Here is a 144,179-nt window from a genome sequence, read left to right as displayed (position 1 = left end):
GATCCTTGTCCTCAGAGAGGAGTGTGAGTCACAGAAGAAATCTAAGCAAAAAGCAAATGAAGGGTAGTGGTACAGTGAGAAATGTGCAATTCTTCCCCAAATACCAAATCAGGACAAGACTTGGAGGGCATCAAGCTAAGTAAAATAAGTCAGATAAATACAGCATGATCTCATATGTGGAATTTTTTTTAAAAAGAGCTTATAGATACAGAGAACAGATTAGTGGTTGCCAGAGGCAAGGGCGTGATGACTGTAGCCTACCAGGCTCCTCCATCCATGGGATTTTCCAGGCAAGAGTACTGGAGTGGGTTGCTGTCTCCTTCTCCAGGGGATCTTCCCAACCCAGGGATGAAACCCGGGTCTCCCGCATTGTAGGCAGATGCTTTACTGTCTGAGCCACCAGGGAAGTCCAGTGAAGGGGTAAAAAGATACAAATTTCCAGTTATAAGATAAATAAGTCTTGGGGACACAATATATCGCATGGTAACTATTGGTAATAAGATTGTTATTCTTGTTGCTAGTAGTGTCTGACTCTTTGTGATCCCACGGAATGTAGCCACCAGGCTCTTCTGTCCATGGGATTTCCCAGGCAAGAATACTGGAGTGGTTGCCATTTCCTTCTCTAGGGAATCTTCCTGATCCAGGGATAGAACCTGTGTCTCCCACAATGGCAGGAGGATTCTTTACCACTGAACCACCAGGGAAGCTCTTATAGCTAATAATAATGTATTGTTTATTTGAAAGTTACTGAGAGAGTTGATCTTAAAAGTTCTCATCACAAGAAAAAAATTTTTAACTATGTGTGGTGATAGATATGAACTAGACTTATTGTGTGATCTCTTCACAACATATACAAGTATCAAATCATTATGTTGTACACCTAAAGATAATATAATTTATATGTCAATTGTACCTCAATTAAAAAAAAAAAATAAGCCAGTGCAGAAAAGTGCTGACTTTCCTGAGAGGACAGAGGCTTCCCCAAAGAGGTAATATGTAAACTGGGTCTTGAGAATAAATCAGGATTTACCAGCAGACAAAAGTGGGAAGAACATTCCAGGTACAACATGTATAGGATCTCAGATGTGAGAAACAGCAAAGTGAGTTCAGTATAGCTAAAATAAAAAGCATCCACAGAAGAGTGGATTCCTTTTTAGTAGCTTTATTGGGATATAATTCACATCTCATAAAATTCACCCATTTAAAGGGTACACTTCGGTGGTTTTTAGTATAGTCACAAAGTTGTACAACTATCATCACTATCTAATTTTAGGATATTTCATTAGCCCCTAAATGAAATACCATACCAGTTAGCAATCACTTCCCATCCCCACTTCCCACACCCCAGCCCAAGCAACCACTAATCTACTTTCTGCCTCCACAGATTTGCCTGTTCTAGGCAGTTCATATTACAGAATCATACTGTACATGGTCTTTTGTGGTTCTTTCATTTACCATAATGTGTTCAAGTTTCATCTGTTCTGTAGCATAGATTAGTACTTTATTCCTTTTTGTTGCCAAGTAATACTCCAGCGTATGGATACATCACATTTTGCTTATGGACATTTGGGTTGTTCCCACTTTTTGGCTGTTATTAAGAATGCTGGTATAAGCATTAATGTTTTTATATAGGCATCCTTTTTCATTTCTCTTGAATATAGATTTAGAAGTTGAATTGCTGGGTTTTATGATACTCTGTTTACTTTTTGAGGAATTATCAGTCTTCCAGAGTGGCTGCACCATTTTATTAGTACATTCCCACCAGCTGTATATGAAGATTCCAAATGCTTTACAACTTCACACTTATTATTGTCTGTCTTTCTTATTATAGCCATGCTAGTGGGAGTGAAGTGGCATATTAAGCTTTCTAAGGCCTGCTGTAACAAATTACCACAAACTGGGTAATTTATTTATATATTTATTTTTTATTTTATTTTATTTTTTAACTTTACAATATTGTATTGGTTTTGCCATACATCAAAATGAATCCGCCACAGGTATACATGTGTTCCCCATCCTGAACCCCCCTCCCTCCTCCCTCCCTATACGATCCCTCTGGGTCGTCCCAGTGCACCAGCCCCAAGCATCCAGCATCGTGCATTGAACAACAAGTGGTGCTGGGAAAACTGGTCAACCACTTGTAAAAGAATGAAACTAGAACACTTTCTAACACCATACACAAAAATAAACTCAAAATGGATTAAAGATCTAAACGTAAGACCAGAAACTATAAAACTCCTAGAGGAGAACATAGGCAAAACACCCTCCGATATACATCACAGCAGGATCCTCTATGACCCACCTCCCAGAATATTGGAAATAAAAGCAAAAATAAACAAATGGGACCTAATTAAGCTTAAAAGCTTCTGCACAACAAAGGAAATTATAAGCAAGGTGAAAAGACAGCCTTCAGAATGGGAGAAAATAATAGCAAATGAAGCAACTGACAAGCAACTCCTGCAGCTCAATTCCAGAAAAATAAATGACGCAATCAAAAAATGGGCCAAAGAACTAAATAGACATTTCTCCAAAGAAGACATACAGATGGCTAACAAACACATGAAAAGATGCTCAACATCACACATTATCAGAAAAATGCAAATCAAAACCACTATGAGGTACAATTTCATGCCAGTCAGAATGGCTGCAATCCAAACTGGGAAATTTAAAGCAAGAGAAATTTATTCTTTCACGGTTTTGGGTACAAGAAGTCTTTAATCAAAATGTCAGCAAGGTCATGCTTTCTCTAAAGCCTCTAACAGAAAACCATATCCTTCTCTTAGTTTCTTGTGTTGCCAGTAATCCTTAGCATTCCTAGGCTTGTAGGTACATCACTTCAATCTCGGACTCTCTCATCACACAGTGCTCCCCTGTGTCTTTCTTTTATCCAATCATATTTGTTTACTACTACTACTAAGTCACTTCAGTTGTGTCCGACTCTGTGCGACCCCATAGACGGCAGACCACCAGGCTCCCCCGTCCCTGAGATTCTCCAGGCAAGAACACTGGAGTGGGTTGCCATTTCCTTCTCCAATGCATGAAAGTGAAAAGTGAAAGTGAAGTCTCTCAGTCATGTCCAACCCTCAGCGACCCCATGGACTGCAGCCTTCCTGGCTCCTCCGTCCATGGGATTTTCCAGTCAAGAGTACTGGAGTGGGGTGCCATTGCCTTCTCTGATATTTGTTTAGGACCCACCCTAATCCAATACAGTCTCATCTTGAGCTGACTGCATCTGCAAATAAGACTCTATTTGCAAATAAGGTCATAGTCACAGGTTTCAAAGTTAGGACTTCATGTCTTTTGGGAGGACACAATTTAACCTACAAGTTATATCACATTTCCCAAGTGGCAAATATTGCTTAGCATCTTTTCATGTGCTTTTACTGACCACTTATATGTATATATTCTTTGGAGAAATGTCTATTCAAATACTTTGCCAATTTTTAACTAAGCTATCTATCTTTTTATTCTTGACTTGTAAGAATTCTTCATATATTCTGGACCTTTATCAGATATTTGATTTATATTTTCTCCCATTCTGTGAGCTGTCTTTTCATTTCTTGATATTGCTCTTTGAGACCCAAAAGGGTTCAACTTTGATGAAGTTGAGTTTACCTATTTTTCCTTTTGTTACTTGGGCTTTGGTGTAATATCTAGAAACTATTGACTTATTCAAGGTCGTACAGATTTATGCCTTTTTTTTTCTTCTTATAGTTGTATAATATCTTACATTTCAGTTTCTGATCTCTTTTGAGTTAAATGTATATGACATGTGATACGGATCCAAATTCATCTTTTGCAGGGGTATAGCCTGTTATCCCAGCACCATTTGTTGAAAATTATATTCTCCCCCCATTAATTTTCTGGACACCATTGCAATGTGAGTTAAATGTATGGACTTGTTTCTGGACTCAGTTCTCCTTCATTAATCTGTGCGTCTATCCTTTTGTTGGCACTACTATCTTGATTACTGTGGATCTGAGATCTGGAAGTGTGAAACCTCCAACTTTATTCCTATTTTTTAAAATTGCTTTAGTTCTTTTTTTTTTTTTAAGCTGTGCTGCAGCCATGTGTGATCTTAGTTCCCTAACCCCTGCAGTGGAAGGGCAGAGTCTTAACCACTGAACTGCCTGGGAAGTCCATGATTATTCTGAGTCTCTTGCATTTTTTTTTTAAAATTTTGGCTGCACTGGGCCAAAATATTAGTTCCCCAACCAGGGATAAAATCCACATTTTCATATGAAATATAGAGTCAAATTGTCAATTACTGCAAAAAGCTAACCAGGATTTTTATAGGGATTGTGTTGAATCTGGCAATTCAATTAAGGGAGTATTGCCATCTTAACAACAGTAAGTCACCAATCCATGTGTACAGATGTTTTTTCTATTTATTTAAATATTCTTTAATTTGTTTCAACAATATTCTGTGGTTTTCAATGTGAAAATCTGACATTTCTTTTGTTAAATTTATCTTACATGTTTTATTTTTTGTTATTCTAAATGAAATTGTTTCTTAATTTCATTTTCATATTGTTCATTGCTAGTATGTAGATTTATTTTGTATATTGATCTTATATCTTGCTATTTGAATTCATTTAAATAGCTTTCTTTTTAGTGGATCCCATAGGTTTTTATATATATAGACTATGTCACCTACAAATTGAGATACTTTTACTTCTTTCTTTCCAATCTGTGTGCCTTTTATTTCTTTGTCTTGCCTAATTGAGTGAAATAGGAGAGTGAAAAAGTTGGCTTAAAGCTCAACATTCAGAAAACTAAGATCAAGGCATCTGGTCCCATCACTTCATGGGAAATAGATGGGGAAACAGTGCAAACAGTGGCTGACTTTATTTTGGGGGGCTCCAAAATCACTGTAGATGGTGATTGCAGCCATGAAATCAGAAGACACTTACTCCTTGGAAGGAAAGTTATGACCAACCTAGACAGCATGTTAAAAAGCAGAGACATTACTTTGTCAACAAAGGTCTGTCTAGTCAAGGCTATGGTTTTTCCAGTAGTCATGTATGGATGTGAGAGTTGGACTATAAAGAAAGCTGAGTGCTGAAGAATTGATGTTTTTGAACTGTAGTGTTGGAGAAGACTCTTGAGAGTCCCTTGGACTGCAAGGAGATCCAACCAGTCCATCCTAAAGGAGATCAGTCCTGGGTGTTCACTGGAAGGACTGATGCTGAAGCTGAAACTCCAATACTTTGGCCACCTCATGTGAAGAGCTGACTCATTTGAAAAGACCCTGATGCTGGGAAAGATTGAGGGCAGGAGAAGAAAGGGACAGCAGAGGATGAGATGGTTGGATGGCATCACCGACTCAATGGACATGGGTTTGGGTGGACTCCGGGAATTGGTGGTGGACAGGGAGGCCTGGAGTGCTGCAATTCATGGGGTTGCAAAGAGTCGGACACGACTGAGCGACTGAACTGAACTGAAATGCTAAATGGAAGGGGTGAGAGTAGATATCTTTATCTTGTTTCTGATCTTAGCAGGGAAGCATTCAGTCTTTTCACCACTAAGTATGATACAGTTGTAGATTTTTCATAAGTCCCCTTTATCAGATTGAAAATTTTTTCTTCTATTTCTAGTTTGTTAAGTTTTTTGTTAAGAAAAATTGTTGGATTTTGTCAATTGCTTTTTCTATGACTACTGTGATAATCATGTGAGTTTTGTCCTTTATTCTAGAATATTGTGTATCTGTGTTTATTCTTCTTTAAATGCTTGAAATTCATCAGTGAAATCATCTGATCCTGGGCTTTTCTTTGTGAGAAGTTTGTTTTGTTTTTTCTTTTTTTTTGTCTTTTGATTACTGTTTCAGTCTTTCTACTTATTATAGATCTATCCAGGTTTTCTATTTCATCTTGACTCCATTTTAATATTTTGTGTCTTTCTAGGAATTTGTCCTTTTCACTAGGTTATACAATTTGTTGGCATATGACTGTTCATGGCATATCTTTGTAATCCTTTGGATTTTTTTAAGTTATGTTCCCTCCTATCCCTGATTTTAGCAAGCGGAGTCTTTCTCTCTCTCAGTTTAGCTAAAGAACTGTCTGTCTTGTTAATCATTTCAAGGACAAACTTTTTCAGTTCATTGATTTTTTTCTGGTTTTCTTGTCTTTATTTCATTTATGTCTTCCCTAATATTTATTATTACTTTCTTTTTTTTTTTCCTTGGGGTTTAGTTTCCTATTCTTTTTCAGTTTCTTAAAGTGAAAAGTTAGGCCATCTATTAAGATCGTTCTTCTTTTTCACCATGGCCATTTATAACTCTATATTTATCACTTTAACTGCATCCCATATATTTTGATATTTGTACTTTCATTCCCATTCATCCCACCTACTTTCTAATTTTGTTTGTAATTTCTTTTCTGATCCATTGGTTATTTAGGACTGTTTAATTTTCATATACTTGTGAATTTCCCAAGTTTTCTTCAGTTGTTGTTTTTTTAAGATTTTCCCCTGTGTACAACAGGCACTTTATTTGTGATTGCAATGCAATTATACCAGGGGTGTGCAAACAAAAAGGGAGGAAGAGAAAGTCCAAGAGAGTGGGATCCTGGGATGAGCAAGACAAGAAGCAAGACATCATTGGGATGTAGCAAAGGGAGGCTAGAAAACCCCTTGAGTTCAACAAGTTTAGCACAGAATCCCCAGTGTGCAAAGACTGGGCACAGGAACTCAATTTGCTAGGGTATCCATCACCCTCTACACATCCCTCCCTCCTCCAAAATGTCCCTAGGTTAGATTCCATTTCTTTCCTCCATTACAAAGAAATCTGTCAATAGCTGACTCCTTCAACATTTTCATTATAATAAACACCCATTTTGAAAGCCACCTAGATTCACAAAACCTCAGCTTTGCCCAGATATCTTTATGTTATTAGAGTCTAAGCAAAAATGCCAAAGTAGTGCTTCTTTTCTTGAAGTGCCTCTCATCTGAGGAGTTATTTTTCTCAATAGGCTATTTTACTGTTTTGAACAGTTTTACACTTAGTGTCCCACAAAGAACAGATAAGTCATGGAAAAAGTGCAAGACCATATCCCTTATCTGAAAACCTGGAGGTCAAATGTGCTTTAGAGGTCAGATATGCCTCAAAATTCAGACCTTGTGATTCTATACCAGTCATGAAACACCCGGTGAAAACCAAAATCTCCCCTCCAGTAATACATATCACTAGGGGCCATTTCCTTGGAGTGGATAATCAGGGACCACAATGTGAATTCATGGCACCTCCCACAAAGGCAGCAGCAGTCAGGCAGGTGGGATGCATCTTTTGTCCTCCTCCTCCACCCTCCCACCCCCTAATCCCCCACCTCCCTGGTCTCCCACAGAGAGTAAAGCGCTGGAGCCTGAGGGCAGACTGAGACCTGTGGTTGATTTTTAATTTAATTCCATTATGGAATTAAACCATATCAACCTACTTGATGTGGTTTCAGTCCTCTTAAATTTACTAAGACAGAAGAATGGACTCTGAGTCTCAAAAGAGATGGAGAACTTGCAAAGGGTTTTAATCAAGATGTAAGCAGTTACTTTATGTTATAGAAAAGTCACTCTGGAAGAAGTGCAAAGTGTGCACGAGAGGATGACATGGAGGAGGAAAGGCCCGTCAAAAGGCTATTGAAAATTGTTCAGACAGGATGTTCCTAGACTGAGGCTGTGATAAGGAAAAGAATAAATGAACCAAAATTATACTCAGGAAAAATTGTCACTAAAGATGAGAATAATTATCTAGAAGGAGGACGTCTAAAATGACTCTTGGGATTCTTGGGGCAGTGGAACTGCTCTGCATAATACTATAATGGTGGATAATGCCATTATACATTTGTCCAAACCCATGGAATGTACACCAGGAGTGAGCCCTGATGTAAATTATGGACTCTAGATGATAATCCAGTGTAATGTGACAAATGTTTTGTTTTGGTGCAAAACACTGGTAGTGAAGGAGGCTACAGAGTGTATGGTGATGGAGGTAATATGAGAGCTCTTAATTTTGCTATGAACACGAAGCTGCTCTAAAAAATAGTTTATTTTAGAAGAAAAAAAATGGTTTAAATAAAATAATAAAATGACTCTTATTTAAGATAGTAGTGACTTGATACATTCTCTGACCCAAATAGGACCAATCAGAGTCTTGGGCTTTGAACCTTAAGCAGTGAAATTCAAAGCATTGAGGGCTGATCTGCACTTTCACCATGCCCCCAAAAAACTGTCCTCCTACTTAGAGCCCAGAGCTGTGCCAGTTTTCATCCATTCACGGCCAGGATTAGGGTAAGGGGGTGGAGTAAGTGAGGCTGGAGTACAAAATTTAAGAGGCACTCCAAAAGCTCAATAATCAAGATAAATATTTTAGTGCAATATTTTTAAAAATCCAGATTAATGCAGATCTCCATGATGAACAAAATATCAAAATCTTAAAGACAGGATCAGTGTTACTGATTTTTCCTTCTGCCTCAAGCTCAAATGTGGCTTGAAATGGCACATCTGAGCCTTGATTGTTCACATTTTCCTTTATTTCCATAAGCCAGTCCCTGTCTTTCCAATAACTCCTCCTTTTCATAAGTTAACCAGAAAATGTTTCCTTAGCTCATAACCCCAAACTCACCTGAGATGGAGTCTAACTTTATAAGTAAAGGTATTTTATTGTTACTCACTAAGTAATGTCTGACCCTTTTGTGACCCCATGGACTGTAGCCTGCCAGGCTCCTCTGTCCATGGGATTTCCCAGACAAGAATGTAGGAGTGGATTGCCATTTCTTTCTCCAGAGGATCTTCCCAACCCAGGGATCAAACAGGCATCTCCTGCATTGGCAGGTAGATTCTTTACCACTGAGCCACCAGGGATAAGTAAAGGTGACTGCCTGTTAATTCCTTGGCTGCCACTGATTCCAGTTTACTATTCTAATTGATTGACCTTCTATTGGACACATTCTATGTCATCCTAGTGCAAACCTAAAACTCAGAAGACTATTTGAAATCAGAGGTTTTCTTTTTTTTTTAAAAAAAAAAAAAAAGGCCACCGATTGAGAAAGAATCTCAAAATAATTACACTGAGTGAAAGAATTCAGACAAAATGAGTACTTATTGTATGGTCCCATTTATATAGAACTCCAGAAAATACAAACTAATCAATAGTGACAGAAAGCAGATCAGTGATTGCTTGAGGGGTAGGGGTGGGATGGGCAGGGAGGGATTACTAAGGACATCAAAGAAACTGGGGGATAATGGATGTGTTCACTATCTTGATTGTGGTGTTGGATTCAGGTATATACATATGTCAAATCTATCAGAGTATACACTTCAAATATCTGCAGTTTGTTGTATGTCAATTACACCTCAATAAAGATGTTTTTAAAAAGCCACCAATTGGCCTTTAGATGTTGCAACTTTACTATAATTTCCACCTTTGAAAATTTTAAAAGTTTTACTTGACTACATAAAATGGTTTGACTTGATATTTCAGATGTGTAATATATTTTACTTATTCCATTTTGTCCTTTCTCTATACAGAGGTGGATTTATTCAGATAATTAGAAATTGTTCCAAGGGAAGATTTCCCTAAGGTTGCAATGGAATAGTAATTTAGCCTATGAACGGCATAACATCTCATCTGAGAAGTGTATGAAAAGTATACCTAATGTGCTGATTTCCTGCTCAAAAACTCTTGTGTGCAGATGATTCTCCACTTTTGAACAAATTGTCCTAAGGTTTTTGTTCGTTTCTAGGCTGTGTAGTCCTCTCTTGGGTCATACTTTCTCAAAGGAGAGATGTTTTACAGGCTGGACTTGTCCATAGGCTCATTCCCTTAATCCTATTTGAGAATAGTGACAAATTCAACCTTGAAAATAAAAAGGAATAAAAAAATTTTTCCCTGAAAAAAGAGCTAAATAATAAAGACAATAGCATTGAATTATAATAAGGTTTCTTCTTTAATTTGTCTTTAGAACTTGCCCTTGAGAGAAAGAACTTGTATACAGAATTTGGAAGGATGGTCAATGGAGACCTCAGTGGAAATTCTGAAGGAAACTTCGAGACACTTCCAAGGGCTTTAGAGGCAAATAAGGAACTGTTATTTCTAAATCTATTTTCCTCATTCAATCAAGTAGAGAGAGGTGATAAAAATGATTTTCTATAGTCACAATTCATTATTCTGCTTTGCTTTAGGTCTTATGGCCAGAGGTTCCTTTCCCTGGAAGTTGAGGTAAATAATGCTTCAGATTCTGACACCTCTTTCAAGTCCACTTAATCAAATATAAAATCGAAACCACAGGAAAGAAAGAGGGCTATTTCTTTTCAGTTTTCCCTGACCCTTCATTCTCCCAGCACCAGTTTCCCTTGTACCATCCCAGCATAATCTGTATGATTTCTTAAAAGATTTTGCAGCCCTTATAAATTAATGGGGTTCTTCCTAAAAATTAATAGGTTTCTTTTTTTATTGTTTTACTTTGTATTTATTTTCAAGAGCTAGCATACTCAAAAGCAGAGACATTACTTTGCCAACAAAGGTCCATCTAGTCAAGGCTTTCCAGTAGTCATGTGTGGATGTGAGAGTTGGACTGTGAAGAAAGCTGAGCACTGAAGAACTGATGCTTTTGAACTGTGGTGTTGGAGAAGACTCTTGAGAGTCCCTTGGACTGCAAGGAGATCCAACTCGTCCATTCTAAAGGAGATCGGTCCTGGCTGTTCTTTGGAAGGAATGATGCTAAAACTGAAACTCCAGTACTTTGGCCACCTCATGTGAAGAGTTGACTCATTGGAAAAGACTCTGATGCTGGGAGGGATTGGGGGCAGGAGGAGAAGGGGACAACAGAGGATGAGATCGCTGGATGGCATCACTGACTTGATGGACGTGAGTTTGAGTGAACTCTGGGAGTTGATGGACAGCGAGGCCTGGCGTGCTGTAGTTCATGGGGTCGCAAAGAGTTGGACACGACTGAGCAACTGTACCGAACTGAACTGAGAGGAGTTTTTAATCTGAAAACTAATGTTTTAATCTAAAAATGTTCAAAGATCTCCTTAAAACCCACATTTGATTATGGGACAAATGAAATAAATACACTTTGATTTGTAATCAATGTAATTGATTTATAATGTAATTGGAATTGTATAGCAGAAAACTCCATTTTCTGCTAACATTTTTATAGAACTCTTATTTTAAGAGTCAAATCAGAGACTTCAGAAAACTGTTGATAAAAGGAAAAAAAGCCTAGCTCAGAAACAGAATGGAAACCTTTATTTAAAAGCAAAGATGACTTCCCTGGTGGCACAGTGGATAAGAATCCTCCTGTCAAGGCAGAGGATGCGGTTCGATCCCTAGTCTGGGAAGATTCCACATGCCCTGGAGCAGCTATTCTGTGCATTACAACTACTGAGCCTGTGTTCTAGAGCCTGAGCGCTGCAACTACTGAGCAATTACCGAAGCCCGTGTGGCTAGAGCCTGTGCTCCACAACAAAAGAAGCCACTGCAATAAGAAGCACCGCTACCAAGAGAAGCCCCTGCTTGCCACAACTAGAAAAAACTCATGCAAAGCAGCAAAGACTCAGCACAGCCAAAAGCAAGATAAATTGAAAAATAAAAACTGCAAAGATAATACATATTTTATAACTAAAAAGATAAAGAAAAATTTTAATAAATATACAGAAAGAAAAAAAATGAATAATGACGTTTACAAACAAATGCATGCAGTTGATCCAAATTTTTTGTTTACAAGCATTACATGTGTAAAGTCCTTATGAATGGCTTCCAGCTCACTGAAGAGAGAGTACTTCTCTACATGCCCAATTACAACACTAAGGCAGATTGAGGGAGAAATATAATCAACCATTTGTTGATTATTTATTTTTTAATCATGTCCTCAAGTATCTACAGATGTAAGAAAGCATGTAGCCTCAGACTGGAGCTGTTTGCAAACAGCAGGATCACCTGGCCCAAGAAACAGCACTCACTGTGTGATGAAAACCATCCCTCCACAACCGTGTTTGGTTAGCACCTATGCCCTGCTGAAATTGGCATAGCACATTCTCCGTGGGCATGCTGCCAGCCTAACAGATGGGCATGAATGTAACTCTGCCAAAGAACCAATGTGTGCAGTGAGCTCACAACTGTGGTTAGACAAGTTTCCAAGGATGTTGCATCTACTTAAGCTGCCCAGAAAAAAAATGTATGACTTACATGTCTTCAGATGGCATTAATGAATATGTAAATAATTCTCCAAATTGGTGGTTCTCAAAACCATGGTTCCTTGTACCAGCAGCAGCATTGGCACTATTGGGAAGATGGCTAGATCTGCAAATTCTCAGGCTCCATCCCAGACTATTGAATCAGAAGCTCTAGGAGTGAGAACCAGCAATCTGATTTAAGAAACTCTCTAGGTCAGGGGTCCCCAGTCTCTGGGATCTAATGCCTGATGATTGGAGGTAGAGCTGATATATAATAATAGAAATAAAGAGCACAATAAATGTAATGTTCTTGAATTATCCTGAAACCATTCCCAGCCCCCTATCCCCATTGGTCCATGTAAAAAACTGCCTTTCACAAAATGGATCCCTGGTGCCAATAAGGTTGGGAGCTGCTGTTCTAGATGATTCTAATGCAACTCGAGAACCGCTGCTCTAAACCATGTTCTCAAATGTTCAGATTACTTGAGAAATTTAAAAAAACAAACAACAAAAAAAAAGACCGATGCCTATGTCTCAGGCCCAGAAATTCTGATATAACTGGTCTAGGATGCAGCCTGTGCCTCGAGAATTTTATTAATAAAAAAATCTCAGGTGATTCTAATGGACAGCAAGTGTGAGAAGCCCTGTTCTAACAAGCCTGGAATACCTTGTGAAGACTTTGGGAAGAAAGACTTCAGACTTGCAAATGCAGGTAAGTCTTTTTTGAAAGAACATTTGTACAGATCTTTGCTTAAATAATTCTTTGACTTTTTGATCTCTTTATTTTAAGCTATTGGATAGGATAAAAGTTTATATAATCTGTGGCTTTTGGCAAAGTCCTGTGTGCTCTGAGTCACCATCAAGATCACCCTTTCTCAAAGCACCATAAACTTTACACCCGATTTCAATGTACTCTCTTTTTTTCTTTAACCATTTTTTAAAAAATTGAAGTATAGTTAATTTTCAATGTTGCATTACTTTCAGATGTACAACAAAATGATTCACTTATACACACACATTATATATATACATACATCTATTCTTTTTCAGATTCATTTCCATTATAGTTTATTATAAGATATCAAATATAGTTCCCTATACTATATGGTAGACCCTTCTTGTTTATTTTATATATAGTGGTGTGTGTATGTTAATCCCAAACTTCTAATTTATCTCTTCCCACCTCAGTATACTCTTTTAATCTCATGAACTCAGTATCTTCTAATATAATATCCCCAAACTCTTTTCTACTCGTGTGTCACTGCTCTGGTTCTCTTGAATACTGAAATCTAGTCTTCTTCCCAGCCAGGAAAAGATCTGTTATAGTATAAGAAAATTAAATCTTCAAGAAGTCTAAATTGAGAAAATAAAAAACAGAAAAAAAAAAACCCTTTAACCCTGTGCTCTGCTCAGTCGCTCAGTCGTGTCCAACTCTTTGCAACCCCATGGCCTGTGCCAGGCTTCTTTGTCCATGGGAATTCTCCAGGCAAGAATACTGGAGTGGGTTGCCATTTCCTCCTCCAGGGGATCTTCCCAACCCAGGGATCAAACCCAGGTCTCCCATACTGCAGGCAGATTCTTTACCATCTAAGCCACCAGGGAGCCGTTTAACCCTAAAGCCCCTTTAACCCTAAACTCAGCACATTTAGTGTAAGTATTCAACAAAGAAAGCAAGAGCCAGAAAACTTGAAATATCCATTAATTTGCTGTGCTTTCACTACCAGTGTCACATCAAGGCACAAGTAGACATGGTAATATCTGCACATCCCACTAGAGTGAATGGGAAAGGTTGCTCCCAACTGGCCACTCTGAGGGCAAGATCAGGATCTTACACAGACCAAACTCACTGCTGGAGAGCTCTGAATTGATGAAAACTCAGATTCATGGATTAAATCTTAATATAATTCTTTGGAAAATGAGACTTATCCAATACTTGATTTCCCTTCAATTTTTCAATAGCTAATCTATTGTAAGATAATATGATAGCCCTTGGTACTGTTCTGGTCTCTAAGTCCATTTAACACTAATAAGAACAATGTGAAGGGTGAAGTTAAGCAAGGTGACTTTGTTTCCTACGGGGGACTCTCAATTTGGTCACCTACTAGCAGTGTGACCTTGGGCAAGTAATTTAATTGTGTTTTACCTCAATTTCTCTACCTGTAAAATAGAAGAATGATAGTATCTGTCTCATAGGGTTATTGTGAAAATTAAGTGAGCTAATAAGTGGTATGGAGAAGGCAATGGCACCCCACTCCAGTACTCTTGCCTGGAAAATCCCATGGACGGAGGAGCCTGGTAGGCTGCAGTCCATGGGGTCGAGAGGAGTTGGACACGACTGAGTGACTTCACTTTCACTTTTTACTTTCATGCATTGGAGAAGGAAATGGCAACCCACTCCAGTGTTCTTGCCTGGAGAATCCCTGGTGGGCTGCCATCTCTGGGGTCGCACAGAGTCGGACATGACTGAAGCAACTTAGCAGCAATGAGTGGTAAGTCGTAATTAAGTGGTCGATATTCTTATCAACAATAGTTACATTTAACAGTGGTGTTGTGTGGACCTTATTAGCCCTCACCCTCATTTCCCTTATCTCAGTCTCCCATGGCTCCCACCAGTGGACCTACTGAGTGGCCATTCAGCCATCCTAACAGATGAGCAGAGCAAGGCACAGCAACAAACAGCAAGCTGGTAAGGCATGCTCTGCATTCAGACAATGAGCACAAAGTGCCTCACTCTAGGAAGGTGTGCTGATGGTGTGGTTTTCAATTAGAGTGACAGAACAAGCTGGGGGAGGGGGGAGGTTGGAAATATTTGGAAACATTTCTGGCTGCACACAGCTGAGGAATGCTACTGGCATTTAGCCAGTGTTGCTCAATGTCCTCAAATCAATGGAAATGGCAATAGCATCCACATCAAGACCAAGTCAGAACAGGCCCAGACCCCAGTGTGATGACTGGGGAGTAAGACAAGTCACCAGTACACGGACTTGAGAACGAGAACTAAGAGTGAGGACCAGTATCTACTACACTGAGGCCCAGAGAGGGATGTTTTTAAAGGACCCTCGAGATGGACACCTATGGAAGGAAGGAGGCTTAGTCTGTTCCGGCCACTATAATTAAATGCCACCAGATGGGCAGCTCATAAACAAAAGGAATTTTTCTCACATGTCTGGAGACTGGGAGTCCAAGATCCAGGCAACAGCATGGTCACATCTTTTGGTGAGGACCCTCTTCTGGTTCCTAGCAGGAGGCTTCTTATGTTCTCAGAAGACAGAAGGAGCTAGAGTGCCCTATAGAATCTCTTTTATAAGAGCACTAATCTCCTTCATGAGGGCTCTACCATCATGATCTAGTCACCTTTCAAAGGCCCTGTCTACTAATACATCACCTTTTGGGTTATGACTTCAATATACAAACTCTGGGGAGACACAAACATTCAGACCAGAGCAGGGACAGAAGCAAGACTGGGCAATGGGAGAAATCAAGCTGACTCTGTGGGAAGTGCTGGAACTAGTACAGGGCTGGAGGTAGCTGTCGTCTCAAGTTGGGCCAAGACGTCAGAGTCTTTACATTCCCTGTTGGTCAGTCATTGGGTGTGGGCTGCCCTGTAGAGGGTGGCTCTTGGGCAAGGCCAGTCTCTTTTGTTAGGAGTTCATGAAGGGGCTAACAGCTGAAGGCTATCTGTTGACAATACTCTTAACAGCTCTGTTATTAATAGTATTAATAAGATCCATTAAGAGAGCATCAGAGTGGCAGGTAACAGATGAACAAGTATGTAGGGTAACGTGAAGTCCCAGCGGCCAGTACACAACACAGCCTCCTAGATCAACTGTCGGCACAAACACCTTCATCAAACACAGTAGTTCTATGTCTAGAGTTTGGTTGATGATCTATGAAGTAGGGAATTTGCACAAGCTCAAGACTCTGCCCTGTTAACCTAACTTGGAATGGTCTGAAAGAAGGAATCAGTCGATAAAGTGATGAGATTACCCCAACTCTCCAGCAAGACCCTAGGTGTCACAGGCTGTTTTGTGTGTTCAAGCCAAGAAGTAGGCACTGACACATTCAACCTTGCAGCTCAGACCACCATGCTGTTATGCTGAAGAGAACCAACCATGGCTTTGTTTAGGAACTGCTTCTCCTTTCGTCAATCTTGTCTGGAAGGGAGGAACAACAGTCTTCTAACGTGAATCCCTGTCATAAATATTCAGGAGGAAGGCAGGAGTTTTGACTCTAGCTCTGGTTTATCCAGTGGTCCAGCATTGCCCTGAGTGTGTTTGCTCAGCTGGAACTCTCAATCTACTTCATTCTAGTCAATCTGGTTTTCCCAAGATTTGGATCATGTTCTTATCTCCCTCCACATGCTGTCTGGGATCCTGTTTTCATCAGAACCAAAGTGATACCAGCCATTGAGTATCACCAGCATAGCTGCAGCTCAGAGAATCTTGCTACAGGATCCCAGTTCACCTTGCCTGATACCTTAATTTGGATTTTGTGATTTGGACTTCCGGTCCAGCTTCTTTGAAAACTCATCAAGTCAGTTCCCCAAACCCTTGCTCCTTAAGTAAAAGTTAAGCTTACTCTCATCTCCTCATAGACCCCACACTGTTGAGGGTCCAGAGTAACCACTAGAAAATTATATGGTCTATGACATTTGGAAGCCTCTTAGAAGGATGTTTCCAAAGTACAGACTTCAGGGATCAAATTAGTATAATAAGTCAACTCTAGCCATGTAGAGATGGCAGACTTTAACCCACAATTTCCTTGGCCTCCTTTCTTCCCAGATCTCGGTCCTTCCCCAAAAGCAAGGTTATTTTACTTCATACATCAAGCAGTATTCCTCTAAACACACCAACCCCTTTGCTAGAACACGACTGAAGACATCGCTCAACATCTCAGACACCCTTGGGGCTTCCTACTCAGATTTGGTTTCCTGTCTGATTGGTATTCCTTCTGCAGTTAACTGACTGAGCACAATCAATAGTCTACATTTCCCAGGCTCCTTGGGATAACTCCAGCTCTCCCAAAACTCTGAGCAGTGGCTTTGTCCAGATAAATAATAATATCTTAGCCATTTAAGTAAGTAAGATAAATATCTTAACCACAAGTGATATGTATACTATGCATACCTGTATAATATTATAACAAATGTAATATTAAATAAAATGTCTTAACCATTTAATAATATCAGTAATGTGAGTAATATCTTAACTATTTGATACCAATATTGTAAATAAATCCTAACCATTTAATATAAATACAATTTATATAAATCATAAATAATATCTTAACAATTTATACCAATATTGTTCATTTGAAAGGGACTCTGCACAAATTCATATAGACTGAAGGTAGAATAGTGGTTGCCGGGGGCTGCACGAGGTGACAGGAGGAGTTATTGTTTGATGGGTACAGAGTTAGGGGTGATGAAAAGTTCTGCAGATGGACAGTGGTGGTAGTTGCACAGCAATGTGAATGTGCTTAATGATTCTGAACTGTGTCAGTCAGTCACTCAGTTCCATCGCTCAGTCGTGTCCAACTCTTTGCGACCCCATAGACTGCAGCACGCCAGGCCTCCCTGTCCATCATCAATTCCCAGAGTTTACTAAAACTCTTGTCCATTGAGTTGGTGATGTCATCCAACCATCTCCTCATCTGTTGTCCCCTTCTCCTCCCACCTTCAATCTTTCCCAGCATCAGGGTCTTTTCTAGTGAGTCAGTTCTTCGCATCAGGTGGCCAAAGTATTGGAGCTTCAGCTTCAGGATCAGTCCTTCCAGTGAATATTTAGGACTGATTTCCTTTAGGATGGACTGGTTGGATCTCCTTGCAGTCCAAGGGACCCTCAAGAGTCTTCTCCAACACCACAGTTCAAAAACATCAACTCTTCAGAGTTCAGCTTTCTTTATAGTCCAAATCTCACATCCATACAGGACTACTGGGAAAAACAGAGCTTTGACTAGATGGACCTTTTTTGGCAAAATAATGTCTCTGCTTTTTAATACACTGTCTAGATTGTTCATAACTTTTCTTCCAAGGAGCAAGTGTCTTTTAATTTCATGGCTGCAGTCACCATCTACAGGGATTTTGGAGCCCCCAAAAATAAAGTCTGGCACTGTTTCCACTGTTTCCCCATTGATTTCCCATGAAGCGATGGGACCAGATGTCATGATCTTTGTTTTCTGAATGTTGAGTTTTAAACCAACTTTTTCACTCTCCTCTTTCACTTTCCTTAAGAGGCTCTTTAGTTCTTCTCCACTTTCTGCCATTAGTGTGGTGTCATCTGCATATCTGAGATTATTGATATTTCTCCTGGCTATCTTGATTCCAGCTTGTGCTTCATCCAGCCCAGCACTTCTTATGATGTACTCTGCATATAAGTTAAGTAAGCAGGGTGACAATATACAGCCTTGACGTACTCCTTTTCCTATTCGGAACCAGTCTGTTGTTCCATGTCCAGTTCTAACTGTTGCTTCCTGACCTGCATACAGATTTCTCAGGAGGCAGGTCAGGTGGTCTGGTATTAGTGGGTAGCTGTTCCCTTCTCCAGGGGATCTTCCCAACCCAGGGATCAAACCCAGGTCTCCCACATTGTAGGCAGATTCTTTGGCATCTGAGCCATCAGGGAAGCCCTCTGGACTGTATACTTAAAAATTACTACAGTAGTGAATTTTATATTATGTATATTTTAACACATTTTTTCAAAAAGGACTCTGGAAACTAATATTTTTCTCCCACATCACTCCTAGTTAGGTACTTTGATTGGAAGAGGACAGATATTCACTCGAATCCCCACAATGATGGCTGTTTATTGTAAGACTCAAGATGGAGCCAGAATCTCATGACAGTCGAGGAACAAGGATCAGGGTGGATCAGAAACTGCACTGCAAAAGAGAGCTGTGACTCTTCCCTCTAGTGCTCCATCTCCACAGGGCTCAGCCCTCTCCCTCTCCCTACTTCTCCTCACACTTCTTGCTAATCCTCCCACAAAAGACTGGATTTCTCTTCTCCATCTTTTCTCCTTCTCATAGGTTCCTATTAATTATTGTCTTGGGCTTCCTTGGTGGCTCAGATGGTGAAGAATCTGCCTGCAATGCAGGAGACCCAGATTCGATCCCTGGGTCAGAAAGATCTCCTGGAGAAGGAAATGGCAACCCACTCCAGTATTCTTGCCTGGAAAATCCCATGGACAGAGGAGCCTGGCAGGCTACAGTCCATGAGGTTGCAGTGAGTCAGACATGACAGCAACCAATACACTAAGTATTGTCTCAGCCTCTTTACAGCTTAGCTTCCTCATACCTGGCTTTGCTCTTGGCCTCTATTGTGCATTGTAGCCCCCTCTCTACTTTCATACCAGGGCCTACTGTTACCCACCTCATGTTCTGTTCCCCAGATTGCATCCCCACAAGCGAGCCTATGATTGGTCCAGCTTGTAGTAGTGCTTTTTGAGCCAGGTCACCCTATAAGCTGCTCTCCAGTCAATATTTTGGCTCCCTCTAGTGCAATCAGCCGTATATAGGAAAAGTGAAAGTGAAGTCACTCAGTCATGTCCGACTCTGGGATTCTCCGGGCAAGAATACTGGAGTGGGTTGCCATTTCCTTCTCCAGGGGATCTTCCAGACCCAGGGATCAAACCCAGGTCTCCTGCATTGCAGGCAGACACTTTAACCTCTGAGCCACCAGGGAAGCCAGGAAAGGAAGATTTATATGGTACAGAACATGGCCACTTCATCTCCTCTTTAGCAGAGACTGTAGCTATAAATGACACTGTGATAGCCACATCCAGTACAACCTCATTTCCCATATCTTCACTCCTTATGCTGCGGATGATAATCCCTTTCCAGGCAGCCATGGCAGTGGGTCAATGACACATCTGGGTCCATGACATCTTTGACATCAGTAAATTTCAGGAATATCTCTACTATCAGATAGAACGAAAGACCAGATCCCTGACTTATGTTAGCTAGAAACCCTCCTTGCTTTAGGGATCACCAGAGAGCACGCCTCAGGTGAGAAAACATAACCAATTTGAAACACTTAGCTTGATTTTAGGACACGTTTTTACCCCCTGCTGGTTAATTACTAGGTTCCTAATTTTGGCATAACATAAATCTGAAAACTCCTTTGGACAAATATATCATTTTTAATCAGCAAATTATTTTTAGTTCTTGGTTTTGGTCATTAAGTTCTAATAATAGCCCATAGCAAATGTACTAAATATTAATGTTTTAAATAGCACATAATAACAATTTATTGTGCAGGCAACATGCTAAGGAAAATATTCCTCCCAGTTGGAGATACAGGAGGCGCTTCCTTGAGACGTCAGATGTGGCTGTCTGCGTCCGGTAGAGCAGCCTGAGCTCATCAGCTGGCTCAGCTGCAGCTCTGCAAGGCTTACAGCTTCTGGACAGCAAAACAAGCCGAAAAGCTGCATTGTGGGTGCCCCCAAGTGGGTACATTTTGATGTGCATGCTGAGGATTTTCTGGCCAGCAACTCTAGCATTAGGTCATGTCTGTGGAACGTTTTTTAAGATGGAAAAAAGCTATATTTTGTGTATGTTTTTCAGCATGCACCTCTTATAATCTAGTATTTACTGAAATAATATTTAATACTTCAGGTTATCACAGATCATTTATCTTCTAGCTAATATCTTATGGGAAAGGTTTCAAGTTATAGCCATATAAGAGTGTGGAAGTGAAGATGATGGACTTTAATGTCAGACACAGCTTGACTTTGAACACTCAGTCCCTTACTACTTGTATGACCTTGGGCAAGCTACTTAATCCCCCTAATCATAATCGTCTCATTTTAAAAATGGGATTCAGGAGTATTTGAAAGAGCATTTATCTTATAGGTCATGTTTTGTAATACGGACAGTGTCTGACACATTAGAAGTGCTCAGTAAATATTATTTTTGTTTGTAAACAAAAATAGTTATGTATGTATATGAAACAATATTTGCATATATTTGCAAAATAAAGTGTATTTATTGAGATATGTCAAGGAGCTCCCCAGTACCTTTTTAATAAATTCCTTTCCTGGTCAGTCAGCCATAGGCAATTTCTGTAATTTATGACTGAGAACTGAGCAATCTATATGGTTGTGGCAAGATAAAATGAATGAAGTTGACCTGGTTCCTCAAAAATGTCAATGTCATGACAGACCAAGAAAGGCTAAGGAAATGTTCTAGATAATAACAGATTAAAAGACACGGTGACTAAATATAATAAGTGACTTTGGACTGGGTCCTGTATGAAAGGGGAAAAATTCCCATAAAGGACAGTATTGGGACAACTGATGAAACAAGCACAGGTTGTAGGTTGAATAAAAATATTTTATTAATGATAAATTTTCTGAATTGATTGCTGTGATAATGTAAGAAAATCTTCTTGTTCTTAGGAAATATGCAGAGAAATATTAAGGGACATGATGTGTGCAACCTACTCTCAAATGATTTAGAAAAAATAAAAATATAACATCTGTGTACATATACAGATAGATATAGAGACATATTTATGTATAAAGACAATACCATACATACACCATACATGTGTACAAACAAAAGGAATAAGAGAGAATATGAAAAAGTATAGAAAGTGATAAAATTGGTGTCAGGGTAAAGGGTTAACTACTTCTCTTTTTGCAATTTTTCTTTAATACTTAAAATTTTTAAATTTAGGTGAATTTTTTTGCGTAAAATATTTTAAAAATAATGAAGTAGTTTCCTCCCAAAATATGAGCTACCTATCCAGTATTTTGACACAAACCCACAAAATTATTGCAAATTATTTGGCAAACAAAGTATGCTATATGTTAAAGGGATATCTTACACCCTGAAGAACCCTAGAACTGTTAACTGATTCCTTTCAAAACTCTTTCAAAATTCCTTTCAAAATTGAGAAATAGAGCATAAGTGTTGTTATGAATAAGAAAAATTATGAGCTGTAAGAGCTCGAAGAGACCTTAGAGAACACCTAGAAACAGGCTTTTTTCAAATAAAGAAATCACCCAAATTTCCTTAAAGATATATCACCCACTCTAAATCATTCTTGTACTCATTTCCTGATGGTTTAAAATTACCTATGATTCATTATTCTGAAAACTGTAATAAAGGGAAAAAATTAACAATTTCTTCTGCCTTTTCTATCCTAACTAATACAGGATAATAAAAATAGTTGCTATGGGAAAGTTTTTCCTTGTAGAATAATCCCAGCTAATAAGTGAAGAAGAAATGATTGAAAAAGACCATGGCCATGTTTCAGTCCTAATGAAATAATGGATCTGTGAAATAATCATCAGTTCAGCTCAGTTCAGTCACTCAGTCGTGTCCAACTCTCTGCAACCCCATGAATCGCAGCACACCAGGCCTTCCTGTCCATCACCAACTCCTGGAGTTTACCCAAACTCATGTCCATCGAGTCGGTGATGCCATCCAGCCATCTCATCCTCTGTTGTCCCCTTCTCCTCCTGCCCTCAATCTTTCCCAGCATCAGGATCTTTTCCAATGAGTCAACTCTTCGCATGAGGTGGCCAAAGTATTGGAGTTTCAGCTTCAGCATCAGTCCTTCCAATGAACACCCAGGACTGATCTCCTTTAGGATGGACTGGTTGATCTCCTTGCAGTCCAAGGGACTCTCAAGAGTCTTCTCCAACACCACAGTTCAAAAGCATCAATTCCTCAGCACTCACCTTTCTTCACAGTCCAACTCTCACGTCCATACATGACTACTGGAAAAACCATAGCCTTGACTAGATGGACTTTTGTTGGCAAAGTAATGTCTCTGTTTTGAATATGCTATCTAGGTTGGTCATAACTTTCCTTCCAAGGAGTAAGTGTCTTATAATTTCATGGCTGCAGTCACCATCTGCAGTGATTTTGGAGTCCAGAAAAATAAAGTCTGCCACTGTTTCCCCATCTATTTGCCATGAAGTGATGGGACCGGAGGCCATGATCTTTGTTTTCTGAATGTTGAGCTTTAAGCCAACTTTCTCACTCTCCTCTTTCACTTTCATCAAGAGGCTCTTTAGTTTTTCTTCACTTTCTGCCATAAGGGTAGTGTCATCTCCATATCTGAGATTATTGATATTTCTCCCAGCAAATCACCACTATTCATTTCCAGAATTTTTCAGCATTCTAAAGAGATACTCTGTAACCATTAAACCACAACTCTCCATTTCCCTTCTCCTCAGTCCTGGTAGCCTCTACTTTAGTAATATTTTCTATCTCTACGAATTTGCCTATTCTAAGTACATCATAAAGGAGGAATCATACAATATTCATCCTTTTGCATGTGCCTTATTTTTACTGTTTTCTAATTTCATCCATGTTATTACATGTATCAAATTCTTTTGCTGAGATACAATAATTTTTTTTCAGTCATAATTTTTGTTTCTATTTTTAAAAATCTCAATTTTCTAAAGCCTACTTCTGTCTTTTTTTTTTTTTTGTAACTGAAGTATAGTTGATTTACAATGTTTCAGGTATACTGTAAAGTGATTCAGTTATATATAAATATATATACATATTCTTTTTCAGATTCTTTTCAATTATAGGTTATTATAAAATATTAAATGTAGTTCCCTGTGCTATACAATAGGTCCTTGTTGTTTATCTATTTTATATACACTAGTGTGTATCTGTTAATCCCAAATTCCCAATTTACCCATCCCTATATCTTTCCCTGAAGAACTGTGGATGGAGGCTTGTAGCAAAACCATGCCGAAGAAAAAGAAATCCAAGCAGGCAAAATGGTTGTCTAAGGAGGCTTTACAAACTGCTGAGGAAAGAAAAGAGGTGAAAGGCAAGGGAGAAAGGGAAAGATATACCTAACTGAACGCAGAGTTCCAGAGAATAGCAGGGAGAGATATGAAGGCCTTCTAAAATGAACAATGCAAAAAAATAGAGGAAAACAATAGAATGGGAAAGACTAGATATCTCTTCAAGAAAATTGGAGATATCAAGGGAACGTTTCACACAAGATGGGCACAATAAAGGACAGAAATAGTGAGGAGCTAATAGGAGCAGAAGATATTAAGAAGAGGTGGCAAAAATACACAGAAGAACTGTACAAGAAAGTCTTAATGACCTGTATAACCACAATGATGTAGTCACTCACCTAGAGCCAGACATGGTGGAATGTGAATTCAAGTGAGCCTTAGGAAGCATTACTATGAACAAAACTAGTGGATTTGAGCTAGTTCAAATCCTAAAAGTGATGCTGTTAGAGTGCTGCACTCAATATGTCAGCAAATTTGGAAAACTCAGTAATGGCTACAGAATTGGAAAACGTCAGTTTTCTTTCCAATCCCAAAGAAGGGCAATGCCAAAGAATGTTCAAACTACTGTAGAGTTGTACTCATTTCACATGCTAGCAAGGTTAGGCTCAAAGTCCTTCAAGCTAGGTTTCAGTAGTACATGAACTGAGAACTTCCAGATCTTCAAGGTAGGTTTCAAAGAGGCAGAGGAACCAAATATCAAATTGCCAACATGCACTGGATCATGGAGAAAGCAAGCAAGTTCCAGAAAAAACATCTACTTCTATTCCACTGACTACGTGAAAGTCTTTGACTGTGTGGATCACAACAGACTGTGGAAAATTCTTAAAGAAATGGGAATACCAGACCACTTTACCTGTCTCCTGAGAAACCTATATGCAGGTCAAGAAGCAACAGTTAGAACCAGACATGAAACAACGGACTGGTTCAAAATTGGGAAAGGAGTATCACAAGGTTGTATATTGACACCCTGCATTTCACATGAGTACTTCATGTGAAATGCCAATCTGGATGAATCCCTAGCTTGCTTGGGATTAAAATCAAGATAGCTGGGGAAAATATCAACAACCGTTGATATGCAGATGATACCACTCTAATGGCAGAAAGTGAAGAAGAGCTAAAGAGCCTCTTGATGAGTATGAAAGAGGAGAGTGAAAAAGCTAGCTTGAAACCCAGCATTTTCCAAAAACTAAGATCATGGCATCCAGTCCCATTGCTGCTGCTGCTGCTAAGTCGCTTCAGTCGTGTCCGACTCTGTGCAACCCCATAGACTGCAGCCCACCAGGCTCCCCCGTCCCTGGGATTCTCCAGGCAAGAACACTGGAGTGGGTTGCCATTTCCTTCTCCAATGCATGAAAGTGAAAAGTGAAAGTGAAGTCACTCAGTCGTGTCCGACTCCTAGCGACCCCCTGGACTGCAGCCTACCAGGCTCCTCCGTCCATGAGATTTTCTAGGCAAGAGTACTGGAGTGGGGTGCCATTGCCTTCTCCTCCAGTCCCATTACTTCATGGCAAATAGAAGGGGGAAAAGAGGAAACAGTGACAGATTTTATTTTCTTGGGCTCCAGAATTACTGCAGATGGTGCCTGCACCCACAAAATTAAAAAACTCTTCCTCCTTGAAAGTAAAACTATGACAAATCTAGATAGCATGTTAAAAAGCAGAGACATCGACTCAAGTGAGGAGGTTGTGGTATCAGTCGGTTCTAGGCAATTTAAGCTCCAGCCAGGATGATTGAAGTCATTTGCAATGACCATCTGGGGAAGAAGGTCTGCATTACATGCAATACTGATGACACCATTGGGGACCTTAAGAAGCTGATCACAGCCCAAACTGGCACCACTGGAACAAGATTGTACTGAAGAAGTGGAACAAGATTTTTAAGGACCAGGTTTCTCTGGGGTACTATGAAATCCATGATGGATGAACCTTGGAGCTTTATTACCAGTAGAGCAGAATTCCTTCTCCCTGCCCTTCCCTCTCCTCCCACACTAATATGGATGCTTGTTTTTGGAAACTCATGTTAATAATACCTTAGGGATTGCAAAAAAAAAAAAAAAGAGACATCTCCTTGCCAACACAGGTCCATAGAGTCAAAGATATTTTTCTAATAGTCATAGACTATTTTTCTATAGTGAAAGACTATTTTTCTAATAGTCATGTACAGCTGTGAGAGTTGTATCAGAAAGAAGGCTGAGTGCCAAAGAATTGATGCTTTCATACTATGGTGCTGGAGAAGACTCTTGAGAGTCCCTTGGACTGTATGGAGATGAAACCAGTCAATCCTAAAGGAAATCAACCCTGAATATTCATTGAAAGGACTGATGCTGAAGGTGAAGCTTCAATACTTTGACCACCTGATGCGAAGAGCTGACTCATTGAAAAAGCCCCTGATGCTGGCAAAGAATGAAGACAAAAGGAGAATGGGGTGGCAGAGGATGAGATGGTTTAATAACATCACTGACTCAGTGGACATGAATTTGAGCAAACTCCAGGATATAGTGGAGGACAGAGGAGCCTGGCATGCTGCAGTCCATGGGGCTGCAAAGAGCTGGACATGACTTAGCAACAGAACAGCAATACTCCCTTTCCCCATTTAAGTTTGCTTTCTATGACTCCGTTTCTGTTTTGTACATAAGTTTACTAGTATCACTTTTTTTTTTTTGGATTCCACATATACGTGATATCACATGATACTTGTTTTTTTCTTTCTGACTTGACTTCATTTAGTATGATAATCTCGAGGTCCATCCATGCTGTTGCAAATGGCAATATTTCATCCTTTATTATGACTGAGTAATATTCTGTTGTAATATTCCATTTATGATCGGATAAAGAAGGCATATTTTCTTTATCCATTCATCTGTTGATGGGCACTTAGGTTGCTTCCATGTCTTAGCTATTGTAAATAGTGCTGCTATCAACACTGAGGTACATACATCTTTTCAATTTATAGTTTTCTTCTGAGATATGCCCAGGAGTGGGATTCCTAGATCATACGTAACTCTATATTCCTTAGTATTTAAGGAAACTTCATACTGTTTCTCATAGTGGCTGCACCAACTTACATTCCCAGCAACAGCATAGGGGGTTCCCTTTTCTCCACACCTTCTCCAGCATACATATCCCATTGTATGTATATACCACACTTTGCTTATCCATTCATTTGTTGATGGACATTTGTATTTTTTCCACCTTTTGGAATATGCTGAAGAATGCTGCTATAAACAGATGTACAAGTATCTGAGTCCCTGCTTTCAATTATTTTGAGTATATACTTAGAAGTGGAATTGTGGATCATATGGTAATTCTTTATTTAGCTTTTTAGAAGAGACATCACATTGTCTTCAATAGCAGCTACACCATTTTACATTCCAGTGATCACTGCACCATCAACAATTGTTACTTTTCATTTTTTTAGATCATAGGCTTTCTTATTGGTATGAAATGGTATCTTATTGTGGTTTTGACTTGCATTTCCCTAATGACTAGTGATGTTGTATATCTTTTTATGTGCTTATTGGCCATTTGTATATCTTGTTTGGCGAAACACCTATTGAATTCCTTTTTTCATATTTAGATTAGGTTGTTTGAGGGGTTTGTTTAGTTGTAGGAGTTCTTTACATATTCTGAATATTAATACCTTATCAGGGATATGATTTTTAATATTTTATTCCATGATGTGGGTTGTCCTTTCACTCTCTAGATAACGTCCTTTGATGCATAGTTTTTAATTTTGATGAAGCCCAATTTATCTGTCTTTTTCTTTTGTTGCCTGGCTTTTGGTTTCTTATCCAAGAAATCATTACAATATCCATTGTCATGGAGATTTTTTCTAAGGGTTTTATAGTTTCAGATCATACATTTATGTCTTTGATTCACTTTGAGTTAATTTTTGTATATGGTATGAGGTAAGATTTGCAGCATTTCACATGCAAATATCCAATTTTCCCAGCACTATTCATTGAAAATAAGATATACATTTTTAAGAAAATTAAAAACTCTATTCATATATATCAATATTCCTATATTCTTAGATGCTCAGTCATGTCCAATTCTTTCCATGTAAAAATATAGTGAAAGTTTGCAAATCCATGGACTACAGCCTGCCAGCCTCCTCTGTCCATGGAATTACCCAGGCAAGAATACTGGTAGCTATTCCCTTCTCCAGGGGATTTTCCCCACCAGGGCTTGAACCCGGATCTCCTACATTGCAGGCAGATTCTTTTCCATCTGAGCCACCAAGAAAGCCCAGAAAGGTACACACTGTACTGTTAATAATTTTTATTTTTAAGGAGGAAACCAATATTGGGGAGGAGGATAAACAACAGTTATAATTTTGCTGGCTATATTTTTATATTGCTTTGATTATTTATAAGCCTGTAGTTATACGTTACTTACATTATTTTAGAAAGACAATTTTGATGGGATTCTTTTCCTGATGGTTTTTAAGAGAAAATTGGTTGGATGTCAAAGCATGGGATGAGTAAGCCAGAAGGGTTACTATTCTGGCAGGTTAGAGGTCCAAATTAAATAAAAACTCCAAGACAAGAGAAGTGTAATGTGGGAAGGAATTATCAGATCTCAAGGGAAATACTATTTGTCTAGATGATCTTGGAGCAACGATAGCAAATAGAGACAGTTAACAAAACTTGGTTCTAATTCTTAACACTGCACTTAGTCTGCCCCCCCATTTGTTTTGTTTTTAACCTTCAGCTGAATTTGAGTAACATGTATTTTGTTGATATATATAAGAGGTAACTGAACACTCAGAGGTCCCCCTGTGCTTTGTCAGGCAAAGCAGCCAAAGGGTGGGATGAATTTAGAGAGTAGCATGAAAACCTATAGAAAACCAGAGGATTTTAATAGCAAAGTAGTAGGGGGCCAGGAAAAAAAAGGCTTTTAATTTTACCTTAATTACTACATATTTTATTCTAGAATTCTCAGCAAAGAAAATCCTTATAGAAAGCAGGCTCACAATTATATAAAATAAATAAATAAAATGCTTGTTGAATGAATGATTGACACATGAATCTAAAGGAAAAAAATGTGAAAAACTAAATAAAAGTAGAGTAATACAAGAGTTGCCTGGTGGTCAAGTGGTTAGGATTCACTGCTTTCAGTTCCACGGCCCAGGTTCAATCCTTGCTTGGAGAACTGAGATCCCACAAGCCGCATGGCATGGCATGGCATGGCATGGCATGTGTGTGCATGTGTGTGTGTGTGTGTGTGTAAATGTATATACACACACATATAGCTGAAACTGACAATATACCTTTCTATCACATAAAAGAATACAAGAAACTCCAGCCAATATATAGATAAAAAGGAGCACACACCCACATCCACACATACATGATGCTTTAAAACAGGAATAGCCTTACCATGAATAGATTAGAGTTTGAATACAATTTGAAATATATTGGATAGGGCTACTGCCTAAAAGTACACCCAAGCCCATCACCAAGAACTGAAATTCAACATTTAATAATGCTTCCCTTTGGTTTCATTAATGCAGGTGCCACAGAGAGGATAATATAATACATTTATCAGTTATCATAAATTAAAACTTTCCTAACATATTGCCTTTTTAACTGTTGAAGTTCATGCTTATGGTAACATATCAAATAATGCAGAGGTAAGCACACACATGCACATGTGAAGAAAATTTAACGGTTTCTCCTTTCCTTCTCCAACCTCATTGCTTAAAAATGAAATGAGTGCCTATAAATAGATCAAGCAGGTTCTAGGCTATGTAGATCTAGCAATAAACAAAACAAAGTCCCTGCTATCATATCAGGTCAGTTCAGTCACTCAGTCGTGTCCGATTCTTTGCAACTCCATGGACTGCAGCACGCCAGGCCTCCCTGTCCGTCACCAACTCCCGGAGTTCACTCAGACTCATGACCCTTCAGTTGGTGATGCCATCCAACCATCTCATCCTCTGTCATCTCCTTCTCTTCCCACCTGCAATCTTTCCCAGCATCAGGGTCTTTTCAAATGAATCAGTTCTTCTCATCAAGTGACCAAAGTATTGGAGTTTCAGCTTCAGTATCAGTCCTTCCAATGAATATTCAGGACTGATTTCCTTTAGGATGGACTGGTTGGATCTCCTTGCAGTCCAAGGGACTCTCAAGAGTCTTCTCCAACACCACAGTTCAAAAGCATCAATTCTTTGGAGCTCAGCTTTCTTTATGATCCAACTCTCACATCCATACATGACTACTGGAAAAACCAGAGCTTTGACTAGACGGACCTTTGTTGGCAAAGTAATGTCTCTGCTTTTTAAGATGCTGTCTAGGTTTCTCATAGCTTTTCTTCCAAGGAGCAAGCGTCTTTTAATTTCATGGCTGCAATCACCATCTGCAGTGATTTTGGAGCCCCAATAACAGTCTGTCACTGTTTCCATTGTTATCCCATCTATTTGCCATGAAGTGATGGGACCAGATGCCATGATCTTAGTTTTCTGAGTGTTGAGTTTTAAGCCAACTTTTAACTCTCCTCTCTCACTTTCCTCAAGAGGCTCTTTAGTTCTTCACTTTTTGCCATAAGTGTGGTGTCATCTGCATATCTGAGATTATTGATATTTCTCCTGGCTATGTTTATTCCAGCTTGTGCTTCCTCCAGCCCAATGTTTCTCATGATGTACTCTGCATATAAGTTAAATAAGCAGGTTGACAATATACAGCCTTGACGTACTCCTTTCCCGATTTGGAACCAGTCTGTTATTCCATGTCCAGTTCTAACTGTTGCTTCTTGATCTGCATACAGATTTCTCAGGAGGCAGGTCAGGTGGTCTGGTATTCCCATCTCTTGAAGAAGTTAGAGTCTAATGTGAGATACAAACAAACCGGCCATACATGATGCCAAGGTAGCAATAACAGCCACAGAGAAATATAAAGTTAAGTAAAGGATCCAGGAAAGCCACATTTAAGAGGTAACTTGAGCAAAAACTTGAATGAAGTGGAGGTTAAGCCAAGTAAACATAAGGTGTTCCAAACTAAAGAAGCAAAACATGTAGTTCTATGGGGCAGTATGGTTGGGGTGCTGGAGGAACAGCAAAGGGGCCAAGGAGCATGAAGCCGATGATCAAGGAGTTGTTTGTCCTTTTTATCCATTTCTGGACTCTTTGTACCTACAAAGAGTAAATTGTGGTTATGCTACCAACTAGATACCTAGAATTCATCTGTTTCAATTTGTAGGAGATTTAATTTTTTTCCACTTTTTTAAATGAGTTGCATGGTTCCAAATCCAAATCCAGAAAGCAAAGTATATTCAAAGAGGGTTAGCATCTATTCCTGTTCCCTTCAATCCATTCCTTCTCATATTGGGAACCATTTTTGAAACCTCTATTTTTAAAACATAGGAAATGTATTTGTAATTCTCTCCCCTTCTTAGATGCATTCACATTCCTTCTCCACTTGTGAGGTAAATAGTTCAGTTCAGTTCAGTCATTCAGTCATGTCCAACTCTTTGCGACCCCGTGAATCGCAGCACACCAGGCCTCCCTGTCCATCACCAACTCCCAGAGTTAACTCAGACTCACGTCCATCGAGTCGGTGATACCATCCAGCCATCTCATCCTCTGTCGTCCCCTTCTCCTCCTGCCCCCAATCCCTCCCAGCATCAGTCTTTTCCAATGAGTCAGCTCTTCGCATGAGGTGGCCAAAGTATTGGAGTTTCAGCTTTAGCATCATTCCTTCCAAAGAAATCCCAGGGCTGATCTCCTTTAGAATGGACTGGTTGGATCTCCTTGCAGTCCAAGGGACTCTCAAGAGTCTTTTCCAACACCACAGTTCAAAAGCCTCAATTCTTCAGCGCTCAGCCTTCTTCACAGTCCAACTCTCACATCCATACGTGACCACAGGAAAAACCATAGCCTTGACTAGATGGACCTTTGTTGGCAAAGTAATGTCTCTGCTTTTGAATACGCCATCTTAGGTTGGTCATAACTTTCCTTCCAAGGAGTAAGCGTCTTTTAATTTCATGGCTACCGTCACCATCTGCAGTGGTTTTGGAGCCCCCCAAAATAAAGTCTGGCACTGTTTCCACTGTTTCCCCATCTATTTGCCATGAAGTGGTGGGACCAGATGCCATGATCTTCGTTTTCTGAATGTTGAGCTTTAAGCCAACTTTTTCACTCTCCACTTTCACTTTCATCAAGAGGCTTTTGAGTTCCTCTTCACTTTCTGCCATAACGGTGGTGTCATCTGCATATCTGAGGTTATTGATATTTCTCCCGGCAATCTTGATTCCAGCTTGTGCTTCTTCCAGCCCAGCGTTTCTCATGATGTACTCTGCATATAAGTTAAATAAGCAGGGTGACAATATACAGCCTTGACGTACTCCTTTTCCTATTTGGAACCAGTCTGTTGTTCCATGTCCAGTTCTAACTGTTGCTTCCTGACCTGCATACAGATTTCTCAAGAGGCAGGTCAGGTGGTCTGGTATTTCCATCTCTTTCAGAATTTTCCACAGTTTATTGTGATCCACACAGTCAAAGGCTTTGGCATAGTCATTAAGCAGAAATAGATGTTTTTCTGGAACTCTCTTGCTTTTTCCATGATCCAGCAGATGTTGGCAATTTGATCTCTGGTTCCTCTGCCTTTTCTAAAACCAGCTTGAACATCAGGAAGTTCACGGTTCACGTATTGCTGAAGCCTGGCTTGGAGAATATAGTAGCAGACTATAAAAATATAGAATACATGATGGGTTTGCGTGTCACCCTTCCACAGGTGCCATGCTAGTTTTCTCTGTATCACTATAATTTTGGTATATGCACTGCTGAAGCAAGCAATAAGTTAGATTTTACATGGGTAAGAGCTCAGAAGTGGAAACTACCTGGAAGATAGCTTCAGTAGCTGCTGCCATGAAGAGCCTAACATAGCCACGAGACACCAAGAAAGTACAAGGTGCCAGCAGAGAGTCAGCTGCCCACTGACAGATCAGTGGCTTTGAGAAAAAAGTCAAGGACTAATCACCGACAGACCTTGCCTGCCTCACAAGCCAGCCCAGGGCCTATTCTGCTTCTGCTCATGTCCCATTTCTGTCAATGTTCTATTGTATCACGTGCGCTGTGTGTGCTCAGTCATTCATGCATGCACGTATGCGCGTTCAGTCGCTTCAGTCGTGTCTTACTCTTTGCTACCCTAAGGACTGTAGCCCTCCATTCTCCTCTATCCAAGGGATTCTTCAGGAAAGCTCAGTTGTGTCCAACTCTTTGTGACACCCTGGACTGTAGCCCACCAAGCTCCTCTGTCCATGGGATTCTCCAGGCAAGGATACTGAAACTGGTTACCATTTCCTTCTCCAGGGATCTTCCAGACCCAGAGATCGAAACTACATCTCCCGCATCTCCTGCAGTGGCAAATGGATTCTTTACTACTAAGCCACCTGGGCAGCCCCTTTGTATCACAGAACAGGTCAATAAAGGACTTTATTGTTTTGTTTTTTTTTAATGAATTCTTTAGGTACACAAGACTATAAATACAGAATCCTTCTTAGGTACACACACAGAATGTTTATTTGAACAAACTCATGCCACACATTAAAAAAAAGAAGAAGAAGAAGAAAATGTTCCTCGAGTTCTCTAAGTTTGAATTTTGCAATACAAGTAAGAAAAAGAAATTCTAGAGGTCATTCCAATTTGTCCCCACAGCCTAAAATTTTAGTTAGAATAAGTTTTTGCAAGTTACTTCAACCATACTCAGTACCTTAGTTACTACTGAGCAAACATTTATTGAGTGACTACTATGTTTAATACTTTATGTTAGCTGCTGTGGAAGACATAAATATGAATTAGGCCTAATTCCTGCCCTTAAAAATCTTACCATCTCTGCTAGTTAGTAACTTATGACTCTCAGCTAGAAATCCATGCTTCTTTGCCTTGTTTCTGTTCTACAGCTGAACCCTATAGGCATTTCCACTATGACAACTGGCAGAACGTTAGGTTTGGCCAATAGAGGGTGCTGGAAAGACACTGGGAAGCCAGAACAAGAGCAAGGACTTTCTCCTTCAGGTGGATTGGCTTGCAGCAGAGGTCTGCTTGTGTTCACCTCAGCAATCCTCGTGGTTCGCTTGTGCGGCCCCTGCCTCCAGCAAGTTTCTTCACCACAATTGGACCTTGGACTGCAGGTTCCTGCGACAGCCATGCCCTCTCCTCCTCAGCCAAGGGTAGCAGCTATTCTTATAGTTCCTGCTTCTAGACCCCTGAGAACCTACTCTCCCATTTTTAGTAGTTAGATACCTTTTACTGGTCAACAAAGTTTATATTAAATTTTCCCTGTTCAAATTACTATTATGATTTCTGTCTTGTGGTTGGTCCCAGCAGAAATACCTAGCAGATAAGGGAAAAAAGACAGATGTAAGTTAATGTAAATTCTGTGAGAGAATAGGCCACTATAATCACAGCCCCAAATCCAAAAAAGTTTCAGGTGTAAATCTACAGAATTATGTATCAGTTTGGATTGTGTTCAACTGCACATAACAGAAACCTGACTCAGTGGCTTAACCAAATAGATTGATTTTCTCCTGTACCATGAAGTCCATAAATAGGCAGTTAAGGGCTGCTGTAGCTACTCTAAAAGAAAGTTAACTCAGATTCCTTATTTATTTTTTAATTGAAACATGGTTGATGTATAGTAAAATTCCAGGTGTACAACATAGAGATTAACAATTTTTCAGGATTATGCTCCATTTACAGTCATACAAAATATTGGCTATATTCCCGGTGCTGTACAATATATCCTTGTAGCTTATTTATTTTGTATGTAACTGTTTGTGCTTTTTCATCCCCTACCCCTGTCTTCCCCATACTCTTTCCCCTCTCCCCAGTGGTAACCACTAGGTTGTTCTCTACATCTCTGCTGCTGCTGCTGCTAAGTCTCTTCAGTCGTGTCCGACTCTGTGTGACCCCATAGACAGCACCCTACCAGGCTCCCCCGTCCCTGGGATTCTCTAGGCAAGAACACTGGAGTGGGTTGCCATTTCCTTCTCTAATGCATGAAAGTGAAAAGTGAAAGTGAAGTCACTCAGTCATGTCCAACTTTTAGCGACCCCCTGGACTGCAGCCTACCAGGCTCCTACGTCCATGGGATTTTCCAGGCAAGAGTACTGGAGCGGGTGCTACCTTGTTTTATTTTTATATTCCACACATAAGTGATATCATATAGTATTTGTCTTTCTCTGCCTGAGTTATTTCACTTTGTATAACGCCCTCCAAGTCCATCCATGTTGTTTCAAATGGCAAAATTTCATTCTTTTTTATGGTTGAGTGGTATCCGGCTCCTTTTCTTTCCCAGCTTCTCCTTACTTAATGTGTTGTTTCTGTACTCATGGTTGCAAGATTGCTGCTTCACCTCGAGACACTGGTTCATATTCCAGGCAGGAAAAAGAAAAGGAAAGAAAAAAAAAAATGAACCAGTTGCCTCTAACTTCTTTCTAAGCATTCTTAGAGGCACTGCCAAGTAACTTCAACTCACAAACCATTGATAATTCCTAACTGTAAGTGAACCTGGGAAGCTCAGTATTTTTTTAACTGGGAGCAGGATCCTGTAAGTAAGAGAGAAGGGGAGAATAAAGCTGAATAGGTAACTAGCAGCATCTGACATATTAATTGGAAAAAGAGTAAGTTACTTACTTTGAGATGGGTTAGAGTCAGCAGAGGAACATGATCTTATATTCATATACGTATTCTTTTAATGAAAATGACCTTTCTATATTAATTATCAAGCAGTTGATTAGATGAAATGAGTAGCAAAGTCACATTGCACAGGAACATGCAGGATAGGGAAGGATTTATTTAGAAATTATCTTTCATACTTCTTTTTACTGCCCCTTTCCTTTCTTCCTCATGCCATCATCACCCAGATATTATCAGATATTACCTAATTCTAATGTCCCATAACTTAACATGACTGACTCCACAGTCTAAGGAAAAATGTAGACAGGATTAAATACTTATGACTAACTTATTATTTGTCTTTCTTTGTGTCTCTGTTTTAAACATGTGCGTGCGCGTGCACACACACACACACACACACACACTGTTCTCAAAGGTAGAACATCTGTTCTTTGAACACCTAAAATTCTTCATAAATATTTAAACTGTAACTGACAGAACCCACAAAGGACCTATTCTCTTCTAGGCCAACTCATCTGCTCATTGACATGCTGACACATGTCAGGCAGGAGCCTGGACACAGAGGGTATCTCTCACTCCTATAGGCAGCTAACCCATATGCACCATGCAAGTGAGACTGTTAGGGGGCCTGGCTTTTCTCCTGCCTCTTCTCAACAGTTACTGCTACTGATTTATGGCTGGAGAAGAAGGGCTTTTCTCTAAGCCATTTCCATACACAAATTCATTTAGAATAATTTTTCCCTTAAGATAATCTATTACTGAAGTATAAGGCCTGTGATGATTAATTTTATGTGTCAACTTGACTGGGCACAGGAGTATGTATATTAAACTTTATTTCTAGTGTCTGTGAAGGTGTTTCTGGATGAGATTTTTTTTTTTAACTGGAGGATAATTGCTTTATAGTGTTGTAGTGGTCTCTGTCATACATCAATGTGAATCAGTCAAAATTATATATATAATTTTATATATATATATATATATATATATATATATATATATATATCCCCTCCCTAGTGGGCCTCCCTCCCCGCCAAGATCAGCATTTGAATCTGTGGACTCAGTAAAGTAGATTGCCCTCCCCAATGTGGGTGGCCATCATCCAGTCCATTGAGGAATAGAACAAAAGTCAGAGAAAGGAAGAATTCACTTTTTTCCTCCCTGTCTCACTACTGAAGTGGGCCATTCCATCTTATTTTCTCAGACTGGGATTTATATCATTGGCCTCCCTGATTCTCAGGCCTTCAGATCCAGTTCAATTATACCATCAGCTTTCCTGAGTCTCCAGCTTGAAGACATCAGTTCATGGAACTTCTCAGTCTCTATAACCACATAAGTCAATTAATTCCACATGGTCATTCTGTGTGTGTGTGTGTGTGTGTGTGTGTGTGTGTGTATGTGCGCGCACACACACAGGCACACACGCACACTAAGTCATTTTAGTTATGTCTGACTTTTTGCGATTCTATGAACTGCAGCCCTCCAGGCTCCTCTGTCCACAGGATTCTTCAGGCAAGAATACTAGAGTGAGTTGCCATGCCCTCCTGCAGGGGATCTTCCACGTCTCCTGCATTGGCAGGTGGGTTCTTTACCACTAGTGCCACCTGGGAAGCCTATATATATATGTAAACAATAATGCTTAATATAATAATGCTCTGTGTTAGTCCAGGTTCTCCACAGAAACAGAACCAGTAGGATCCTGCCAAGAGAGGTCAAATTTTTCTTACAACTAGTTTTGTTTCTCTGGTGAACCCTGACTACGACAGAGCGTTATTGTTTCCTCAACTTTAGACATCAAAGGACATCTTACCATATACTTCAGGCAAGAATTGAGTGCTTCAGAAAATATACTAATAAGTTCTCCTTGAACTGCACATGTGAATTAACTCTGTTTTATGTGCTAAAGATTGGGCCTAAAATGATTAGCTCACATGTGAGTTTGAAGCATTTGCCTGTGAAGCTGGATCAGTGTCTTAATTGCCTATGAAGTAGATCAGTCTTAACTCGTTCTTCAAGTTTTAGTTCTGAGGGCTTCTCCCCAGGATTACTGCTAGATGATACTGCACCGTGGTGCCAACTAGAAAAAAAGTGATCCTCTGGGTCCATGTTGTTTCAGGGCTCTAGGCCAAGTGGGTCGGATTTCAGTCCCTAGACATCCCTAGATACTTAATCTTTCATGTTGACTTGTACCACCTCCACAGCCACTTGTTAGAACTACTAAGTCAGATTTACAGAATTCAAGACCTGACACAAGTCCACTAAGAGCCATTTTTTTCCCTAAGATATTTCTGTATTGATCTGAAGCCCAAAGTTACCCACAACAAGTGTTAAAGTTGGGTCAGTTTTGAAAATACTCGGACTTTCCTTAGTCCCTAGCCCTACACGAAAAAACATTTACAACCCTTATTTCTCCCAATCACAGGGCTGGGAGAAAAACTGACCTCCCTCTCTTTATCAAGAGGTAACTTTGTGCCCAAGTCACAAAGCTCTTCAGTTCAGTTCAGTTCAGTCGCTCAGTCGTGGCCGACTCTTTGCAAGCCCATGGACTGCAGCAAGCCAGGCCTCCCTGTCCATCACCAACTCCTGGAGTTCACTCAAACTCACGTCCATCAAGTCCATGATGCCATCCAGCCATCTCATCCTCTGTCATCCCCTTCTCCTCCTGCCCCCCATCCCTCCCAGCATCTGAGTCTTTTCCAATGAGTTAACTCTTCGCATGAGGTGGCCAAAGTACTGGAGTTTCCGCTTTAGCATCATTCCTTCCAAAGAACACCCAGGGCCAATCTCCTTTAGAATAGACTGATTGGATCTTCTTGCAGTCCAAGGGACTCTCAAGAGTCTTCTCCAACAAAGCTCTTAAATCTATTCATTTGCTTATTCCTTTGTCCCAGTATTATTTTGGGGGGCTCCAAAATCACTGCAGCTGGTGACTGCAGCCATAAAATTAAAAGACGCTTGCTCCTTGGAAGAAAAGCTATAACAAACCTAGACAGTATATTAAAAAGCAGAGACATTACTTTGCCAACAAAGGTTCGTCTATTCAAGGCTATGGTTTTTCCAGTGGTCATGTATGGATATGAGAGTTGGACTGTGAAGAAGGCTGAGTGCCGAAGAATTGATGCTTTTGAACTGTGGTGTTGGAGAAGACTCTTGAGAGTCCCTTGGGCTGCAAGGAGATCCAATCAGTCTATTCTAAAAGAAATCAGTCCTGATTATTCACTGGAAGGACTGATACTGAAGCTGAAACTCCAATACTTTGGTCACCTGATGCGAAAAACTGACTCATTTGAAAAGACCCTGATGCTGGGAAAGAGTGAAGGCGGGAGAAGAAGGGGACGACCGAGGATGAGATGGTTGGACAGCATCACCATATCAATGAACATGAGTTTGAGTAAGCTCTGGGAGATGGTGATGGACAGGGAGGCCTGGCATGCTGCAATCCATGGGCTCGCAAAGAGTCGGACACGACTGAGCAACTGAACTGAACTGAACTTGTCCCAGAAGGTCAGGCCCACTTTCCCCCAAAAGATTATTCCAGACTTCTGGAACTCTTTTTCAGATTCCTTTACAGAAATGTATTTTCACTTTCTGCTAAGCAGTGAATGAACCGTTTTCCCACAGAGTCCTATTTTCACAAAGAAGAATGACCAGGAAGGGATCTCTTTTACGAAAGAAACCTACCAACTGATAAAAGGCCAAATCTCATTAAGAAAGTCAACTGAAGGATTAAGTCCCACTGTCCTGCGACCAGCTTAGATCAAAGGCGAAATAATCCGTTCGGTTCCCTCTCCCTGGGCTAGTTTTCAATATCTACTTTTTGTCTCTCCTTCACCCCTCTTCTGCCCGCCACTCCATCTTGGGGCGGCTGTCTCTGTCCTTCCGGACTGGTTACCAATAAAGTTGTTACAAATGACCTTGAGCGTTTTCCGGGCTGCACCCAATTCCCCGCCTTCTCCATCCGGGTGCTGCGGTGCGGATAAGAGCGGGACTGCGCTTGCGCGCCCAGCCCCATTCCTTCGACCTCTGCCGCAGCGGCCGCCGCCACCTCCCTGGAAGGTAAGCGGAGGGCGCGGAAGCCGGGTCTGGCCGTGGAGCCGCGCCCCAGAGGGACCCATTCATTCTGCAGGCGCCTCGTTTGGCGCTGGGCCCGAGCTGACCGCGTGCACGGGAACCTGAGGGACTTGGGTGGAAGTACGGGCCCTCGGAGGACACTTGACCTTAAGCCTCTTTGCCTCCGCAGAGAGGAAGCGGGAGAGGAGCCCACGTCTCCTGTCACCCAAGTCCTCCAGCTGCGCTGCCCCGAAGAGTGCAAGATGTTCGCCTGCGCCAAGCTTGCCTGCACCCCAGCTCTGGTGCGTAGCCCAGACTGGGCCTGGAGCTCGAGGGCCCGACCTCTTGGCCCAGACGTCCACGTTGTTGAATGGGTCACCTCCGCGTGGAACTCACGGCCCTTTCGGGACAGTTCCCTCACGCCTCTTAACCTCTGTGTCTTTTTATCCCTTTCCTATTCCTTCCTGGGGTTTCTTACTTCGCTCCTCCCCTCCACTCTGGCTATGGAGAACCGCCGAGGCCTAGTTGTCAGGCCCAGCTCGGTGTAGGTCAAACCCTCCTTGCTCCTTGTCCTGTAACGGCCCCTCCCCCACCTCCTCCGGCACCCTGTTGGATCGGGGCACGCGAGGGTTGGGGTGCAGAGAAGGCTGGAAGGGGCCTCGAGGCCTACGTTCGCTACTGCTGCGGTCTCCATTACGATCTGTAGGTCAAACTCGATGCTGCAGAGGGAGGAACTTTGCCTCACCTTGTGTGGGCGGAGGCGGCTAGTGCAGGAGCCGACAGTTTCTACTGCGTTTGGGGTGTTATTTCCCAAACTACTTTTGGGCACTTTGTGTGAAGATCTGCGGGGTTTATCTTAGAGAATCAGGTCTCGGTTCTGAAGGAATTTTCTGTGACCTTAGTGGACACTCAAGGGCAGGAATATGTCCTTATGGTCAGACTGTTTAAAAGATTGTTCTTCCACCAGTGTGGAATTGTTTAAACTGCTTTTTAATTTTATGATTAATGGACATATAGGAATAATCTTAGAAATAGCGCGAGCGCATTTTAACTAATGGGCTATTTAAAATGACAAGCGTGTATAGTACTTGTTGATCCACTTAACTTACCAAAGAATGTGGGGTATTTATTGCTGGTTTTCTGATCTGAATTGTGGCGCTACAATAATTGAAATTTTAAAAGCAATACTTACTCTTTCTAACTAATTGTTCTTAAAAGTTTTGTTCAGAGTATTACAAATACACTATGAATAAGTTTTAAAATTTCATTAACAGTTTTGTTAAAATCGCTTCATGCATTGAAACATGATCAAAAAGCCAGGATAAGAATCAATAGAGAGAAGTCATGATGTTTCTGACTCATTTTTGCAACTTGCCTTTTTAGAATTCATGGTGTGGGAAGGGTCCTTGAAGTCATATCTGTTGTCTTAATAACATGGAATCTTTTTCATGAACAGATCAGAGCTGGATCCAGAGTTGCATACAGACCAATTTCTGCGTCAGTGTTATCTCGACCAGAGACCAGGACTGGAGAGGTAAAATTAACTAATGCTACCAAAGAAGTCTTAGGGTCTTTATCACAGCAAAGGGGGAAAACCTCATTAATGAATGGTTTTAGGCAGTCCTTTCCACCCTTTCATCCAAAAAATTTGCAGAGGATGAGCCAATGAAAGAAACTTTATCCAAAACTTAGTCACCTGAATTTTGGCCAGGAAGTATAATTAATATATATACTTAAGTGTATAATTTTGACTTGCTGGTGTTTATGATTTTGATAACAACAGTTACTGAACAGCCTACTCTATTAAACAGTATATGCACATACACTGTTTCTTAATTTTCAAAGACCTTATCTGGTGTAGATACTGTTCTTTTTCTGCAAGACTGGAATTATTCTAAGCCCTAGAGTTTTCCATTGTGCCACACCATCTTCTATTCAAACTCAGCTACAAATATAGAGAAGTGGTTATCATTTTGACAGTACCATGATTAAAATAGCTAACTATGATTACTGATTTGACCTTTGCTTTTATTTCCTGCTCTCTAGGGCTCTACGGTATTTAATGGCACCCAGAATGGTGTGTCTCAGTTAATCCAAAGGGAGTTTCAGACCACTGCGGTCAACAGAGACATTGATACTGCAGCCAAATTTATCGGTGCGGGTGCTGCCACAGTAGGAGTGGCTGGTTCTGGTGCTGGTATTGGAACAGTCTTTGGCAGTCTCATCATTGGTTATGCCAGGTAATTTCTATTGCCAAATAAATAGTTTGAAACATGTTTGAAATAGTTGGAAACTTAGAAAACTAGTGAAATAATAATAGCTACTTTCTATTAAGTGCCTTTCTGTGTCTTGCATTTCATTTTGAGTACTTTGCATGCATTGTCACTGCTCCCAAAACCCCTTGGAGAGACTCCAGTATACCTATTAAGGACCAGAGAAACTCCTTGTCTAAAGTCAAAGCAAGAGAGCTCATGCTTTAAAAAAATACCAGTCTCCATTTTATTATTTAAGACCTTTTATTTAAACTATTAAATCTTAAAACATACTTTTTGGGGGATAAGAAGGTCAGAATAAGAAGGTAATAATGGATGAAGACTGACCATTGACATAGGGAGAATAATGCCTCCCTTTTCCCATATGATTAGGAATGAGGGGAAAGGAATGTCACAGGCAGAACCAAAAGAGATCTGGGCAGAACGGTGTGCTAGTACTTTTCAGGTTACAAAGAACCCAACACTAATAATCTGGTTCTTTAACATTTATCAACCATGCTAAAATTTGAATAATATGTGTTGTCTCTTTTAGAAACCCTTCACTGAAGCAGCAGCTGTTCTCATATGCTATCCTGGGATTTGCCTTGTCTGAAGCTATGGGTCTCTTTTGTTTGATGGTTGCTTTCTTGATTTTGTTTGCCATGTAACAAATTACTGCTTAAAATGTTGGCATTCATATTAATTACGGATATAATTCTGTGTATCTTACTGTGACTCCGAAAACTATAGTGTTGGTGTCATGGAAATGTATGTTATTTCCAAAGTCATTTCATTAAAGATGAAAACTTTAATTTTTGCTGTGGTTTGTATTTACCTGAATTTAAATTTAGATCATCACTGAGAAGACCATGTATTCAGGCAGAGGCTGTACCAGTCCCTGATGATGGAAAATATGCTAATATAATTTTTAGGGGAATTATTTTAATGTTTTGCACATTGTAAATTATAGGGCTTTAGTTTATTCAAATAAAGGGGAAATGTTTGAGTGCTTTGAGCTTCTATGAAATATGATTAAATCAGAATAGTTAATTACTTAAGATGGTTTTATGTTTTTAAGGGCTAATATGAATTACAATACTTGGAAGCAGTATTACCTTCCAAGACTAACCTGGCTGGTCTTACACACCTGGATCTAAAAATAAATCATGTCGGGTTTTTAGGAATTGAAACTTTATTAAATGGGTGTTGGGATTAGGGAGGCAATTTTTGATTGTCAGTAAGTCTCACATTAAGCAATTGTGTGTCTATAGTGAATCTTATCTGTCTTCTTAGAAGAAACTCAATATCAAAAAGCAAACTGAATTGGCTTCAATTTAAAGCCAAAAGTTGCTATAGCATTGCTTATCTTTGATACTAACAAATGCTTACAATAGGAGTCTTGGGAATGACAACTGGTTCAGTTATGGGCTTCCCGGGTGGCTCAGATGATAAAGCGTCTGCCTGCAATGCAGGAGACCCATGTTCAATCCCTGGGTCGGGAAGGTCCCCTGGAGAAGGAAATGGCAACCCACTCCAGTACTCTTGCCTAGAAAATTCCATGGATGGAGGAGACTGGTAGGCTACAGTCCATGGGGTTGAAAAGAGTTGTACACAACTGAGTGACTTCGCTTTCTTTCGCTTTCAGTAGTATTTTATTTGTAATACTATGTGTTGCTTATTGGTCAAGTTTTGCCTATTAAAATGAAGAAAGTCTTAGAAAGACTTGAGTTTTCCTCACAGCAGATATATAATTTCCTCAGCAGATATATTGTTTGTCATCACAGTTGCAGGGTTTCTATAAAAGATTAAGATAACAGTTGAGAAAGCTTCATTTTACTCCTTTAATCCCTTCTGCCTAATCTGATTTCAGTTGAGAAAAAGCCATCAGCTTCAAGGGTTTGTTAAAGTGCAGTGGAAAGACCATCTCCATCAGAATTATCTAGGATGTCTATAAAGTACAAATTCTGGGCTCCAGACCTACTGAATTAGAGTATTTGGCCTTGAGACTCAGCCATCTGCATTTTTAAAAAAGTGCCAGGTAATCTTTGTGCACACTATTTGAGAATCAGTAACTTTTCCATATCCTTCCCACTGCTGCTGCTACTGCTAAGTCACTTTAGTCGTGTCCCCCAGCTTCACTCTGTGCGACCCCATAGATGGCAGCCCACCAAGGCTCCCCTGTCCCTGGGAATCTCCAGACAAGAACCCTGGAGTAGGTTGCCATTTCCTTCTCCAGTGCATGAAAGTGAAACATGAAGTTGCTCAGTCGTGTCTGACTCTTTGCTACCCCATGGACTGCAGCCCACCAGGCTCCTCCATCCATGGGATTTTCCAGGCAAGAGTACTGGAGTGGGGTGCCATTGCCTTCTCCAATCCTTCCCACTACCTAGTGTCAAAAACTATAGGGCTAGAGCTACTGCCACTTTTTGGTTAATCATCTAATGTGTGTTAGATAATTTCCTGGAGCCTTCACTATTTTCATAAATAGTACCACTCAGTATTTGAATTCAGCAATTTAAATGAGAAGTATTATATGTATTATATGACCCAGCAATTCCACACCTTGGTGTATAACCCAAAAAACTATAAGCATTCAAGCAAAAGCTTTATATACGGATGTTCGTAGTGCACTGTTCACAGCAGCCAAGAGGTGGAAACAACCAAATTGATGTTTGGATGAACAAACGATGGTGTTTGCATAAACTGATGATAAGATGTGGTATATCCATGTAATGGAATATTCAGCCATAGAAAGGAAGGAGGTACTGATAAGTGTTACAACATGAATGAACCTTGGAAACAGACTAAGTGAAAGAAGCCAGACACAGTAAGGGTGCATATTATATGATTCTATTACATGAAATACTCAGAATAGGCAGATCCATAGAGACACAGAATTCCCTGGTGGTCCAGTAGTTAGGACTCTGGACTTTGACTGCTGAGAACCCAGCTTTGATCCCTGGTTGGAGAACTAAAACCCCACAAGCCTTGCAGTGCATCAAAAAACAAAAGTCCACAGAGACAAAGCAGATTGGTGGTTACTAAACGCTAGTGGGAGAAGATTGGGAAGTGCCTGCTTAATGGTTGTGGGGATTCTTTTTGGGGTAATCAGTGTTCTGGTGATGGTTGTACAACACTGTAAATGTACCAAGTGCCACTGAATTATACACTTTAAAATGGTTGAAAGTATGCATTTTACAACTTAAGTACTGTACAATTAAAGTCCAGATTGTAAAGTCGTGCCAGTTTTGAAGCCCTAGGGAAATACTTAGATTAACCAATCCTTTGTAATAAGTTCATTTTATTTTGTTAATTTTTAAAGCCATAATTAATTTAAACTATTTGGCTGTGCCAGGTCTTATATGCAGCATGCAGGATCTTTAGTTATGGCATGCGAACTGGTAGTTGAGGTATGTAGGATCTAGTCCCTGAGCAGCAATCTAACCTGGGTCCTCTGCATTGGGAGCCTAGAGTCCACCACTGGACCACCAGCAAAGTCCCCAGTTCATTTTAAATAAGATCAGCTTAAGTCAGACAAACCAAAACCTGCTCTTAGTGCTGGTTTGGTGGTTAAAGAGGCCTGAAACATTAATTATGGAACAGGTTTCTTAAAAGACATGCCCTTAGCTGAGGAAATCCCCTGAGAATGAAAAGGAAATTGTGCTATGGCTGCTTGGCTTCTAAGTTTCTGAACAAAAAAATTCTTAGAAAATAAGTATAACTTAGCAGTGTAACCACAGGCAATTTTATCATACTTACAATAACAAGTTTCCAACACTGGAATATATCTTTAACAGCAGCAATGTTTATTGTACAACATTTTTGCAGCAAGTGCTACCAGCCTTACTAGCAAATATTAATGGTGTTTGCTTTTCACTAACTTCTTGGTTTCTGAACAGAGGCCAATAAAGATGTTTTCACATCAAAGACCAAATGACTTTTCCATGTTGATAAGAGTTTGGCCTGTTTAAATACTCCGAGAGACCCCACCACCCAAGAGTGGTAGAAGAATGTTGTTCCTAATGGTATTTCAGATTTCCATGTGTACCTATTTAGTGACATGTTGTTACCTTTCCTCATTGCAAAAATGGGGTATTTTTGATGCCTTTGGGATTAACCTCAAATGCAGATTTGAATATAAAGTGTAACTAACGAGAATTTTGTCATCTAGCCACAAACACTAGACACTCAGGGAAATACCTGAAACAAAGTAGAATGGTGAGTTGCAGAAGAATGGCAGAAAGTACTACGATGTTCAGAAGGGGTAGGAAGAGTTTTCTAGTGATGGAATTACATGAAGAAGAGTTATTTTTCTACAAATTAATATAAACCTTGAACTGGTGGAATGAAGAAAGCGTAGATTAGGAGGATATCTTAGCCGGTGAACAGCATGAGGTTAAGTTCATGAGAAACAACTGCCAGGGTAGGGAAATAGTATAAGATAAGGCTACAAAAGTAAACTGAAGCCAAATTATGTAATCTGGCAGATGTAATTCATTTGACCACAGCCAGCTATTGAAGGTCTAGATCTGCTTAAAGTTTAATACAAGAACAGTGTGTAGGATGGACTGGAGCCACTTATGGTCGAGATAGAAGCATACCCTTAAAGACTTACGGGCTCGAAAAGGGGAGATGTATATGATATGGAGTGTACGTGAATAAAAGAAGTGCAGAGCAGGAGTAAGGACAGTGACCATGGACTCAAAAAGACCTGGGAATACCTTAAGGTTTACACATCAGGCTGATTGATCCTTGGCCCAAGAGCCCACAACAATCAAAAAATTAAATCTTATAGAAGGAAGATAATCTGATTTCCAGATCAGATCAGATCAGTCGCTCAGTCGTGTCCGACTCTATGCGAGCCCATGAATCGCAGCACGCCAGGCCTCCCTGACCATCACCAACTCCCGGAGTTCACTCAGACTCAAGTCCATCGAGTCAGTGATGCCATCCAGCCATTTCACCCTCTGTCGCCCCCTTCTCTTGCCCCCAATCCCTCCCAGCATCAGAGTCTTCTCCAGTGAGTCAACTCTTTGCATGAGGTGGCCAAAATACTGGAGTTTCAGCTTTAGCATCATTCCTTCCAAAGAAATCCCAGGGCTGATCTCCTTTAGAATGGACTGGTTGGATCTCCTTGCAGTCCAAGGGACTCTCAAGAGTCTTCTCCAACACCACAGTTCAAAAGCATCAATTCTTCGGCACTCAGTCTTCTTCACAGTCCAACTCTCACATCCATACATGACCACAGGAAAAACCATAGCCTTGACTGGACGAACCTTTGTTGGCAAAGTAATGTCTCTGCTTTTGAATATGCTATCTAGATTGGTCATAACCTTCCTTCCAAGGAGTAAGCATCTTTTAATTTCATGGCTGCAGTCACCATCTGCAGTGATTTTGGAGCCCAGAAAAATAAAGTCTGACACTTTCCACTGTTTCCCCATCTATTTCCCATAAAGTGATGGGACCGGATGCCATGATCTTCCTTTTCTGAATGTTGAGCTTTAAGCCAACTTTTTCACTCTCCACTTTCACCTTCATCAAGAGGTTTTTGAGTTCCTCTTCACTTTCTGCCATAAGGGTGGTATCATCTCCATATCTGAGGTTATTGATATTTCTCCCGGCAATCTTGATTCCAGCTTGTGTTTCTTCCAGTCCAGAGTTTCTCATGATGTACTCTGCATATAAGTTAAATAAGCAGGGTGACAATATACAGCCTTGACGAACTCCTTTTCCTATTTGGAACCAGTCTGTTGTTCCATGTCCAGTTCTAACTGTTGCTTCCTGACCTGCATACAGATTTCTCAAGACGCAGATCAGGTGTTCTGGTATTCCAATCTCTTTCAGAATTTTCCACAGTTTATTGTGATCCACACAGTCAAAGGCTTTGGCATAGTCAATAAAGCAGAAATAGATGTTTTTCTGAAACTCTTGCTTTTTCCATGATCCAGTGGATGTTGGCGATTTGGTTCCTCTGCCTTTTCTAAAACCAGCTTCAACATCTGGAAGTTCACGGTTCACGTATTGCTGAAGCCTGGCTTGGAGAATTTTGAGCATTACTTTTACTAGCATGTGAGATGAGTGCAATTGTGCGGTAGTTTGAGCATTCTTTGGCATTGCCTTTCTTTGGGATTGGAATGAAAACTGACCTTTTCCAGTCCTGTGGCCACTGCTGAGTTTTCCAAACTTGCTGGCATATTGAGTGCAGCACTTTCACAGCATCATCTTTCAGGACTTGAAATAGCTCCACTGGAATTCCATCACCTCCACTAGCTTTGTTCGTAGTGATGCTTTCTAAGGCCCACTTGACTTCACATTCCAGGATGTCTGGCTCTAGGTCAGTGATCACACCATCGTGATTATCTGGGTCGTGAAGATCTTTTTTGCACAGTTCTTCTGTATATTCTTGCCACCTCTTCTTAATAACTTCTGCTTCTGTTAGGTCCATACCATTTCTGTCCTTTATCAAGCCCATCTTTGCATTAAATGTTCCCTTGGTATCTCTAATTTTCTTGAAGAGATCTCTAGTCTTTCCCATTCTGTTGCTTTCCTTGAAATGCAAATAACCCACTAGAATAGTTACATCAAAAAATTACATAGTTGACATAATAGGGAGACAATGGAATCCTTATGCACAGTAAGTAGAAATGTAAAATAGTATGGTTGCTGTAAAAAAATAGTATGATGTTCCTCAAAAAAAAAAAAAAAAATGAGAGTAATCAAAATCATGGAGACAAAAAGAATCATGGTTGCTAGGGGCTGAGGTGGGGGAAGTTGGCGGGGTGGCTATATATTAATGAGTGTAGAGTTTTAATTTTACCAGATGGAAAGAGTTATGGAGATGGATGGTGGTGATGCTTTCACAATACTATGTATTTAATGACTGAAATGTATACTTAAAATGGTTAAGATGGTAAATTTTATGTGTATTTTATCAAAAACTTTTGAAAGGGAGGGATTAAGGGCCTAGAGATTTCAATAAGGTTGAAGATCCTTTCAATGTTTAGACAAATTCTTCAAATTTCAGTGTTCAAGATCTCAGAAGTAAGGTAGGTCCAAGGAATGATGACATTTTGTGGGTAAGTTGCTGAACAGCTAAAGTTGGGTAGAAATTAATGTTATCGAAGTTAAGCTTAAGGGAGAATTGTAGAAAAATGGGAAATAACATTTAAGAATCAAACTATCTCATGCTTCTAGTACGTTTAAAATTCTGTTTGATTATTTTAGCTAATATGGTTTTGTTTGCTTGATAAGTAAAGAAAAGTTTGTTATATTGCAGTACTATCCTCTGCAAAACCTAGAGAAAGTCCCCAGGTCAGTAGGTGCCCAATATGCTACTGGAGATCAGTGGAAAAATAACTCCAGAAAGAATGAAGGGATGGAGCCAAAGCAAAAAGAATACCCAGCTGTGAATGTGACTGGGATAGAAGCAAGGTCCGATGCTGTAAAGAGCAATATTGCATAGGAACCTGGAATGTCAGGTCCATGAATCAAGGCAAATTGGAAGTGCTCAAACAGGAGATGGCAAGAGTGAATGTCAACATTCTAGGAATCAGCAAACTGAAATGGACTGGAATGGGTGACTTTAACTCAGATGACCATTATATCTACTACTGCGGGCAGGAATCCCTCAGGAGAAATGGAGTAGCCATCATGGTCAACAAGAGTCTGAAATGCAGTACTTGGATGCGGTCTCAAAAACAACAGAATGATCTCCGTTTCCAAGGCAAACCATTCAATATCACAGTAATCCAGGTCTCTGCCCCAACCAGTAACACCGAAGAAGCTGAAGTTGAATGGTTCTATGAAGACCTACAAGACCTTTTAGAACTAACACCCAAAAAAGATGTCCTTTTCATTATAGGGGACTGGAATGCAAAAGTAGGAAGTCAAGAAACACCTGAAGTAACAGGCAAATTTGACCTTGGAATACAGAATGAAGCAGGGCAAAGACTAATAAGAGTTTTGCCAAGAAAATACACTGGTCATAACAAACAGCCTCTTCCAACAACACAAGAGAAGACTCTATACATGGACATCACCAGATGGTCAACACCGAAATCAGATTGACTATATTCTTTGCAGCCAAAGATGGACAAGCTCTATACAGTCAGCAAAAACAAGACCAGGAGCTGACTGTGGCTCAGACCATGAACTCCTTATTGCCAAATTCAGACTGAAATTGAAGAAAGTAGGGAAAACCACTAGACCATTCAGGTATGATCTAAATCAAATCCCTTATGATTATACAGTGGAAGTAAGAAATAGATTTAAGGGCCTAGATCTGATAGACAGAGTGCCTGATGAGCTATGGAATGAGGTTCGTGACATTGTACAGGAGACAGGGATCAAGACCATCCCCATGGAAAAGAAATGCAAAAAAGCAAAATGGCTGTCTGGGGAGACCTTACAAATAGCTGTGAAAAGAAGAGAAGTGAAAAGCAAAGGAGGAAAGGAACGATACAAACATCTGAATGCAGAGTTCCAAAGAATAGCAAGAAGAGATAAGAAAGCCTTCTTCAGCGATCAATGCAAAGAAATAGAGGAAAACAACAGAATGGGAAATACTAGAGATCTCTTCAAGAAAATCAGAGATACCAAAGGAACATTTCATGCAAAGATGAGCTCAATAAAGGACAGAAATGGTATGGACCTAACAGAAGCAGAAGATATTAAGATGAGATGGCAAGAATACACAGAAGAACTGTACAAAAAAGATCTTCATGACCCAGATAATCATGATGGTGTGATCACTGACCTAGAGCCAGACATCTTGGAATGTGAAGTCAAGTGGGCCTTAGGAAGCATCACTACGAACAAAGCTAGTGGAGGTGATGGAACTCCAGTTGAGCTATTTCAAGTCCTGAAAGATGATGCTGTGAAAGTGCTGCACTCAATATGCCAGCAAATATGGAAAACTTAGCAGTGGCCACAGGACTGGAAAAGGTCAGTTTTCATTCCAATCCCAAAGAAAGGAAATGCCAAAGAATGCTCAAACTACCGCACAATTGCACTCATCTCACACGCTAGTAAAGGAATGCTCAAAATTCTCCAAGCCAGGCTTCAGCAATACGTGAACTGTGAACTTCCAGATGTTGAAGCTGGTTTTAGAAAAGGCAGAGGAACCAGAGATCAAATTGCCAACATCTGCTGGATCATGGAAAAAGCAAGAGAGTTCCAGAAAAACATCTATTTCTGCTTTATTGACTATGCCAAAGCCTTTGACTGTGTGGATCACAATAAACTGTGTAAAATTCTGAAAGAGATGGGAATACCAGACCACCTGATCTGCCTCTTGAGAAATTTGTATGCAGGTCAGGAAGCAACAGTTAGAACTGGACATGGAACAACAGACTGGTTCCAAATAGGAAAAGGAGTACGTCAAGGCTGTATATTGTCACCCTGCTTATTTAACTTCTATGCAGAGTACATCATGAAAAATGCTGGACTGGCAGAAACACAAGCTGGAATCAAGATTGCTGGGAGAAATGTCAATAACCTCAGATATGCAGATGACACCACCCTTATGGCAGAAAGTGAAGAGGAACTCAAAAGCCTCTTGATGAAGGTGAAAGTGGAGAGTGAAAAAGTTGGCTTAAAGCTCAACATTCAGAAAAGGAAGATCATGGCATCCGGTCCCATCACTTTATGGGAAATAGATGGGGAAACAGTGTCAGACTTTATTTTTCTGGGCTCCAAAATCACTGCAGATGGTGACTGCAGCCATGAAATTAAAAGACGCTTACTCCTTGGAAGGAAAGTTATGACCAACCTAGATGGCGTATTCAAAAGCAGAGACATTACTTTGCCAACAAAGGTTCGTCTATTCAAGGCTATGGTTTTTCCTGTGGTCATGTATGGATGTGAGAGTTGGACTGTGAAGAAAGCTGAGTGCCGAAGAATTGATGCTTTTGAACTGTGGTGTTGGAGAAGACTCTTGAGAGTCCCTTGGACTGCAAGGAGATCCAACCAGTCCATTCTAAAGGAGATCAGCCCTGGGATTTCTTTGGAAGGAATGATGCTGAAGCTGAAACTCCAGTACTTTGGCCACCTCATGCGGAGAGTTGACTCATTGGAAAAGACTCTGATGCTGGGAGGGATTGGGGGCAAGAGGAGAAGGGGACGACAGAGGATGAGATGGCTCGATGGCATCACTGACTTGATGGACATGAGTCTGAGTGAACTCCAGGAGTTGGTGATGGACAGGTAGGCCTGGCGTGCTGCGATTCATGGGGTCGCAAAGAGTCGGACACGACTGAGCAACTGATCTGATCTGATCCGACACATGAAATAATGAATGAGTTGCTGAATATCTGTACAGACTGAGAATATATAAATTTCACAATTTCATGGTATTGATAATACTATGAACTTCAGAGACAGTCTATCACTACTTACCCAATTATTAGGGGCAAAAAAAATTTTTTTTCAGATCTTATACCATTCTCCTCTGCCTCAACAAACATAGCAATATTATGCCTTAGCTTGCTTTGATAGTTAACAAGTAGTAGTGAAAATCTGTCATAGTATAGGATTTATTCATTGGAAGGACTGATGCTGAAACTGAAACTCCAATACTTTGGCCACCTGATGCCAAGAATTGACTCATTGGAAAAGACCCTGATGCTGGTAAAGATTGAAGGCGGGAGGAGAAGGGGACGACAGAGGATGAGATGGTTGGATGGCATCACGGACGTGATGGACATGAGTTTGAGGAGGCTCCAAGAGTTGGTGATGGACATGGAAGTCTGGTGTGCTGCAGTCCATAGGATCTCGGAGTCAGACGTGACTGAGCAACTGAACTGAATAGGATTTATAAGAAACAATAGCATCGTAATAGTTTTTTTTTTAAGTATTTAGCATTAGTTTGTTTATACTTCTCTCTCTCCTCCACTTGTCCCTATCCTACACTTCCCTCACACACAGAAGCTCATTTGTGCATAGTCCTATAGGTTTTCTGGTGATATGTATATCATAATTTACTTGAACATTGCTACTCAAAGTGATGTCCATGGATCAGCACCATTAGTATCTGGGAGCTTGTTAGAACTATAGGTTCTGGAGCCTCACAGCACATCTTTTGAGTCAGAATCTGAATTTTAACAAGGAACCCAGATTATCTATATATATTAATACATTAAACTCAAAGCTTACAGTGCTTCTCAAAGAAGCACTTCTAGAATACTACAATTGCCAGCATGCCATGACTCAGACTCCTTTATCTTTCAAAAAGCTGTCAACTCACTCGTTGGGAGACTTATTTTCTCCTCCCTATTGCAGTGTACCCAGAGAAGGCAATGGCACTCCACTCCAGTACTCTTGCCTGGAAAATCTCAGGGACGGAGGGCCTGGTGGGCTGTAGTCCATGGGGTAGAAAAGAGTCGGACATGGCTGAGTGACTTCACTTTGACTTTTCACTTTCGTGCATTGGAGAAGGAAATGGCAACCCACTCCAGTGTTCTTGCCTGGAGAATCCTAGGGATGGGGGAGCCTCGTGGGCTGCCGTCTATGGGGTCGCACAGAGTCGGACACAACTGAAGCGACTTAGCAGCAGCATTGCAATGTACCACTTGTGGTACTACATTATGTAGTGATACACTGCAGTGATTCTTAAAGTGTGGTCTGAGAATTCTGAGAGCCCCAAGAGCTCTTCAGGGAGTTCATGAGGTCCTCTTTTCCATATACTTCACTCCGTGAGGCTAGATTTTCATCATTTGCTTCAACTGCAAATCAAGTGCAGAAGAAGATACAATAATGCAACTATCTTCTCTTAAGCATGACATAATAATTTGGGAAAATGAAAACAATTTTATTCCTTTTGTTTTGGAAAATATAATTATTTTTCCCCAAAATGTTACTTAGGTTAACATGTGGTTATGAGGTACAGGGTCCCAAAGTCAGGAAGTTGAGAACCACTGGTCTAATTTGTCAGAGAGAAAACAGGCTTCAATACATATCTCAAAAATCTATAGAAATGTCAATTTTGTAAATTGAGAGTAATCTGTCTCCCTAGGTCATATCCTTTTAGTATCAATCTCTTTATAATCTCGAAAAATTGGCATTGGTTCTTGGCAAGAATCTATACTTCTTTCTCCCAAATGATGTAAGTAATCTGTCTCTTAGATATTTTGTAATTTAGAGCTTCTTTCTCAACAATAATGAAGGGGAGAACTGACCTAAGATCAACAGGGACTTGTAAATCCAAGAGCTCCTGATTGTTCTGCCTATTAGCGTTAGCTATCATCCTGCAGCAGATCTTGGTAGAGACTCCTAAAAGGACTCATGGTTGTTGTCAGTGGCTGCTTTTGAACAGAAAGCATTTAGTCAGCAATTCCCATCCATGGAAATTCCAGGATCCGCTCCTCTTATAAAAAAGTCACAGGAAAAAAAAAAAAAAAGTCACAGGATTTGCTTCCTCAAATAGCTGCATAGGTTGGCTGAGTCTCTCGGATGCTGGACAGCTCAGTATTATTCCCTCAAGACTTGTATCTAAAGGACAGTTCAAAGCATTTATCTACTTCTCTAGAGAGGTCTAAACTATCTGTAGTTCTCAAGTCCTGTAAAGTTGTATAAAAGGAGTAAGCTTATCATACTGCATGTTATCACACTCCTGCTTTATTTTCTCCACAGCACTTACCACTGAGTTATCTTATTATTTATATATGTACTGTTTTGCCCCTCCTCCCACCATGAGGATCTGCTTAGAGGACTTTGCCGTGTTTATTGTTGTGGTCTTAGGGCCAGGAACAGTGCCTAACATTGAGCATGTTTTATGTTCCATAAATATTGACACTTGATGAAAAATAGACAAAGCATTTGGTTGACAGTTATCCTGAGAGACTGTGTCCAAGGTAAGAAGGTAACTGGAAAGAGCTAGGTATTAGCTAGGGCCCAGGAGAGTCCATATGACTAGACCTACCTTGGTTTCTGATAAATAAGGAACTCATGGTTTTGGTCTTACTTGGGCTTCAGGTTGATAAGTAGACTAGATATGGGGAGCCAGGAAGGGTAGACACAAAGGACAGATAAAAGTCTTTATTCTGGGAGTAGTTCTATCTACTTTTACTGGTAATTTAATAGTGTGTGGAAAGCAGACCATAATGATGACAAACCCTCTTTGTAGAGAGTGGGATGAGAGAGATAAGAGAAGTCATTGAGATGAAGGACGAAATGAGGCCTTAAATTCCATTCTCTCTCTTTGGGCTGGTGTCACTGAAGCTGGAATAAGCTAATTGGTGTAATTTGAAGATAAATACAGCTCCACAATGCCACACACAATGATAAATTCTTTTGAGAACCAAAGATTGGGGGCTGGGAGGTGTGTAGTGGTCTTCCTTGCACTTGAAATGTTCAGAATGGAAACTTCCACGGTGAGACCAGGTGCTAAGAGATAACTATATCATAGGACATGGCTGGCAGTGTACAAGAAAACTCTGGCAGTGTACAAGAGAGAGAATCTGCTACGAGATAGAAGCTACCCCCAAAATCAACTAAAGTGTCTTAGGCTATGCAGTCCTCATCTTTCAGATATCAGGTGGGTGGGTAAGTATTCTGCTTCACACCACACAGATACACATAAACACACCCTTCCTGATTCCACAGGCAAATCTAAACCACTGTACTGAGTTGCACCTTGAGGATACCTGTGAAAATGTAGACTCTTTCCCCTAGTCCAAGGCAGACATAAGGGATGCCCTGCACTATGCTATGTTTTGTTTAGTTACAAACAGAAACTACATCTTATAAATCTTTCCATTTTACTCTTTATAGATAGATATTTATCTATCTATACATAGTAGGGTTTTAGTAGCATTCTTATGAGCAATAACAGATTTTTGGATTAATAATCACATAAATACTTCTAAATAAGATGGAAACATAACATTCTGTGGCATTGGGAAAGTTTTGAGAGCATTTAGAGGCCACCATTTTTTCTTGTGTTTATTTAGTAATGGACACTTTTTTCAACAGAAAGGCGTTTTCTTCAAATAGTCTCTCCTTGTATCGAATGAATACGAGTTTTATTCAGAAGTCAGGCTAGTTTCTTAAAGGTGATTCACCAGGTCCTCACTAATTTTCCTAGGAGTAAGTTAGATAGATACATATGGGGAACAATAAGACAGGCAAAGAAGCAGTCCAGAAGTTTCCTGCCCTTGTAAAAAAAACTTGCAAAGAACTTTAGAGCTCTCGGGGATATTGAGAAATGAGAAAGTGAGAAAAATTTTATGAGACTATTTTTGCCTGGAAAATCCCATGGATGGAGGAGCCTGGTGGGCTGCAGTCCATGGGGTCGCTAAGAGTCGGGCACGACTGAGCGACTTCACTTTGACTTTTCAATTTCATGCATTGGAGAAGGAAATGGCAACCCCCTCCAGTGTTCTTGCCTGGAGAATCCCAGGGACAGGGGAGCCTGGTGGGCTGCCATCTATGGGGTCGCACAGAGTCGGACACGACTGAAGCGACTTAGCAGCAGCAGCAGCATGCATAAATAGTGAGCTTACAAGTTCACAGGATCAGAACTGAAAATACTAACTGCATTTGTACACACCTAATGTTTTCTCCATTGCAGAAAAGCTATAGTGAAGGAACTGTTGTGGAACCAGATGTAGATAAAGTGAGCTACTTTGCTATGCTAAACTGCTACATGTATATATAACAGATTTGCATTCATTCCACCCGTTTTTCCCTCTGAACTTCATTTTTTAAAAAGTTTTTAATTTTTTGGCTGCATGGCATGTGGAGTCTTAGTTCCCCAACCAGGAACTGAACCCAAATTCCCTGCATTAGAAGCATGGAGTCTTAACCACTAGACAGCCAAGGAAGTCCTCCTCTGACCTCCTTTATGGTTTTTCAGTTTTTATATATTTTCTCTTTAGAAAATTAGCAAAATGTATCCTCACAACAGATCAGGGTACCATCTGTATTACTAATGATTCTTCTCTTGTCTAAAAGGACTCCCAAAGACTTTTTTAAAAAGTATGTTTTAACCCATTATTTAGATAATTATCAACTTGGCAAAGTCCTGGAGGAGGAGGGATGAAGAGGAGAAATTTAAAACCAAACCTATTGCCAACTGAAAATGAATCAAAACTAGAGAAAAGGATTTCAAATTTTTGACATAAGTGAATGGAAAATGTTTTTTAAATTCATCTAATTTGAAATACTGTAACATTTATAACTTACTTATAAATGAGTGACAAGTGACATTATACAGGATATACTGATTGACATGAGTGACATGTGACAGTATTCAGTAAACAGGGTGACAGTATACAGCCTTGTACTCCTTTACCAATTTTGAACCAGTCCATTGTTCTATGTCCGTTCTGACTGTGCCTCTTGACCTGCATACAGGTTTCTCAGGAGGCATGCAAGGTGGTCTGGTATTCTCTTTAAGAATTTTCTATAGTTTGCTGTGATCCACTCAGTCGATTTAGGATTTGAAATAGCTCAGCTGGAATTCCATCACCTCCACTAGCTTTGTTCCTAGTGATGTGTCCTAAGGCCCACTTGACTTCACACTCCAGGATGTCTGGGTCTAGGTGACTGATCAGACACACCATTGTGGTTATCCAGGTCATTAAGATCTTGTTTTAGTTCTGTGTATTCCTGACACCTCTTCCTAATATCTTCTGCTTCTGTTAGGTCCATTACTGTTTATTCCTTTATTGTGCCCATCTTTGCATGAAATGTTCCCTTGGTATTTCTGATTTTCCTGAAGAGATTTCTAGTCTTTCCCATTTTATTGTTTTCCTCTATTTCTTTGAATTGTCCACTTCAGTTCAGTTCAGTCGCTCAGTCGTGTCCGACTCTTTTCGACCCCATGAATCGCAGCACGCCAGGCCTACCTGTCCATCACCAACTCCCGGAGTTCACTCAGACTCACGTCCATTGAGTCAGTGATGCCATCCAGCCATCTCATCCTCTGTCATCCCCTTCTCCTCCTGCCCCCAATCCCTCCCAGCATCAGAGTCTTTTCCAATGAGTCAACTCTTTGCATGAGGTGGCCAAAGTACTGGAGTTTCAGCTTTAGCATCATTCCCTCCAAAGAAATCCCAGGGCTGATCTCCTTCAGAATGGACTGGTTGGATCTCCTTGCAGTCCAAGGGACTCTCAAGAGTCTTCTCCAACACCACAGTTCAAAAGCATCAATTCTTCGGCACTCAGCCTTCTTCACAGTCCAACTCTCACATCCATACATGACCACAGGAAAAACCATAGCCTTGACTAGATGGACCTTTGTTGGCAAAGTAATGTCTCTGCTTTTGAATATGCTATGTAGGTTGGACATAACTTTCCTTCCAAGGAGTAAGCATCTTTTAATTTCATGGCTGCAGTCACCATCTGCAGTGATTTTGGAGCCCAAAAAAATAAAGTCTGACACTGTTTCCACTGTTTCCCCATCTATTTCCCATGAAGTGATGGGACCAGATGCCATGATCTTCCTTTTCTGAATGTTGAGCTTTAAGCCAACTTTTTCACTCTCCACTTTCACTTTCATCAAGAGGCTTTTGAGTTCCTCTTCACTTTCTGCCATAAGGGTGGTGTCATCTGCATATCTGAGGTTATTGATATTTCTCCCGGCAATCTTGATTCCAGCTTGTGTTTCTTCCAGTCCAGCATTTCTCATGATGTACTCTGCATAGAAGTTAAATAAGCAGGGTGATAATATACAGCCTTGACGTACTCCTTTTCCTATTTGGAACCAGTCTGTTGTTCCATGTCCAGTTCTAACTATTGCTTCCTGACCTGCATACAGATTTCTCAAGAGGCAGGTCAGGTCGTCTGGTATTCCCATCTCTTTCAGAATTTTACACAGTTTATTGTGATCCACACAGTCAAAGGCTTTGGCATAGTCAATAAAGCAGAAATAGATGCTTTTCTGGAACTCTCTTGCTTTTTCCATGATCCAGCAGATATTTGGCAATTTGATCTGTGGTTCCTCTGCCTTTTCTAAAACCAGCTGGAACATCTGGAAGTTCACGGTTCACGTATTGCTGAAGCCTGGCTTGGAGAATTTTGAGCATTACTTTACTAGCATGTGAGATGACTGCAATTGTGCGGTAGTTTGAGCATTCTTTGGCATTGCCTTTCTTTGGGATTGGAATGAAAACTGACCTTTTCCAGTCCTGTGGCCTCACTTACGGAGGCTTTATTATCTCCCTTTGCTAATCTTTGGAACTCTGCATTCAGATGGGTATATCTTTCTTTTTTTCCTTTGCCTTTCACTTCTTTGTTTTCTCAACTATTTGCAAGGCCTCCTCAGACAACCAGTTTGCCTTTTTGCATTCTTTTTCTTGGGGATGGTTTTGATCACTGCCTCCTATACAATGTTACAAACCTCCATCCATATTTCTTCAGGTACTCTATCAGATCTGACCCCTGAGCTCCTGAGGTTTTAACGATCAATGTTACACTACACTAACAGTACTACAGTGTTACTAACATATAGGGATGGTACTTTCATTTTAACTTGAGACATAAACTGTGTCAATACTTTGGCTTCTTTCAGGTCTCTTGAGTAATGATATTAGTTTTAAAAGAGGGGTTTGTTGACTCACATACAGGCATACAGGCCGGAAACCTGCTAAATGCCAGATACCGTTACTGAACTGCAGTTCTTTAACTGTCAAATACATGCCCCACAATCTTCCAACAGTTTCTGTTTCACTTGAGTTTGGAGATGTTCGAGAGTACCATTTATGCTCGTGAAAGTAAAAGTGTTGGTTGCTCAATTGTGCCTGACTCTTTGGGACCCCATGGACTAAAGCTCGCCAGGCTCCTCTGTCCATGGAATTCTCCAAGCAAGAATATTAAAGTGGGTTGCCATTCTCTTCTCCAGGGGATCTTCCCAACCCAGGGATTGAACCCATGTCTCTTATGTCTCCTGCATTAGCAGGTGAAGTTTTTATTGTTGAGCAAATATGTTTATATGTAAACTCAATTCACAATTTTGCTACAGACTAGAAATCATCACTTAATAAGCAGAAAAATAGGCACTGGAAAAAATGTGCTTTAAAAAAACTAATGCAAAAAATAAAAAACTAATGCAGATTTTTGCAGGGGTCCCTATCATACTTTTCAACGGTGCCAGTGTGTATTTATTGAACAACCAATATCCCTACAGTTAACATTTGAAACATTTAAGTTGTAAAAAGAATCACAGATTTTTAGTTTGTAGGAGTGTATTTGTGTTAACTGCGGCACAATAAATATGATCTCTTTTGTCCTTAATGTTAATCAAATGACCCCCGCCCCTTCCACACACACACACAGTTTTTAAACAGGTACCTTCAAAGTTTGACAGATATTTTCTTGGTATTGCATCAACCTGTGAAGCAGTAGGATAGTAATGTGGAAACAGCGCTATTTCTATGCCGTATTAGTGTCCTTTGGTTTTCTCTGAAGTGTTAACACGGAGTTGTTCATGTTCTAAAGATTTGAAATTATCTCTACTAAAATTGATGTATTTTTGCCTATAACTACTTAGTAAAGGAAAATTGATAAAATAGGATACACCATAATATGGAAGGTTTTCTCATAAAAAAGTCCCTGTTACTATTTTAAGTTAGGGAGATATAGTGTAAAGCACTGTATTTCCTTTTGGTAAGTTACTTTGAACATAATTATATGCTAACATCACAGACAGGGCGCTAAGAGCCGGAGGAATCAGTTTCAGCTACAGCTTAGTAAAATTCGAAAAAATGCCATTCATAGTAAAGGCTTTCTCGTTTATTTTCAGAACTGACATCTTTCGCATTTCAGACATGTTGGGGGCTCGAGAGTTAATTTCCAGCACACTCCGCTTCTAAACCGAAGCTCTCCGTCTCAGGGTTCAGTTGTAGCCGGAAGGTGGGTTTTGGTGAGCGCCTCCCTACGCTTTACTCTCCTTTCTACCTAGGACCGGGAAGTGACAGCAACGGAAATACCAGGTTTCCGGAGCTGGGCTCAGAGGACTCCTGCTTTCTCTCCCGCCGCTCGCAGCCTTCCCAGAGTTCACCTTTCCTTCCTGCACACCATCAACCTCACGCGACCTCAGCATCCACCTGCTCCAGCGCCCCACACTCGCGCCCGCCTCCCAGCCGTCTGCCAATCACAGTCTGCAGTTGCTCGCGGGTTACAGAGCACAGCTCTTTTGACTCTCTGGTCCCGCCTCCTCCATAACTGCTTCCCGCCCTTCGAGTTCTTTATCCAATAATCAGCGCTCGAGTATCCCTTGGTTCCCGCCCTCCTTTCCCTGCCCTCCTGAAGTCCCACCCACTTCCTTCAGCCTGAGGGAACCACCTGACCCGGAGGCGCTCCGTCTGAAGGAAGGCTAGAAGGGGAGTGTGCGTGTAGGGGAGGGGCGCGAAAAGAAAGGAGGGATGCCGGGAGTGGGGCGGAGAAAAGGGTTGTCAGTCCGATCTCGCGAGAGAGGACGGAAGCCTGTGGGAGCCCGTGGCCTTTAAAGTGCGGTTCAGCCCTTTCCTCTAGGGGTAGTTTGTAAACACCGCGGAGCTTGGGTCTTCCCAACGACCGAAAAGAGCATGAACTAGTGAGCTGGAAAGGTGAGTAGTGATGAGGAGAGGGCCGCAGGACTGGAGACTGTAGGGATACGGAGAAAGAAGGCACTAACATGGCGACGTCGCTCACCATAGTCCCCACCCCCCGCTTCCCATCACCTCGGGCTCTCCTGCCTCTGTGCCTAGCCCTCGGGGCGGCTGTGGCTGCGCTGCCGCCTCTGCGGCCCGCGCGGCGTCGGCTTCAGGAGCCGGACTGGCCAGGCCGGACCGTTAGGTAACTGGCATTTGTTGTTCCGGCCCCTCCCCGCTCGCGCGCTTTCCTAACGTGGAGGAAAAAGGAATAACGGCGTCTCTTAGACCCCTCCCCCGATGTACCTTCCCCTTCTCTGTTCTGTTCAGAGGTCCCGAGGGCACATGTCGGAGTCGCAGAGGGCGCAGGGAAACCCCCCTTCAGTTCTGGAATGGAACAGGAAGAGGGCCGGCTCTGGTCTCTGCACTCAGTGGTTGGGCACTGTATATGATGGTGGCGTGGGGAGGAACTGGAGGTGCGGTAGAAAATAGGCTCAGGGTCTCTGGCTGCGGTGGAAGCTGACGGAACAAATGGAATGGAGAACCTGGGACTTGGAAGTCTTGGCCTTATCTGTCCTTTCTGCCCCTTCACACTCCCGCCACCCCCCACTTTTTCCCGATGGGGCGGGGCTGAGGTGCGGTGCAGATTGATTCTCCTATTTTCCCCCATTTTTTTTTTTTTAAACCTTCCTGGGTAGACTGTAGAGAATCGTAGGGGTATAACCTTTTTTTTTTTTTAATTGATGCCCTGGGGACCAGTACCGAGAGTGTGTGTGTATGTATGTGTGTGGGGGGGGGCGGGTTCTGTGTTCATTTGTTCAACTGACGCTAGAAGGAGGGAGAGAGCGAAAGAGATGGGGACTATTTTTGTGCCCTTATATCGTATAAAATTATCTTTGCCTTTGGTTAATGAAGAGTTTTAAAACTGGCCAGGCCAAGAGCAAAACTACTGTGAATATGATGGAGTAAAAGGGATTACTCCTGATGGACTTCAGGCTATTGACTAATACCTATTATGTGAAAGTAACAATTTCTAGGGAATTTTAAAATTTGGAGACAGTAACAGTAGATACACTTAATGTATAGATTTGAAATCAGAACAAAAACTGTTGCGCTGAGCACATTTTTTGTCCTATCTGAAGTAATTTATAACCACTGTCAGTCTCTCTAGGCATTATCTTAAAGCCTATATTTTTGGTGTTTTGTACCAAAACTATGAAGGTGAGAAACTTCTTAGAAAGTCATCCCTATATGGTTAAGTGCCCTGAAAGACAAATATAATAGCAATTATATTTTGTTATTTAATTGATTACACTGACTTGAAGAATCTACTAAAAACACTGTTCTCAAAACTGCAGGAACATCATTGTAAAGTATGTTAAAAAAAATAGAGATGTCTTTCTTCAGATCAAACAATTAAGGCCATCGATAATTGAATCCTAATCTTTGTAAAATAATCTGTAAGAATAGTCCAAATTTACAGTGCTGTGTATGCTGCTTCCCCAAGACATGTTTAATCTTACTCTGAGAGGATGCTGCCGCCATTAGGTTTTTAACTAAAATATAATATTGTAATTTAGAACATAAGTGCTTGTTTTTTAACTGTCATTAAGGACGGAGCTTTCAGGTGCTTTTGTGCTTATGTTTTTAAGGTACATGATACCTCCTGCAGATTTGATTGTATTTTCTAGAAGTTCTTTTTAAAACATCTTATTAGAATGTTTATTTCATATTTGGGGCACTATATTATGTATTAGATAATGTAATCCAGAAATTCCTACATTTACTTTACTTGGAATATTTGTTTTGTGTTTTAAAACTAAGATTAACAGTAAAAATGATTGTGTCAGCTCTTTCATAAATTGGAGTATTTGTATTTAGGATTTAGAAGCTATATGAATTTCGTTTTTAAAAATGATGTACTCTGCCTCAAATTTCTACTACCTATAATTAGTATTAACTTTCAATTAATCATCTACATTTTTTCTACTTAAATTTTTGTATTTTGGAAAAGTTGGGGTTTAATGACTTGTATGTTATCTGCTGGTAAATTGTTGTTAGATCATATTAGATCAAGTAAACAGTCCCACTGTACATGCTGTTTCCACTCATTTTTGTTTTCAAGCTCTTCCTTCCATTATGAAGTAAAGACTGTAAGCTGGTACTTCTTTCTCTTTAATAGTCTTACTGTAATGTCCTCCAACAAGGTAAAGTAGTTGAAGTCTCCCTATTTAAAACCAGATTTCCACCAGTCTCTCATTGAAAACCCAGTGAGTAGCAATAATGTATTTTTTAAAATTAATACACAAAATGTTATTCTAGGCTCTAATTAAAATGTACTGTAAATAAAACAAATTAGCAGTTATAGTCAGAAGTTTAACTTACTATATTTCTGTTTATCTTATTCTCACACCTATTCCTTAAGACTAAGAACGTACATAAAATTCCTCATGTTCTCTTAATGGAACTTAACGAGGAGGTAGTAGTAATAGTATTCACCATTCATATCTAGGGGCCAATCCCACAAAACATCTTATTTCTGTTTCTTAAGGTTAAAAACTTAGTGTAAGGTATAGTTTCAAAGAAATTTAAGGAAGTTTGTGGATTTTTAAGGCCAACAATAATTGGAATTATTTTACATATATATTGTAATTGTAAATACAGATTACTTTCACTTAATTCTTTTTAACAAGCTTGAAACTGATACATCATTTACATTTTTATTTTTACTGATGCTTTTTTTTCTCTTGGCATTTTGGTAATTGTAGTAATTAAAAACATTTTTTGCAACAATAAGGGATGTAAATAAATGCTTTGGGGGCTAGGCCTATTCACCCGTCTGCAGTCTGTCTTAACAAAGATAGTGATTCTCAGTCATTTTTTCTGTCACAATATCCAAGGAATAGAAAGCACTCCCAACAGCTGTTGTTGTTTAGTTGCTAGGTTGTGTCCAACTTTTTGCAACCCCACGGACTGCCAGGCTCCTCTGTCCTTGGGGTTTCCCAGGCAGGAATACTGGAGTGGGTTACCATTTCCTTTTCCAGGGGATCTTCCCAATACAGGGATCAAACTTGTCTCTCCTGCTTGGCAGGCTGATTCTGTACCACTGAGCCACCTGAGAAGCCTAGTCCCAACAGTAATAGTAGCTTATTATTGGAGAGATTCTCAAGATTAGTAGAGAAAGACAAGGAGAAGGCAATGGCACCCCACTCCAGTACTCTTGCCTGGAAAATCCCATGGACGGAGGAGCCTGGTAGGCTGCAGTCCATGGGGTCGCAAGGAGTTGGACATGACTGATGGACTTCACTTTCACTTTTCACTTTCATGCACTGGAGAAGGAAATGGCAACCCACTCCAGTGTTCTTGCCTGGAAAATCCCATGGACAGAGGAGCCTGGTGGGCTGCAGTCCATGGGGTCGCTAAGAGTCAGACACGACTGAGCGACTTCACTTTCACTTTTCACTTTCCTGCATTGGAGAAGGAAATGGCAACCCACTCCAGCGTTCTTGGCTGGAGAACCCCAGGGACGGAGGAGCCTAGTGGGCTGCAGTCTATGGGGTCTCCCAGAGTCAGACACGACTGAAGCGACTTAGCCCCAGCAGCAGCAGCGGAGAAAGACAGGTGGGAATGATTGTAATTGGCAAAAGCCAGTTGGTAAATCACCAGGTGTATTGTGGTATTACATGGCTACCTTAATAATGACCTTAAGTTTATAAATATGTTCCCTAAACATTCTTTAGTTTGTCTCATGGAACCTGAATCTTTGACATTCCAGTTTTATAACTTAGTTTTTTTCTAATTCTATTGTTTGGGTTAGTGAGTTTCCTTTTATTTATTGGATACTTGCTAGGATAGTGTTACCAGAAATCACTGAACTGATAAAATTGTAATACTGTGATTTCTGTGCAATCCAGTTATCATTTTCTTCTACTTCACCAATCCCACTATAAACATTTCAGTGAGACCTTTCATTTCTTCCTGATGATTCAATTTAAAGACCATACTTCTGATATTTGTGCTTTTGATTTCTTTACTAATTATTTACTATAAGTACAACATCATTTCTCAATCACAGTGTTGAGAGTCACTGGTATCTTTTATCTTTTGTAAGATAGATTTTAATGATTGTGAAATATGGATGTTGGAATGAGGGTTACTTCTGAGGTAGTATCTCTCTCATTTACTTGAATTTTGACATACTTTGTATGGTGTCGGAGGATATAAGCTTACTAGTGTTGTTAAGGGAATTGTACATAATCTATATCTTATTTGTGCCCTCTTCATAATGAAAAATTGTTATTGATATACTCCTGAGGGGTGATTATGAATTATTTTAATTCTTGCTGAGCTGTGAATTTCTATTTAATCTTTTTATTCTTTAAGAGATAAGTTTTTAGTGAGGAAAAGCAGTGATCAAGAAGCGCATTTTGCTCATCTGCCTTGAGCAGAAACAATGCTGGAGATGTTATTTCACATAACTCATACGATTACCAAGTCTAAAATAATGTTATTGGTAAAAACTTGGATTAGCACTGTTCACATTCATAACCATTAATCTGTAAGTTCTTTGTGTTTATATATTTCTAATCTTGTTCTATTGTAATTTTAAAATTTAAAGTAAGAACTTGCTTACCTTGTATCACCTAGGAAGTAGAGGTCTGGGAATAATCAAGACTCACTTGAGAAATGAAGTTCGACTTAAAAATTAGACTACCGTTATTTTTATTAAAGAATATTTTGAGACATTGGGCTAATTTCACTATTCACGTACAGCTATCCCTCAATATCTGTGGAAGTTTGGTTCCAGGATCCCGTGGATACCAAAATTTATTGATACTCAAGTCCCATATATAAAATGGCATTGTATTTGCATATAACCTAAGTTCATCCTCCCATGTTCTTTAAATCATCCTACATGACTTATGATACCTAATACAGTGTAAATGCTGTGTACATGGTTGCCAGCAGGAGACAAACACAAGATTTGCTTTTTAGAACTTTCTGAAATTTCTTCCCCCGAATTTTTTTTTTTTTTTTTTTTTTGCCACACTGCTTGGGATATTGGAACTTCCTGACCAGAGATTGAACCTGTGCCCCCTGCATTGGAAGTACAGAGCCTTAACCATTGGACCACCAAAGAAGTCCTGTTCCCCCAAATATTTTTGATTCAAGGTTGTTTGAATCCATAGGGCCATCTGCACTCATAATGTACTTTCATGAATACAGTATTGAGAAAAGTCTATGATGCTCTTCATGTATCTCATCAACTTTGAGGAATTTCATCAAAACTTTGGTATACTCTTGGGAGTGGTGATATGTATGAAGAACATCCGTCATGTGTGCTGTGTGTACGTATGTGGAATTTTCCAGGCAAGAATACTGGAGTGGGTTGCCATTTCCTACTCCAAGGAATCTTTCTGACTCAGGAATCGAACCTGTGTCTATTGCATCTCCTGCTTTGGCAGACAGATTCTTTACCACTTTGGCAGGCACAGATTCTGTGCCACCTGGCAAGTCCCATGTCTGCTGGCAGTGGGCAACAATTAAAAACTACTGCTTTCATCCTTAAAGCTGAGTTTATATTTTTCTCATTTCCTTACACTGATGAACTAAACATGTACCAGATAACTTGAGGGGATACCATCAAATTCATGGGTTAAAGATTAATTAAAAAAAACTTCTGTCTAAAAATTTAACTAGTTCTCACCTTCAGACTTTTTTTTTTTTTTCTTCTTCTTTTTTTTTTTTCTTTTTTTTCTTCCAATTTTATTTTATTTTTAAACTTTACATAATTGTATTAGTTTTGCCAAATATCAAAATGAATCCGCCACAGGTATACATGTGTTCCCCATCCCGAACCCTCCTCCCTCCTCCCTCCCCATACCATCCCTCTGGGCCGTCCCAGTGCACCAGCCCCAAAGGAGGTAGTAAGATTAGGATTATTAGGAAAATGTACATTTAAAGTCAAAATAAAACAGTAAAATTTATAATAAACTGAATAGATACTGTATGAGTGTTGTGCACTGTACTTAATGTATTTTACATATACAGTAATTTCACTTTTTTTGGACAATCCTGAAGCTAGTATATTTTTCTTACTGGAGAGGATAGTAGTGAAATCATACCATTTAAATTTTTCCTAGCTTAGAAATTCAAAGAATCTTAAACCTTGAAAGGAGAATGAAGTCCTTCTAGCTTACACCTTCAGGTTTTCAGCTTCTTAGGTTTATTATGACTATACTGCTGTTCCCAGTGTGAGCTCTAGGATCATTTCTTGGCTTTTTTTTTTTTTTTTTTGGTGCTTACCAAGATATGAGAAGGAAATTAGATCACAGAGAAAACTCTAATAAATCTTTGCAGTTCCTTGGTCTGCAAGCCTGTCCTCCCAAGTCCTACAGTTTTTGCTTTATTAATTTTCTATTCCTCATCAAAGATAACCACATACTTTGCATTATAGAACAATTGAAATTTATCTCACAACTTTTGTCAGAAGTCCAGCTGGGCCCTCTTTTTAGGACCTTACAAAGTCTAAATCAGTATGCTCACAGAGCTACATTTTTTGGGAAGTGGGGAGTCTCTGAGGAAGAATCCACTTTCCAATTCGTTTGGATTGTTGACTGCATACAGTTACAGGACTGCCATTCCTCTTGCCTCGTTGACTGTCAGTTGGAGCTGGTCTTCACTTGTAGAAGCTAAAATGCTTTCAGTATTGCTGCCTCAAGTAATGGCAAGTAAAGTCTATCTCTTGCTTATCTCTGACTTCTGCTACTGTCAGAATCTGACAGAGAAAGTTCTCTGCTCTCACTGGGTCATATGATCAGATTGGCCCATTTGGATAACCCAGGATAACCTTCCTGTTTCAGAATCTGTGACCATTTTTATATCTGCAAAGTCCATTTTGCTCTGTAACATAACCTATTCATAGATTCCAGGGGGATTGGGGTGTGAACATCTTTGGGCAACCATTCTGTCTAGTATACTCATACTCCTGAAAATAATTTGATGAACTGTGTACTCTTGCACATTTCTAAGTTGATTCTTAAAATTTTTCTTTGTAAGTTTAGTTTTAGTTGGCTTAAAACTCATCATTCAGAAAATGAAGATCTTGGCATCCAGTCCCATCACTTCATGGCAAATAGATGGGGAAAAAGTGGAAATGGTGTCAGATTTCATTTAATTGGGCTCCAAAATCACTGTGGACAGTGACTGCAGCCATGAAATTGAAAGATGCTTGCTCCTTGGAAGAAAAGTTTTAAAGCAGAGACATCACTTTGCTGACAAAGGTCTGTATAGTCAAAGCTATGGTTTTTCCAGTAGTCGTGTGTGAATGTGAGAGTTGGACCATAAAGAAGGCTGAGCGCCAAAGAATTTATACTTTCAAACTGTGGTGTTGGAGAAGACTCTTGAGAGTCCCTTGGACAGTAAGGAGATCAAACCAGTCAATCTTAAAGGAAATCAACCCTGGATATTCTTTGGAAGGACTGATGATGAAGCTTCAGTACTTTGGCCACCTAATGTGAAGAGACAGCCCATTGGAAAAGACCCTGATGCTGGAAATGATTGAGGGCGAGAGGAGAAGCGGGCAAGAGAGGATGAGATGTTTGAGTCCACTGACTAAATGGACATGAGTTTGAGCAAACTCCGGGAGATAGTGAAGGACAGGGAAGCCTGGCATGCTGCAGTCTATGGGGTTACAAAGAGTCAGACACAGCTTAGTGACTAAACAACGAGCTGAAAAAAAATGATTTCTGACTTTTCAAGATATTGACACCATTCTAAGTACAGTTGATTTTTGATGAACACAGGTTTGAACTGCATGGGTTGACTTACGTGAATTTTTTTCAGTAGTATATGCAATATTACTGCGTCACCTGCCAGTAGTTCAACCTGTGGGAGCAGAACTGCGAAAGTGGAGGATCCACATATACAGAGGACATCTCTTCAGTTACAGTCAGGTTTTGAACTGTATGGAAGATTGGTGCCCTGAGTTGTTCGAGCGTCAACTGTGATCCTTAGTGATTCAATCTGACATTGGTTTAAAAAAACAAACGACTTAATTCACCTTTAACAATTGAGCATTTTTATTGTTCCTTTTTCTTACTGAACTTATAATTAAGAATAATTTTATTTGAATCCAGGGTATTTTAATGCTTTAAACTATTTTGATCACATCACCTTATCCTACTTCTTTGCAACAAATATAAATTGAACTTTACAGAGTTTCCTATTGATTTCCTCTTTGCTTTGTTCTCATGAAGCTCACTCTCAGGACAATGCATTTTTCCACAGTATTTTGAGAATAGAAGAGGCAATCATTAAATGAAAGGGTTTTTGTTCCTGTCATCACATTGTTCAGTACATCTGAATTCAAAACATTCCTCAACACAAGGCACGACACCATTCTTAAAAAGCCATGCTTTGCTTTAACAGCACTATTTTAAGGGTGCCTTGATTAATGGAGGCTTTAAGACACTCTTATTTTAAATCATCCCCTTGTTTTGTTCCATGGAGATTTTTACAATCCAGGGCAATGCATTGTAATAATATTTGATGTGGCTAAGAGGTATGGGTTTCTTTTCAGGTATGGAATTATGAGCACTTAGGGAAAGCAGGCAGATTATTATTAGGAAAGCAAACATAGGGAAGTTGAAGATACAAGAATTGATGTTCTTAAAACATGTCTTACTTATGAGTCCCTTGAAAAGTCTTAGTGTATCTGCAGTAATACAAACACCTGTCTGAATGTTGCTGCCTTGAAAGTCTATTCCCCCACCCACCTAGCTCTTCTGCTCCCACAAGGCCAGAAGCTAGCTTCTCTCCCAGAATCACCCTTAAGTAGAATTAATTCCTTTCTCACACTGATGTCTACCTTTTTGGGCCCTGTTCCTTGCCCCAGTTTCTCTTTCCTGAATACTTGTCATTAGTAGTGTTTGTCCCCTTTAGCAGACAGATCCTACCTCTTACCTACAAGTCGATTTTATCCAAGTATAAGACACACATACACAGTAGCTGGGGTAGGGTAGTAGTAGTAAAGGAGAGAGTCCTTACTTTTGTGCCCTTCAAGTTACAAACAAATAAACCTTTATTTTTAATGTTTTTCAAAGTCTAGATAATTAGCTTAACCTTGCATGCATTAAACATGAGCTCTGTTTGGCAGATTCAGCTGGCTGGCTTAATGTTCTTGCTTTTGCTTGAAGTAAAGATCATAAGGCTATCTTGCTGCTTTCTAGATATAAGTTCCTGGTCTTTTGTAAGCAGCTGCTGAACTAAATGCAAATATTCAATAGGAAAATCTGAAGCCATACTTAAGCATTTCCATGAAAGATAATTTGCAGAAATTTATCTCTCTCTGGAAGATGTGAAACTTTGAGCTATCCCACAGAGCCATTTGTCCTTTGAATTGCTGCTCCTTTCATAGTCCCCATTTTACATTTGTCTAGCAGAATACCCTCTTCTGGTCCCTTTTCCTTTAAGGAATAGTCTGTATATAAAACAGAATTTTGTTGCCAGCTTTGAAATAAAGAGTCATTATCGCTTTTGGTATTTGCATCAGAAGTTTTAAACATATTAAGGCCTTTTCAGCCAACCTTATTCAAGGTAAAGTACAAGTTCTCTTCTCAACAGTTTGTGCAATAAGGAAAAGGAGCTTCAAATTCACACTTGGCTCTCACGTAAGGGAGCTCAGCACTCAAATGTAGAGAAAAGTTGATTTTCCCTTTAACTTTGTTCAGGAACAAAGTTCCTGCCTTTTCCTAATGCAGTTAATAACTGAGCTTTCTGGCAGGTTCTTACCCAATTTCATCTTAGGCACTCCATTACTTACCTAATGGTCCCGTGTAATCATTTTTATGGAAAGTTTATGGAAAACCTAGTGAGATTATCCTTCCAAACCTTAGCTATTTACGTTGTTTCTTTACTCTGGTCTTCAGATAGAGATTGGTCTTGCATATTTAGAGAAGTCCTTATTAACATTGGTCTTGCTCCTTGGCTGCTAGCAGAACTATCTACTTTTGAAAGCTCCCATCAGTGGACTGATAAGGCATCTCTACAAGGGATCCAACCATCTTCCATTTTAGAACGACCAGAGTATGATGATAGAAAAAACTATCCACCAGTATTCATTCTCGTCTTTTTTCCTTATTGTAGATGCTCCATTTCCCCCCACCCCCACCTTGAGCATATGATGAAATAAAGAATGTATTTCCCGGCTTCCCTGCTAGCTCTAGCCATGTGACTTAAGTTCTGACCAGAATAGAGGTTTCCTGTAAAATTTCTGAAAAGTGTCCTTGAAAGGAGGCTATCACTCATCTCCCCATTTTCCTTCTTGTCATCTGATGTGATGGTTAGACCTTGAGCAGTTATTTTAAGCCATGATGGAGATGGCACATGTTGAAGATGGCAAAACTGCAAAATAGAAGGAACCTGGGTTCCTAATGGTCATGGTTCTGACTGCCTGTTTTCATGTGAGAAATAAACTGTTGACTCACTTAAGCCATTGTTGTTTTGAGTTTTCTCACTCACAGCTAAACCTAATCCTAGCTGATACAGGTGTAAAAAAGTCAAGTTGTTTCCAAATAAGAACCACATAAACTGTTGTGTAGAGCACACAGATACAGGAAGAACTATTAATATGTTCACTCTAAGAATTTTGCTGCTCAGATTCAGCACTGCCATTTTACAGATCAGCTATGACTACCTCTCCCTTCTGTTGCATTAAAAAGTTTTATTTTTCTCTTTTCACCAAGACTCCATTACCATGCTTCCATCCTTGAAACTATTATACCTCTAATAGGTGGCAGTGTGCCAGGAGTTGTGGGAGGCCACAGGATAAGTATCTTCCTGGAAGATTTTTGAGGGAACCTTAATTTTTATATTAAATAATGGAATGGAAGGCAAAATTCACATGCACTTTAAAATGTAAAATAGCCATTTATAAATTTTTGTAGTGAAGTTATTTAGCTCTTGCAGAGTAATGAGTTTTCTCTTTTCTGTCTCTCCTTTGCCCTAAGGATATTTAGATGGAAGCTTGAGAAGCACTGTTTACTTGATAAGAGCTGACAGATACCTGGCAGCAGAGTAGATAAAGCTCATGGCCTACCAGCTAGAAAGGTAAGAGATTTTAAGTTTTTACTGCAAAAGTGGCCTTTTATTTTGTGATTGTCTCTCAAATATTATTAAAGAGGTATTTCCAGACAGCAGTCCTCAGAATGTTAGTGTCCTACCGTATTGACTATTGTTTAACAAAAAAAAAAATTCTGAGGTTTGGCAGATTTGGAGATGTCCTTTTGGAGCTACAATGCATATCAGCATATAAAAGCACACCAAAGACTTTACATAAAAGTACATAATTTTAATTCAAAGGGTCCTAACTTGTCTGACTAGGGAGTCCTTTATAGCAAAGGGTCCCAGTATGAAAGTCGCAGCTCTTGTAGGACTTTATAAGGATAGTAACAGGAGTTAATCCTTGAGATATTTTCTATATTTTAAAAACAATTTGGACAGAAAGTCCTACTCTCTTGGATGTGCTCAATAACTGGATACTAAAAGAGACATTTGAAATTACAGGGTATGGGGAAAGTGGAGGGAGGAAGATCAGTGGTGAGTGACATTAACTAAGAAACAGATGAATGGGAAGTAAAAGCACTCTAGGATGAGAGAGTGAGCTGATTAAAGTTTGCATTACTACAGCCAGAAAATCAAGGTATCATAAGAATGCGGTGGGTGTCAGAGGCCAGTCCATGCAAGGGTATCCAGACACTGTTAAGGATTAGAGACCTAATCATAAGAGCATAACTTCTCCTTTCCTCTCATTTTGACTGGCATTGTTTAGTATAAATCATCATTCTCTTTCCTGAATCTAGATGTTTGTAACTGATTTTCTTATGCATGGTGTTACTCTCACTAATCATCCTCCACACTTCTATTAGTGATGTTGCAAAAATGCCCCTTTGATGATCTAAATCACCTATTTAAAATCTTTACATTTTTTATTATTTAATTCTTTAAATTTTTTAAATTTATTTTTTAATTGCTTTACAGAATTTTGTTATTTTCTGTCAAACCTCAACATGAATCTTCCCATTTTTAATAGCAAGATTAAGCAAACTTCTTTGACGAGCCAAATAGTAAGATTTTAGTCTTTATGGGGGTCACATATAGTCTCTATTGCTTCTTTCTCTCCTCCGCCCCTCCCACCCCACACACACCCCTCAACTATTTAGAAAGTTGAAAAACTTTAACATTTTGGCACAGGGCCATAGTTTATAACCTCAGGGTAGGGGTCAGATAAGGGAATAAGGTTGGACTCCAGACTCCTTGCTCGGGCACTAAAGGCCCTTTGAAATTTGCTTCCTGCTGTGGCCCCAGCTCTCTTCTTCAATCACATAGCCCATAGTTTAGCCATTAGAGGTTCTTGGAGATCCATCCTTCTGTGTATTCTGCTATTTCCTCTGCCCAAAACATCATCTCTTTTTTCTTTGAGAAGACTTAAGTCCAGGCATTACTTCCTTTAGTACCCTTCGCAGATCCTTTGTCTCTCCAGGGTTGGTTAGGTACTTGTCTTAATGATGGGGTAGAAGATCAGATAAATTTAACTTTAGAGAAAAGAAGAGCTCATACTCAGTATAGAAAAGATTCTCACTTGACCCAGTCACAGAAAGCATCAGGCTTCATTTCACTCATCTTGGCTACTTGGTTTTTTGTCCCTGTTTTCTGTGCCTGCTCCATTCTGGCTTTCATTAATTTCTTATCAGTATGAACATGATAGAAGGTGTCTGTGAATCCTGAGTATGATTTTAAATGTCTAATGTATAGCTCTGGTTGACTTTTTTTTTTTTAACACATTTCTTGAAGAGGTAATCTGATTGGCTTAACTTATTCAGATGTCTTTCCTGGTTTACCTGAATGAAACAGGTATGTCGGGTAATGGAAATATAGGATTGCCCTTTGCTGGCCATCTGGCTCTAAGAGGGGATTATGGGTGGGGAAGAAAGGTAACCAGCTCTAGTATACTCCCTGTTCCCTATGTTCCCATAGCACCTGTGTATATCTTTATTATTGTATGTATATCACTAAATTAGTATTACTGTTTTCACTTGTTTGTCTTCCTTACTAAACTAATTTTGAGGTCAGGAAACATACCTTATTCTTAATGCAGTATCAGGTACAAATAGTCAAATATCTTCAAATAAATTTCATAAAATATATTTGTATTAGAAATGTTTGGGAATTCTGCACATCATAGGTCACATTAAATATTATCTGTATTTCAGAAATCTGCTTTGAAACTTGAGTACATGTTTTAAATGTAGAGGTTACAACATTTGTAGTTCTATAACTAGAAGATGAGTAAAATTCATATTTTAGAATGTAGTGATTTCTGAAATTAACCACCAGAAACGGATTCATTTCCCCCACTTCTGTTTTCAAAGATTCATTTGCTCATACTAGTTTCTATGAAGTGATTTCCTTTTTACTTGTTTTTGATAGGAGATCTAAGAAAAGCAGATATTTTTATCAGTTGTATCATTTGAATAATATAATTAAAAATGGCATGGGAATATTGATATTACAGGGTAAAGGATTGTCTATCTTAATATGTTTAATATTGTCTATCTTAAAATGTTTAACCCACATTTCATGTTTTAAACAAGGGAGTTGCCTATAGGACAGCTAATTGTCTAAATTTTAGTCACCTCTCAAGTCTTTATTCAGATATAGAAATTATTATTCTGTTTGCTCTTAACTTTCAATACAGAACATAGTTTTTCTGTTCTTTGACACAATATGAAAGTTATAATCCAGAAACAATCAGAGAATTGTTAAGAGAATTTGTATATTTTAGTATATTCTCTTAACTATTGCTAAGTTACATGATGCTAATTATATAATGGTTATATGTGAATTATGATAGTGCATGTTATTTCTATACACTTTAAGCTCCTCCTGTAAGTTTTTCCGTTTTTATTTTTAGTTTTTTTTAGTTCAGAACCTTTTAAGATAAGTTGCTAGCATGATGTCCCATTCCTGCAAATACTTTATATTCTACAATAAGACATTCTCCTCTTAAATCATAATACAACCATGAAAATCAAGAAGTTAATTTTAAAATATTGCTACCATCTAATCTGTACATTATATTTAAGTATTGCCAGTTATTCCAATAATGTCTGTCCTTTATAGCAAACAGATTCAGTCTAGAATCTCATGTTGCAGTTAGTTGTCATGACTCATTGGTCTTTTTCGATCTGAAACAGTTCCTTGATCTTTCCTTGACTTGGCACTTTGAAAATTATGGGCCAGTTGTTTTGAGGGGATTTACCTCAATTTGGGGTTGTGTAGTATTTCTTCATGATTAGATTCAGATTATGTGTCTTTGGCATGACTATCATGAAAGTGATGCTGTGACCTCCTCATTGCAACCCTTTGGTTGCAATGATATGGATACTGATTTTTCTTATTTTTAGTTAACTTGTATCACTTGAGTAAAGTGATGTTTGCCAGGCATTTGTACTGTATATTACTCTTTTGTCTTTAGTAATTAAAATGTATTTTATGGGGAGATAGTTTGAGAGGATGTAAGTATCCTGTCTAATCAAACTTTCAGTTTATTCTTCTATATTGGTATATATCTTTTATATCAGATTAATGAAATCCTATTTTATTTATAATATCTATTACTGTCATTTATTTTGATTCTGAAATTGTCTGAGATCTAGCCACTTTCTGACTAAATCCATAGTATTCCTTCTTTCTTGCACAAGGTACTTAAGGCCCATCATGTATTTTTCCTGCTTCAGCCCTGGAATCAACCAATTCTTCAAGGATCCCAGGTTCCTTTTGGTTGAAAATGGCATTTTGACATCAAGGTCTGGGTGCTAAGTGGGCTTCTTGCTTATGTGTTATCAGTGTTCCTAGGCCCTCTCAGTGACACAGCTAGGGAAGTATGTGAATATATGTGCATATTTATACACATATTATCATCTGTGTTTATGTATGTTTACATTGAAAATCATGAGTTCATACCAATATCTCTAAATCCCATCATCAGGATTTATTCTGTGTAATTATTTCCATCCTCTGTATAGTGTTGCCTATTTTCATCCACTGTATCCTTGAGAAATTCACTTATTCATTCATTACCTGCATTACATGTAATGAATTGCCTGTTGCCACCAGGCCTTTTCCTCTCAGCAGGTAGGTATCCTCTTGCTCGGTCCTGATATCCTGTCTTGGGCTGATGCCATCCCTGTTCTTTACCTCACGTGGATGCCTCCTCACCCTTCTGGGGCACCGACATCCCACATCAGACTGCTTCCCCCTGCCTGCATAGACAGATCTTTCCTCACCTAACTCAGTCTCCTGTCCAGCCCAACCTCCTCCCCCCATGAGCACCTTTCTCTTCTTGTCCAGGTTCCCACACTCTGTACTTAGACAGGCTGCTCCCTCAATGGCCTGACTAATCTGTCTCCCGTGAAGATACCCTTATTTATGTTTTTCCTTGGAAGGTTGTCTTTTTATTCATTTTAAGTTACAAGAAATGGTTTGCTGGTTAATTTCAACCATTTCCTTCCTTTCATCTTTCCTTAAAGTGTTCTTCATTAGGATTTTTTAATTGGCATCTTATATTATGTGTGGTTTTATTTGATAATGGGTCTATTGAGTAACTCTACAAGTCCCCAGAGAGTCTTTCTGTACTATTTTTTTAAAGTGGTTTACATAAAACTGCTGTATAGTTGGTAAGCAAAGAATTGCAACACAAGACAGTTCATATGCACGGTATAGCAAAGCTTGCCAGCTGGCAGGCACAGTATAGCAGGAGAAATTTCTCATACCATTTTTTACCTTGAGTAAGTCATTTCACTGTTTAGGGCATCATTTGTAGTTTGCATAGTTAGAACTAGATCAGGAATACAATGAGGTAAATAATCAGAAATCCATGTTATAAGAAAGAGCCTCTGACCTGTATTCAAGAGAGAATTTTGGACTAACATTTTATTTTTTTGAATGGGCAAAAGGCATAGATAAAGTTGATGTTTAAGGATATAGATTTGAAAGGAGTAAGCTAGGGTGATCTAATGTACAGTATAATGGATATAGACAACAATATTGTACTATAATTAGGTAATGTAAAATAAATATACAATGTCAGTTGTACTACAACATACAAATGTATCAAGGTAGCGTATTTTACACCTTGAATTTACACAATGTTGTATGTCAGATATCTTCCATTTTTTAAAAAAGATTGGGCAAAGGAAGCAGTTGAGAGATTACAAAGAGCCAATATATATATGAAAAGGTTCAATCTCATTTGTGTGTCAGGATATGCAACTTAAAAATTTTTTTCCCACTAATTTAACAAAAATGTTAAATATTCACTGTTGGTGTGAGCATTGAAAAATTAGGTCTTTCTGTACACTTACAGGTAAAGTAGAAGTCAGTGTTATGTGTCTGAAGAGTTTAGCAATATAAATTAAGTCTTAAAAATGTGCCTTCACTTTGATATAGTAGTTTCAGTTCTAGAAATTCATCTAATGGAAATAATTACAGATATTACACAAAGATTTGTCCTCAAAAGTAGTAACTGATGAAAATCAGTAAGAGAATAGTTGTAATAGAGCTCAGACAGTGAAGAATTCACCTGCACTGCAGGAGACCTACTTTCAATCCCTGGGTCAGGAATATCCCCCAGAGAAGGGAATGGCATACCTTTCCCTTCTGGTATGGTGCTTCCCAGGCAAGCACCCATACCAGTATGTGCTTGCCTGGAGAAACCCACAGACAGAGGAGCCTGATGGGTGACAGTCCATAGGGTCACAGAGTCAACACGACTGAGCCACTAACACACACACATAATGGAGTAATAGAGAATTAGTTATAAATATGTTGTATCTGTATGACACCGTAGATCTATATGGAATACTATATAGCCATTAAAATGACATTTAAAATTTAATGATTTTTATCAGGAGTCCCTAACCCCCCAACTGCAGACCAGTACCTGTTCTCAGCCTGTTAAGAACTGGACTGCACAGTGGGAGATGAGCATCAGGGAAAGTGAGTGAAGCTTTGTGCCATGCACCAATCCCCATCACTCTCCTCATGGGTTCAGATTACCACCTGAACCATCCACCCCCACCCCAATCCTCCACCTCCATCTGTGGAACAATTGTATTCCACAAAACTGGTCCCTGGTGCCAATAAAGGTTGGGGACTCCTGATACTATTTAATAATGTGGCAGAATTTCAGTTCAGTTCAGTTGCTCAGTTTTGTCCGACTCTTTGTAACCCCATGAACTGCAGCACACCAGGATTCCCTGTCCATCACCAACTCGCTGCGCTTGCTCAAACTCATGTCCATCGAGTTGGTGATGCCATCCAGCCAACTCATCCTCTGTCGTCCCCTTCTCCTGCCTTCAGTCTTTCCAGCATCAGGGTCTTTTCCAATGAATTAGTTCTTTGCATCAGGTGGCCAAATTATTGGAGCTTCAGCATCAGTCCTTCTGATGAATATTCAGGACTGATTTCCTTTAGGATTGAAAGTTTGATCTCCTTGCAGTTCAAGGAACTCTGAGGAGTCTTCTCCAACACCACAGTTCAAAGCATCAATTCTTTGCATTCAGCTTTATTTATAGTCCATCCATATCTGACATCCATCTATACGATTACTAGAAAAACCATAGCTGTGACTAGACAGACCTTTGTTGGCAAAGTAATGTCTCTACTTTTTAACATGCTGTCTAGGTTTGTCATAGCTTTTCTTTCAAGGAGCAAACATATTTTAATTTCATGGCTGCAGTCACCATCTGCAGTGATTTGGAAGCCCAAGAAAACAAAGTGTCACTGTTTCCATTGTTTCCCCATCTATTTACCATAAAGTGATGGGACTGGATGCCATGATCTTAGATTTTTGAATATTGAGTTTTAAGCTAGCTTTTTCACTGCAGATGGTGACTGCAGCCATGAAATTAAAAGACGCTTGCTCATTGGAAGAAAAGCTGTGACAAACCTAGACAGCTCAGCATTTCACATGATGTACTCTCCATATAAATTAAATAAGCGGGGTGACAATATAAAGCCTTGACATACTCCTTTCCACTTTGGAACCAGTCCATTGTTCCATGTCCCATTCTAACTTGCTGCTTGACCTGCATACAGATTTCTCAGGAGGTAGGTAAGGTGATCTGGTATTCCCATCTCTTTAAGAATTTTCCACAGTTTGTTGTCATCCACATAGTCAAAGGCTTTAGTGTATACAATGAAGTAGAAATAGATGTTTTTTTGCAATTCTCTTGCTTTTTCTATGATCCATTGGATGTAGGCAATTTGATCTCTGGTTCCTCTACCTTTTCTAAATCCACCTTAAACATCTGGAAGTTCTCAGTTCACACACTGTTGAAGCCTAGTTGGAGAATTTTGAGCATTATTCTGCTAGTGTGTGAGATGAGTGCAATTGTGCTATAGTTTGAGTATTCTTTGGCATTGCCTTTCTTTGGGTTTGGAATGAAAACTGACCTTTTCCAGCCCTGTGGCCACTGCTGAGTTTTCCAAATTTGCTGACATATTGCTGACATTTTAACAGCATCATCTCTCAGGATTTGAAATAGCTCAGCTGGAATTCCATCACCTCCACTAGCTTTGTTCGTAGTAATGCTTCCTAAGGCCCACTTGACTTCGCATTCCAGGATGTCTGGCACTAGGTGAGTGATCACAGCATCATGGTTATCTGGGTCATTAAGATCTTTTTTGTATAGTTCTTCTGTGTATTCTTGCCACTTCTTCTTAATATCTTCTGTTTCTGTTAGGTCCTGTATTAGGTACAATTATTTAAATAATTGTATTTTAAAGGAAATTGTAATATTCTTTTTTTTTTTAATTAAAAAATATTTGTGTATTTTTATACATTATTCTTTCTTTTTTCTGTATTTTTCTGAGAGCAAATTTAAAGTTCTTTACAAAGTCTTAATTCAGCAAGTGTAATTTAGTTCATAATATCCAAAAATAGCAATGACCTCTTTGTGAACCCCAAATAAACCTTAAGCTTTAAAGATTTTTTTTTAGAATTATATTATGTAAGATTGATCATTTATGTGGTATACTTAGTAGTGGATACTGCTATGACTCTGTTATAACAAACAAAATTTAAACTATACCTTCAACCATGTTTGGAGTTCTAAAATAAAATGCCTTATAGCAATGAAATAGAAAAAATATGAAGAACATACACATGTTTATATGTGGAATTGTCCTAGAAACTGGAAAGAGAAGTCTGAGCTGGATATTTGATTAGCTAGTATAAACTTCGTCACTATTCTGGAAGTCTTGATAGCAAATAGTCTTGAGAGTATCTTAGTTCACTACTACATCCCTAGCACATAGCATAGAGTGAAGCACAAATTAGACCCTCAGATATTTGTTGAAAGGTGGAAAGTAGAAACCTTGGCAGTAAATCACAAGGAGAGGGAAGATGAAGAATATTAGAAGAAGAGTTAAAAGAGAGATTAGAGAAACTAAAGAAACTGACTTCTTAAATCTTGTGTAGAACCCTCTGTGTACTCTTCATGCCAGTGATTTTCCTACCAGTATAGGTTGTAGAGTCTTCTCCTGTGTTCTTGGAAGAGGGTGTTTGCTATGACCACTGTGTTCTCTTGGCAAAACTCTATTAGCCTTTGCTCTGCTTCATTCTGTACTCCAAGGCCAAATTTGCCTGTTACTCCAGGTGTTTCTTGACTTCCTACTTTTGCATTCCAGTCCCCTATAATGAAAAGGACATCTTTTTGGGGAGTTAGTTCTAGAAGGTCTTATAGGTCTTCATAGAAATGTTCAACTTCAGCTTCTTCAGCATAACTGGTCGGGGCATAGACTTGGATTACCATGATATTCAATGGTTTGCCTTGGAAACGAACAGAGATCATTCTGTTGCTTTTGAGATTGCATCCAAGGACTGCATTTTGGACTCTTTTGTTGACTTTGATGGGTACTCCATTTCTTCTAAGGGATTCTTGTCCACAGTAGTAGATATAATGGTCATCTGAGTTAAATTCACCCATTCTAGTCCATTTTAGTTTGCTGATTGCTAAAATGTTGATGTTCACTCTTGCCATCTCCTGTTTTACCACTTCCAATTTGCCTTGATTCATAGACCTAACATTCCAGGTTCCTATGCAGTAGTGCTCTTTACAGAATTAGACCTTGCTTCAGTCACCAGTCACATCCACAGCTGGATATTGTTTTTGCTTTGGCTCTGTCCCTTCATTTTCTGGAGTTATTTCTCCACTGATCTCCAGTAGCATATTGGGCACCTACCGACCTGGGGAGTTGATCTTTTCAGTGTCCTATCTTTTTGCCTTTTCATACTGTTCATGGGGTTCTCAAGGCAAGACTACTGAAGTGGTTTGCCATTCCCTTCTCCAGTGGACCACATTTTTTCAGAAGACTCAATATATGGACATCACCAGATGGTCAACAGTGAAATCAGAATGATTATATTCTTTGCAGCCAAAGATGGAGAAGCTCTATACAGTCAACAAAAACAAGACCGGGAGCTGACTGTGGCTCAGATCCTGAACTCCTAATTGCCAGATTCAGAGTTAAATTGAAGAAAGTAGGGAAAACCATTAGACCATTCAGGTATGACCTAAATCAAATCCCTTTTGACTATACAGTGGAAGTGAGAAATAGATTTAAGGCACTAGATCTGATAGAGTGCCTGATGAACTGTGGATGGAGGTTCATGACATTGTACAGGAGACAGGGAGCAAGGCCATTCCCAAGAAAAAGAAATGCAAAACAGCAAAATGGTTGTCTGAGGAGGCCTTACAAATAGCTGTGAAGAGAAGAGAAGCAAAAAGAGAAAAGGAGATACACCCATTTGAATGCAGAGTTCCAAAGAATAGCAAGGAGAGATGAGAAAGCCTTCCTCAGTGATCAATGCAAAGAAAGAGAGGAAAACAATAGAATGGGCAAGACTAGAGATCTCTTCAAGAAAATTAGAGTTATGAAGGGAACATTTCATGCAAAGATGGGCTCAATAAAGGACATAAATGGTATAGACCTAACAGAAGCAGAAGATACTAAGAAGAGGTGGCAAGAATACACAGAAAAACTATACAAAAAAGAGCTTCACGACCCAGATAATCGATATGGTGTGATCACCCACCTAGAGCAAGACATCCTGGAATGTGAAGTCAAGTGGGCCTTAGGAAGCATCACTACAAACAAAGCTAGTGGAGGTGATGGAATTCCACGTGAGCTATTCAAATCCTAAAAGATGAGATTTTTTTTTTTTTTTTTAGGTGGTTAAATTGTTTCTGTTATAAACACTGTTTATTATTTGTATAAAAATTGATACAAGGGGAAAGAGATGGTTTTCCATAATTCCAAAAGGATTTAAAGAGTTCTTTTATACTCTTTGAGTATGAGATCTGTGTTAAATGTTACAGATATGAGAAGTAATTTTACATTTAATTTTTATAACATCTACAATTAGTTATATAACTTCCCACAGCAAACCAATACCAAGTATACGGCATTCAAAATTCAAGGTTAAATAATAATTAAATATTATAATTTGAGCCTCACAAAGAACTTTCTGTTAAGTTTTATGATTTAAAAGACTAAAACACTATAAGTGTTCCACAAAAACTGCTTTTAGCCCTTCCAGACCCAGTGTTTTAGTCTTGGGATGCTGTGAAAGTGCTGCATTCAATATGCCAGCAAATTTGGAAAACTTAGCAGTGGCCACAGGACTGGAAAAGGTCAGTTTTCATTCCAATCCCAAAGAAAGGCAATGCCAAAGAATGCTCAAACTACCTCACAGTTGCACTCATCTCACATGCTAGTAAAGTAATGCTCAAAATTCTCCAAAAACCAGGCTTCAACAGTACATGAACCGTGAACTTCCAGATGTTCAAGCTGGTTTTAGAAAACGTAGAGGAACCAGAGATCAAATTGCCAACATCTGCTGGATCGTTGAAAAAGCAAGAGAGTTCCAGAAAAGCATCTATTTCTGCTTTATTGACTATGTCAAAGCCTTTGACTGTGTGGATCACAATAAACTGTGGAAAGTTCTGAAGGAGATGGGCATACCAGACCACCTGACCTGCCTCTTGAGAAACCTGTATGTAGGTCAGGAAGCAACAGTTAGAACTGGACTTGGAACAACAGACTGGTTCCAAAAGGAAAAGGAGTATGTCAAGGCTGTATATTGTCACCCTGCTTATTTAACTTATATGCAGAGTACATCATGAGAAACACTGGGCTGGATAAAGCACAAGCTGGAATCAAGATAGCTGGGAGAAATATCATTAACCTCAGATATGCAGATGGCACGACCCTTATGGCAGAAAATGAAAAAGAACTAAAGGGCGTCTTGATGAAAGTGAAAGAGGAGAGTGAAAAGGTTGGCTTAAAACTTAGCATTCAGAAAACAAAGATCATGGCATCCCATCCCATCATTTCATAGCAATTAGATGGGGAAACAGTGGCTGACTTTATTTTTCTGGGCTCCCAAATCACTGCAGATGGTGACTGCAGTCATGAAATTAAAAGACGCTTTCTCCTTGGAGAAAAGCTATGACCAACCTAGACAGCATATTAAAAAGCAGAGACATGATTTTGCCAACAAAGGTCCATCTAGTCAAAGCTATGGTTTTTCCAGTAGTCATGTATGGATGTGAGAGTTGGACTATAAAAAAAGCTGAGCACTGAAGAATTGTTGCTTTTGAACTGTGGTGTTGGAGAAGACTCCTGAGAGTCCATCAGATCAAACCAGTCCATCCTAAAGGAGATCAGTCATGAATATTCATTGGAAAGACGGAGGATTTGAAGCTGAAGCTCCAATACTTTGGCCACCTGATGGGAAGAGCTGACTCATTGGAAAAGACCCTGATGCTGGGAAAGATTGAGGGCAGGAGGAGAAGGGGACAACAGAGGATGAGATGGTTGGATGGCATCACCGACTCAATGGAGATGAATTTGAGTAAACTCCAGCAGTTCGTGATGGACAGGGATGCCTGGCGTTCAGCAGCCCATGGGGTCGCTAAGAGTCAGACACGACTGAGGGACTGAACTGAACTGATGTGTTTGTAAATGCTTGCCCGAGAGCAGTGTGCTGTAGTAACAGTTCTCTATCTGCAGTCGTTGTCTTCTCTGACAGTTTAGAGTTGAACAAAGCCTCCTTCCCATGCTTTCCTAGGAGCATATTTTCACCCTTGATGTGAAAGGGAGATAAACCTGGATTTAGAGGTTTGAGATTAGCATTTAAGCCTGCTGGAGAAGGTGCTTCGACTGTTGTCTTTACAGCTACCTCAGCTAGATATTAGGAAATAGTGTAAGGAATGGGAATTATTATTGGTTGGCTAGAAAATAATCTGCTGTGTATATAAGGAACTTCTTTTGTAGAATGGGACAGTAGTAGTCATGGGGGTAGAAAAGAATACCAAGGGTTAATTCCTTCAGAAAGCTTTTCTATAAGTATTGTATTGGTTCCCTGAACTACTTCTATATTTTTAATATTTTAACTCTTATTCTTAACCAGATTGTAGTGAATTTCTGTTTTCTTTCTTCTGCTTGACTAAAAGTTTCTCAGAGTGGAGGGTCTGTTTGTTTTTTTCACCTTTGTGTCTTTGTGTGTGATGTTTAAATGTTTCCTGAACTCAACTGAGTTTAAATATTGCTTTGATTTTTCAAAGTAATATGAACTGCATCTTCTTACTAGTTTTAGGAGTTTATTGAGATAGGTAACATAATCTAAACTTATCTGGTCCATATCATATAGCAGTTTATTCATTCCTTAGTATTTTATGGGGGCTTCCCAGGTGGCACTAGTGGTTAAAGAATCTACCTGCCAGTGCAGGGGACACAAGAGGCACAGGTTCAGTCCCTGGTTGGGGAAGATTCCCTGGAGTAGGAAGTGGCAACCCACTCTAGTATTCTTCCCTGGAGAATCCCAGAGACAGAGAAGCCTGGCAGGCAATAGTCCATGGGGCTGTAAGGAGTCAAGATGACTGAGGAACTAAAACGTTCTCTCTCTTTCAGGAGAACTTTCTTCTTCCTATCTCTTATATCATCTTTGATTCCGGGACTCAGAACTGTAGCTATTTGCACATTTCTCCACAGGAATTACCCAATTCTGTTGAGCAGGACATTCTTCACCACATTTATAAGCAATATTATGTAAAAATAAATTTTTTTCTCTTATGTACCGTTGGCTTTTATGGATAAGCATATAGTTAACTCTGTTCGCCACTAGATGGGGTTTCAGTGAATGTAATGGAGTATTAGCTGGGTTTAAAAATGAGACACTTAGGGGAGGGAGGTGGGAGGGGAGTTCAGGATGGGGAACACGTGTACACCCATGGCGAATTCATGTTGATGTATGGCAAAACCAGTACAATATTGTAAAGTAATTAGCCTCCAATTAAAATAAGTAAATTTATATTTTTTTTTAAAAATGAGACACTCACCTAAGTAGTTTAAGTGTTGTACTCATCCTTAAGCTAATATCAGATAAGTAAGCTATGAAATTAGGGAAGAGGGAGCTCCTTCAACTACATTGTGGCAAATAGACTTTGATGAATTAGGCTGAGAACCAGACCACGCTGACTGCATTTGAAAAAATTTAAAGCTTTCTGAATAGGTATTTTGAAATACGAGGTCTCGTCTTTTTGCCAGACTTCAAAAGTCAGGATTTTCACTCTTAATTATTGCCCTTCAACCACAACCTTAAAGGCTAAGCTAAATGTTTCTCTTTTACCTTATGGTAGAGTTGGATATATTTTGCATTTATATGGGTGTTTTATTTTAGGAGCAGAGCTCTATTATAAAGATTCTTAATAGTGAGTGGGTTTTTGGATGACAGTAGTTACAGAGAGTGTAATTATCTGAGTTTTTTTATAAGTGTTTCAAAACTAAGTACTTAATAGTGTGAAACCACTTTGTTTTTCAGTATCCTTGCCATGAAAAAGAGGACGTGATAAGTTGTTCAGCTTATGAAATTCAAGTTACATGTAAATTCTGCCAGGTGTGTATGCAATAATTTGGTATTTTGGGCTATTCAAATTTTATTTTTCATATTGTAGATTATAAGTATTTTCATAGGTTATTTCTAGATCATGTTTTTTTAATATATAAATAAGGAATACTTATTTATATAGTATGTAGTTTAGCTGATACTCCTATTGTATTTTTAAATTATTAAATAGAGCATCAAAGTACACTCAACTATGACAAAGATAAATATATATATTTTAGGGTTTTGATTTCTCCTTAAATGAGTTCCAAATAATACTAGTCCCATGAGGTGAAAAAGGGTTCAGATAGAAAATGGATGTGGCAGATATGCTGCATTCTAGGTGCTCTTTTGGTCATTTCCCTTGAATATACTGTCTTTGAAAAGTCCTGCCTCCCAAAAGAAATAGTCTAGCACTTCCGAAATCTGACTATAATAGCTATTGTCATCTCTGTTTGTGAAGGGGTTTTTCTGAAAGGTTTTTGAAGGTTACATATTTCTGAAAGGCTAACAAACTAGTGTTGAAAAAGGAATAATTTTACAGAATTGTTAGTTCATTCAAATATAGTTGTTACATGTAATTTGTAGGAAGAAAGCAAAAACAAAAACCTGCAAGTTAATGGAAGGACTAATTGGGAACTTTCGAGTCTAAATCAAAAAGTAGGAAAATAATATTGACTTGAAGATGTCTTTTTTTTGTAGTTTTTGGTTTAAATCAGGATCCAGGAAAGTCCCCATATTGTATTCTGTTTAATATGGTTTATTCAACCTCTTTTAACCTAAAGCAATTCCCCTCTACTTTCTCTTTTCTTTTATTCCCCATGACATTTATTTTTGAGGAGACCAGGTCTTTTGTGCTGTAGAATTTCGCTAATTGTATCCTAGCAGTGGTATTTGACCTTTTTGTCTGTCTGCTTTATTTCCTGTAGTAGAATCTAGAAAAGCTTGATTCGATTTCAGGTTTGGATACAGCCGCACCCTCCGCCCCCCACCACGAATACTTAATGTGCTTTCTATTGTCTCATCAGGGGACTCAAAATATTTGTCCCACTTTTGGTGATGTTAACTTAACACTGACCCATGAGTTCAGGTGCTGTCAGCCTGACGCAGCCATTATGAAGCTCCCATCACCTTTGCTCCTGATGGTTTTATCAGACATTGATGAGAGTTGCCTATCCATTATTTCATTGGTATTTAAAGTAGTGATCTTCTAATTATTTCATTCTTTCCACACTTATGCTACTGAACAGGAAAGATTTAACCTAATAGATCAGAGTTCTTAACAATTTTTTCTATAATGTAAAATCTGCATGTTGCATGTCTTTATTCATAGTAAGAAAATGGAAGGTGGGGTTAAAATGTCGGTAAAACTGTTTTATTTCACATTCAGATAGAAAAGGTAAAAAACTTAATGAAAATCAAGTAATACTACATTTTAAGTTCTTTATTTAAAAATCTGTACTGTAAAATGTTTAACTATCTCTGAATGTTTTATTATAGGCAATACAAGGACCTGTGGAATATGAGTGATGACAAACCGTTTCTATGTACTGCCCCTGGATGTGGCCAGGTAATACATAAAGTATTTGGTATGTTCACATTTATTAAACACTTATGACAGTGAATGTTGTCATTAAGGGGATTCCTTTACGATATTTTGTACAATTTTGGAGTTAGAATGAAAATAACCCAGAAAAATTTGGAGAAAAAAATTCATTTTCCTCAGCAGCATATCTGAATTTTAAAGAAGACAATCTAATATGGAAAAAAAAAGTTAAGTCTTGTAAGGGAAAGATGGAAAACCTGGAGAAAACACAAGGTTTAAAAGTATTTTCATTTGACCATTATTGGTTGAAAATCATTGTAAACTGCCCAGTTGGAAATCAGATACATTATCTTATATGAAAATTGTTTTATTTGCTGAACTCTTGTGAAATTAACTAATTTTTACCTCTGAGCGAATCACTAATGTACAGCATATCACTAATATACTAGTGTTATTAAGTCTAAAATCTTTAGGCTTGTGTGGAAACATTTTCAGAAAATAATATTTTAGTGTTTCAGAAGATATTTCTGTGGTTTTCAATAGGCCATTAAATAATCTAATATTGTTATAATAATCTTAAAATAACTATAGACACTGAGGAATGAAAAAATAAATTTAATGTGTAGTAAAATTGTAGAGTACTTAAATATAAAACTGTAAATCATAAATATTAAAATGTTTCTCTGGTTCTCATTGTTTTCTTTAGTTGATACTTCAAGTTGAGATATAATTTATATACAGTAAACTGCATATTACTTCTAAGTGTACAGTTTGATACATTTTAACATATGTATGTACCCATAAAACCATCACAATTCAGATAGTGAACGTATTCGTCATCTCCCAAAGTTTCCTGTGCTTGTATTGCCTCCCTCTCACCCCTCCCAACCCTGTCAGCGTCTGTTCTGCCTTCTGTCGCTATAGGTTAGTTCTTATTTTCTAGAATTTTATGTAAGTGAAATCATACAGTATGTACTTTTGACTGGATTCTTTCATTCCACATAATTTGCAGTTTCTCCCTTTGTAATCCATAGTTAATTCCTTTTCATTGAGGAATAATATTTCCATAATTCACAAGCAGTCACTTATTCACTTGTTTATGGACTTTTGGCTTATTTCCAATTTTTAGTTGTTAGAAATAAAGCTATTGTGAATGTTTAAGTACCAGCCTTTGTGTGAACACATTCTTTCTTTTCTCTTGGGTGACTACCTAGAAGGGTAGTGGTGGGATCATATGTTACATATAATAGGAAACTGTCAACCTGCTTCTAAAAGGCAGGAACCACTCACTATTTCCACTAGTGGTCTGTGAGCAGTCCTGTTGTATAATACCCTTGCCAATATTTGGTGTGGTTCTTTTAATTTTAGTCATTTTCATTGGGTGTATACTGATGTATTGTGTGTTAATTTGCATTTCATTGATGAAAAGATGAGCACTTTTTCATTTGCGTATTGGCCATTTTTATACCTTATTTTTTGTGAAATATTTTCAAATCTGCTTGTTTTTTAAAATTGGGTTGTCTTTTAATTATTGAGTTGTATGAGTTCTTTAAATATTCTGGATACCAGTCCATCTTCAATTTTTTCTTTATGTCTCTGGTTTCCAACTTGATTTTCATAATATGAAAATAATCTGTCCAACAAAAGATGGACAGATGTTTCTAATTTTAATGAAGTCTGATGTGTTAATTTTTTCTCTTTGGTTGTTGCTTTCTGTGACTTATCTAAGAAACTGTTGCTTACCTTTAAGGCACAAAAATACTCTCCTTCATGTTCCTCTGAAAGTTTGGCTTTTCATTTAGGTCTCTTGCCTTTTGAATTAATATTTGTGCATAAGTATGAGGTAGGAGTTGAAGCTCACCTTTTTTTTCCCTTATGGCTTTTCAGAGATTCTAGTGTCACTTGTTGAAAGATTTTTTTTTCTTTCTCCATTAAATTGCTTCATCCCTTTTCTTGAAAACCAAATGATTTGTAAAGCATGGATCTGTTTCTGAGCTTCTATTCTGTTTTTTCATCAATCTGTCAAGTTTTATGCCAGTACCATATGTCTTGATTACTCTAGCTACATAGTGAGCCTTCCAGTCACTTAGGGTAAGTTCTCCAATTTAGTTCTCCTTTTTCAGGATTGTTTCAGATGGTCTTTTAATTGTAGTCCTTCTGGTGAGGGTGTAGTGGTATCTAAAGATTTTAGTTTACATGATGTCCAGTGATGTTGAGCAGGATAAAAGTGGGGCTTCCCTAGTGGCTCAGACAGTAAAGAATTCGCCTGCAATGCAGAAGACCCAGGTTCAGTCCCTGGGTTAGGAAGATCCCCTGAAGAAGGAAATAGCTACCCTTTCCAGTATTCTTGCCTGGAGAATTCTATGGACAGAGGAGCCTGGTCTTGGGGTCACAAAGAATCAGACACAACTGAGCGACTAACGCTTTCACTTTCACAGGATAAAGGTAGAAGTTACCAGAGTTGGTGATATTTTAAATGGGTTGGTCAGTGAATGCCTCTGTAATAAGGTGACACTTGAATAAAGATGTGGAAGCAAACCCTACACATACCTTGGGGAAGAATTTTTCAGAGTGAAAGAACAGCAAGTTTAAGGCCACGAGGGAAGAAATGGATTTGGTGTGTTTAAGAGCAGAAAGATGACTGCTGTAACTGGAACATATAGTGATTAACTAGGATAAGGGTAGGAGATGAGGTCAGAAAGGTAGAGGAATAAAAAGAGCCCATAACCTGTAGAGCTTTTTTGTTGACTGTGGTCTAAGGTGTTTGGGTTTTATTCACAGAGGAATGAAAAGCCATTGCTGAGCTAATAGTAGAAGCTGGGAAAGTAGACTGGCAGCAGTCAGCTGAGAGATAATGGTGGTTTGACTAGGTGTTAGTAATGTACATATAGAGAAATAGAGTGATTTGACATATATTTAGGAGATAAATTTTGTATACATTTTTCTATAAATTCAGGAAAGCAATTTCCAAAATCCTTTTCCACTAAAATTTTGGATATGATTTACTTATAATGGTAAATTATATTTACTCCTTGGATTTGGGACTAAGTTAAATAGAAAGGTGGACTTAAAGAGTCCACCACTTAAAAAGTCCACCACTCTTTTTTTTAATGGACTTTTAAAAAAGTCCATTTTGCTGAAATGGACTGTACAAAGAGAGCATAACTCTGTAACCCCTGGATTATAGCTAATACAGTATATTTCTCAAGCCAGCCTTTGGACCATGACCAATTTTGCTGTGTTGTTCTAGGAATCATTCTTGAAAAGTCAGTCTCAGACAAGTCCCTGATTCTTTGTCTTATTCTTTTCTGCTTAAAATAGTTGGAATTATCATCTTGTGATCGACTCTTTAGTAATATATATGCCACTTTTAATAAAAAGCATTGTATTTAAATTTACTTAAGAAATAAGGTTAAATGAAGCTTAGCTCTCATCTGGCATTTAACCAAATGAAGATTAAATGCCAACAAAAGATCAGAGAGGATGAGAACCCAAGATCGAATTAGTAACATCTAACTTTCCCGGTTTTTGGTACCTCAACCCCAAAACTGGGAGATAGAACCAGTGAGAGAATGAATTCAATAAAATTAGGGGAATTAAGGTAAATGAAAATGAGATAGTTTTCAGGTAGAGAAAATATTTTAAAATTGCTGAGGAAAAGTACACAATCTGTTCAAGCACACCCATACTGTTTATAGACACTATTAATGCTTCCTTAGCTGATGAGATGAGGCAAATGGAACATTACACAACACATCCCAGGGGTAAAGCCAGAGCTTATTCACCTCAATACCAGATCCAGGAAGTCTGGGAACTTTTTGATACTCATCATTTGAGTTCTCATAGCAGACTGCCTTGTACATGCCCAATTCGTGGCACAAATAGTCAAGAGACTGAGAGGTAGACTACCCCTCAGGCCACGAAGAATAGGAAGGAGAGCCTTTGTAGAGTCTTCGGCAGATAGCAAGGGTGTTCCAGTGCTTTATCAGGCCTAAAAATCACCCAACTGTTCTTCCTCAGTATATATATATCAGCAGCATTTCCATCTAATGATGCTGTCTATTAATCAATCTATTATTATTTTGATATTTTCTACCATCAGAATGTTTATATTTTTGGCAAAGCAGCAGCCATTTTACTTCAGTCATATTAAAAATACTCCTTCTGCACTCTCCTTCATTGTGGATAAAAGTGCAAGATGGCAAATGCACTTACGGTTTGACCCAGCAATCCCACTTCTGGGATTCTGTCCCACAAATGTTATGTCAAAACTATGAAAGGACATATGCCAAGGTTATTAAATATATGTTCAATATATTTTGTTACCTGGGAATCGTTGGACAGCAGTTTTCCATGGGAATAGAAGCTGAAAACTACAAAGCTCCTTGAAGCTTTAGTTTGGAAGTGACAGGGCATCAGTCCTGTAGCATTCTGTTGATCATGCAAGTCACCAGACCAGCTCAGACTCAAGGGGTGGAGAAATAGGTACCATCCTCTGGATGGGAGAACCAACGTTAACCACATGGCAAAGGGAGGAGGGTATATATCATACCAAAAGGAATTTGTGGCCATGTTTTACAATGTGCCACAGATGAATACTGCAATATTTCTAGGTAAAGTAATTCTTGGGATTGGTCTCAAAAAAAGAAATGCATTGGGTGAATTGTGAGTAGCGATGAAATGAGATGGATCATAGGTTGATAACTGCTAAAGCTGAGTGAAGTGTACCAAGGGTGTTTATTACACTATTTTTTTTTAATTTACTTAAATTCAACAGAAGAAAAAGCAACCTGTGGCTGAATATAAGAACATGTGTGTATCAGAGATTGCTTAAAATACTTAATTTTTTTAGAAAATATGAAAAAATATTGTTAGAATAGTTTTTTAGACTCCCTTTTATGAAAGGAGATAACACTCATTTTTCTTCTTCTCCTTTCCTCCTCCCTTGATGTCTGATAATAATTATTTTTCCATTGGTAGAGTTAGAAATACATTTTGATAATCCATACTCCCCATATTTCTTCAGTTTTACTTCTGTATTTAAGTAGTATAGAGAGGAAGGATGAGAACTAAGCTTTAAGGCACTCCAGTGTTTAGCAGTCAGAAAGAGGGGAAGGACACAGAGGAGGCAGAGAAGCAGCAGACAATGAAGAAAACTGTTCTAGAAGTCAAGTAGAAAAAGTTTCAAAATGTGGAGAAACAGTATAGTCATATAGTTGATAGGATAATTCAGTATTTACTATTGAATTTAGGAATATGGGGACTGTTAAGACTGGTAACAGTCTTAGACTGGTAAGAGTAGTTTCAGTGAAAGAGCAGTGACGACAATGAGATTGGAGTCAGCCTGAAGAGTAAATGTGGAGAATCAGAAGTGGAGACTTTATAAAATACCTTTTGTAATAGCTTAAAGGGAACAGTGAAATACTGCTGGAGGAGGATTAAAGATGGAGCTTTTTTGTTTTGAATTTTAAGTTGCGACTATCACAGCATACTTTACACTGTAGAGAGAGGAATTGTTGCAGAAATAAGGTCTTTAAGAGAGGATGGGATTCAGTGTTCAAGTGGAAGGACTGGCCTTACATAGGACCGTGGACAATTTATCCATAGTACCTGAGAATGAAAAGTCAGGAAGAGGTGTAGAAGGTTTGAATAGAGAAAAGGAACCATATCAAAACTTAGACATACAAACATGTTTCTTCGATATGGTCACCATCACATCAGATCAGATCAGTCGCTCAGTCGTGTCCAACTCTTTGCGACCCCATGAATCACAGCACGCCAGGCCTCCCTGTCCATCACCAACTCCCGGAGTTCACTGAGACTCACGTCCATTGAGTCAGTGATGCCATCCAGCCATCTCATCCTCTGTCGTCCCCTTCTCCTCTTGCCCCCAATCCCTCCCAGCATCAGAGTCTTTTCCAATGAGTCAACTCTTCACATGAGGTGGCCAAAGTACTGGAGTTTCAGCTTTAACATCATTCCTTCCAAAGAAATCCCAGGGCTGATCTCCTTCAGAATGGACTACATTTCTGTATATTCCATTGCACAAAAGAAATTATCTTTAGAGGCTATGGCATATTGTTATTAAGAGATGCAGGCTGAGACAAAGAATCAACCTTAACAACAGACTGATCGGCTTGTTTTTTAATATAATAACCAGGAAGTAGGAGTCCCAGGTTGGCTGATTATGTAATCCTCATCATGCTGCTTCCATTTTTAGGTCCAAAATGGCTTTTCAGCTCCTGACATGAAGTCCATATTCCAGCAGTAAGGGAGGGAGAAGGGGAAGCAGAGAAGAGCATGTATACACGCATCATTTTAGGAGCATTAACTGGAAATAATGCAAATGATTTTCACTCATTCTTTTGATCCCAAAAGAATATGGCCACCTAACTGCAGAGAAAGCTAGAAAATGTGGTCTTTGTTCTGGGCAGCCAAGTGCTCACCTAAAATTTAGAAATTCTTAATTTGAAGGAAAAAGAGTAGTAGATTTTAAGGGACAGCTGGCAGTCCTTGACATAATTTTCAGAGATGATTTTGAATTTGGGAACATAACAAAAAGTCATTTGGAGCCAGAGTCTGGTTAAGCTGGGCAATACTAAAGCTACCAGTTGTGAGTTTAGTTAATAGTAATATATTAGTGTTGGTTTCTTAGTTTTGATAAATGTGCCACAATAATATGAGAACACTAGGGGAAACAAACTGAGTAAGGAGTGTACAGGAACTCTTGTGTACAATTTTTGCAACTTTTCTGTAAATTTAAAAGTTTTCCAAAATAAAAAGTGTATTCAAAACAGTAATGAAAAAGGTCTACCTGAGAAACTCAAAAGTTGCTTGTGAACCATAGAATAGAGCTTTCAAATATTTATCAAGTGTGTAGCATACCATGTCTAAATTTGTGCTCCAACTTGTTTCAAAAAAGATTGGAGGAATTAAAAGTTCCATACAATCGTTGTTGTAGTAATAAAAGCAATTACAATGATACTAACATTTTTCAACTTAGTCACTGTGCTACCAAGCTTATGTGGGTTATGTTATTTAATCCTGCACCAGCCCTATGAAATTGGTGCTACTGGCCTCATTTTACACATGTACAATCAAATATACATTATTGAATGCCTCTCAGTCACAGAACCTGTGAACACTGGAGATAAGTGTGAACCCAAGCCTACTTTTGTGTTTATAGCAAAATATCGCAAAGCCTTCGAGGTATATTTCAATAGGGGTCTTTGAATATGTATCTTTTTCAGTGAACATTCAAAGTTTTTCTTTTTTCTTAATTACAAAAGTATCACTGAGAATGCTGACAAGGTAAAATCTAGAGAGGATGTCTGTCAACATTTTGTGCATTTCCTAAGTCCTTCCCCCCTTTTATTTTTCAAACAAAATTGGGATCATACCGCATGTATTAATTTGTATTCTATTTGTATGCAGATGACATTATATAGTATTATCCTACACATTATACAGTATAGCACTGTACTATATTACATAGTATATTATACATTATATAGTATGATATATTGTGTGTTAATTGAAAACATGAGTTTGAGTTCCTATATAGTGTTCTGTTGTCAGAATATGTCCCAAAATCTATTTACCTATTCCTCTTTTATGGCCTAAAAATTAATTATTATGGCCTAAAAAAATCACAACATTGTGATGAATATTCTCTATAACCCCTTATGTACATCTCCCTAATTCCTCAAAATACATTTTTAGAAACCAAATTATCAGATCAAAATGTATACACATTTTTAAGGCTCCTCATACATTTTTTCATATTGTTTTTAAAAGCGAAAACAACTTTTTAGTTTCACTAATAACTTTAAGTATTGTTCTCATCATGAACACTTCATTCCTAGGTATTAATAACTTTTTTGGCATATATTTGTTCTCTGAGATACTTAAAATAGTCTAATCTATATTATAGTAATACTTTATAAGTGTTACTGGCCAAATGATAACTGGGCCAAGGTCAGCATCATCCATTTGTTAAATCTTGCTTGGACTAGGAATGGTTATGGTCTCTCTCTAGATTCAAATAGTAATTTCCTAGGAAATCAAAAATTCTATTAAGCATTGATTTTAGAAGCACCAATCTGATGGTGGTAGTACAAATTATTTTTTGTCACTAGTTAACAACATTCTTCCAAATTTGAGTTTTAGCTTTAAAACACTTAATGAACTTAAATTTTCAAATAGATTTAAAAAATTTTAAGTATATTTTGTTGATAACGTTATTTCAGAGAGACCTATAGAAATCAGTGCAAAAGTTTTAACTGTTGGCTCTTTCTAGTAAATTTTTTTATGTCCCAGTCACTGTTAGGTATTTCATAGATAGACTTCTGATAATTTCATTTATTTTAACATGATGTTCCATTGAATTTGGTAAAAGAGACAAAGTTGAGATAATTTAGTGAAAGAGTCTTTTTAACATTGAAATTTTTACATTTTATTGATAATAGCTTTGCTTTTGGTGATGCTCTCATTGAAAATTTTTTCTTTGGTGAAATGTTAATACATTATAACTATTTTTTTAGAGGAGATAGAGATTTCATTTTATTTAATCTGAAGTTTCAATGAAAGTATGGGAGAGTGTGTGTATCTGTGTGTATTTGATCAGTAACTCCCTGGTGTTAAATTAGAGTACTTAAATTCGTGAAAGAAGTAGTAAAATGGGCTATTGGCCTAATGACCTTATAATTTAATACCTATTTAATGTTTTATATTAGGAATAATCATCTATATCATGGATATAAATGCATGTATTAAATGCAGAATGACTCATTTCTTAAGTTAATTCTGATAAGAGTGTTCACACTTTGGAAACACAAATTTCTCCAATACCTGAGCTTAAATTAATTTTTTATGGAAGCAACTATTTCACCGCCTCCTATATTTGTCAGGTTACCCTTACTTTTTAACCCTGTAAGAGACATTGTTGGCCTATTCTAACTTTCTTGACTGCCTTTCCCATTGTTTATTCAGCTGCATGTTCAAAGTCTTTCTTATTTGACAAAACACTGCACATGTATAACATTTTCATTGGAGTAGTGCTCTCAATTGCCTGGAAGAAAGAAATTGTATGAATGCAATATATTATTACTAGCAGTCCCACTCCAGTGTTCTTGCCTGGAGAATCCCAGGGACGGGGGAGTCTGGTGGGCTGCCATCTATGGAGTCGCACAGAGTTGAACACGACTGAAGTGACTTAGCAGCAGCAGCAATATCATTATTTTTCTACAAAACTTATTTTTAGAATAAACCTTTTAATTTGTCTGGAAAAGCAGTTCAAATAGATTCTTGCAAAACTATTTTAGCTTGTAGTAGCTGTTTTGTATTTGTTGAAAAAATAATGCATTTTACATATATATATATCTTTCCCTGGTGACTGCCTTTTGACACTGTTTTAAGTTTCTCGTTATAGGTAAATAAGTCTTCTCAGATGGTAGGCAAGGTTATAGATAATATCTATATCATGATAAAGATCCATGATACTTGATACAAGTGAGTGTCAATGTATCAACTTGATACTAACTTGTATCAAGTATCAATTTCAATGTATTTTACCCATGTATAAAAATATTATATGATTAACAGTTCCTTTATAAATAGCATTTAGATAAACTTGATCTGTGTTCTCTTTGAAACTTTGTGAATTCATATTCCTGGCATTTCTCCTTTTACTATTCATATGATCTTAAATGTATTTTATGGTCCTTTTACCTGCTACTTTTCACTTAGAATCAATCTTGTTGGTATTTTCACATATTTTGTACAAAACTTAATGTTATTTATTGTATATGTAGTTGCTGTTTGATTTGAATATTTGTGTTCAAACCAGTAACTAAGCAGAGGATACCGTTGGGATAAAATTCCTAGGAGATAACTTTGTAAGCTTGTCTGTTAATTATGCTGACTTTGCTGTTTTAAAATCTAAGACCTCTACTAAAATGCATTTATTTGCAAATATTTAATGATTACTTCAGTGGAGAAGCCACATTGTTAGGTTCTTTGGAACATAAAGTGAATCTTGCTTTAAGATACTTGTAAGATATTCAAAACTGTAATGCAAAGTAAAAAGCAATGAAGTAGTGCTGGTAAATGCTATCGCTATGTTCATTCTCCAAAAGCTTCATTATTGGAAACTCTACGAAAGGATGACTATTTCTTATTTTTCCAAATTTGGAAAGGATTCTTATACATAATGACAAAGCAGTAGGAAAATAGCACTTGCATAGGGCAGAGCTAGATTATGATTGCTCAATGATTGTTTCAGTTGTAAATGAGTAAGTCAAGGGATAGAGTTACTCTTTGTATATGTATACTCATCTTCAATGGGAATACAAACAGGTTCCAAATAGGGGACATATTAATAATTTTCCACTGGTGTACAGTAACTTAAAGACTTAGTAGAAAGCATACTTACATGAGAAAACAATATAACCAAATTAAATTAACGCTTAATTCACCTTTAGGAACAGTCTGTGGTTTGGTGGTTTTTGTTTCTTTTAGATTGGGCTTGAAGATTCAGTTCTTTACTTGTAAGGAGTTCATTCTTTTAGTTAGCATTTATTGACTATTTACTATATGTTAAATTTAGGGAAACTGAAATAGTAGGAGCTCAGTCTACTTGAAAGGAAATATGAAAACATCAATATAATAAAGGCAATGGCACCCACTCCAGTACTCGTGCCTGGAAAATCTCATGGGCAGAGGAACCTGGTAGGCTGCAGTCCATGGGATCATGAAGAGTTGGACACAACTGAGCGACTTCACTTTCACTTTTCACTTTCATGCACTGAAGAAGGAAATGGCAACCCACTCTAGTGTTCTTGCCTGGAGAATCCCAGGGACGGGGGAGCCTGGTGAGCTGCCGTCTATGGGGTCGCAAAGAGTCAGACATGACTGAAGCGACTTAGTAGTAGTAGTAGTAGTAGGTGCTATAAACATGTACCGTGCAGAGCAAAATCAGATATAAATGACAGGGATTAACTTTTTACAGTGGGCTTGTGGGCTGGGCTAAGGATGATACAGGTCATACTTTTAATATTTAGAAAAGAAAGCGTAATAGATAGAAATATTTCTTTCTTTTACATTGTTTTAAGGTTAACCCTAAAGCTGCTATCACTAGTTGCATGAAAGGAAGTATGTATTGAGTTGAATAGGGAATGGTAAGACCACAGGGTAAGGAATCCATTTCTGGTAGTTCTGAGAAACCATGTTCATTATTTTAACATCCCATTTTTAAGGATATAGCCTAGAGAGTGAGTATAGATCTCTTAATTTAACATCTTATAATTATTTCTTTGAAATTAAAAAGTGCTCTATATTCAGTTGTAAATGTTGCTAAAGATAAGGAGCATCTTCATAAAGATTGATATCCACACACAGGAGATATTTAAACAATGTATTTATTGTAATCATAAATGTCACCTTTAGCATGTAGGACCTATCAAAGTTAAGTGTAGCTTTAGAAATAATTTTGCTTCATTTTTTTATGTAAGAGTATGATAAAAAATGTAAAACCACTTTAAGTTAAAATTTTTATTTTGAAATGAATTGCTTTATTGTATTGACTGCTATTTCTTTGCTGGATTATAATCAAGGCATTTTTTTTTTATGTGGTAACATAAAGCACCTGATTTACTTCTTAATTTGTCCAGGAATAAAATTTTTATAAGAAAGTTCTCATTTTAAAAGTGGTAAGTAACCTGAAATCTAAGTAAAATAACAGTACTTTGTTCAAAAGTCATTATATCGTAGAGTATATATTTCTACTATGATATGGCAAAAATTAAGTCGTCTATTTTTAGTGTCCAGATGAAATTTATGTAAAGTTTCTTTGCCTCAGGTTTTGTTTTTAAATGCTCTCAAATGAGTTAAGTGACCTAGTATTATCATTATTGCTCATTCTTGGGTAATGAGTTTCTCTGTGATTGAGACCTAGTATGTTTATCTATACTAACAGTAGATTCTTTATAGTTAACAAACTGCTATGTCTTTGTTAATGGTGGTTTTACATGTTGTTGTGGAAATGAAAATTTCCTTATCATTTAACTTATTTGATCAAATTGAAAATCTTAACTATATTTTAAAACTTTTTGCCACAGCGTTTTACCAACGAGGATCATTTGGCTGTCCATAAACATAAACATGAGATGACACTGAAATTTGGTCCAGCACGTAATGACAGTGTCATTGTGGCTGGTTAGTATATGCTTTTATTAATAGTTTATATACATATTTCACCTGGAATGTGCACAATTTTTGTGTATTCTCTGTAAATAATATAGTCTGGTGATATTCCAATGACTTCATTTACAATAAATGTTGGCAACATGTATTTTACCCATTACATTTTCATGTTTCCTTCTGACCATTCATTTCACATTTTTGTATAGTTTTCAAATGTAGACTTCAATATCATTTTTTGTGGAAGTTAATTAGGATCTGGGAGCATTCATACCATTTCCAGAACTTACATTTAACTGATAATTCAATTAATGTGATGTTTAGTCATTGTTTCTTTTAGCTGTTTACATCTGCTTTACAGTGCTATGTGAAGCTAGAAAATGATCAGGCTCCTCCTGTTGGAGAAAGCAGTTAGCAGACTTGTTCATTAGGATTTTGTTTATGTTTCTGTTTGGACTAAACATCTGTGTTAGTAAAATACTCTCAGTAAATGGGGCTTAAATTCAATAAATGATTTTTATTTTCCTATGTTGCTCCTGTGAACATACTGTATCACCTAAATGGATGATTATCTTTCAGTATATGAAAAGAGAAGCCCAGTACATGCATTGGTTTATTGTCCTTCCATGCTGTGTCAGCTACTTCTTTTTTGGGTATTTATAGATACATACATTTCTGTATATGTATACACACAGAAGTATTGTGATAAAATAATTTTATATAAAATTTAATATATAAATTTCAGTCCTTTTGTCATAACCACAGTCATGTAGTCCAAATATTCAAATTAATGTTTTAATTTTTTTCTCTTGTAAAGCTTAGGTTATATATTTGTAAGTCTAGAATTATATCTAAATACTGAATATTATTAATACTTTTAAGTTATTACCCAGCTTGAAATCAAATTATCTTTCATAAGCATTGCATATGATAATGAAGAAAAAAGATAATTCTTGTCATTCAGTATCAAGATTTTTGTGTTGAAAAAACTGGAGGTAAAACAGATAATTCACCAAAAAACAATTTGTTTAGGAAAAATGTAGGGAAACATTCAGCATATCTTTATTTCTATAAGTAAAAGGAAGCAGGTAAGAGTGTGGTGTGCATTTCTTTAAAATCCCATGTATCAGATATTGAGAGAGAAAACCAAAAATGCCAACAAAATAACTACAGCCTGGAAGTTTCACTCCCCTGAGCATGAAGGTCTTTCCTTCTCTGGAACTTCTTGCTTTAGAGCCATATCTCTCTCTGTAACATTTAACTCAAAAATATTTTGAGATTGGTTTCTAGAACTTACTTTCCGATCTGTTTACATTTAATGCACTAGAAAAGTAGAACACATTTAAACATAGCACTTGACTTTTTTTCTTTAAATACATTTGAGATCAGTAGTATAGCGTAACTGTGTAAATATAGTGCATGATGCGTGTGATATATATTTGATGATCAATAGCCAAAAACCACATATGCATGTTTAAACAATTGTGCCTGTGTTGACTTTTTTCTTTCCAAGCCTGATCATTATAGTAATTGCTGATAAAAAATGATTTTTGCATATGTATTTTAAAGACTCCTCTCCCTTTAATACAAAATAGGAACCCTCTCTTAGGCATAGATAAATCCTTTGGGCATGAACAGAAGAGTCAAATTTAGGTTCAGTTTACTATTGCAGTCATGATGGATGGACTTAGGTTGATACAAGAATGCTGGGCCCTTATTACCATTTTGTATGTCTTTGGGGGAGTACAGGTTATGTACATTGCAGACTGTTAGGTAAAATGATGACAAAAAGTCCTTCAGTAATTTTGATAATACTACTACTGTCTGAGGTAGGCCTATATTATATCTAATGTGTATGACAAATAGATCATTTTAGTGTAAAATATTTATATGTAGTAATACTCTGTGTATACGTTGGGTTGAGGGTGATGATAAAACAGTAAGTAATGCCCACTCTAGGAACCCAGTAGTTAACAAATATGTATTTTAATTTCACAGAAGGTTTTATGAGTATTATATCTTAAGCCAGGAGTCATCCTTATACTTTTATTTAGTTTAGGCTAGAACCTTGATGTAACTTATGAAGTTGATGCCCTAAAGTATATAAAATGTGAATAGAATTGAATGTGCTATTAATCCTAATCAATGTGAGCAAATAGCCTTGAAAATAATAAAACAGGCAAAATTCATAACTTGGCTGTTTTTCATTCAGTGTAGACCTTAACTAGCTATTGTTTTGTAATTAATATGTGCTCACATGTACACCCAGTTTGTGTTTTAGTGCAGCATTGTTTCATCTTAAGCTTGCTTTCATAATAGATTATGAATACTAGTGGAAGGGCCAAGTTCAAGCAAATATACATGTTCTGGTCCTAGTTTTCCCCAAATTGCATGTATTTTAAGCATTAGTAAGTTTTAATACTATAGATTTTTTTAAATTTGTGTTAGATAATGATAATAGTTTATCTCTGAATAGAGGATGCTTATGTCACTCTACTCAGAACCTGTGGAATAAGGAACAAGAAGGAATTCTTTTCATACTTTTATTGTTCATAAAGTTGGAGGAAATACCTTAAACTGCAACAAGAACTTAACCAAATTTTGTTTGCTTTAAAGGAAGAGGTCTTTTCCAAAGAGAATTAACAGCTGACTGAACCAGTCTTGCTAATTCATTAATTTACTAGCTAAAATACTTTAGAGTCCTGTATGATACTTAAATCTGTGTAATTGCTTATTGACATTTATTTCAGATCAGACCCCAACACCAACAAGATTCTTGAAAAACTGTGAAGAAGTGGGTTTGTTTAATGAGTTGGCAAGTCCATTTGAGAATGAGTTCAAGAAAGCCTCAGAAGATGACATTAAAAAAGTATGTTATTAACCATGAAATTAAAAGAGTGCTTCTGACAGAACAGTTTTCACTTGTTGCTTTCTTATTTTAGATAAACTGATTGGCTGTTTTTAAACTCCTAACACTTTCTCTAATTTGCATTTTAGATGCCTCTAGATTTATCTCCTCTTGCAACACCCATCATAAGAAGCAAAATTGAGGAGCCTTCTGTTGTAGAAACAACTCACCAGGATAGTCCTTTACCTCACCCAGAGTCTACTACCAGTGATGAGAAGGTTAGAAGTTTGTATTTACAGAAGAAACTCAAACTAAGTGGGAAAAAAAATCAGCATTTTCAGTAAAGTCTAATATTTGGTCTACATAAAATTTTAATGTAATATGCCTTAATCAGCATCAGGTTGTACTTGTCTTATATGTGAAAGCCTGTGAATACTCAGATATTTTAGGGAAAGAAGATAATTTGTTTATAGATAATTTTTTATGACAAATTATTAGAGAGACTAATAGTCATTTAAGATAAACCTGTTATTTTTTTAGAGGATACATACATTTGTAAATTTAATTTCTCTGGGTTTTGCTATTTTTTTTTTGCTACTTTTATACAGTGATAGCTTAATTAAGAATCTTTGCAACTAAAAATTGTTTGAATAAAGGTTATTTAGACTTTTAAAGGGTTAAAGGAATAGCTACTTACTTCAGCAGTGATGTTTGGTAATACCAACTAATATGATGACGATGACACTGTCTTACTTGGTATAGTCTTTTTGTAGTAATTTAGTGCCTCATTCCTAGATCTGAATACTTTGGTACCTGGGGCCAACTGGGGTATATTATGTGCTGAGTTAACCATTATTACAGATATTTCTCAATTAATGTTCATTCATTAGCACATCTACTAAACACATTTATTTGGAGGCATGGGGCACAGTGAAAGGCAATGACAGTGTTCTTTTGTAGGTTATGTTACTCTAAAATCATAGCCTAACGGACTTTTGCCATGACAGAGGAGCTAGAAGTAAGGCAGAAAAGGTAACTATTTATTGATACCTAGGAATAAATGCTTTGACCATTAGGTGTTTTGTATTTTTTTATTTACTTATAATAAAAGTGCATTCTCATTATTAAAAAACTTTAAGAATCCAGAAAAATATAAGAAAGAAAAAAACACCTTTTACCCCATAACTGAGCAATAAGAATTACTAATATTTTGAAACATTTTTCCTAGATACATGTATACCTTTATACATAAAAATATACATATATATATTAGGCTTCCGTAGTGGCTCAGACAGTAAAGAATCTGCCTGCAGTGCAGGAAACCCGAATTCAGTCCCTGGGTTGGGAAGATCACCTGGAGAAAGGAATGACTACCCACTCCAGGATTCTTGCCTGAAGAATTCCATGGACAGAGAGGAGCCTGGCAGGCTACAGTCCATGAGGTTGCAAAGAGCTGCCTAACACTTTCACACATATACAAGTGAATAGTTACATAGAAGTATAAAGGGATAAAAAGATAAATACCAAGAAGAATCATAGTTTACTTTTTTATATCATGTTTTAGACATTCAGCATTAATCAAGATTTTCCCATGCCATTAGAAAATTTTCCAAAGTCATAATTTTTAATGTTTGCACTTTATTTTATCATTATCATAATGTATTTACTGATCTTGAATGTAAATATTGTTTCCACATTATCGCAGTTATAAGAAATGCTGTTACATCTTTGATATAAATACCTTTTACCTAGAGAATATTCCAGTCCCTTCACACTCAACAGTTTTTTCCTGCTGGTTGCTGCTTTATCCCTCTTAGGGGTATTTCTTTTTCCTGCATTCTTCAGTCATTAGCTCACACTGGGCAGGGCATAGTTATTCCAAGTTGTAAGAAGTAAATTCTGAGCCCCCTTCTCTTTCTCAGTTTTTTCCTTCTTAAATGCTCTCATCCAGACATGTAACTTTAAAAACGATCAACCTGGTTTTCAAATTTATATCAATCAATCCAGATATTTCCCGGATTTCCATATTCATATGCAGCTCTGTCTTGACATTTCGTTTTATGTGTCATCTTAAACATAGTACGTCTGAATTAGAGCCCCGCCCCCCCCGCCCCGCCCCCCAGTCTTCTCTGTCTCAGTAAATTTTCTCACCATCCATTCTCTAGTTGGCTCTGGCCAAAAATAAAGAATACTTAATTCCCTCTTTTCCTTCTCAGTGAAACCAGTAGCATATCTTACCAAACCTACTTCCTGAATATATCCTTAATTTATCTGTTTTATCTTCACTGTCACAACTGTAGTCCAAATCATCTTTTACTTGAATTATTAACAGTTACCTTCTAATAACTGTTAATAATTATTTGTTAATATATTGTTCAGTTAATATAACTTTTAACAATTACCAGGACTTTCTACTTCCATCTCCAACCTATTTTCCATTGGCTGTATATTTTTCTTAATTGGTGGCTTTGTTTTTCTTTTTATTTTTAATTGAAATGTAACAAATATGCAGAAAGTATCCAAACACAAGCATATACAGAATACTTACATTTATGTACATGTATATCTGAATATATATGTATGTGAGTGAAAGTCACTCACCAGAATACTGGAGTGGGTAGCTGTTCCCCTCTCTAGGGGACCTTCCCAACCCGGGGATCGAACCCAGGTCTCCTGCATTGCGGGTGGATTCTTTACCAGCTGAGCCACCAGGGAAGCTAGGATGTATATTTTTTAATATATTATGTCACTTCTCTGCTTAAAATCCTTCAGTGGTTTGCCTTTGCATTTAAGGTAACTCACACTTCTTCCATAAGCCATCATTGATTTAGACTTGTGTTCTTATCCAACCTCACCTCATGCCTTTTCTGTGATAGTGTCCATCAGATATTCTAAGCTTTTTCCTCCCTCAAAGACATTGCTCTTGGTATTGCTTCCTTCTCCCTAGAATGCACTCCTCATCTTTTCAGTACCAGTTCAAATGCCATTTTTCAAAGAAGCTCACTTTACCTCACTATACTATCTAAAGTAGCCAACTCCAACTTTCCCTCAGTTAATCTCTCATGATTTATTGATATTTATACTGTTAGCCTATAACACATTATTGTCCAAAATTTTCTTGTTTGTTTTACTTGTGTACTGTCTCTTTTCCTACTAGTCCTTCAGGGCATGTTGTAATTTCTCAAATTTGTCAAGTAAACAAAGTTCCGGTAGTACTAGTTTTATCTTTCTTCCTGTGTAGCTTAATAAAATTCTGAGAATAAATGGCAGTATAAAGGCAAATTCAAAGAACATGGTGGACCAATTTTTATTCTACTTATGGAGTTCTGGATAACCTGTTTTCTAATCTGTAAACTGGGGAAAAGACCCATCTATAAGATTCCGTGTTTTTCTTTACTTTGGAAAGATCTTACTCCAGTAGTTTAGTTTTACATTCAAGGTATTAATATTACTTCACCTTTTGATATTGAGAAATTATTGGTAATGTAGAGATAGTTACCTGAAATTAGCAAACATTTGTATTACTTAAAAAAAAATTTTAACATTTCTATTATTGAATTTATATCAACTATAAAAGAGTCTCCTGGACCTATTTCTTCTTTATACAATATAATGATGGAGTAGGACAAGGAAGTCCCATCTGGATTTTAAGTTCTGTACTTCCATGAGCATGGAATTGTAGTTTTATTTTTTATTAGAATTCTCATGGAGTTATATAGCCAAGTTGCCCAGCCTAAGTTATTTCTAGATTGATGGTAAAACAGGTTGTACTGAAAAAACCACTCAGATGTTTTTTAAATTAAAATATTAACATTGCATTTGAAACAACTGCTTCTACACTTTTCTCTTTAGTTCAGTTCAGTTCAGTTGCTCAGTCGTGTCCGACTCTTTGCGACCCCATGAATTGCAGCACGCCAGGCCTCCCTGTCCATCACCAACTCCCGGAGTTCACTCAAAGTCACATCCATCGAGTCGGTGATGCCATCCAACCATCTCATCCTCTGTCGTCCCCTTCTCCTCCTGCCCCCAATCCCTCCCAGCATCAGAGTCTTTTCCAATGAGTCAACTCTTCACATGAAGTGGCCAAAGTACTGTATTTTCTCTTAATTAACTTTAAATAAATATTAATATATTTTGGGGTGATACTAAGTACTAAGTTTGTGGGGCTTTTTTAAGAGATGTGTTATATTTGTTTCATAAAGGTACATGAATTGACTTGGATTTTTAAATTTCATTGTTTCTCCATCTCATTACTAAATAGGAAGTACCATTGGCACAAACTGCACAGCCCACATCAGCTATTGTTCGTCCAGCATCTTTACAAGTTCCCAATGTGCTGCTTACAAGTTCTGACTCAAGTGTCATTATTCAGCAGGCAGTACCTTCACCAACCTCAAGTACTGTAATCACCCAGGCACCGTCCTCCAACAGGCCAATTGTGTAAGTGATTTGGGCCAGTCATTGAATTTTATGAATTGTTAAGTTTTTCTTGTCATGATTTTCCTAAGACATTTAATTATTCTAATTGTGGCCTTAGTTTTGTGTGTGTGTTAATCATTTTTGCATGCTTTTATTTTTGGAAAAAATACTCGGGTAATTTTTTTTTTTAATATAAATGTTTTCTAACACATTAGAAAACATATACAGTGCCTAATTTTAAAGACAAATTAAACAGATTGTGATTTTAAGATGATCTCTTATTTTCATGCTATTTTACACAAAACACATAAGATTATCTTTATCACTAGATAACATTTCTTTCAGGGCTTCCCTGGTGGCTCAGACGGTAAAGAATCTGCCTGCAATGCAGGAGACCCGGCTTTGATCCTTGGGTCAGGAAGATCCGCTGGAGAAGGGAATGGCTACCCACTCCAGTATTCTTGCCTGGAGGAATCCCATGGACAGTGGAGCCTGGCAGGCTATTGTCCATGGTGTTGCAAAGAGTAAGACACAACTGAGCGACTAACACAAAACATTTCTTTCAGTTTTTACAGGGAGTTCTCAAGAGTGTTCTGACAAGAATTTTTCTCAGTTAATATATTGCAGATTGTTCTCTAAGTAAATTCGTAGCTTTTCCCATTTTTTTTCTTTTTTTCTACACTGCTTACATACATTGTACATTTAAGATGCAGTTAAAACTAATTAAATTTTACAGTGTGCTTTGCAGTGGTTCAGAAATTTTTAATTACTTGAGCAGTGTATATATACCATGTATGATTTTTTGTGGGTATTTTGTTCATTTTATGAGAAGTGGTATCAAGTTTGCATCTGTCACATGGGCATTTTCCTTGGGCTGACCTCTTGTTCGTTTTTTTTCTTCTAGTTTTATTGAGATGTACAGTGAATGCTTAGGGCTTCCCAAGTGGCGCTAGTGGTAGAGAACCCACCTGCCAGTGCAGGAGACATAAGAGATGCTGGTTCAATCCTTGGGCCAGGAAGATCCTCTGGAGAAGGAAATGGCAACCCACTCCAGGATTCTTGCCTGGAAAATTCCATGGACAGAGGAGCCTGGCAAGCAGCTATAGTCCATGGGGTTGCAAAGAATCAGACATGACTGAGCACACCACATTACATCCCTAGTACTTATATATCTTCTAACTATAAGTTTGTATCTTCTGACCACCTTTGTTACCATACAGAGATATTACATTATTAATGATTATATTCCTCACACTGTGAATTTCATTCCTGTGACTCATTTATTTTGCAACTGGAAGTTTGTACCTCTTAATGTCTCTCATCCCTCCATTCCCTTCCCTCTGGCAACCACCTGTCTGTTCTCTGTTTCTCTTCTGTTATGTTTATTAATTTTTTAGATGTCTCTGGAAAATTTATTTTTAAATTATAATAGTAAAAATACTTTTATATTTTTTAGACATCATTGATATGGATTTCTTTTTTCTAATTGCCCTTCTTTTGTTTTCCTTAGTCCTGTACCAGGCCCATTTCCTCTTCTGTTACATCTTCCTAATGGACAAACCATGCCTGTTGCTATTCCTGCATCAATCACAAGTTCTAATGTGCATGTTCCAGCTGCAGTTCCAGTAAGTTTTTAGACTATTTAATATTTTCTTTATAGAAAACTGATCTTTATAATCAGAAAATACACTTGGGGCTGCTTGATTGGTTTGTGAAACTGAGTTCAACAAAATACTTAATGTTGAGTAATATTTACTCATTGATATTTACTGTGATAGCATAAATCTTTCAAGGCAAACATAACTGGATAAGTAACATTTTTCAATCCTCGAAATCTTGTTTTCCTTTTATTTTTAGTATTAAGAACTAATAATTTAGTAATTAAGAACTAATTCCTAAGGTTCAAAAGGGAGGGGACATATGTATACCTATGACTGATTTATGTTGCTGTTTGGCAGAAACCAGCAAAATTCTGTAAAGCAATTATCCTTCAATTACAAAATAAATTTAAAAAATAAACTTAAGGTTGAAACTTAAAAAAAAAAACTAATTCCTTCTTCAACCCATTTCAATTTGCTAGATTTGTAGAATTCAAATATTAACATAGATTTCTGTTCTGTAAGAAGATATTTATACTGGAACATTTATCAGGTAACTTCATGTTATTTTGATTATTAGAGAAATCGTTTATAAAAGCATTCTGAACTTTTATGATCATGTTGGGTTTATGGAATTCCTTTGCTTTCCCAAGCATGTGAAAATCTAAATGGTCTACTAGAATGGACAATAGATAGTTTCCACTTTTCCTAATGAGAAGATCAAAAAGTTTTTTGAAGGGCATGTTAATTATATAAATGTTGAAAGACATAGTAGTTAAATATCTACTTATACTATTCAGTAACTTAGTGAGTATTTAAAGGCACATTCTTTTGAATAATATGTTACAAATAATGCTTTTTTTTCTATTCTCACATTTCATAAAATAACAGAATCTTCAAGTGTGTCTTCAACATTCAAGTTTTTGTCATTAGAACCACTTTTTAAGGAGCCTCACAAAGTTTTCCGAAACACATTATTTTCATCCTCATCTAAATAATTTCAGTGTAACACTTTTTGAATCTACTATTATAATCCTGGAAATCTTACATCAAGTCCTGATACTCAAAAATACAGTCTCTTTTTATCACCTTGTAGATAGATATTTCTGGTCAGTACAATATAATCATTTATTGTATAGTTCTTAAAAATTATTTTTAAAATCCTCTTTACACTTTTGGTGAGATTATATCCTCATGAATATTAACTAAAATTACTATTAAATATTTATTTTATTAACTAAAGTGACCTTTCTAAGTATCCAAAATTAGCATTGATTGTAATATTTCAGATATTTCCACAAAATCAAGGTAATGTGTTGTCTTCAAATGGAACTTTGTAGTTCAAAATGCATTATTTGAGAGTTTTATAAGGACTCAAATATAAGGTGACTACTCTCTCTTTTCTCCGGATATTTTTGATGGGGAAGCATTCTTGTATCTGGGTTTATATGGTATCCTGTTAAATGTAACTGCAGTGAGAGAAACTGAAATGAAAAAGAGATATACTTTAGTGTACAATAACTAATCATTCACTGTTGATACTATGTTTTTTTTAAAGGCAAAAGACGATGGAAAATCTGTTAAGTAGTAGTATTAGTGAAATTACTAGAGGTAATCAGGTTCTCCTTTGTCATTATGCTTTATTTAATGTATTAAAGAACTTTCATGTATATATTTTATAAATTTTATATGTATATATTTTAGAAAAGCAAAGTTCATTGTTGAAATTACTTTTTATGCCTAGTTATACAAGTTTTAACATTCTTTCTCATTCAAAACGGAGGTGTGACAGATCTATGAGAAATTTTGCATCACTGTGAATATTATTAGTTTCTATAAGAAGGAATTATTAAAAATAAATTATGAGAATTGAAGATTAAAAATGAATGTCTCAGAAAAATTGACAAGTTTTGAAGGATAAGTCAGGATTAAGATCATTAAGGGTTCAGATACAGTTTTCTGAAGTTTTCTGATTCTGCAGTCTCAAATAATTTTATCAATTATTTATATTACAATATAAATATTAATATATTGGGTTGGCCAAAAAGTTCATTCAGTCCCTCCCCATGAGATGGCTCTAGTAGCACTCAGTTGTCTTTAACTTCATTTGAAACAATTTTGTTAGACTGTATTGTGACAGCTGTCGTATCAGTGTACATTTTTTTTAAAAAAATTGAAATCGGTGAATTACTTATAGCCATTTTAATATTGAGGATGAAAGAAAAAGCAACATTTTCAACACATTTATGCTTTATTATTTCAAGAAAAGTAAAAACACAATTGAAATGCAAAAAAAAAAAAAAGAAAGATTTGTGTAGTAAATGAAGAAGGTGCTGTGTCTGATAGAACGTGTCAAAAGTGGTTTGTGAAGTTTGTGCTGGAGATTTGCTGGATGATGCCCCATGGTTGGGTAGTCCTGTTGAAGTTGATAGTGATCAAATCGAGGCATTAATTAAGAACACTCAATCTTATGAGTTTGATAGCTGACATACTCAAAATATCCAAATCAAGCACTGAAAATCATTTGTACCAGCTTGATTAATCATCACTTTGATATTTGTGTTTCATGTAAGTGAAGTGAAGAAAACCTTGACTGTCATTTCTACATGTGATTAGAAAGATAATGAAAACATTGCATTTTTAAAACAAATTATGACGGGAACCTAGAACAGTTCTTTGCTCAAAAAGATAAAAGGTTTTGGGAAGACAGAATCATTAACTTGCCTGAAAAATGGCAGAAGGCAGTGGAACAAAACAGTGAAGATGTTGTTCAATACAGTTCTTGATGAAAATGAAAGATGTGTCTTATTTTTACTTTAAAAACAGAAGGAACTTTTTTGCCAACACAATATATACTTTCTGTTAATGTGTAATATATTGTCATATACATATTAATATATACTTATTATGTAAATTATTATAGCAGCCATTTTGCAAATAAAGTACAAATCTCATTTTGAATATATTTTCTAGTAATTATTTTTCAATATCTTCTGATAGCTTGTTCGACCAGTCACCATGGTGCCTAGCGTTCCAGGAATTCCAGGTCCTTCCTCTCCTCAACCAGTGCAGTCAGAAGCAAAAATGGTAAGCAAGATTTTATTTGTTCTGTACATATCTTGACCCTGTTTTGAATTAGCTTTTTCAATTAAAGCCCACTTCAGATGCACAATTTAGATCAAATTTTATAAATTTGTGGGCCTGTACTACATTATAGGGGAACCAGAAAGTTTGGAAAAGGAAAGTTTTAATTAGCATAGTGACAGGGTACTGGTACTTGAAAGCAAATGAATCGATTGGAAGTAAAGTTCTAGTTTTTATCATTGGTTTGTCTGATGTTTGATGTGGCTTTTTAGGCAAACTCCTCCTGCTGGAGGCTAGGGATATTGCAGCTGAAACTAGAAGTAATCATCTGAAGGCAACACTGACATTATGAATGATTTTAAATAGTCATACAAATGAGTAGAACAGTATTAAGAAAAAATTCTGAAATAGTATACAGGTTAGTAAACATTATATATAAAGGAAAACCATATTTTTGACTTGTGTTTCAAGCACTGAGAAATTGATGTTAAAGGGTGAACTATAGAGTAGGAATCAGAAGACATATTTTCATTTTATTCATAATTCTTCTGTTCACTACCCCCAAACAAGCCACTTTAATTTTTCTGAGACTCATTTTCCTCATCTGTAAAATAAAGGGATTAAACTTTGATTTCTGGGGTCTTTCTTAGCCTCAAATCTTTCTTACTTGCTAACTTCTTAGTAGATGACCTGAAGCTGCTGCTATGGGGTGGGAGGATCAGTGGGGTAATTTTCTTTTAAATCAAAATAATTCTCCCTTCTACAATTTAACACACTTTAGAGCTAATTTTTAACTAAAATCAATCGATAGTTGTTAGACACCTATTATTTGTTTCAGTTATATGCTAGGCACTACACTGACATTATAAATTTGTACACATAAAAACCATTATGTATTATTGCAAGGCTTTAAATTTTTTACTGCTATTCTCCATTAATGCAAATAATCATTCTGAATTTGGCATGTGATAACTTTTTTTTTTTTAACAGTAAAACTTATATACTGTCTGAATAAATAATAGTTGGTTGAAGAGTAGTAAAATTAGCTGGTTATTGATGATAGTGAAAGAACTTGAAAATCCAAGAGGACAATTTTTCATGTAACACCATGTTTAGGTCAAAGCCATGGAACTAAGATGAATCTTTTTCATTTGTTAGCAGAAGACCTTCACTAGGAATGTGTTTTACACTTCCTACTTAACGTAACTAGTATAATGAAAAAATGAATTAGTGAGAACTGTGTAGAATAGAATAGAAGTTAAAGAGATCCTGTTGTTGTTCTCTGCATCTCAGAATACTTTTACATATTCAGTGGACTTTTCCCTCCACAGTTTGTAAAGAACAGATCAGATTTAAAGAAATACTTTTGGCTATAAGATAGAAACTAGTAAGCTTCCCTGAATAACTGAATAAATTTGAGAAACTTAATTAGTAAGAATAAAAATACTTTGTATGCTTATACACTGAAAAATACCAAAGCTGTATTTCACATATTTATGTATGAAACACAGTTATAGGTTGAAGGCCCCCCAAATTGCATGGGGAGTCACAAATTGCCTCACTTAAATTTAACAGTCCAATTAAATTTCTTAGTAAAATATTGCTAACATATAAAATAGCCACATTTAGGTGATTACCTGCTTTAATTGGGATAGTAAATAAGATTGTCCTATTTTTTAATTAAATAAAAAGATTCAGAAATTAGCCTCCCCCCTCCTTTTTTTTAAGCTTTTTGTTATGGAAGATTTCAAGTATTATATACAAAGTAAATAAGATTCTGTAATGAATCCCCATGTGCTCATCACCCAGCTTCAGTTATTAGCAATGTAACTGTTGTTCTTCCTCAGACCACTCCTTACCGTCACTGAATTATTTTTTAATAAGTCTTTCTTAAATGTAAAATTTACATAGATTGAAATGGACCAATTTAAACTGTACAATTTAAGTGCATTCATGTAACTCACCTCTATTATGGTATAGAACATTAACATCTACCCACGTTTCTTTATGTTCCTTCCCTCAGTCCATCTCCCCCAGCTGTTAATATTTATCACCAGCAATGTAAATAAAATCAATATATACTCTTGCATTCAGTTAAGTATATGTCTGTGAAACTTATCCATGTTGTTGCATGTTCTGTAGTTTCTTTTTATTGCTGCGTATTTTGCTGTGAGTATACCACAATTTCTTTATCCATTCTCCTGTTGCTAGAACTTTGAATGGTTTGGTTTGATTGTTTCTAAACTTGAATTAAAATGTCAGTGTCATTGATTTTCTTAATTTATTAAGCATCAGGGGGCTAAAAAGATTTACTAAATAAATAATTGTATAATTCTAATGGGAGAAAGTTGAGACTAGATTCATATCCCTAGTGCACAGAGGTTTTTTAATGATCAGATAAATGATCATGGGATTGGATTCTTTTCTCTGTCAGTGATAGAACTCTTAATTCCATTCTCTCCAAATGAATGGTCCCCAGCTCACATCCCCTAGATTCATGTTACATGTTAAATAATTTTTCTGACTTTTTACCAGTCTGAAGCCCCCCAGCAAACATTATAATTTGTTCTTTAACTGCTTCAATTGGATTTTGCTTTGTTGTTTTCAACTCTTTGAAAATATTTAAACATCCTCCCTGTTTGATTCTGCATCTCTGCTAAGGATTTATTTGACCTTTGTGGTCACAGTCTGTTAATGTTAAATAGTACAGCAATAGTAACTCTGCTAAAATGTGGTTAAAAAACAATGTTTGAGAAATGGCAACATTGGAACACAGAACAATAAGTAGTACACTATAGCTGAAGAGAAACTTACTTGTATCCTAAGATAGCCAAGGATGCTTTTGCGGTAGCCTGGTTTTCATGTGCCCAGTGCTTACTGGAAGATTTATATGCATTGTGTTTGTTACAAATATTTTAAAAAGATCTTTCTTTTTTTTTTTTTATGAAGAAATTCTTTCAGGACAAGTTGTGCTTGTTTTGTTTTTTAAGAACTTTAAGTTTTTGGAAAAGTAAAAACTTAGTTTAAGTAAAAATGTATTGGGGGGGGTCCACAAATAAAAGATTACCCAGTATTTTTAAATACTCTAGGAAAATTCCTGGGATCTACTGTTTTCTACAAAATTTCACTGGCTCTCACCAAATGTACATATAGTTTAGGGGTTTTGTTTGTCTTTAAGCACATTAAACCATAGATATTTGCTACCTGTGTTACTCTTCTAAAAAAACAAATTTCCTATGTAATATTTATAATCAAAAAGTAACTCATCTGAATAAGAAAATGTTAACCATCCAGGAGTTTCATTTAAGAAGATTTAGTTAAGTATTTAAGATGTATTCCCCAGAATCATTTCTTTAAGACTTGTGTGACAAACTGAGAGAGATCTTTGCACACAGTGGGTAGCTGGTAGGTTTTCTGCAGGGGGTTTCTACTGAGAGCTGACAGAGGGCATCTTGGCAAATGTTCAGAAACCTACATTAACTTAGTTGGGCCCTGCATGGAGCCTCATGTTCAGCAGAATTCTTCTGACCTCCCTCTGCATGCCAGGCTAATGAGCAAACACCAAATGAGCCCACTCCAACGAAACAGACTCTTTCCCAACCTACTTCATTTTCATATGTTCTCTGGGGGTGGGGAGCAAGATTTCACAAGGACTGATGATGCTGCAAAGACCACAATAATGATAATTAACTTGCTGAATTTAGAAGATTATGCTGTTAATTAGTTGCAAAATAAAGATAAGTAATAGAGCAGCAGATGGTAGGATAACACCCAGGAGAAGGAGGGTTATTACTCTGATGAGCTTTTGTGGTGCTTATGAAATATGGATCTGACTTTTTCATAAATTGTTTCTAGAGAACATTGTGTTTTTTCTTTGAACTATGATCGAGTAGTTTATTCCTACCAGGTATTGACAGATGTGATAAAAATTTGCTTTCATGGGTACAACATATAACATAGAATTTGAATAACATTATTTTTAGCAGATTACCTCTTAAGATGGATATCAGATTGGTCAGCACAAGACTATATTCACTTTTTTTTTCCCTACATTCACTCTAATTGACATAGTCTTTAAGACAAAAAGTTTTCAACATAGTAGCTGAATTTTACAACACTAAAATGTAACTCTACCATTAAATTACTAGTCTGCTTAGAAACATAGTAATAAAGATTTTCGTTTTCTTTCCTTTAGTTTATAATTAAACTTATGCCTAGCTTTTATTGTACATGTTACAGAATATAGACTTGTTAAATCTTATATAATTTCTCTGAGTACTTAATCTTCATTTACTTACATTAGATTTCTCTATTGATAGAATTTTGATCCAGTAATGGACAGACCAGTGTTTGATACTCTTAATGGTTACTAAACTATACTTAGAATACTTAATGTTAGGACTTCCCTGGTGGTCCAGTGGCAGAGACTCTGTGCCCCCAAGGCAGAGGGCTGGGGTTGGATCCCTGGTCAGGGAACTAGATTCCACATGCTGCAGCTAAGACCCAGCACAGCTAAATAAATAAATACTAAAAAAAAAAAAGAATACTTAATGTGAGACAAAAGCTCTAGTTTTTTCAAACCTTTTCAACCTTTTGTTTAAAATATGTTTGTTCAGTGAACCAGGAGTCAACAGACAGAATTTCTGGTCCTAGATCTGCTTCTAACTTGCTCTGTGATCCTGGGAAGTAACTTCACTCTTGGGGCCTTAATTTCTTTACCTGTAAGATGGTAATTGGACTAATTGAGTAGCTCCAAAATTCTGTTGTAAGATAAATATCTATCATATTTATAGATGTTTTCATTAATTTGGGGGGACCAAATTACCCTTCTTTAAAATGTCTCAACATATATGTGGGTGGATTATAGATATCCTTACATTAGTTGTAAAATGTATATGAATCACCGTTTAGACAACTTTCTTCTCCTAACCCACTGTAATTTTTTTAGCATACATTTGTTTTTAAACATGTTTGTTTAAAAAAAATTTATAGTTTAAAAAAAAAATCTGTAGTTCAAAGCAGTGTTAATTAACCCTTGAAAATCTTTTTCTTGCATTTTGTATCCAGTGGCACACTTCCAAGGTAGACCCATTGTAATCAATGTAACAGCATGGAGCAAACATTAGCGCTTCCTCACTGGATGAGTACTGTATACCGTAGGGCAGTCAAGAGAGGATAATGAATGAATACTGATGCTGCTTTTAAGTGCTCTATAAGGTAGTAACTTGCCCTACTAAAGATTATTCAAGAGAGTGATGTTTATGTACTTCAGACTCCCCTATGTGCAGTTACTGTATTTCATTAATTCTAAGAGCTAAGCTCTTTACTATAAAACTTTAAATGCTCTTCAATTCTGTTTTCTACCTAAGGACTTAAAAATGTTTTACCAACACATAATTTACCAAGGTTCACATCTCAACCAGTACTTATATTTTTATACATTTTATATCCAGAAATGAAAGCCCTAACCTAATGCTATTATAGATTGGCTTATAAAAGATGTAATTATGCACACTGACCACCTTTCCAGATCTTCCTCCTTCTGTTTATATGACCCACACTTTCAAATTCCTCTCTTTTTGCTTTCACTTCTTTGACCATTTAGTTTAAGTATTCCTTCCTAACTGCAGCCAAGTACTACTTTGGTCACCTACCTAATTAGTTTTAATCCATCCACTTCCACATTATCCCATCAGTTATGAGTGTCCCAATTTCCTGAATCTTAGCTGCTAATGTGGTTATTTCTGCTTGTTTATAAGAGAAGGCAGAGAAGGCAATGGCACCCCACTCCAGTACTCTTGCCTGGAAAATCCCATGGACAGAGGAGCCTGGTAGGCTACAGTCCTTGGGGTCGCTAAGAGTCGGACACGACTGAGCGACTTCACTTTCTCTTTTCACTCGCATGCATTGGAGAAGTGAGCAACCCACTCCAGTGTTCTTGCCTGGAGAATCCCAGGGACAGGGAAGCCTGGTGGGCTGCCATCTTTGGGGTCACACAGAGTCGGACACGACTGAAGTGACTTAGCATAGCATAAGAGAAGGAAGAAAAAATGGAACTGGGAAGCTTAATCTGGATTCTGAAAGATGCAGTGTACCATGTGGTCTTGAGAATATATTTTCCAAAATAAAATACATCTGGAGGAGTTCACGGTGGTCCAGTAGCTAAGACTCTGCACTCCCGATGCAGGGGACCCAAGTTTGATCCCTGGTCAGATCCCACATGCCACAACTAAGAGTTTGCATGCTGCAACTAAGAGCTGGCACAGTCAAATAAATAAATTATATATTTTTTAATTTAATATAATATTAAATATTAAAATTTTAATTTAAAATTTTAAATATTTAGCTCCAGACTGAGCTAAACCTGTCCTTAAGATGATCCCTGAGTACTTTTTTTCCTAAGTATATTTTGAAAATACAAAAGTAAAGGAACTCTTGTGATTCTTTGGTGTCCGTACCCTAACACCTGAACTATGAAAATAGAGGGCTCAATAGATATTTTTGAAAAAGGTAAGGAAGCTGATAAAAAATTAAGAAATCCTTATATGACTCAGGTAAGTTTACTAGGTTGGTCATAACTTTCCTTCCAAGGAGTAAGCGTCTTTTAATTTCATGGCTGCAATCACCATTTGCAGTGATTTTGGAGCCCCCAAAAATAAAGTCTGCCACTGTTTCCCCATCTGTTTGCCACGAAGTGATGGGACCAGATGCCATGATCTCAGTTTTCTGAATGTTTAGCTTTAAGCCAACTTTTTCACTCTCCTTTTTCACTTTCATCAAGAGGCTTTTTAGTTCCTCTTCACTTTCTGCCATAAGGGTGGTGTCATCTGCATATCTGCATATTCAAAAGCAGAGACATTACTTTGCCAACAAAGGTCCGTCTGGTCAAGGCTATGGTTTTTCCAGTCGTCATGTATGGATGTGCGAGTTGGACTGTGAAGAAAGCTGAGCACAGAAGAATTGATGCTTTTGAACTGTGGTGTTGGAGAAGACTCTTGAGAGTCCCTTGGACTGCAAGGACATCCAACCAGTCCATTCTAAAGGAGATCAGTCCTGGGTGTTCTTTTGGAAGGAATGATGCTAAAGCTGAAACTCCAGTACTTTGGCCACCTCATGTGAAGAGTTGACTCATTGGAAAAGACTCTGGTGCTGGGAGGGATTGGGGGCAGGAAGAGAAGGGGACGACAGAGGATGAGATGGCTGGACAGCATCACCGACTCAATGGACGTGAGTTTGAATGAACTCCGGGAGTTGGTAATGGACAGGGAGGCCTGGCGTGCTGCGAATCATGGGGTCACAGAGTCGGACACGACTAAGCGACTGAACTGAACTGAAGTTTTACATATTTAATCTTTACCTCAGCCCTACAAGGAAGTTGTCATTGTTCCCAGTTTTACAGATAGTTTGTTCAGATAGTTTGAGACAGAGTTAATTTCTAAACAGTAAAGTATCTTCTCAGCTGTACACATTTTGTATGCTAATATATATACACAGTATATCTTATGTATGCTAACCAGTGAAGAAACTAGGACTTTATGAACTGCTATTTGCAGTTCATAAGGAAGTACTTAGTCAGAAAAGATGGGGAAAATATACCTAATCTGGGGTGATATGGCTTTAGAGGTTACAGTATCAGACTTGGCATTCCGAATCCTTTGTGGTTGTCTTTCACACCACTTGGCTTGCTGGATCTTAGGTCCCTGACAAGGGATTGAACTTGGACCTATGACAGGGACAGAGCCAAGTCCTAACCACTGGACCACCAGGGGATTCCCTTGTAGTTGTCTTTTGAATCATCAAGCCATCCAGTCTTAGATTATCTTTCTTGATTTTTGCATTTTCTTTTTTTTCCCTTCTTTTTTTGGTGGGGGGAGATAGGATAATATACATAACATGATGCCATGGAAAAACTGCACTTTGAAAAGAAGGAGATCCAGATTTAAATCTAGGATCTTAACTAGCTTAATGGCTCTGTGACCTTGGGCAAATGATCTCTAGTGTCCTAATGTGCCATATTCAGACTGAAATTGAAGAAAGTGGAGAAAACCACTAGACCATTCAGGTATGACCTAAATCAAATCCCTTTTGACTATACAGTAGAAATGAGAAATAGATTTAAGAGACTAGATCTGCTAGAGAGGGTGCCTGATGAACTATGGATGGAGGTTCATGACATTGTACAGGAGGCAGGAATCAGGACCATCCCCAAGAAAAAGAAATGCAAAAAAGCAAAATGGCTGTCTGAGGAGGCCTTACAAATAGCTGTGAAAAGAGAAGCAAAAGAGAAAAGGAGATACACACATTTGAATGCAGAGTTCCAAAGAATAGCAAGGAAACATAAGAAAGCCTTCCTCAGCGATCAATGCGAAGAAATAGAGGGAAACAATAGAATGGGAAAGACTAGAGATCTCTTCAAGAAAATTAGAGATACCAAGGGAACATTTCATGCAAAGATGGGCTCAATGAAGGACATAAATGGTATAGACTTAACAGAAGCAGAAGATATTAAGAAGAGGTGGCAAGAATACACAGAAGAACTGTACTAAAAAGATCTTCATGACCCAGATAATCACGATGGTGTGATCACTTACCTAGAGCCAGACATCGTGGAATGTGAAGTCAAGTGGGCCTTAGGAAGCATCACTACAAACAAAGCTAGTGGAGGTGATAGAACTCCAGTTGAGCTATTTCAAGTCCTGAAAGATGATGCTGTGAAAGTGCTACACTCAATATGCCAGCAAATATGGAAAATTCAGCAGTGGCCACAGGACTGGAAAAGGTCAGTTTTCATTCCAATCCCAAAGAAAGGCAATGCCAAAGAATGCTCAAACTACCTCACAATTGCACTCATCTCACACAGTAGTAAAGTAATGCTTAAAATTCTCCAAGCCAGGCTCAGCAATAAGTGAACCGTGAACTTCCAGATGTTCAAGCTGGTTTTAGAAAAGGCAGAGGAACCAGAGATCAAATTGCCAACATCTGCTGGATCATCGAAAAAGCAAGAGAGTTCCAGAAAAACATCTATTTCTGCTTTATTGACTATGCCAAAGCCTCTGTGTGGTTCACAATAAACTGGAAAATTCTACAAGAGATGGACATACCAGACCACCTGACCTGCCTCTTGAGAAACCTGTATGCAGGTCAGGAAGCAACAGTTAGAACTGGACATGGAACAACAAACTGGTTCCAAATAGGAAAAGGAGTACGTCAAGGCTGTATATTGTCATCCTGCTTATTTAACTTATATGCAGAGTACATCGTGAGAAACGCTGGGGTGGCAGAAACACAAGCTGGAATCAAGATTGCCGGGAGAAATATCAATAACCTCAGATATGCAGATGACACCACCCTTATGGAAGAAAGTGAAGAGGAACTAAAAAGCCTCATGATGAAAGTGAAAGAGGATAGTGGAAAAAGTTGGCTTAAAGCTCAACATTCAGAAAACTAAGATCATGGCATCTGGTCCCATCACTTCTTGGCAAATAGATGGGGAAACAGTGGTTGACTTAATTTTTCTGGGCTCCAAAATCACTGCAGATGGTGATTGCAGCCATGAAATTAAAAGACACTTATGCCTTGGAAGGAAAGTTATGACCAACCTAGATGGCGTATTAAAAAGCAGAGACATTATTTTGCCAACATAGGTCCATCTAGTCAAGGCTATGGGTTTTTCCAGTGGTCATGTATGGATGTGAGAGTTGGACTATAAAGAAAGCTGAGCGCAGAAGAATTGATGCTTTTGAACTGCAGTGTTGGAGAAAACTCTTGAGAGTCCCTTGGACTGCAAGGGCAGCCATCCAGTCCATTCTAAAGGAGATCAGTCCTGGGTGTTCATTGGAAGGACTGATGCTAAAGCTGAAACTCCAATACTTTGGCCACCTCATGCAAAGAGTTGACTTATTGGAAAAGACCCTGATGTGGGAAAGATTGAGGGCAGGAGGAGAAGGGGACGACAGAGGATGAGATGGTTGGATGGCATCACCGCCTCGATGGACATGGGTTTGGGTGGAATCTGGGAGTTGGTGATGGACAGGGAGACCTGGCGTGCTGTGGTTCATGGTGTCGCAAAGAGTTGGACACGACTGAGCGACTGAACTGAGCTGGACTGAATCTGTAAAATCAACATACTGTTTATTAGAAACTGATTTAAAAACTACTGATAACACAGCAGCAGGGATGGATCTCAGGTGCATTATGCTAAAGGAAATAATCCAGATTCAAAAGGCTTATTATATATACTGTATGATTCCATTTATATGATATTTGGAAAAGCAAAACTTTGAAAATCAAAAAACAGACTTGGGGTTTTCAGGGACTGTGGTGGGAGGTAGTCATATGTGGATGTGAGAGTTGGACCATAAACAAAGCTGAGTGCTGAAGAATGATGCTTTTGAGCTGTGGTGTTGGAGAAAACCCTTGAGAGTCCCTTGGACTGCAGGGAGATCAAACCAGTCAATCCTAAAGGAAATCAGTCCTGAATATTCATTGGAAGGACTGATGCTGAAGCTCTAATACTTCGGCCACCTGATTGGAAGAACTGACTCATTGGAAAAGATCCTGATACTGGGAAAGATTCAAGGTAGGAGAAAGGGGATGACAGAGGACAAGATGGTTGGATGGCATCACCAACTCGTTGGACATGAGTTTGAACAAGCTCTGGGAATTGCTGATGGACAGGGAAGCTTGGGGTGCTATAGTCCATGGGATCTTAAAGAGTTGGACATGACTGAGTGACTCAACTGTGGTGGGAGGAGAGTGTGACAAGAAGCATGAGGAAGTTTTGGTGGGTGATAGGACTGTTCTGTATCCTCATTGTAGGAGGTGGTGCACAACTGTATGTGCTTGTTAAAATTCATAGAAATATATGCTGAAAAGACTTCGTTTTACTGTATGTAACTTATACCTCAACAAAACATTTTTTACACTACTGACCTTGTTTTTAAAATCATACCCAGAATCTACAATGATTAGCAGTAGAAAATGTCTACTAACACTTGCTTAAGCAGAAATATTGGTGGTCTTTTAATATATACCTCATTTCTAAGGTATCTGAATCAGTTATAGATATTAAGATATGCACAGATGAAAATAAATTACAGATTTTCCAGATTATTCTTAGTTGAAGTAAATGGAAACAATTGTATTAGAATCATGTAGGGGATTTTGTCTAAAGCTCTTCTCTAGTATCTACCCCTTTATGCTATTTCCAAAGAAAGAAGAGAGGAAAAGTTGCCAAGAAAGACTCAGGAAAGCTTCCCAAAGGTCCTTTTATCTGTCTTACTGATATTTAAGAATGCAGTGGAATATAATAAATCAAAACTAAGTTTAAAGCCTATGTATTCATTAACAAATGTCTCATTTGGTTAACTAAAAGTGTGTTGGGAGTTAGATTTGGGTAGAAAGCAGGGAGCATTTTTATTTTAATTGGTATTTGCATTTCAGAGATTAAAAGCTGCTTTGACCCAGCAACATCCTCCAGTTACCAACGGCGATACTGTCAAAGGTCACAGTAGTGGTTTGGTTAGGACTCAATCAGAGGAATCTCGACCACAGTCATTACAACAGCCAGCCACATCCACCACAGAAACACCGGTATGTGTGTTGTTTTTATCATTCATCTCTCAGTTTTCCTTTAAAAAAAAAAAAAAAAAAACACCACACAGTGTGACTTCAATGACTATATACTTTGAAAAGATTTTCTGGTCAAATTTTTATTTCAAAAGTGTATTTAAAAAGCCTTAAGAAAAGGTAACTCAACATAAAAGTTGAACATATAAAAAATAAATAAGCAGTTGTTACTGCTGAGGGCACTCTGTAAATGTTTCTCAGAGTATCTGTATGTTGGTTTAAAATGGCATAGTATCCATCAATAGTATTTAAAGAAAATTTTACTATTGGTTGTATTCAACAAGTAATTTATATATGAACCATATTACTGATATAAGACAGTTCTTGAATTAACACTTGTGAAATGTCACCAAAGTAGCAGATAGGTTTAATGGCAGCTGTTTATACTAGAGGCCCATTTCACTCTAATTTGTGTCTGGCCATTAGATGATTGCTATTTCTATATGTCTGCAGTAAAGCATTACTGTATTTCTGTTAAATGTTTCAGAGCTCTATTTAGACCTTTTTCTTCTCTACTTAAAGAATATTAGCATTTAAAAGTAAAACTTTCCAATTAAAGAAACACAGCTGAACAACAAGTTTAATACTACCTCCTAAGCATAGGTGTTTAGATAACAGTATTTTTACCTTTGTGAAACTTAAGATAAAGTGAAATAGTTGTGGTTGTCATCCACCAAGAACTTTACCTAGGAGCCAAAAGAGAGGAAAAGTGAGTGTGTTCTTATGCCTTAATTCAGGGTTAGCCAACTGGCTCATGAGCCTAATGCAGCTCATGGCTGTTTATCTATGGCTGGCAAGTTCAGTATGGCTTTTACATACTTAAAAGTTTATTTAAAAGAAAGTAAATGAATGTAATTTATTTTCTTGTACTAACTATAGTTTACCTGGATCTCGTTTTTATTTATATTTTTATACTTTATTGTATTGGGATGAAGCTCCAGGACAGCAGGACTTTGATCTGGTCTATCACTGCTATATCACTAAAATAGTTCCTGCATATTTTTCAGTGAAGTAGAATGAATGAATCAATAGAAAAAGGGAGAGAAAGAAGAATATATGCTTCTAAGTAGCCTCAAATCCTTGTTAGAGGTAGAGATATATATAATTCAGGTTAATTAACTGCAGAACGTAAAGATTTCTGCCTATGGTATAGATGAAGAGAATGTAGAAATTTTTGTTTACATCATTAAAGTAGAGGCAAGAGATTTGTTTTCAGGCTGCTACTTTGGATCATGTGTCTACGGCCACAAAGTGCTTTCTTTTGCACTGTTTCCAAGGGTTTATATCGTATCTCCACTATTTTGGGATTTGTGAGAGACATGAAGATATCCTATAATCCTAAACACTGGACAGTATCACTAATGACTGAAGATTTCTGTCTGGCTGATATTGCTGGGCAGGCGGACCAATTAAAATGAAAATCTAGACTCTGGGATTCTACCTACCGGAAAATGAGCGTTAATAATTATATAAACCTGACCCTTAGAAAAAGACTGACCCCAAATTTCAGAAACTGAAGAAAAGCTGAATACACTAAAATGTGTATGTACTTTCAACTCCTTAATTTTAGACAAACCAATTTTTAAAAAACATTTACAGTTTAATGCTATTTTTATTGTAAAAATAGCATAGAAACCATGGTTTCCCATAGTGAATTTAAATAAAAAGTTATTTCTTATTAGTACCTTAATAATTATCAAAGCACTGAATAATAACATAATGTTTGCTTAAAAGTGCACTTGGAAAAATAAAAGATCTGTACATCATCGTTTGTATTACATTTTTCAATTTCTTTGTATTCTGTCTATAAACATGAAAATATTATTTATACAAACGTTAAAGAATAGAATACAATCCTAAAGGAAATCAACTCTGAATATTCATTGTATGAATATTGATGCTGTAGCTCCAATACTTTGGCCACCTGATGCAAATAGCCCAGTCATTGGAAAAGACCTTGATATTGGGAAAAATTGAAGGCAGGAGGAGAAGGGGGTGATAGAAGATGAGATGGTTGGATGTCATCACCGCCTCAATGCACATGAGTTTGAGCAAACTCCAGGAGATAGTGAAAGACAGAGAGGCCTGGCGTGTTGCAGTCCATGGGGTCGCAGAGTCAGACACAACTTAGCGACTGAACAACAACAAAGAATACATTCACTGTGACAGTGAGAATCTCGGTTTAGCAATGCTTATTTATTTCAAGGAATTTGTTAAACAACAGGGTGATTTGCACATTGCTTCAGAATATTGATGTATACAATGAGAGAAAATAAAATTAGTACCTGTCACCTTTGCAAGGGGCTTCCCCGATAGTTCGGTTGATAAAGAATCCAGCTGCAATGCAGGAGAGCCCAGTTCAACTGCTCGGTTGGGAAGATCCACTGGATAAGGGAAAGGCTACCCATTCCAGTATTTTGGCCTGGAGAATTCCATGGAATGTATAGTTCACGGGGTCACAGAGTTGGCACAACTGAGTGACTTTCACTTTCACCTTTGCAATCCTTTACTGCCTATTATATTAATTTTAATCACTAGGTACAAATATAAAAAACTTTCATTTGTGTCTATTATAGGCTTCTCCAGCTCACACAACTCCACAGACCCAAAATACAACTGGTCGTCGAAGAAGAGCAGCTAATGAAGATCCCGATGAAAAAAGGAGGAAGTTTCTGGAAAGAAATAGAGCAGCAGCTTCAAGATGCCGACAAAAGAGAAAAGTCTGGGTTCAGTCTTTAGAGAAGAAAGCAGAAGACTTGAGTTCATTAAATGGTCAACTGCAGGTATGGTGCATATATGTAAATTGTTTTATTTATTTTTAATAATTATGAACACACATTTTCCTTATTTTTTCCTAGTTAGCTATTCAGACATTTTAGGACATAATATTGGGTGTGTATGGAATCTGTAGTAAAGTGTAGTTTAATAAACTAAATACCAAGATGAAGTAATATAATTTTCAATACTGATACAGTGAAGAAATTTTTAAATTTAAGTGTTTACTTGCATAGTACAAAAGTACCTAAACTATCTGGTTTAAACTTTATAAAGTTATGATATAGAGTTGAACAGAATCTTAAACTGTAAAATATTACTGGTACTTCACTTTTCTTATTTTTTGGTTCATGTCACAACTGTAGAGTTGGTTCAGTTTACAGTTTTTGTTTTTAAGTTCTTTTGTTCTTTGAATTATAAATTTTGTTTTGTTTTGTTTGTTTTATTTAAAGTGAATATAGTGCTCGTGAAAGGTGCCAGATTGACAGCTTTGGAACTGAAGGACTAATTATCCACAGAACAGGTACAATATGGCCAGTGGCAGTAGAAAGCATTTCATACTGCCCTGCCAGTGTGCCTCAGATTTATTTCTTAGGAACCCTATGTGGTATAAAGGTTTTAAGGCTCCTTCCTATTCAGTCTTTGGTAAGATTTTCAGTGATGGTATTTGGCAGCACTAAGTCTATTTCCTTCCTTCTGTTTTTTCTTCCTTTTTTGTTGTTTTTAATGTTGTGAATATTCTCAAGTAAAATCTTCTAAACTATCAATTGATAAGCATCAATGAGAAAAATCGATGAATTGATGAATTAAATTGATGAATTTAAATTCATTATGAATTTAATGAGTTAATTGTAGTTGTTGTTATTGGTCAATCCTCTGAGCTGTCCATTCCTACTTAAAAATTAATCATGACCGATGATGAGACTTGCTCTCATCTTACATCTTTAAAGATGTCACCAGTATCAGTGTCTTGTTTAAATGCTTAGGAAAAAGCTTTCTAGCTTTTTAGCTCCAGGCATAGCATTTCACCTAATGTAAATTTTAATAACTTAACACTTTTTCATATGTGAGACAGATATCTTTTAAAACTCTGTGTTGGGCTTTGAATATTGACATGTTAGCTTTAGAACAAATAAATTATCTTGCAAAACTTACTTTTAACCATTTAAAATTAAATATGATTTTAATTTTACCGTATCACAGAGACTTCAGTATGTACTTATATACTGCTGCTGCTGCTGTTGCTAAGTCGCTTCAGTTGTATCCGACTCTGTGTGACCCCATAGATGGCAGCCCATCAGGCTCCCCCATCCCGGGGATTCTCCAGGCAAGAACACTGGAGTGGGTTGCCATTTCCTTCTCCAATGCATGAAAGTGAAAAGTGAAAGTGAATTTGCTCAGTCGTGTCCGACTCTTAGTGACCCCATGAACTGTAGACCACCAGGCTCCTCCATCCATGGGGTTTGCCAGGCAAGAGTACTGGAGTGGGGTACCATTGCCTTCTCTGACTTATATACTAGGATATGTTAAATAATATATTACCTGATAAATAAATTCTTCTTCAGGAACTATTTTCATATCATAATTTTTCAAAACAAACTTTTGAATTTTTTTCTTTAAAATGAAACATTATAGATACAAGTTTATTTATGTACTGTAAAAATGGTTATTTATCAGATTTCTGAATATTAACTATCATTTAAATGTTTGAGTATTCATACTAATACATTAACAAAGTGATTTAGGTGGATCTATTAAACTAACAAAATCATTCTTCTGAATGACTTGGCTTCTTAACAGTTACGTGGTATTAAAAATAACATTCTTTGTCAGCCTTAGTTATCTTACCCATGGAATAGAGATAATAATACTTGTTGGTCCTCCTGCTCTGGATTGTTATTTACATCAAATTAGAATTTTTGCAGGCATTTTAAAATATATTAATTTTAATAGGATAAATTTATCAATATTTTCTTTTGTAATTTGGCTAATTATGCCTTTTTTTGAAGTGAAAATGTTTCAAAACTGTAAAGTGGTATATAAATATATGGTTATATTCTCAAGGTACTGGACTTCAGGTTGGGCCAGTTTTCTGTTCTGACCCAAGTTACAACAATATTAACAACTTTTAATGAGATTGTTGTTCAGTGGCTAAGTCATGTCCAACTGTTTGTGACCCTATGGACTGCAGCATGCCAGGCTTCCCTGTCCTTCACTATCTCCCAGAGTTTGCTCAAACTCATCAGAAAACTTTGGAGAATTCAGTATTCACAATAAATGTAATATTTACTTCATTAATTTCATGTTATTTCCACCATCCAAACTATATAAAATACCATTATTGTCAAATGTATTCATTTTTACATTTCCTAATTTGAGTAGAAATTTCTTGATTGGAGGAATAAAGGCAAGATTTATCACCTAGGTAAAAGTTAGCTAACACCTCAGTTTTGAAGCAGGCATGAAACTTTTAAATAGAAGTCACAATCAAGAAATCACCAAGTTAAACTATAGCAGAACCAGTTTTTTTTTAAATTGAGGTATAGTTGATACATAGTATATAATTACATGTTGCCATGTACATGTCATGATTCACAATTGTTGAAGGTTATACTCCATTTACAACTTACTTTATTCCTTCTGCTGTACAATGTGTCCTGGCAGCTTGTTTATTTTATACATAGCAGGTTTTTTAAATGTTTGTTTATATATTTGTCTGTGCTGGATCTTAGATGTGGCATGTGAACTCATAGTTGAAGCATGTGGGATTTAGTTCTCTGACCAGGAATCAAACCCTGGGTGCTCTACATTGAGAGTGCAGAGACACAGCCACAGGACCACCAGGGAAGTCCCTACAAAAAGCAGTTTTTAATATCTTAATCCCCTATCTCTCTGTCTTGCCCACTGGTAAGCACAGTTTTTTCTCAGTATCTGTTTTGTTTTTGGTTATTCACTATATTCACTAGTTTTATGTTTCAGAACCAAGATACAGGTGATATCATACAGTATTTGTCTTTCTCTGATTTATTTCACTAAGCATAAAAATCAGTATTTTTAATAATTGAGGCATGGCTGGCATCATGGTTAGAAAGAAAGTGTTCTTAGTTTTAAAGATGTATACCAAAACATGAAGCTAGGTGAGACGATGTGTTATCGGGTTTTTAAAAAAAAAACTTTTGCAAAAAAGAAAGAGGATAAGGTCCTTCTGAATATATTAACCTGGAAAATGTCTTTAATATTATGGGCAAAAAGTAAGTTGCTTGGAAACAGCCCAGATGTCCATCAGTAGATAAATTGTGGCATATACATCCAATAAAATATTTTTCAGCCACAAAAAGGAGTGAAATTACATGCTACAATGTGAATAAATCGCAAAACATTATGCTTAAGTGAAAGAAGCCACAAAGTCATAAACTATGTGACTCCATTTATATGAATTATATAGAACAAATTAATCCATAGAGACAAAATGCAAATGGGTAGTTTCCAGAGACTGGGGGGAGGAAGAGGAAAATAGGAAGAAACTGGTTAACGGACAAGAGGTTTTACTCTTGAATGGTCAGATAGAGGGTGCGCGTAGCACAACATTGCAGATGTGTACTAATGCTACTGAATTTTTCAGTTTAAAATGGTTAATTCTATATTATGGAAATTGCACCTCAACAAATTACTCAAAAGTCACATACTAAAAATGTATAGCATAATTCTTTTTCATTAATGAAAGCTTTATAGTTAAAATGTGTAAATGTGTAGGTATGGAAATCAGTATAGAAATGAATCTTTAAACAGGTAAAATTTTAAGAATGCTCCCCATCCTGAAGCCTCCTGCCTCCCAACCTCCCCATACCATCCCCCTGGGCCTTCCCAGCGCACCAGGATGGGGTGCGCTTCAGGATGGGGAGCATGTGAAAAAAAAAATAATAAAAATAAACCCATAGGTAACCCCTGAAAAAAAAAAAAGAATATCTGTTCTTTTGATTTTTAACATTTATCACAATTTGCAAGAATATATTCACGTATCTTTTCATGGTATAACACTGATCACTTGCTGAACAGTGAACTCCATGAAGACAGAGTGTAAGTCTGTTTTGTTCGTCAATCTATAACACTTGACCTATAAGGGGGTTTCATAAATAACGACTATTGAATGAATAAATGAATGAGAGGAAATACTACTGTTAAAAAATAAAATAAAATAAAATTTTGAGAATGACATGTATTAGTTTGTAACAACAGTGATAAAGGGGGTTTGAGAAGAAAGGGTACTTTCAACTATGACTTTCTCTATTGTTTCAAGTGGATATATGATTTTTTGTTGTTTTTCTACTTACATGTCATGTAAAATAAGTTTTAAAAAAGTAAGTGACACATTCTAGTTTTCAGAATATGAAGAGTTAATATGCTTATAATAGATTCTGGAGAAAAAATTTCATTCAGTCTGCCAACAGCAAAACTGTTAACTATGAAGAACAGAATGACTTGTAAAGAAAATTGAATGTCAAAGAAATAATTAAACTCTACTTTATGGGAAAACATTCATCAGTTCTACATTTCCTTAATAATTCTTCACGTGACATTCAGGTTTAGCTGATCGGTGTAATGGGCAATAATGATCCATGGTTACTTATATATAATAAAAGGTTTAATGAGTGTTGAGGTGTGACTGTTCATATTTTTACCAAATATATATTAGGTTTTAAGAAAATACTAATTATTCAACTTTACTGCCCCATTCACTGAATTTAATTATATTTTAGCTTTCTAGAATCATTACTTTAAAAACAATTTCATCAAATTGTATTAGAGACATTTATGGTACTCTAGACCAAGAATTGGATGCTGTTGGTTATAAACTATTATATTTTCAAAGGTAATATATGATTTTGTCTTTTACTTGAAATGGTTTTAACGCCATTATGTCTTTGTCTTTCTTTCTTTTTTTTTTTTTTGATTTATTTTTTTTGTTGTTGTTGTTCCTAATTTTATTTTATTTTTAAACTTTACATAATTGTATTAGTTTTGCCAAATACCAAAATGAATCCGCCACAGGTATACATGTGTTCCCCATCCTGAACCCTCCTCCCTCCCCATGTCTTTGTCTTTCATATACTCATCTTGTGGGTTAGTTTTCAGTTTAGAATTGCAGCATTTCCTTTATGACAAAAGGCAGACTCATAGGAGCTCTTAACAATCTGTGATAAAACCTGTAGAATTTGTTGTGGATTTTGCTTTTAAAACTTACGCACTGCAAATGTGTGTGGACTGGAAGCTTGGTAAATTAATAGAAGCATTCTTTGATAACAAGATATGTGAGGAGTTTTCACTAATAAGTTAATGATACAGAAAAGGTATTGTTTACTGGTCCATTGACTTAGGGGGAATGGGATCAATTTTTTAAATCCTGGTACCTAAACAGTATTTTAGTATTTATCACTTGAAATAGAAAGGAATGGCAACAATTGGGAGATGGTATCCAATACCTGAAAATTAAAAAATGTTAATTCCTGAAAAACTCTAGAACTCCACTCCCAGACTGAGTTTTTCACTATAATCTAGAGGGGAAAAGGGTAATAGTGATGCCACTTCTATCTCCTGTATTCTATTCTGAGTACTTCTTTTTACTGTTGTTGCTCAATCGCTAGGTTGTGTCCGACTTTGCGACCCCATGAACTGCAGCATGCCTGGCTTCCCTGTCCTTCACTATCTCCCAGAGTTTGCTCAGACTCATGTCCATTGAGTCAGTGATGCCATCCAATCATCTCCTCCTTTGTTGCTCCCTTCTTCTCTTGACCTCAATCTTTCCCAGTATCTGGGTCTTTGCCAATGAGTCAACTCTTTGCATCAGATGGCCAAAGTATTGGAGCTTCAGCATCAGTCCTTCCAATGAATATTCAGGACTGATTTCCTTTAGCATTGACTAGTTTGATCTCCTTGGCAGTCCAAGGGACTCTCAAGAGTCTTCTCCAGCACCACAGTTTGAAAGCATTGATTCTTCAGTGCTCAGCCTTCTTTATAGTCCAGCTCTCACATCCATACATGACTATTGGCAAAACCATAGCTTTGACTATATGGACCTTGCAAAGCAAGGTGATGTCTCTGCTTTTTAATATGCTGTCTAGGTTTGTCATAGCTATTCTTCCAAGGAGCAAGCGTCTTTTAATTTCATGGCTGCAGTTTTTACTAGTCTTTACTAAAATCTTCCCAAGCCTTTACCTCCTCATCTGTCAAACTCATAGAATAAGTACTATTTTAAAGACCAAATAAGAGAGGTAATAGAGAAGTTAAGATACTTAAGCTACTCTTCACAAAAATCAGTGATAATAGCAATGAGAAACTCCCCAAAGAAGAAACTATCCAATATTATTTCTTTAATTTGGGGGATAGTAGCTGAACTAGAAGTCAAAGATCATGAATTTATGGAACCTGATCATCAATCTGTGGCCAAATATCAATGAAATGTTTTGATTGGTTAATCAGTTAGCTATCCTGTCATTTGTTCATCAGTATGTAATTAACTTTTGAGTAGATACAGATAGATTAGAGCAATGGTATAGACAATGCCAAATAATTACATTTTCTCTTAGACCATAATTAGCATCTGCTTTATCTTACCAAATACATTTTACTTTGACCCCCCCCCCCACAAAAAAAATCAGTAATTGGTCACATTTGAATGGGACTTTAATGTTTTCAAAATGTTTTCATGTCTCATATTTCATTTAATCTTCAGAATGACCCAGAAAGACAATTAATATATTCTGCAAATAAACTAATAACAGACTAACCAGAAACGTTTTGGAGGCTGAATCCAATTATAATCATTCTAAAATAATCCACAGATACAGAGGTATAAATATTTCTTTTCTCATTTAATATTAAATCTGTTTATCAGTTCAGTTGCTCAGTCATGTCCAACTCTTTGCGACCCCATGAATTGCAGCACGCCAGGCCTCCCTGTCCATCACCAACTTCCGGAGTTCATTCAGACTCATGTCCATTGAGTCAGTGATGCCATCCAGCCATCTCATCCTCTGTCGTCCCCTTCTCCTCCTGCCCCCAATCCCTCCCAGCATCAGAGTCTTTTCCAATGAGTCAACTCTTCCCATGAGGTGGCCTAAGTACTGGAGTTTCAGCTTCAGCATCATTCCCTCCAAAGAAATCCCAGGGCTGATCTCCTTCAGAATGGCCTGGTTGGATCTCCTTGCAGTCCAAGGGACGCTCAAGAGTCTTCAACACCACAGTTCAAAAGCATCAATTCTTCTGTGCTCAGCTTTCTCTACAGTCCAACTCTCACATCCATACGTGACCGCTGGAAAAACCGTAGCCTTGACTAGACAGACCTTTGTTGACAAAGTAATGTCTCTGCTTTTGAATATGCTGTCTAGGTTGGTCATAACTTTCCTTCCAAGGAGTAAGCGTCTTTTAATTTCATGGCTGCAGTCACCATCTGCAGTGATTTTGGAGCCCAAAAAAATAAAGTTTGACACTGTTTCCACTGTTTCCGCATCTATTTGCCATGAAGTGATGGGACCAGATGCCACTTAGTTTTCTGAATGTTGAGCTTTAAGCCAACTTTTTCACTTTCCACTTTCACTTTCATCAAGAGGCTTTTTAGTTCCTCTTCATTTTCTGCCATAAGAGTGGTGTCACCTGCATATCTGAGGTCATTGATATTTCTCCCCGCAATCTTGATTCCAGCTTGTGTTTCTTCCAGCTCAGCGTTTTCTCATGAGGTACTCTGCGTATAAGTTAAATAAGCAGGGTGACAATATACAGCCTTGACGTACTCCTTTTCCTACCAGTCTGTTGTTCCATGTCCAGTTCTAACTGTTGCTTCCTGACCTGCATATAGGTTTCTCAAAAGGCAGGTCAGGTGGTCTGGTATTCCCATCTCTTTCAGAATTTTCCACAGTTTCTTGTGATCCACACAGTCAAAGGCTTTGGCATAGTCAATAAAGCAGAAATAGATGTTTTTCTGGAACTCTCTTGCTTTTTCCATGATCCAGCAGATGTTGGCAATTTGATCTCTGGTTCCTCGGCCTTTTCTAAAACCAGCTTGAACATCTGGAAGTTCACGGTTCACGTATTGCTGAAGCCTGGCTTGGAGAATTTTGAGCATTACTTTACTAGTGTGTGAGATGAGTGCAATTGTGCGGTAGTTTGAGCATTCTTTGGCATTGCCTTTCCTTGGGATTGGAATGAAAACTGACCTTTTCCAGTCCTGTGGCCACTGCTGGGTTTTCCAAATTACATGTATTTCTTTCAGATTCACTATGGCTTAAGCAAACTGGTTCTGTTATGGCTTTAAGTCATGGTTTATGGAACTGCCTTGTCTAAATACTGTCTTTTTAAGTTCTTTCCTTTATACATATAATTATGTGACTATAATTCTTGAATGTTTTGTTTAATTTGTTGAATTTTCTGCATTTGTCATAAATGATTTTAAAAATCCTGGCCAGGCTTTGGCAAACTCTTCTAATTTTGCCTAATGTAAAGGTTATATACCAGGATAAGCCTCCTTTTATCAACTCCTACCTGGGACCTGATGTAGACCATAAGCATATGCTTATACTTAGGGCTCTCCAGCTCAACTAAATCCATTTCTTTAAGGTTTGGCCTCTTTTATCCAATTGTGTTTGCTTTGCAGTATTTCTTAGAGTCCAATTCTTTGCTAGCAACCATGTCCCATTTGCTGCTTTCAGTCTAGTGCTGATAACCAGTTTTTAAAGAAATTGAGTATTAGGATACAATAAAATACAAACTATTGATTTAATTTAACCTTTTGATCAAAAATCACTTGAGCTTCAGGATTACCATTAGGAAAATCTCATGATTATAAAATATTTTAGATGAGGATGATGTAAAAGATTGGACTAAATTTGTATTGAGCACACCTTGAGTTTGTTGTGTTTTTTTTCCTTACAATTTCTGTCATTTAAAGGTATAGGGGGGAAATTACATTATTTGCATTTTGGATAAAGAACAGCATACTTGTGCACTGTATCACTTCAGTTCAGTTGCTCAGTCGTATCTGACTCTCTGCGACCCCATGAATCGCAGCACTCCAGGTCTCCCTGTCCATCACCGACTCCCAGAGTTTACCCAAACTCATGTCCATTAAGTCAGTCGTGCTATCCAGCCATCTCATCCTCTGTTGTCCCCTTCTCCTGCCCCCAATCCCTCCCAGCATCAGGGTCTTTTCCAGTGAGTCAACTTTTCGCATGAGGTGGCCAAAGTATTGGAGTTTCAGCTTCAGCATCAGTCCTTCCAGTGAACACCCAGGACTGATCTCCTTTTTAATATATGCAAATTATAATATTTAATCATTTTTAAATTTCCTCCTCTCTTCCAGTTTTTGCCCCTGATTCAAATTAAAGTCAGTTAACATAAATATAAGTTGTGAAAGTGTTAATCGCTCAGTCATGTCCAACTCTTCGCCACCCCAGGGACTATATAGACCACCAGGCTCCTCTGTCCATGGAATTCTCCAGGCAAGAATACTGGAGTGGGTAGTCATTCTCTTCTCTAGGGCATCTTCCCAACCCAGGTCTTCTACGTTGCAGGCGGATTCTTTAGCATCTGAGCTCCCAGGGAAGCCCTTATAACAGGAATCAAATACCTTCTCTCTAAAGTCTGTAATGTTCATTACCCATTTTTAGCTAGGGGCATCTTTACATTTGTTGACTTGTTCGTGGACCAGGTAGTCTGATTAGGTGAACGACCTAATACCACCAACTGTTAGATGGTTGATACAGTTTCTGTATTCAGACTTTCCAGTTTCAAACCTGTCATTTAAAGAGAGATTTTTGAATATATTTATTTTTGAGTGCATAGGAATATTGTTTTAATGGTTAACACCCAGAATTTTATTTCAGCTATTTTGTATCAGATTATCAACTTGTGACTGCTCAGGAATTTTATCTAATACATCATTTCCTTTCATAATATGGTTTATGATGAATGTCCATATGGAGTATTTAGTTGAGAAGGCATTTGTGATTTTTAAAATTCTGTAATTGAGATGATGCTATTAAGTATGTCAATCTTCCTTTTCTAAGAAAATGAACAGTGTGACTCTGTGGTGAGGTTGTTGACAAAAATAATGAAATTAGAACCATTGACCAGTTTTATATTATTTAAGCTATTTCATTTCACCCTCTTTGGTGGTGGTTTTTTTTTTTACCCACTGGAAATAGATTTTAGAGAAGACCATGGTAATTCAGCGTACTCAGTTTATGCTAGGCCATGGGCTGTGATCTAGGGATATAGAAAGCAAGGTGATCCCTGCTCTTGAGAAACCCCAATCTACAGAGGTGGCAAATAAGTAAACCAAAAACAATCCAGTGTGATAAGTGCTATCACACTATCAAACACACATACGTACATATATGTAAATATGGCTGTGGAAGCACAGAAATGAACACCATGTGTATTTATATTGTACTGAGTTGACTTTTAAAGATAGTGAAATAATTAACAAGGCAAAAAGGAAAGGTTTTCTAGATGGAAATAACAGTATATATTTAGTTAGGCATACAAAATTTCTATTTATAGGTCAAAATGATTAAATATTGATTAATAGGTTCAAACTAATGAGAAGGGTGATCACAGGTACTCGATTGTAAAAGATTGTGTGTTCTTGACTAAAAATACATATCCCGCCCTATTTCACATTAGAGAAATTAATGAGAGAAACTTGTAAATGGGAGTCTCAAAATCAAGCTGACAGCAGAAAGAGTGAGAAACATTTTGGATTATATATGTTGGATTATTCATAATATGGTTTCTCATAAGTACTGTCATTAATAGAGATAATTAGCAGTATTGACACTAATGATTTCAGTATTCCATAGAAATTAATTTTCTAAGTAACAGCTGGTTTTTTAAAGCAAAACTTTAAACCTTTTTCATTTGTACTGTAATCACTATACACCCATTCTTGTCTCAAATACAATGTTTTAAACATAATTTAACCTTTTTTTTTTTAATGGTTCAAAGTTCTTGTAAAGCATCAGTTTTTGTTTTGTGCTTTAACACAGCATTTACAGTTCGTTGGTATTGGGGTATGAGGAACTGTTTGACTCGACAAACTTGCCTTTGGATTACTGAACTTTTATTCTTTTGATCTTGTATGTTCCTACCATCAGTCACTTAAGGAGACCTAATGAGTCTAATCTACTAAATTATTTTACATTCAGCTTTCTGGGTAAGAGATTTAGGGATGGAAAAAGAAGTGCTTGAGCTTTTATGTATACCTTTTTGCTGTATTTCTTCATTTAATTTTGGGTTCATGGATGAAATGTGAATAGCTAATATAAGTCCAAATAAGTAGAGGTATTTGTAAGTTAAGATTTTTTAATGTTATTAATCCATTACACTCATATTATTTGTAACTCTTGAGTATTGGTAATTATCACTAATTTATGTGTTAAGGTTTGGGGGTGATCCAAAGGAATTAATTGGGCTTTCTCAACTTGGAACTTCAACATAGAATCTACCAGATTAATGCATCCAAAACAAAGACTGAACTGCTTATTCTGTAAGAAGGACAAATCATCACTGACTTATCAGATTTAAATTTAGATGTGTACAAATGGCCTAGGTCAAAGGCAGCTAAGCCATTTAGACATCAGGTCTACTTTCATTGGTTCCGTGTCCAAAAACACAGTGCCTTGTGATGCACTTTAGATAGCTGTGATTCTCCAGTTATTGTGCTTTCCCCTATGGAGATTTTCCTAGTTTCTAGAAAGCTGTTTAATTAGTTTCCAGGATAAATTTTTTTTATTTCCAAGTGAATAGAATCAGTGAAATTTTATCCTGACTCCCTTGATACTTCTAATTGTTCATATAATCAAAAGAGCATGTAACATATGTAAAATAAAAATACCTTTGATAGGTAACCTGTGTAGTATATAAGCAGTTCCAAGGCAAATGATAATGTAAAAAACTTTGAAATACGCTATCCACTTGTGATTTAAATTTTTATGTAAGTTGCAGGTTTTATGTAAATATTAAAATATAAAAGCTAATGTGTAATGATTAAATAAATTTAAGCAGCATATTTTTGTTATTTTAAAGATATCTGATTTTCATATCTTAATCTTCACTTGTTTTAAACAGTGAAAATTGTTTAGTCTGATGCTGGTAAGGTACATAAGTTGTTTCCCCTCCAGAGTGAAGTCACCCTGCTGAGAAATGAAGTGGCACAGCTGAAACAGCTTCTTCTGGCTCATAAAGATTGCCCTGTAACCGCCATGCAGAAGAAATCTGGCTATCATAGTGAGTAATGTTCCATTACCTATAGCCTTAGGCTATATCAGTGAAATACTGCCAGAGTGAACCAAGCTACCATTAAAAAAATGGAGATTGCAGTTCTAATATTTAATATTAAATATCAGAAGTTCTGCAGAGTTATTATGGAATGGAGGATATACTTCTCATAATCTAGAGTTTTTTTAATTTTCCTATATCTAGCTTTTCCCTAGAGATTACTATAGATCAGCAAAATTAGTTGGTTAATAATTTAAAATATAGTGAAAGTACTTACGATATTTTGTTTATATTCTCAGAGTAATAGTTTTCTTGGACTGACTGAACACTTCTTTTCCAGCCTCCATTTAGTAATTTTTTTAAAATTAACTATCTTAACAGTCAGTAACAGATCCTATTGTTACAGTAGCAGATCCTAGTGTTCTTCCTTAGATAATCAGCATTGTGCAGTTTCATTGTTCTGAATGTTTATATTGAGCCTTCTAGTTACAAAAATACTAAACTAGAACAGTATTGAAATTATCTGCTTGTAAGTTTCCTCTTAAATATTTCCCTTTAAAATGAGGTGGGTTTTTTTTTCTGTTTTCAGCATTTTAGAGGTTAATTGTGCTTTTCTTCTTGTAATGTCCTATTTTGATAAGATGCACAATGTTGGAACCAGCTGGTAGTCTTGAATAAATGGCCAATTTTGTCCATCGTACACAAATCTGTAACAAATAACATAGCTGGGAATGCATTAGGAACATTCATAATATATAACCCATAGCTTTCATTTTTATGATTTAGTGATATTTCAGGATATTTGTAAATCTGAAGATTGTTTCAACCATCTGTATCCACTTCATTTTAATTTGCCAGTGTCAGTAATTCAAAGCAAAGAAACATTTTGTATTGGATGCAAACAGTTCCTCAGGTGCTCACGATAAAACTTAATGGCCACCATCTTTACTTGTAGTCATTGTAAGCAGTTTCATCAGAATGGGCAATATTTTTTAATTTAAAAGATTCAGTAGATTTAGCAACTCTCTATGCCATGTATATTTAGAACATTGATTTTTGCCAGTTTTGAGCAAATAAATCTCAGGCCTTTGACGTCTTGTCATTTTGACAGGATTGTGAAACACATTGTAGAGTAAATTGGAACCATATAGAATTATGTTTGGGGCTGTACTAACAACGCCTGCTGCGGGGATGAGGCTGTTATGGCTCCCGTGTGACTTCACAACATCATTTCCTTTAGAAGCTACTGAGTCCAGCATTATGCATACATGATTTTCTTAACAAGAGAGCTTTCCTGAATTTTGATATTCAAAAAGAAATATACAAATAATTCTGTAAAAGTAGAAGGAAAATTAACTCTTAAGTTGCATTCAATTTATAATTATCTTCAATTTTTTAATCTAAATTTATTGGATAACCCCAACAGTTCCCTGTTATCCAGGCAGTATATACTCAGCAAATGCAAACCAGTTCTTTATTTGAAGCCATAAAGATTTTTTTAACTGTACAGATGTATAGGTTTGCATGCTGTATCCTCAAACTGACTTGGAAATCTAGATTAATAAGTTTTTAGTGAAGATACACAAGGTTGTGGAAAATGTAAAAAAATAAGACATTTTGAAGTTTTGGAACAGTTCCCATCTTTTTTCCTGTCTAGTTATCTGTATGTCAAACTGATTGACGTCAGTATAGTTCTTGCATAAAATTAGTTCTCTTCAGCTCTACAAATTGGATTTTGTAGAAATTTCAAAATTTTTATTTTCAAATTTGAAGTCTGGAAAAAAATGTGACTTCTCTGTTTGGTAGTCAAAGTAAAGATTGTTTAAGTTAATGTTTACATCTCAGAAAAAAATGTGGAGAAATTTACAAATACATAACTGTTCATCAAATTATAACACACAGCAATTGCTAATGATAATGAGCTGTAATACTAGTTAGCTCTTTCAAAACGATGTGACAGAAAACTAAGGTTTAGAAGAAATTAAGTAATATCACAAAATCTTGCAGGTAAAAGTGACAATATAAAGTCACACAGTCACAGGGTCTCTTTTTTAAAAACAGAAAGTCCCATATCCTAGGAAACCATTCAGTCATGAGAAAACCACGACATTGATTTTAAGGGTCAAAACAAGAGTGGAAACATGAAAACATTTTTAATGTTTGGATTCCATGAAGAATAAAACATAAGAGTAATCTTGCTGCCATTAATTCATCTTCTGTAAACCTCTGGACATAATTAATATAACATATAGTTATTTCTGTAATCATAAGTGGGAAGTAAAGTTTATTAGACCCTAAATGTGAGTTTATATTTTCATTAATGAAAATATGTATAAACATTAGTGGAACTTTAGAGAGTGAATTGTCAAATAACTGGTTTCTTTTGGTTTAAGTAGTGCTAAAAACAGCTCTTAGAGTGTAATAAGATCTCTTGTATCTTTCTATTGTTTGTGATTTACACTAGTAATTCTTCTCCCCTTACCATCTCGAACTGGACATAGGTACAGCTGTATGACATTACAAAGGTATTTTATACATAATTTATAAGTGAGTACCTGATTCTTTGTACAACCTAGAGATTTGTTTTACCTAATTCTGAAAGCTTGGAGAAAGATACACCTGTCCCTTATCACTTTCATTTTGACTCCATCTCCCCCATTGTGTATTTATATTTCCTCATACCACTTGTCACAGCTCGCTCTATTTCTGAAAGCTGTTATATCCCGAGAACTTACATTGAGAGGAAGGTCATTTTGTTATCGTGTTGAATAGTGGTGAAATAAAGGGCTTTTTACTGTTCTCTCCAGTTAAACTGTTATTTGCCAGTGTTTTCTTTGAATGCATTATTATTGTATTGGCTATTTAACTGAATTGTAAATATTTTATAACATTCATTGTTGCTTAATCAGAAAAGTACCTTTATGCTTTACATAATTTTAAAAAGGATTACTGATAGTGGGTTTTTTTTTTTTTTTAAACTATATCTTGACATCTAACTTTTATCCAGTGGTGCAGTTTTGTATTTAAAGCAGATTTATAGAGAGGTGAGATTCTTTCAAAAATGCATGGATTTGAGGCAAAAGTATCAAAATACTGTAAGGGTTACTATATTTCAGAAAACCCTCAAAAGGAAGAATTATATTTGAACTAAAGTTATGCTTGCCAGATTCCTCCCCCTCTATCTTCTACATTACAGATCACTGGGTAAGTCCTGCTTCATGGGGTCCACAATCTTAATAATTGACTTTCAGAATGAGCACCTGGCCATCAGTAAGCAGGCCAGTATGTACTCTCAGATTTCATAGAAAGCCAGCTAATTGTTATTTCTGAGCACTAAATAAAAATTATTTTAATACCAAATGCAAAGTGCAAAAGAACACATCCTGTATAACACTGTTTTTAAAGTGTTCACAAATAAAGCTGAACGATACTGTTTAGAGATTTATACTTATCTGGAAAAACTTCAAAGAAAAAACAAAGGAATTACAAAAGGAATACATATAGAATGGTGATTACCTTTGGTGAAGAGAGGACCCTCCAGGAAGCACAAGTGTTAATTGCAGTCTTTAAGTTGGGAAGCTGAGTTCACAGGTGTTGATAGGATCAGTTGTCTCATAACTTGCATACACTGTAACAATTTGTGGGTGTTATACAAATGGAATTATTGGTTTCTCTTCTGTTAAAATAAGAAAGATATAGATTTGTTCAAGCCAAAAAATTGGTAATCTATTTTCATAAATATTTAGAATGCCCTGTCTCCAGTTTTATATGGATTTTTATTTGAATCTCAATGCATGCAACTATAACAGGTGGTGGCATTTAGATTCTAAATATTGCTTATTCTCATGTGTATAGATCATTAGAATCAGGTATTATAATCATCCTTTGCTGCAGCAGATTGAAAGTCAGTCAGAATAAATATAGTTCTGCAGAGGGAATTATTTGAAGACATAATTTGTATGTTAGAATTCATTTTGATTATATTTTCTAACCTTTTAATAACAAAACCAGTCTATTGGCCTACATGTCAAATGTGTTGCTGGGTGTTTCGTTTTATCTATAAGAGACTTACCTCTCAAATTCCTACTTCATTTTCTTTCTTAACACTATTGAACAAATAATTCTTCAGCTCTGCTTTACTGGACTTGAGGGGTTTCCATGTGCATGCCTGTGCCTTCATTTGGCTTGTTGCAGCAAAATTGCCTACTTCATGACTTATAGCCACCTTTCAGTTACTCAGTTACTGTGATACCAACTTCTCTAAACTGATGTAAAATGTCATCTAACCTTTTATTCTGTACATTGACTCAGCCTGATAAATTTTTACAACTATTCTAAGAAACTGAGTAGTTTTCTTTTTTCCACTCAGCTGCTGATAAAGACGATAGTTCAGAAGATTTGTCAGTGCCGAGTAGTCCACATACCGAAGCTATACAACATAGTTCTGTCAGCACATCCAATGGAGTCAGTTCAACTTCCAAGGCAGAAGCTGTAGCCACTTCAGTCCTCACCCAGATGGCGGACCAGAGTACAGAGCCTGTGCTTTCGCAGATTGTCATGGCTCCTTCCTCCCAGTCACAGCCCTCAGGAAGTTGATTAAAAACCTGCAGTGCGGCAGCTTTAGATACTCATTAGTGACTTCAAAGGGAAATCAAGGAAAGACCAGTTTCCATTTATGCGAAATCTGTGGTTGTAAATTTTTTTTTTTAACTTGAAATTAAATTTGACTCTAAAGTTGGTGTAGCAGCAGTTGATGATCAGACTGAACAAGTTTTTAGTCTCTGGAAAAAGACTGATTTTGCTTTTTTTATAAATATTGTTAGATTTATTAATTTTTCTGTGCTCAATGTGTAAATTGTATTATAATTCATTGTGGTTTATTTCACTTTTAATTTGGGGGTGTTTTAATAAATGGGGGTGTTACTGAATCTCTCTTCCTACTTCCACTTCTTTTGACCACCTCTTAACCCTCAACTATGATGGTAGTTTTGTTATATCATTTATACCAAAGTTCTGCATAGTCCCTATTGACTTTGTAATGTTAACAAGGTCATAAAGCACTAGCAAGTGAAAGAAATTTGCTTTTAATCTTTTTGCCTTTTATTTTGCACATTATGCAAAAGGAAGAACATTAGCGAACACTTTTTAAGTGAGTGAAATGTGGTAAAAGACATACAGTGCTTTTAGGCACACTCTTAATGAAGGTCAGTAATAGTGCATTTTCTTTAAGATTTTAAGTAAGCATGAATATTGGAATCCTTTATCATTTCAATGATGACTGTTTTTCAAGTCTTAAATTCAGTATTTTACATCCTATGTTTTGAGGCTAACAATATGAAATTATATAAAGTACAATAC

The 144,179-nt window shown here is 37.6% G+C and overlaps 2 protein-coding genes, 1 non-coding gene and 1 pseudogene across 3 annotated transcripts; 3 read left to right on the top strand and 1 right to left on the bottom strand.

Annotated features, from left to right (window-relative positions):
• The first annotated feature begins 25,665 nt into the window (after positions 1-25,665).
• On the top strand, positions 25,666-25,886 carry LOC147378588 (ubiquitin-like protein 5 pseudogene; annotated as a pseudogene).
• Positions 25,887-32,625: 6,739 nt separating this feature from the next.
• Positions 32,626-32,730, bottom strand: LOC147378587 (U6 spliceosomal RNA). Its single transcript, XR_015153614.1, has one exon. It is a non-coding gene; the product is annotated as a U6 spliceosomal RNA (small nuclear RNA).
• A 6,847-nt stretch (positions 32,731-39,577) lies between these two features.
• On the top strand, positions 39,578-42,687 carry ATP5MC3 (ATP synthase membrane subunit c locus 3). The gene is made up of 5 exons (XM_086359187.1): positions 39,578-39,629; positions 39,814-39,925; positions 41,080-41,157; positions 41,670-41,863; positions 42,429-42,687. Exons 2-5 carry the CDS (start codon positions 39,887-39,889, stop codon positions 42,541-42,543), a joined length of 426 nt encoding a protein of 141 aa, XP_086215313.1. The 5' UTR covers positions 39,578-39,629; positions 39,814-39,886; the 3' UTR covers positions 42,544-42,687.
• Positions 42,688-61,262: 18,575 nt separating this feature from the next.
• Positions 61,263-143,555, top strand: ATF2 (activating transcription factor 2). The gene is given in 16 exon segments (XM_086359176.1): positions 61,263-61,419; positions 72,453-72,552; positions 80,027-80,144; positions 86,393-86,467; positions 87,956-88,025; positions 100,118-100,214; positions 102,950-103,068; positions 103,197-103,325; positions 107,309-107,487; positions 108,977-109,091; positions 112,065-112,151; positions 123,591-123,740; positions 126,353-126,559; positions 138,725-138,830; positions 143,191-143,396; positions 143,398-143,555. Coding segments are annotated over 13 exon segments (1,521 nt in total). The 5' UTR covers positions 61,263-61,419; positions 72,453-72,552; positions 80,027-80,144; positions 86,393-86,435; the 3' UTR covers positions 143,422-143,555.
• Positions 143,556-144,179: the final 624 nt, after the last annotated feature.

Source organism: Bos grunniens, chromosome 2 (genome assembly GCF_055505025.1).
Source record: "Bos grunniens cultivar Pamir isolate PY7600 chromosome 2, Bosgru_T2T1.0, whole genome shotgun sequence".
NCBI lineage: Eukaryota > Metazoa > Chordata > Mammalia > Artiodactyla > Bovidae > Bos > Bos grunniens.
Note: the sequence above shows the minus strand (reverse complement) of the source record. Positions and strands in the feature narration are given on the sequence as shown.

Excerpts from the sequence above, each read along its gene's own strand:
- ATP5MC3 (XM_086359187.1), top strand. The coding sequence starts at position 39,887 with ATGTTCGCCTGCGCCAAGCTTGCCTGCACCCCAGCTCTG. Across the intron at positions 41,158-41,669 it reads CAGAGACCAGGACTGGAGAG|GGCTCTACGGTATTTAATGG; the intron begins GTAAAATTAACT and ends CCTGCTCTCTAG. Across the intron at positions 41,864-42,428 it reads CTCATCATTGGTTATGCCAG|AAACCCTTCACTGAAGCAGC; the intron begins GTAATTTCTATT and ends TGTCTCTTTTAG.